The sequence below is a fragment of the Globicephala melas genome, chromosome 4 (genome assembly GCF_963455315.2).
Source record: "Globicephala melas chromosome 4, mGloMel1.2, whole genome shotgun sequence".
In the NCBI taxonomy this organism is placed as follows: Eukaryota; Metazoa; Chordata; class Mammalia; order Artiodactyla; family Delphinidae; genus Globicephala; species Globicephala melas.
In genome coordinates, this window is record NC_083317.1 from 74,365,918 (window position 1) to 74,487,813 (window position 121,896).

At 45.6% G+C, this 121,896-nt stretch overlaps 1 long non-coding RNA gene and 1 pseudogene across 1 annotated transcript; both read left to right on the forward strand.

Moving 5' to 3' along the window:
• The first annotated feature begins 61,968 nt into the window (after positions 1-61,968).
• Positions 61,969-65,296, forward strand: LOC138842657 (uncharacterized). The gene is made up of 3 exons (XR_011377386.1): positions 61,969-62,188; positions 63,207-63,317; positions 64,480-65,296. It is a non-coding gene; the product is annotated as an uncharacterized lncRNA (long non-coding RNA).
• A 21,386-nt stretch (positions 65,297-86,682) lies between these two features.
• Positions 86,683-115,877, forward strand: LOC115857442 (D-aminoacyl-tRNA deacylase 2 pseudogene; annotated as a pseudogene).
• Positions 115,878-121,896: the final 6,019 nt, after the last annotated feature.

Here is a 121,896-nt window from a genome sequence, read left to right on the forward strand (position 1 = left end):
AAAGAGTACATACTCTACAATTCTGTTTCTGCAAATAACAAAAATAGTCAGAGCAAATATACCGTGTTAGAAATCGGGAAAGTCTTACTCACCTGGGGAGGAGGGGATGAAGGAATGTACAGAAAGTTTAAGGCTGCTGGCAGTGCTTTCTCCCTTCAATGTAGGTGGCAGTAACGTGTGGGTATTCACTTTGTGAAAATTTGCCAAGATTTTTATATAATTTTTCTGATGTATATTATCATTAAATTTAAAAGTTTATTTTAAAAATACCAGTGCTGGGCTCCCTACCCCCATTGACTCTGATTTCACTGGGTCTGTGGTGGAGCTCAGGATTCTCAATGGATTAGAAGTTCTCCAAGTGACTCTAATGTGAGGTCAAGCTGTGCCTGGTTATTGGCCTCCGTCTTTAGATGTGGAGAACTTGGGCTTGCTATTTTCACCCACCAGCCAGTCCCATGCAGCATCTGTTTACAGGATAGGAACGGAGGAGACAGAACACTGAGTTCTGGAGGTGCAGAACACTGAGTCATCGATGAGCATACAGATCAGTACTCCTGAGAGTGACGGGTTGGGGTGTTGGCTAGAGATCGTTTAGAGTGATGGATCCAGGCACTAGGGTGGAAAGGAAAAGCAATAAACTGGGAGAGAGCTATAGACTTAGAGAAAATGGGGGAACCAAGGACCTGGACATCTGGATGAGGTTTCATAACAGGTGCAAGAAAGGTCAAAGAGTGAGGCACTGGGAGAATAAGAGGTTGTGATAAGAGCATGGATTTGGAGGTTCAAAAGCTCCAGGGTAGAGCAAAGCAGGAACATCACTCCTGGCCTTGCTCTCAGTGTGACCTGTTCTCAGTGTGGCTCAGGTGGAATGCCTGGCTCTCAGGTAACCACATCCAGTTTGTAGTGTCCTACCAGAACAACCTTTGACCCTTCCCTGACCCTCTCACTGGCTTAACAATACAGTGGCTCAGTCCGGAATGTGAGCTCCAGTGTTGCCACCAGCCAGGAGGTCAAGCTTGGTAAATGGCTCACCTTAGTGGACTTTGGGTGAAAAATTGGGGGATTCTGGTCAGATTAAGTTATTTTTATTTTAATATTTTATAATTATTTATTTTTTATTATTTTATAATTATTTTTCATTCCCAACAGTGCTCTGCAGAGATCCCTGGAGTCCCCCTGTAAGCAGGGCAGGTTGAGGTGATGGGAGAAGAGAGCTGTCAGCCCCACTTCTCTAGATTTAACTGGAAAGATGGTCTTTTAGTTGTTTTACACACTGGATTCAGCAGCTAAAAAAAGCTTGAAGACCAGGTATGTGATTATCATTAACGTTCCTTCTAATCTAAGGATCTGAATTCCCTCCTCTCTTCAGTTGGGCAACAAGTGAATTAGGACTCCTGGGTTTACACCCTTCAGAAGCTGCCCCCCCACCTCCATCTTCTCCCCCGCACCAGTTCGACTGCAGAAGGAAACACGTGTGCAGGTGCCAGAGAGGCTGCCTGAAGACAAGTGTTCACTGAACGCAGGGGCCCCACGTCAGCGCACTGCCCTGTGTCCAGCCCCCCGGGGGGGACCTGCTTATTCTCACTCTTCCGCAGAACAAATGGAAAAGGAGATGGGACCCTTGTAAAGACCTGCCACCGGAGGAAAAAGGCTGGTCCTGGGAGACTGACTCGGCTCGTTTCTACTTTAGCAAAGGAAGCAGGGCCAGGACTTAGCAGGGTGACCCCAAATGTCCCCAGACTGAGTGGGGAGGAAACATTTTGAGCCACCCTCAAAAAGGGCGCTGTTATTTCAACTTCCAAAAGCAAAATTACATTGTGGCCCACTAAGGAATGAGGTCACCTGTTCACAGACCCACTTGTGGAAAACATTCCTACATAACATTGCTTGGCTCCTTGGGTTGGAGAATACAGACACCGAGACCCAGGAAGATGGTCAGAGCTTTGCCTTGTGCTTGTATCCAAGGTCACAGAGCTAGTTAGGAGCTGAATGAGTGGTTGGTGGGAAGAACACTTGTCTCTGGGGTCAGACAAGCCTATGACTGATCCAAATGCTGCTGTGTAACCTTGGATAAATTCACTAAACTCTTGTTTGCTTATCTGTAAAATGGGGATAATAATACCTACCTAGCAGGCTTATTGTGAGATTAAATGAGAAAATATATATAAAATGCCTGACACAAAATAAGTGCTCACTGACTAGTAGGTGTTATTAGAATAAAATGTAACTGCCTATAGATATGCAGTCCCCTTAAATGAGAGGTGGAATCACAATGTTGGTCACTGTCTGGGTGTCACTGGGTACTTGGTGGAAATACGATCCTTGGGAGTGATGTTCCTCTGGAGCTTGTCTTGATGGTTCAGGAGAGAGTCTGTCTTCTTGTCCTTCATGAAGTTTGCCCTGGTGGCTTCTTTCCCAGCTGTGGAGCAGCTTCTGAAGGAACCACTGTGGAGCCTCCAATCACCTGGGGAAAGACTGCGGCCAGTGATCAGACCATAATCTTGCATTCATTCATTCATTCATTCACTCAACAAGTATTTGAGCACCTGCTTCATGCCAGACACTATTCTAGGTGCTGGGAACACAGCAGTGAACAAATAAAATCTCTGCCTTCATGGAGCTTGCCTTCTAGAGGATTCTAACATTTCTCAGGAAAGTGGTAACAGAGCTGATGCCAGGCTCTGAGGCCCTTCTGTTCCCAGGCTCTTCCCTTATTGCCACAGACCCGGCAGCAGCAACTGTCTCTATTTCCTCCTCTGTCGTTACGGTTCTCCTTCCCTAAACCATTCCCCTTTAACTGGGGGGAGTTAAAGCAAAACAACAATCATGTTTAGAAGCAGGAAATAGGATACTTTGTTCAATGTACGATAAATTAACGCTTTATAAATCTCTTCTCTAAAATGCGCCCCACACGAATTAAATTAAGTTGCTTTTGCCTTGTGCTTGTTGCCTCTGCTGAATTTCCTTCTGAGCATGACTGGCCTGCATCAGAAGGGCCCCCTCCCGTCCTGGGGCCCAGGTTTTGGGGGTGTGTCTTTTACAGCAAACATGGCACCCCTTACCCCACCCTCTTTATCACTTGACTCTGGCTGTGAAAAGAAAGAGAAGAAAAGTAGGTTTGTTTGGCTTCTTTTCTGAAGCCAACAGGGAGAACAAGGCTTGAAACAAGAGGAGGCTGCATTTGGGGTCAATGGTTAACCAGTCAGATTAATAAATGCTAGAAGAAGGAAGAAGCCAGTGAGGAAAGAGGCAAGAAAAAATGTCTCCCTGTAGTTCAATGGCCAGCTAAAGTTTACCAAGATCTGTGACCTGTGGTTAAAATGTCCCCAGAGGCCAGCTCTCATCTGATTCCCACCTGAAATGCCTCTGCCTTTTAAGAGGGCCACCTGACTCTGCCCTTGGGCTCAGCAGCCCGGCGCTGACCCACGTCTCACCGGCCAGAACTCACTTTCCTGGAACCGCCTCCTCTGTCCCCCAACGCAGCTTCCACCCGATATTTAGAAGCAGATAGAGAGCTTTGGGCCCGGTGAGAACTTTTGGCCGACGTGAATCAGGACAGCTGGGCTGTCCTGGCCTCTGCCCTGACTCGCTCTATGAGTTTTAGCAAATTGATTGCCCTGTCCATGCCTCCGTTTCCTGGCCGGTATAATGACAGTGTTGGCCTAAAGCAGTGGTTGGAAAACTCTTTCTATAAAGGGTCAAATAGTAAATATTTTAGGCTTGTGGGTCATACACACAGTTGGTGTCTGTCTCAATTACCCAACTCTGCCATGTAGTGTGAAAGCAGCCGCAGGCGATATGCAAATGAGTGGGTGTGGCCGGGTCCCAGTACCGCTTTATTTACAAAAACAGACTGTAAACAAGATGGGCCAGTGGGCTGCAGCTTTTGGAGCCCTGGACTAGATCTCTAAGGAGCTCACTGTGATTTGCAATGAACAAATATCATTTAATCCTGGATTACGTTACAGAGAGAAAATTCAGGTCCAGAGATGCTAAATGACATCGCCCAAGCCACCAAGTATGTTAGTGGCAGAGCCGGAGCTAGAAGCCCCCTGGCTCTAGTCCACTGTGACTCTTGATTCTTCCCAGGGCAAAGCACAGGCTGCTTGGGGCATGTGGGAGTTACCCCAGGAACTGCTCTCCCGACGCTGCTGGGTGCAGGGGAGTGGGAAGCAGTGCCCTCTACCTGTTTCCGTGAGGGCCCCAGACTGAATTCAATGAGTTAAAGGACACCAGAGGAAGAAGGGGGGTGGGGGGGAGGCAGAGGATACTACACTGTTCATTTTGAATCTGGGGGAACTGAGGTTTAGGAGAGCCAGATCTCCAAATCTGCACATGTTAACCTCCTTTTCACCCAGCTGGTGCTGCAGGGAGGAAGGCCCCATCAGTGTGTGCTCTTCTTGTGTGTCTAAATGTTCCACCAAAGGGGGCTCCTCCCAGGAGATTGGCTCCTGGGCCTGTTCTTTCGTGGCAGAAGCGGCGCGGCTGGCCCAGTGCGACTGTTTATTGTTACGCTTCTGTGACATGCTTCCCTTCAAACAGCCTTGTGTAAATTTGTTTGGGACTTGCTGTTCCTTGGCTGAAGACCCAGCAGCTTTTACGATGTGAATCTGTTTTCCTCTTTGCCCCCAGCCTTTGCTCTCTAGAGGGGAGAGGCCGTGGATAAGGTCCAGTGGGGGTGGGGGTGACACCGCTTTCACTCAGAATCTCAGAGGCCCCGCAGTCCAGCCAGTGTGATTCTCTTCCCCACACTCTGCTCTCCACTCCCCATGTGGACCCCTTGACAGGACCCTGGCCACGGGGTTTTGGAGGAATAATACTCCCCCATCACCACCGCCACCACGATGACTTCTGAAAGTGAGAAAACACACCCCATCCGTAGTCACTGAGCTCCAAGGAGCAGTCCCAGGGCTGTTTGTTATGATAGGATTTTGTAGCAAAATTTGCATGAAAGAAGTGAAGCTTGGGAACCGGTTTGCCACAGAGATTTTCTTGCCAGATGAAGAAGTAGGATGTTCAGAATTGGCTTCGGCACGAGTCTGGATTGGGGAGCTAGACTAGTTCTGGATTGGGGAGCTAGACTAGTTCTGAGGAGTCAGCCACAGAGGTCTCCCCCAGGAAGGTATATGAGGTTCATGGTCAGCGCACGTCTTCTGGCCGCAGGATCGGCTCAAGACGATCTCTACCTGAAGTCATAGACCTTCAGGCTAGTTTTGGAGGCTGTTGAAGTCATGAATATGGGGTCCTGCATGTTGAGATTACCCAAACCCACCCTCACGTGCCTTAAGGTGACCAGCGATGGTCAGAGTCTGAGTTCTCTGCGTGGCTGCTTCTCTGGGCCTCTTTCCCAGTGTTCCCACCCACTCCCCCCACAATCCTGCCAAACACAACTGCAGCGATCCCTGACCCACCTCTGCTTTTTAACACCTGCTTTTGCTGACGGTGCTACCCTCTGCTTTGAAAGCCATCACTCTTCTGGGCTGCTTCCACTAGTCCTTCAGCTTCCAAATCTTATGGCTGTTAGCATCCTCGTCTTTATATTTGTGCACCAATGCCCTACAAGACAGTGTTATTCTTCAGGGTAGGGACTCTATACAATTTATTACTATATCCCCATTTCCTCCTGTGATCTTTGGGGTAACTGTTGAAGGAGTGAGCAGATGAGTGAGGAAGTGACCTTGCAAGGATTGGCAGTTCATGGGACTGGTGAGTAATAGCCCCCCAAAAGCAGGTCCAAGTACTAATTCCCAGTACTGTGGTGGATGTGACTTTATTTGGAAATAGGGTCTTTGCAGACACAATTAAGATAAAGATCTTGAGAGGAGATCATCCTCGATTTAGGGTGGTCCCTAAATCCTTATAGGAGATAGAAAAAGGGAATATACAGAGACACACAGAGGGGAAGGCCGTGCAAAGACAGGCGCAGAGATTGGAACCAAGGAACACCAAGAGTTGCCAAAAGCCAGGAGAAAGTCATGGAATTGATTTTCCTTCAGAGCCTCCAGAAAGAACCAACCCTGTTGACACCTTGATTTCAGACTTCTGGCTTCCAGAATTGTGAGGGAATAACTTTATGTCATTTTAAGCCACCAGTTTGTGGTAATTAATTACGGCATCCTTAGGAAACTAACACAAAAAGAAAATACATCCCCACTAATTCTGTTAGGACAGTATTACTCTGATACCAAAACCAGACGAAGACATTGCAAGAAAAGAAACCTACAGACCAATATCTGTTGTGAATGTAGACACAGAAATCTTCAATAAAATACTAGCAGATCAAATCCAGCGACATATATAAAGGATTATATGCCATGACTAAGTGGGACTTATCCCAGGAATGCAAGGTTTGCTTAAAGTCCAGAAAACAATTAATGTAATATATCAAATCAATAGAATAAAGAACAAAAAATACATGATTGTCTCAGTAGATGCAGAAAAATCATTTAACAAAAACAACACCCACCATTCAGGATCAAACACTCCACAAACTAGGAATAGAAGGGAACTTCCTAAACCTCACAAAAGGTACCTATAAAAAACCCACTGCTAATATCACACTTGTTGTGGAAAGAATGATTACTTTCCCCCTAAGATCAGGAAGACAAGGATATCCGCTCTTGCCACTTCTATTCAACATTGTACTAGATGTTCCAGCCAGGGCAATTAGACAAAAAAACAAAGTAAAAGACATTGAGATTGGAGATGAAGAAGTAAAACTATCTCTATTTGCAGGTGACATGATTTTATATAGAGAAAATAATGTTTTGTTTTGTTTCATAATTATTTATTTTTTTGGCTGTGTTGGGTCTTCGTTGTTGCATGGGCTTTCTCTAGTTGTGGTGAGTGGGGGCTACTCTTTGTTGCTGTGCATGGTCTTCTCATTGTGGTGGCTTCTCTTGTTGCAGAGCACGGGCTCTAGGGCACGCGGGCTTCAGTAGTTGTGGCTCGCGGGCTCTAGAGCGCAGGCTCAGTAGTTGTGATGCACGGGCTTAGTTGCTCCGTGGCACGTGGGATCTTCCCGGACCAGGGATTGAACCCATGTTCCCCTGCACTGACAGGCAGATTCTTAACCACTGTGCCACCAGGAAAGTCCTAAGAAAATAATGCTTTTAATCCACTAAAAAAATTTAGAACTAATGCCTGAGTTCAGCAAAAGGAAATTTTAAAAACAGTTTAATTTACAATATCATCAAGAATAATAGGATACTTAGGAGTAATTTAACAAAATAAATGCAAAACTTATACTTTGAAAATTATTTTTAAAAAAACGTTGTTGAAGGAGATTAAGATCTAAATAAGTGGAAATATACCCCATGTTCATGGATCAGAAGACATAATATTTTGGGGATGACAATATTCCCCAAACTGATCTAAACAGTCAATGCACTCCGTCAAAATTCTAGCTGGATTCTTTGCAGAAATTGATAAGCTGATCCTAAAATTCCTATGGAAATTTGAGGGACTCAGAAAACTCAAGACAATCTTGAAAAAGAACAACAGCATTGAAGGACTCACATTTCCAATTTCAGAGTTTTCTGTGAAACTGCAGTAATCAAGACAGGGTGGTACTGGTGTAAGGACGAATAGATCAATGGAATAGAATTCAGAGTCCAGAAATAAACCTTCATATTTATGGCCATGTGACACATGTGCTGAAACAATTCCATGAGAAAAGAACAATATTTTCAACAAATTATGCTAGGACCACTAGATATCCACATGGGAATGGATAAAGTTGAACCCATTCCTCATATCATACACAAAAATAACTCAAAATGGATCAAAGACTTGAATGTAAAGCTAAAACTGTAAAACTCTGAGAAGAGAACATAGCGGTCAATCTTCTTGAACTTGGATTAGGTAATGGTTTCTTAAATATGACACAACACACATACAACAAAAGAAAAAATGGGTAACTTGGACCTCATCAACATTAAGAACATTGTGTACTTCAAAGAACACCATCAAGGAAGTGAAAAGTCAACCAAAAGGATGGGAGAACATTTTCACAAATCATACATCTGATAAGTGACTTGTACCTAGAAAATATAAAGAACATGGGCTTCTACCACTTGTGACTGAGGACTTTCACTGATATTGCCTTGTGTTGAGTTGAAATATTTCTCCCCAGAGCTTCCCTCCTTGGTCAGTTTTGCCTTCCGAAGCCACGTAGGGGCAGTCTGTTTCTCTTCCATGTGACAGCCCTTCAGCTATCTGCAGATAAACAGCAGCTCTCTGAGGCCTCCCTGCTTCAGACCAAATACCGACAACTCCTTCAGTCGTTCCTCACATGATGAATGTATCAAAGTTCTCAGTGACAGATAGCAGAAGTCCATGTTAGCTGACTTCGATAGAAAAGACATTGCTGTTAAGAGGAAATGGAGTTGTTCACAGAGTTGGAAACCAGAAACAGAAACCAGAAACCTTGAAACTTTCCCAGAAGCATCCCAGGAGGGCATAGGACCGGCCAAATGGAACCCACACCACCACAAAGGAGAGAGCAGCCACGGTCTTTGTAAACTGTGGGTGTTAATTACCCATGCAATGGAGGAAGCAGCAGCTAGTTCTCAAGAACTTATTGGGAAAACTAGGTCATGGAATTTATCTAGACATGAATTTGGCCTTGTTAGGTCAGCCTGTCTTTCTCTAGAGCGTCAGGCATAGATGGTATTATGGATAAGCGTTTATGTACCCCCAAATTCATATGTTAAAGCTTTAACCCCCAAGGTGACAATATTTGGAGATAGGCTTGCGAGGAGGTGATAAAGGCTAAATGAGGTTATATGGGTGGGTCCCTACTCTGACAGGGCTGGTGACCTTATAAGAAGAGGAAGAGACACCAGAGCGCTCTCCCCCCACCCCCTCTCCTGTGGGAGAACACAGTAAGAAGGCAGCTATCTGCAAGTCAGGAAGAGAGTCCACATCAGGAATTGAATCTGCTGACACCTTAACTCAGACTTCCCAGTCTCCAGAGCTGTGAGAAATGAATGCGTGTTGTTTAAGCCAGCCAGTCTGTGGTATTTTGTTATGGCAGCCTGAGCTAAGACAGGTGGGTTGGTGGTGGTTATGTGTTTTCAACTACCTGAAATTTCTACAAAAACTAGTAGCCCCTAGAGAGACATGAAAGCAGAGTCATGACCCAGGGTTTTCCCGTTCAAACACCAGACTTGTTCTCACAGGGGTGGTTTTGATGTAGTTTATTCCAGGGAGCATCAAATTAAGAAACAAAAAACAATCATTCAAGCAAGCATTGGGTTGTAGCATGTTAGGGGTCCTCTAGGTCAGTCCGGAGGCAGGTACCAGATGGGCTGCATCCAAGTTGCCTGGGAAGCTTTCTGAAAATATAAACTCTAGTCTGTACCCTCTGAGAGTCTAATTTCATCAGTCTGGGGAGGGAACCCAGCAATTTTTATTTTGGACAAGTGCCCCAGGAGACAGGGTGAGGTAAAGCCAGGACAGGGAACCCTGCTCTGGGCAAGTTCTTCTCACATGAGAAGCTGAAGAGAAAGACTCTAGACTCAAAGTCATCCATCCTTCTCCAGGTTCAGCCTGGACCAGAGCCCGGGTCTCTTGTCCTCTGGGGATTTGTCTATCTCTTCACAGCACTGACACGTCTTCTGTGCGTGAGGAAGGGAGCGCTGGCTGCAGACACCAGGTGATGCTTTCTAAGGGGCACTGAAATTTTCGATGAGAGCTAGGCGGTGAGGGGGCAGGAATTCTGATGCGGGGTAGGGGGACAGTTACAGTCTCCTGCTGACTGCTTACCCAGGGCAAGGCCTTAAAAGCATAAGTAGAAATGAATAAGACAATGTGGGTGGAAGGAGATTCCGGGAGGAGGGGACAGCTTGAGACCAAACCTGGCTGGCGGTGGGAAAGTGTAGGCAGAGCGAGGGAAGCGATGGCCAGCTGGGCTGGCTCTGCCCAGAGCAGGGGACCTTTGAGATGCACTTGGAGTTGAGACTTACACGCCGATGTGCTGGTAAACTCTGAAACACCACTGGGCACATAGAGATGGGCAATAAATGCCTCACAAAGTCATTTGATGACTTGCCCTGGTTTCAAGACGTGAAGGAGTTGAGGGCTTTGTAAATCAGCAGAGAGAGACGGGTCCACGTGACTCATGTCACCCCTTTGGGAGGGAGGAGATTCCGCCTGGAGGGGAAAGGCACATAACCCCAGATCTTGCAGAGAAGCAGCTAACCGCGTTCCCACAGCCCCGCTGAGTTCTCCCTGGCAGCTAGGTAGATATTTTGGTTCCTGCTTCTTTTAATGCACGTGGGGAGAGGTCAGAAAAGCACATGTGGGAGGGTGCCCCCCGCCCCAGTGACTCAGGGCGGAGATTATGGGCGTGATTGTCTGAGGGGACAGGTGAACAGAGTAGCCTCGGCCCCCCTTATCAACACCCTGCCATCAAGTCACAGGCATTTCTGGAGGGCAGCTCGGGAGGCAGCTCCCAAGTCAGCGCAGAGTCAGATAAGTGCAGCTCCGGGTCACTCCAGAGGCTGTCCCATGCCTCACCCACGCCGCCACACCTCCCACAGCACAGGGCTCCTGGGGCCCGGCGAGGGCCCAGCCTTCTGTTTAAAGCTACCATCTCAGCAGCATGCGCTTCCGGAGCAAGTACCCTACGACCATCGTTGCGTTAGGGCCTTGGAGGATGTCAGGAGGGAAGAGGTACTGAGATGCTCGGATCACCTTTCACCCTGAAGGGTGGGAATGGTCAGTACACGGACAAATAATATGTGGGCTGGGAGTGTTTGGGGGTGCGGGAGAGGCAGAGACAGTTCTGATGAAGCTCCCGAATTCCAGAGAGGAAGCAGTGCCTTGTAGCTGGGGATCCTGAGAAGGCGCAGAGGACGGGGTAGCATTTGAGTTGAGACTTGAGGGTGCAGATTTGGAAGTGGTGGATGCCAAGAACCACAGGGGATGGAAATGGCCTGGGAAAGGCAGAGAGGATGGACATCCCAGGGCCCAGCCAGCACTTCCTTCCTCCTTCCCCAGGGCCCATGAGGCAGAGTCCGCGAGCTTCTCTCAGCATCTCTGTTGCATCCGTGCTGTTCAGGTCACAGTTCCAGGCGCTGACACTGTTTCTAAGAAAAGGAGGAGTGGCTAGACCCTGTTTGTAGGAGCTCAGAATCTTCGACGTGAGAGGAAAGTTCTGCATGAAGCAAGAGTGGTACAGCTCCCTCAGGCTTCTGCCCTGCCCCCGCAGGCTGGTCTCTCAGGAGCCCAGGACATGCTCCCCCGAAACACACAGCTCCCTGGGCCTGAGCAATACTTGCCTCCTGGCCTTTGCTCTGCTCTGCCTGCTTCTGGAGCATCCTTCCTCCCACGTGTGAGCGTCCAGGTCTGTCCACGAGGCCTGACTCAAATGCCGCCCCCAGTATGACCCGACTCTGCTGCCCTTCATCCCCCGTCCTGGGGGAAGATGGTACTCCCCTCCTTGATCGCCCCAGCACACGATGTGTCTTCCTCTCTGCGTCGTAACAGTTATCTGCTGACGCGATTCGGCCTTCCCTAACACTAGCTGTGAGTGCCTTGAAAGCCGGGCTCCGTGCCCTTCTCAGGATCTAGTACAGCCCCCAGCACTTTGTAGGTGTTCAGGAAATGTCTTTGTTAGCCCTGGAGGATTGGAGATACACATCCCTGAAAAGGAGGCCAGAGTTTATCAGAAAGGGTTAAAAGTATTTCAAGGGCTTCCCTGGTGGCGCAGTGATTGAGAATCTGCCTGCTAATATAGGGGACACGGGTTCGAGCCCTGGTCTGGGAGGATCCCACATGCCGCGGAGCAGCTAGGCCTGTGAGCCACAACTACTGAGCCCGCACATCTGGAGCCTGTGCTCCGTAACAAGAGAGGCCGCGATAGTGCACACCGCGATGAAGAGTGGCCCCCGCTTGCCACAACTAGAGAAAGCCCTCGCACAGAAATGAAGACCCAACACAGCAAAAAATAAAAATAAAAAAAATTAATAAACTCCTACCCCCAACATCTGTTAAAAAAAAAAAAGTATTTCAAAAGGTGAACGGGAAAGAAATGAAGTTTGGAGATTTGGGGAAGGAGGTACAAGAGTCACCTGGACTCTCCTGGATGGATGGGTCTCACTGGCTCCCTAGACCTCACGCCCACCCAGGAAGCCCTTTGCCTAACCTCCAACCCAGACACACGACCCGACTGGATGTTGGACTGAGACCTTGAACATGAGGCAGAGAAACTTTGGCTCAGAGGCAAAGGAAGGCACTAATGGCTCTTGTAATGGTTTCTGGTAGGGGGAAAATTGCATTTCAAAAAGAGAGCTTGGGTCATGTCACTCCTTGGCTTAAGATCCTTCAGAAGTTTCCATTTCCCTTAACATACAGAAAAAACGCCTTCGTGTGACCCTCAAAGCCCAGAGTGTCTGAGCCCCATCAGCGTGCGGAGCTCAGCCTGCCCTGAGGCAGCCACTGTGCTCTTCCCTCTCTTAGTCGTCCCTCCATGCCCCCTGCCACAGGACATTTGCACAGGTGGTTCCCTCTACCTGGAACACTACTAACCGTGGAAGTAAAGCGGGTGGAGAGAACTGGCAGAAGCTACAGGGGACTGTGTGGGGTGAGAAGGACAGTCGTGGAAACATGAAGAGTAGGTGGATATTACTTTTAAACAACAAATTAAAGCATGTACAGAGCTGAAAGAGGGAAGGAAAAGGAAAAGAAACTGATGTTTACAAGGTTCCTCTTGAAGAGAGAATGATAGTTAAGGTCTGACTGCTGGGTTCAAATCCCAGACATAGTACCTGGTGGCTGCGTGGCCTTGGGACAGATGCTACCCCTCTCAGCCTTGGTGTCGGCAGAGGTCCTCTGACAAATATGCTGAGTTAGTATATTCAAAGCACTCAGAGCAGAGCCTGGCTCCTAGTGAGCAGACAATGAATGTTAGCTGTTATCAGCATCGATATAAACCAGGAATAATAACCCCTAAGGGCCAACTGATACTATTTACCTCCATTTTACAGACGCGGAAACTCAGGGTGGGAGAGGTTTCGGTGCCTGCCTGCGGTCACCCAGCAGAGCCAGGATATGAACACAGACATTTCCGATTTCAGAGCCCACACAATGTTTTCCCATTGCACCGTGCTGGGAGGGGCCTGAAAGACTCACCTAGTCCAATCTTCTCAGGATAAGGATGGGGAAACAGAGACCTCAAAGGATAAAGTGACCTGACCCAGCCTCGTGCTCTTAAACTGTAAGCGTCGAGGGATCATCCCAGTCGAAATGTCCTATAGACAGTTGGGAATACTGGACCAAGCCTGGGCGAGGGACAGAACTGGCTCCCCCGGATTGGGTGGAACCCCACGGCTGGTTTTCAACTCCCAGAACCATCTGTCCTGGCAGAAGTTCTCTGACCTGTGTGCTCCCTGGGTGACCGGGCAGATGGTGAACTCTGGTTGCCAAGGAGTGGGGTTGGCAGTTCTGAAAAGGGCCAAGTCAGCGCCGTCTCTGTGGAGGCTTCCCACATCCTTGAGTAACCACCGCGCAAAGGTGCCAGGCTTGGGGCCAAGGGTGCGGTGGAGGCTGAATTAGTAATACACCCTGGGTGCCCTCCCCAGCTGGGTTTCGCTCATGCTCATGACTAACACGATCACTTCCTTAGCAATCGTGGTGGCCTTAAGGTCCCAGGGGAAAAAGTCCAACTTTGCAGGACTTGCGAGGGGGGCAAATCGGCCCGGAGTGAGGGGGTCCCCCAAAATGGAAACACATGTAATTGTCTACTTATAGGTATGATGTATGAAGTGAATCTGTCAAAACTTGAAAGTGGGTGGCAGTGGGACAGGTAATGAGCAGAGAGAGGAAAAAGGTGTAAATAATCCGAGGTGAATGTGGGTCCTGTTGGCACAGTGGATTTATGCCCTGTCTTCATAATGCACCCTTTCATCTTGGAACCTGGATTCCAAAAATCAAGTCTAGACAGGAATTACTGCTGTTGCCTCTCAGATCGCGCCATTCAAGGTTTCTCAACCCCCGGGACTCCCGAATAGGGATGTGAACGGCCCACTCTGCCAGGGGACGTTGCTCGGAACTCAAGAAACCAAGGACGTCATTCTTAGGGACGTTTCAGGCACAGACGCTCCGCTCACAGGCAGCTCAAGGAGGCACCGCCACTCATTCCGGGGGGGTGACGCCACCTTTGTCTCCATCTGCCCGAGTGGGAGACAAGCCCAATCATGCCTGCGGCCCGACGGTTGGCCTGCGCCTCTTCTTCTCTCCTTCTTTTCACGTGTGCCCGGGTCTGGTTTCGGCAGCTTTCATCAGCGCCTGAAACCCACTCCCCCCGCCCCCCTGTCACTTCCCAGGGGCTGCGGGCAGGCCCGGGAGCCTGGGCAACGGTAAACAAGGCAGCCCGCGGACCTCTCGGAGCCGCTGCTCTGCCCAGGCAGGCCCTGTCTCCTGGGTGGCCAGAGCCAGGGCCCAGGAGCCCCCTGCTGCAGGAGGCGAGAGTCTGACAGTCTTCACTCCTGAGCGAGGCCCCCTCTTCCGTCGCCCCGGCTGTGGATCCTGCAGACGTAGCCTGGGAACCCCGGCGGCTGGGCTGGAAGAGAGCGTAGAGCAGGCCAGAGGTTGGAGCATCTGTACTGGAGCATGTGAGCCCGCGTCGTGACACAGCTATGGGCCTGAGAACTGGAGAATGGACTAGAAAAGGCTAAAGTGATCCAGGAAACACGGATAGACAAAAACTACACACGTTCAAAGCAAACGACAAAGGCACAAGGACTCCGAAACCAGTTCATCCTTCTTTATGAACAGCTGGGGATCCCTGAAGCTTGCACTGTCCCCTGTTCTCTATGCTGCAGGGGCCAGGGAGAGGGCAGTTCTGTGGGAGACAGAGCAGAGCACTAAACCAACTAAAGAGCGCTGGCACTTATGGGCTGTGTGACCTTGGGCAAGTTAGTGGGCGTCTCTGAGCCTCAGATTCCTTGTTTGCAAAAAAGGAGACATGTCTACCTCCCCAGATGGTTGCAAAGGTTAAATGATGACACAGTCGTCATATGCCTGGCACATTGTAGGCCTTAAATACATAATCATAATTACTATTCCTCACCAAACATTGCTCACTCACTCACTCCCTTTTAAAGCTTACCCTCAGAAACCAACTTTCCATACGTGTGCTCTACCCTCTTTCTGAATGACTTCACCTTATCCATAGCCTCAGATGGGGTGTGTGTGTGTGTGTGTGTGTGTGTGTGTGTGTGTGTGTGTGTAGAAAAGACCAGAAGAGACAAAGAAAAAATGTCCTTTCAGCATAGGAAGCACATTTTCCCTACCCTACAATATGTGTATGTACACACACACACACACACACACACACACACACACAGGCCTGTGGCATGGACAAGGCACAGTTAAATCTTCCTCCTTCTAAAGGTGGGAATGCTCACCTCAGAAAGATTAAGTGACCTGAAAAAGCCACACAGCTGATGTGTTTCTCCAAAAGAAATGGCCAGGAGTCAACATTTCATTAAGGTCTCTGATGAAGAGACAATGAAATCATACCTTAAGGGCCATGTAAGTTGTTCTTAAAAGGTATCATCTAGCTATTTTGAAAAGGCAAGATTCAATTCTTTAAGGAAATGTGCTGTCACTCACCCCATGACTTCTCTGTTGACTGCCATCTCCAAATACCCCGAACAGATTCCTGCGAAAGTCAAACCACAGAAAAGAACAGCTGTCACTCCTGAAAAAAAATTATTTTCTCCTGGAGACGCCACTGGGCCTCAGCAGTTCCTCCTGTGCTGTTCTGCTCTATGACACGTGCAGCTTCAAATCACATTCACAGCAATGACGGATCCACCAGCCATGAAGCCCTCACCACGGGGACAGTGTTTTACATTCACAGAGTGTCATTCACTCATCAGCAAATTTGTTCTTTTCAAAGCCCTGTGAGGTGGGCTGCAGGTAGGCTCAGGATCCCCATTTCACAGGAGAGACAGTCAAGGCACAGGGGGGTTCCCCGACCAGGATCTGAACCTGGGCCCACGGCAGTGAAAGCGTGGAGTCCCAACCACTGGAGCACCAGGGAATTCCCTGAACCCCATCTTCTGACGTGACCAGGACTCTTTTCTCTGGACCACTGCGCCTTTCCAGAGCCCTGGGCTGAGAATCGTGGATTTACTTTACCTGTTGTTATTTGGTGTGACTGAGATGATCTTCCCTAAACAGATTTCCTGTCTTGAAGTTTTGCTCTCTGTTCCACTGAGAACAGGGACATGCTTTGAAGAAGGAATTTGAACATGAACAGTCATGTTTTATGCACATTAGTGTTTATTTCTCTGTGACATGGTAGCTTCCTCTGGAAAAATCCAACCAACACATCCGTTTCCAGTCCTGAGAAACTCTCCAATGTTGACCATGTGTCTGATTCCTGTGTGGTCAAAAGAGCGATGTTTCTGAAGGTCCACAACTTATTTCCATGTTAAAATAATTCCACGCTCGGCTAATTTCCACTTAGACACAAGTATGCACCTGTTAAAGTAGGTCATTTTTCACTGTTAATCTTCCAGATTCCATGGGTATGTGTGGGAACCTCGGACAAATGTGACCCGAATGTCACCAAGAGCATTGTTCTCCTCTGAGTGATTCTGGTTGGCCCAGACCCCTCGCGGGTCCCTCACTCCCACGGATCTGAGAGAGGAAGAAAGATCACTTTCTGCTGAGACCGTGGATCAGAATGTAATGTTAACATTGAAGGCCTCGTGTGACATTGCTTGGGCTTTTCATCTTATAAGTGTGTTCTATTTTAATCAGGTCTCTTGCAGATTTTTTTCCATGCTCTGGTGCACTACAGTGTACAAACTCAGTAACTTCCCCCCCGCAGTGTCCCCCATAAAACTAAAAGAAAAAAATAGAAAGAAAAAAAAAAAGACTTTCAGACCAAGGAGCTCTGGCACCTGAGGTTTTGTGCCTCTTGCAGAAGTAGAAGGTCATGTCTGCCACAACCTTTAAGGCTAAAAAGTAAATTCACAAAAGAGCACTTCTGATTCTGAAATTTGCATCTTGGCAACGAGGTTATTTTTTTTCTGCTTCAGATCTGGAATGCTTCCAGAAATCCAAGTGCCCTACATCAGTCTCAGGGGACTGCTTCCAACTCCTAAGAACCTCCAGGGCTCACTGCAAATGTGGAGCCTGGGTTCCAGAGAGACAGGCCTAAGGTCACCAGGGAAATTGATGACAAACCCAGGAAACCCAGGCCCCCTGGCTGACCTCAGACGCAGGACTTGCGCTGGGACAGCCTCTCCCCTCCACGAGCTGTGAGGAACTGCCTTGAATTGTTAATCTTCCTGGCAGTTTATTTTGAAGAGAAAGTCAACGTCTGAGGCCCAGAGCAGGGGACGCCTTGTGGGCTACATCAGACAAGCCAGAGATCTCTGGAAAAACATTCAGCCTCTCTGAGAGGCAGATGCCAACATCTTGCCTTTCCACAGGGCCGCTAATGTACATGTGAATCCCAAGTCCCAGAGTCGGCTTCTCCAAGCTGATTTATTTATCTGAGAAGGCAAGATGTGTATGTGTATGTGTATCCTGCTATGTCCTTGAAGTCAAGGTGAAAAGCCATGTTTTTAGAGTGGAATCTGGCACAGAAACTGGCTCATGGCAGACACTTCGTAGACCTGCCTTAGCTGAAAGGATCTCTTATCTTCCTTTCATCACCAAGGGATGGACCATGTTGGTGATGAGATCTAAGGACTTAAAAAAAAAATGCATGTGGTCAATTACATACGTTATAATCCGTGTAGTTATGATCTTTTCCAAGGTTCCAGCCAGTTCCCTTAATTCAATTCACTTTCACAAACAATTCCTTAACACCCACCCATTCCCCAGGGCTGTAGTGGGTGCCACGGGGAGACAAAGGTGAAGGGGATACAGTCCTTTCTGCTGCTTCTGCAGCTGAGTAAGCCTATAGCTTGTGTTTATTTGCCAAAAGCATGGCCAACTCAATGGAAACAAAGCAAAGCAAAACAAGAAGAAGTTGATTTGGTGCCATGACTGGACTTGGGAGGGTAAGGTAATGACCAAGCTCTGAACCCCTGGGGAGCCAAGCGAAGTTTGCCGATGGCATGGTAACAGCACGGTGGTTGCTGAGGGAACCGGAAACCATGTCACGGGGAGAAGATTTGTAGGATGGAAGGCCTTTGGCCTGGAGAAGAAAAGACTTGGGAACAGGAGAGCTGTTTTCACATACCTGAGAGAGCACCACGGGGAAGACCCCCAAGGGTAGAGCACACGCAGTGGGGCATGCATCTAGGGGGACCAATTGTAGCTCCAAACTGAGAGTCCTCTGTAGTCAGAGCTGTGGAATAGGATGTCCTGCAGAGAAGAACCCAGCTCAGGAGGAGGGGAGACGGCTTGATCCTTTAAGCTTTACCCTCCCTGAGAGCCTTGGATTCTCCCCCTCCTTCAGCTCTAGCTTAATGAGCTGCTAACACCAACACATGGGTTCTTAAATAACAGAGGTGTGAATGGGGAGGCCTGGCACCACAGGTCCGGAGACGAATAGCAAATTCCCACAGGGCTCGCTGGCATAAGGGGAGGAAAGCAGAATCGTTCTGCCGGCCAGAAGGTGGGATTTTGAGCTCCGCCTTGCCCCAGCGCCAATGCCTCCGGAGGGTGACAACCACACTTCAGCAGGAGGGGGAGTCTCTTGGCTGTGTCTTTACAAGGTGACAAGCAAGAGAGCAAGAAAGCAGAGAACGGAGGGCCTGGGCAACAGGTCACCTTCGGCTCCTCTAGTCCCCTTGCATTGACTCCAGGTGATGGTGATGCTGGGACTTAGTCACCCAGCGCTGCGTGAGTGCAGAGGGTACCACTCCGGGGGGAGGGCACGGCAAATCAGCTCCTTCCCACACCCCAGCTTTTCCCCACAGACAGGGTATCTGCTGTTCAGATTGAGGGACCTGTACCCATCCATCCCATCCCATCTTGCCTATCCCTCCACACACATTTTTGTTTTGTTTTGTTAAAAGTGTGAGTAGCTTTTTCCTGACATCACTGTCTAAGAAATAAATGAATTGCCACTGATTCACTCAGTCAGCAGGCATTTGCTGAGCTCCTGTCACAGGCTGGGGTTTTAAAGTTCAAAGATAAAGAATACAGCCTCCCATCCACTGAGGAGCAGAGAAGAGGGTCAGCCGAAGCCAAGGATGTCAACACAACTGGGCCCCTGACGAATGTACAGCCTGTTGCTTTGGGAGCTCAGGGGAGGGGCCCAACTCAGTCTGGGGGTTTACAGCAGACTTCCGGGGAGAGACGTCGTTTCACCTGACTCATAAAGGAAGAAAAGAGAGGGTCAGAGAAAGAGAAGTGAACACAGCAAGAGCCTGGCGGTGGGAAGCTTCATGTCAGCCATTACAAGTGATTAGCACTACTGGTCTGCAAACTAGGAGATGGGGAGTGGAAGGACATGAGGCAGAGGGGTCAGTCTGGACACATGTTAAGGGCCTTATTGTCATTCCAAGATGTCTGATGTTTTCCTGTAAGTTGCAAGGAACAGAGGAGTGACATGGGCTGATTTACAGAGATTTTTTCTGTCTTCATCAAAGATATATAGGGGAGCAGAACTAGTACTGAATACACTGGTCAGAATTCTCCTGTAATCCTTTAGTTGAGACATGGGAAGGGCCTGAACTAGGACAGTGGTTGTAGGATGGAAAGGAAGGGACCAAAAGGAGAAACTTTCGAATTTAAAAATCAGTAGGACTGTCTAACACGTGAAAGCTACAAAGGCAAATGACCCAATAAAACCACGGGCCAAAGACGAACAGACACCTCACAAAAGAAGATATACAAATGCCCTATAAGCAGATGAAAGCATGCCCAACACCGTTAGTGATCAGGAAAATGCAAAATAAAACTACAGCGAGCTAGCACTTCACACCCTCTAGAGGGGCTGTAATCAGGATGACTGACCATACCAAGCACTGGTGGGAATGTGGAGGAACAAACTCTTGTACGCGGCTGGTGGAGAGTTCAACGGTACAGACGTTTAGAGAACCCTTTGACAGTTTATTGCAGAGTTAAACGTACATCTATTTTATGACCAAGTAATTCTACTTCAAGATACTTGCCCAAGAAAAATATGCTCTCAAAAACATGTACAAGGGAGATATGTTCCCAATAAAATTATGAACAAAGTTTATGGCAGTCTTATTCAAACACTGCGGAACTGGAAGCAACCCAAGTGTCCATCAACAAAGGCAGAGATGAGCAAACTATGGTATATCTATACGATGGAATACCAGTAAGCAATAAAAAAAAGAACACGCTAATGATACATGCAATGACACGAATGAATAGCAAAATCATATGTTAAGTGAAAGAAACCAGGCACAAAGTAGAACATACTGCATGATGCCACTTATATGAAATCTAAATACAGATGAAACTAAGGTATCGTGTTAGAAAGCAGACAGTGGGTGTAATTGTATTGGGGTGGGGAAGATTGACTGGTAGGAGGCTGGGGGCAATGTTTACAGAGGATAAAAATGTTCTATAACTTATTTGACTGATGATTACACAGGTGTATATAGCTGTCAAATTTCGTCAAACGGAACATTTAAAATCTGAAGTTTTTTTTGTACGTGAACTTCATCTTAAAAAAAAAAAGTCTGGTGATTGGTTCATATTTGACCCTCACATTTCTGGCTTTGAAGTTCATGTGGATGGTGGTGACCCTAAGGCAGATACGAGAGGAAGCGAGTGAAGAAGGCAAAAGATGAGTTCAATTTTGTATACGTGGAGTATCCAGTCTCACAGGCACTAGCCGGTGATATCCCGCCAAGAAACACCAGCATCAACGAGTCTGCAGCTCAGGGAAGAGGTCAGGATGGAGATATACCTTTGGGGATCACTTGCTCACAGAGGGTAGTTAAAGCAAAAGTATGAGTGGGAAGGTCCAGAGAGGGTCTGCCGTGTTGGAGAACAGGGGGCTGAGGGCCAACCCTGGCGGGGGTAGTTGTTGCTGGGCGAGCAGAGGAAGATGGTCTATGGAGCAGGCTGGAAACCATCAGGGAGATTTGAAGGAAGCCGGAACCACAGGTGTCCCCAGCAGAGAGTTGTGTATGGCGTTTTTTTTTTTGAGGGGGTGGGATTTGTTCGTTTTTTGAGTAGGTAGGTTTTACATATTAAAGATTTTTTTACAATTTTATTGCAGTATAAATTGCATATCATAAAATTCATTCATTTTAAGTGTATGGTTCAGTGAGTTTTAGTGAATGTATACAGTTGTGCCATAGCGACCACACTCAAGTTTTAGAACACTTTCCTCACTGCAAAAATGTCCCTTGTGCCCCTTTACAATCGATCCCTGACCCCACTGCCAGCCCCGACAACCACAGATAAGCTTTTGTCATCATAATTTTGCCATTTCTAGAAATTTCATAGAAATAGAGTCACAGAGTCTTCTGTGTCTGGCTTCTTTTTCTTGGCCTGTCTTTGAGACCTCTCTGTGCTGTTGCGAATATCTGTAATTCAACCCTTTCTCTGTTGAGTAGTATTCTACTACATAAATATACTGTATTTTGTTTACCAATATACCAGTTGATGGACATTTGCATTGTTTCCAGTTTGGGCGTTATTACAAACCAATTGTAGATTTTTTTTTTTTTTTTTTGCGGTACGCGGGCCTCTCACTGTTGTGGCCTCTCCCGTTGCGGAGCACAGGCTCCGGAAGCGCAGGCTCAGTGGCCATGGCTCACGGGCCCAGCCGCTCTGCAGCATGTGGGATCTTCCCGGACCAGGGCACGAACCCGTGTCCCCTGCATCGGCAGGCGGACTCTCAACCACTGAGCCACCAGGGAAGCCCCAACTGTAGATTTAAAAAGTCCTCACCAGGTAAAATGCAACAAACAAACAAACATGGTAACTATGTGAGGTGATGAATGTGTTAACTAACCTTATCATTATACTCACTCATTTCAAAATACCTATTGGGTTGGCCAAAAAGTTCGTTTTTCCGTAACATTGTACAGAAAAACCCAAACGAACTTTTTGGCCAACCCAATACATATGTCAAATCGTCAAATTGTAGACCTTAAATTTATAAATGTTATATGTCAATTATATGTCAGTAAACCTGGAAAAAATTAATGCTTTACATATATTATCAAAAAAAAGTGTGGTCTGGGGCCCAGCAACATTGGCATTACCTCGAAACTGTTAAAAATGGAGAATACTGGACCTCATCCAAGACCTATGGAAGCAGAATCTGCATTTCTAACAAGACGTCCAGGCAATACTTATGTACAAAAAAGTTTGAGAAACACTGGCTTACGCCGTAAAAAGCACTTTCCTAAAGCAGGATTCAGCTCCCTCTGGTAAAGAACTTTAATTTTGTGTGTGTGTCAATGAATAAAAAATTAAATCCCTAGTAAGGGAAAAATGGAAGGGCTTGCCCATACAACTGGTAGTTAACCAAATGGAAATATGATCTAGTTAAAGAGAGAGGAGAAAGGGAGTCCAGCTCATAAAAAACAATTTGGGAGCTAAAGTGAACTTTTGGGGAGGTACCAGTTAAATCAAGCAATGAATAGTCTACCATTTTTCATCTGACTGGTAACTAACTCCTTACTTGAGAACATGGACTGCTGAGGTGAAGATCCTGGCTGTTCTCATTGTCACTCCCCTCTCAGCAAATACCCCATCCCTGCAGCCATGCATATACTAGGTCAGTAAGCTCAGCAAAAAACACACGAAAACCAAAAAGCTTTGTGGGCACCAGGTCACAAGTTGCATTCAGGCCCTGACCTGCCATCTTGAAAATTCAGACCATGAGTCATCACTGAGAAAAAGGGCATGTGGATTTCAACAAAACATCACCCTTCTGTTAGGAAAGTGACCCTGTGCTCACAGGCTTCCAGCGAGCAGACATCTCTGAAAGTGGGAGGGTCCAGACCCAAACATTCTGCACCATCAGAGGTTCTCATTTTCAGTGGTTTTTCAACAATGTTTTGGTCCCTGGAGCCCAGTGTGGGCAGTGCTGCCCTCGACCATCTCCTTCAATGGACCTTTCCTACAGTCCTCCCAGAAGCAGAGCTCTGCAGCGGGGAGGGAAGGAGCTTGTGACTCTGTGCCTTGAGTTCAGCCAATGTTGTCTGAAAAGAACGCTGATCTTAAATAAATCAAAGTATAAAATGTATGTCACTGTGAGCAATACCACCGGTAGATTGTCAGAGCTGAAAGAGACCTCATTCATTCAAACAGAACTTCATCCATAGTCAATTACGGACAGGAAGCAAAGTACCCGTGTGGTTAAGAGCTCAAGTTTTGGCATCAGAATTCCTGACTTTGAATCTTGACAGCTGTGTGACCTCAGAGTAAATATTAACTTCTCTGTTCCTTGGTTTGCTGGCCTGTAAAACAGCAATAGTGTTTGCTTCTCAGGGTTGTTCCGAGGATTAAGTAGAACCATTGACCTAGAACACTTCCGAGAATGCCTGGCACGTAGTAGGCACTCAATAAATGATAGCTGTTGTAGTCACTGAAGCTGCCCCTGTCATGGAATCTCAATGACGGGAAGGACTAGGGGCTTACAGGAGCAGTGAGGAGGGGGCGTCACACAGACTGGAGGTCGGTGGGGGTCAGGCAAGGCTTAAGGGGTGTCTTGAGGTTTAGGAAGAATAGGCAACCTTGTGGGCTCTGCGTTCCACCTCTTCATCATGTTTTTTCTGCCGCAGAGTACACGCTCACACGTGGACACGCGCGCACACACAGATCACACGTCAGGAGGTTTGCAGCTGTCAGGGAGATAACATGGGAACAACTGCCGGCAGCTGGGAGCCCGACCCCAGCACTCGTCTGGCAGCTCCAGTTCCAGCTGTGAGGGACGAGGAAGTCTGGAGCCAAAAGTCAGCCTCCCCCCACCCATGAGAACATTGCGCCAGATTAGGCAGCTGCCTGATCTCTCTCCCCCTCCCCCTCAGTTCTCAGCTGGAGGATGGGAAGATGGATGGGAGGTAAGGAGCGAGAGGCCAGGAAATCGGCTCTGTTTATCCACGTCTCCCTGGCGAGGAACCAGGAGACCCCCACCCCGGGATCCCGGCATCTGGCCTTGCCTACAGATACTCTGCTTGTGCAACAGGCATCAGTCCTGCTGCATTTCCCTCGTCTGTGTGTGGGTGGAAGGTGGGGGAGATGCCTGTGCAAGGCTAATAGTGATTCCCGATCTGAGTCTTCTGGGGAGCTTGGGCCTGGGCCCCGCCCCAGAACGACTGAATCAGAGTCTCTAGGCGGAGGGCCTGGGCTCTGGTTTTTTTTTTTTTTTTTTGGAAAGATTTCTAGATGATTTTAATGAGTACCCAAAGTTGAGAACTATTGACTGGTAAAGAAAAATATAGCTCTCCAGAGTCATAAACCAAGACCTTCAGATCTGAGTGGGACTTCGGAAATCGTTCCGCCCAACACCCTTATTTTACATATGGAGAAACGTAAGGGCCAGGTGGGAACCTGCTACGTCTAGCCTCGGGGTGAGCTGTGGCAGAGCTGGCCGAGAGCCCAGGTGTCCTGATTCCAGGCCCAGCGCTGTTTTCACTGCACGTACCAGAGCAAAGTTTAAAAGTACCCCTTGAACACTTGGGCCTTGAAAGACAGTGCTTGTTGCTACCAAAAACAATCAGGCATTTAAAAAGGATGAGACAAGGCGCCTGTTCTCCAAGAGAGAGAGATGGAGGGGCAGACGTGCACCCCCTGAAGGTCACCATCTGGCCTTGGGCAGATGGACATTAGATGAGGGCCCAAATTTGCTGGCTCGTCGGCCCACCTGCTCAGCCGTGGTGCTCAGCCCCTGAGGCTGCTACTGTCTAGCAATCCCCTCCTTAGGGCTGTGCAAGAGGACTCACGCTTTACAGGACACACTCATCTCCAAGGGGCGAGGAGTCCAAGAGGTCAAGGGCACACAGCCACCAGGAGCCTGTGCTCCATATTCCAGACCTTACCCTGGGTACCCGGGACCCCTCCATCCCCTGCCAAAACACCACTGGCCACTTCGAGGGCCTGCGTGGGCCTTTCTTAGGTCTGTCCTCCCGAGCAGAGGTCTTGCTGCAAGTCTGTGCACCCTTGGCCCAGAGGCCGCTAAGGAATACACTGCCGGTATGTGCATCGTTCAGCCCAGGTATAACCAAGAGATTGTTGCAGCCAAGGGACCTGGAGGAGAACTAGGACATTTGTGGGAGCCAGGGGTCCAGATCTGGGGACAGAGCCCATGTGGACAGGGCTACTGCTGACGGCAGATGGGGGAAAGAAGGGGCAGGGCACAGGTCAGGGGTAAGCTTCCCTTGTGCTACTGAGTTCTGGGGCAAAACTCCCAGAATTTGAGAATTCCAAACTAAGACTAGGCCTTCAGGTCATCATAAAGATATATTTGTCAGAGTGAGAGGGTAGAACATCTTTTCATTAATAATTTTAAGCTTATTTTAAATAATAGGCATAAAGCATATAGCTCACCATTTGTACTCTCACTCCGGACTCTGTGACTGTGAGGGGCATACTTTTTTCCTCTATGCAAATTACAAAAAGGAGTCCCTCTCTCTGGACGCGCGAAACCCCCAGCAGAGCGTACAGCTGAGGCCCCTTGTACAGTGCAAACCCTGCCCAGCCTAGCCTGGTTGTTTTGGAAGAAAATCAAACTCAGCCCCGTGAGTATAAGGACCAACACAGGGGAGGCCATGGGGGAACATTCGCAGTCCCTTAAGGTCTCTCACGCTGTCCTGGCTTGCAGCTTCCGTCCGGAGAGCAGCCTCCTGAATTAGCACCACCTTGACCTCAGTGACTTGCCCAGGAGTCGAAGCACCCAGAGCCTCTCTCCCCACAGCACAGCAGCTGGTCCACATGTACGCCTGGAGCCCACTGGCTCCCTGACTCTCCTGACCCAGCCAGACACTGTCTCAGTGTCAGCTTGGTTGCCCCCTGTCCATGTCAAAGGGTCTCATTCTCAGAGTACAATCAGCAGACTCAGAAAGATTGATCTCAGCTGTGGAGGGACTGGGAAGACCGTCCTTGGTGAGGAATTTTGTAGGTGGCTAAAGGTTGAGCCGGCAGACATAATGGAAGGTCATCCAGGAGCCAAGTCAAGGAGGTGGGCATGGTTGAGAAGAGTGTGCTGAAATCAGGTAGATGGTGAGGAAAGAGCAGATGAGCAGTGGGGGTGGGAGAGGTGAGCTCTGAGGGAGGAGCAGAAAAGGGCCAGGGGAGGAAAGACAGTGGGTGGTCCTGGATGCCATGATAAGCAGCTCAGATGGCTGCTCTGATCTTCAATTCTCAGCTGGACTCTCCATGGAGACCTGAAAGGCAACTGTGTTTGTGCTGTTGGTCACTTTTGCCACCAGATGAGTGTAAGCTCAGGAATCTGAGTTCTGTTCTCACCCAGGTAGGAGGCAGGTGGGACAGGCTCGGAATAGGAGCCAATATGTGATCGGAACGTAAGCGTCCGCCTGACTCTGCACAAGCAGGTGGTTGACTGGTGACTGAGACTCTGGGCTTTGCCCCCTACTGTCGCTCTGCAGCAGACCATGGTAGGCTCGTCTTTGTATCACCCATTCATTCGTTCATTCATTTGTTCATTCTTCATTTGTCAGCCTCCAACTGAGGTTTCCTCCATGCCAGGTCACCATGAAAGCCAAGGACAAATCAAAGAAGCAACAGACAAGGTCCAGGTCTGCAGGAGCTCCATAAATTACCACCGAGAAGATGAATATAAGCATGAATGTATTCTGCTTATCTCTCAGGCAGGTGCTGGTTTTGTTTTCCCTTCCAGACTAAGGTGCATGGCCTATGGACTCTTTCAGGAAAGTAGCCAGGGGATTTCCCTGGTGATCCGGTGGTTAAGACTCCACGCTCCCAATGCAGGGGCAAGGGTTCGACCCCTGGTCAGGGGGAACGAAGATCCCACATTCGGTGTAGCGCGGCCAGAAAAAAAAAAAAATAAAGGAAAGTAGCCCAAATGTCTTTCAAAGCCTGAGGCTAGAAGTATGAGGGCCAGTGACCCCGGAATGCAGTCTGCAATGGCCGGGACAAAAGCCCTTTTCTGAAGCCCTCTTTGGGTGCTTGTGTTTCACTCTGCTGTGTGCCTGTGCAGAGCCGCTGTCTTCCTCTTCAGCCTCTGTGTCTGGAAGCAAAACCGCACAGCTCCCCGTGGCCACTCCAGCGGCTCCACCTGTGTCTAGCCCCCAAACTAGGTGAGAAGTCAATGAATGTCAACCTGAAAATCCCGGATGGAGCTCATCCTTTCCCACTGTACCCTCTTCCCTCACACACTCTGATACCTCCACCCCAGCCTGCAGGTGGCGCTGGAAGAGGTCTGAGATCGTGCCAGGGGCCTTGATTTAAACGCAGACACTTTCCTGCTCTGTTCACCAGAAAACCAAATCCTGGATTTAATTCAAAAGCCAGCTCATCTGAAGGGGCGCCCCACCCCTGGGAGGCTAAGAAGGAACAGACAAACAGAATTAATTCTTGTCCGCAGGTTGACCCGTGCTGGAGAGATGTCCATGTCAAAGCATGCAGTCTCACCAGCTAACGAGGGCCCCATAAACGTTTCATTCAACAGATAGACAGGCTGCTTCGAAAAATGTGACTTGTATTTGCCTCACCCACTAGCCTGGAAGCCCCTAGGCCTGGCCAGCCTACTTCTTTGTGTGTACCTGGGCACCTTCATCCGCTACCACAGCCTGAGGACCCTGAGTCGACCTGGCCACCCATCCACCCACACTGGCAGCTTGGATTTGGTTTGGAAAAGTGGAAGGTGATTGAAAAATAATGTTTCTAAAACTACAGAGGCTGCTAAGCTTCACCGCCATATCTTCTGTGCCAGGTCCTACATTCTCACATCTCATCCTCACCATTTCTCCCCAGGTTGTTACTATTCTCATCCTGCAGATGAGACAGAGGCTAAGAGAGGTTGAGTAACTATCCAAGTTCCTATTGCAAGGAGGTGGCAGAGGCAGGATTCCAGCCCCATCATGCTGGGAATTCGATCCTATGGTCTTTTCAACACAACACGTGCAATCATGGCAGAATCCGCCAATCAACTGGGTGTCCCCACCATGGCTCCACCCCTGTCCAAAGCTTCCATGCTTCCACAGCCCCATCCTCTTCCTCTGGCATCGATAATTACCAAATCTCTGCATTCTTCGCACAAAGTGACTTGTTATTTGACGGGAAATGTGAATATGGTTCATTTGTCATCAGTGCAGGTCTAGACGTCCCCAATGCTAAGAGGTCCCTTAATCTGTTTGTGGAAGAAAGAAAATATGAACTTCTGTTCTCCTAGGGAGCAGCAGACTTCAGCGAGTAGTTCTCTAAGGCTTGGCTGTCTTAAGTAAGGAATATTTGATAGTTATTTTGCTATCTTTTTGCTCATTTCATGAGCCTGGAGGTGTGTCTGGTGTGATTACAATTCTTTTTGGGTGAGGGGGTTGTTCTGTTGGACTTTATTGTTTTTTAATTTTTTAATTGAAATATAGTTGATTTACAACGCTGTGTTAATTTCTGCTGCACAGCAAAGCAAAACAGTACAATTCTTTAAGTCAGTATTTTCTCATGGTGTCTCTGGGTTGTAACATCTTCACTTGGAGATAGCCTTCCAGATCCTGCCATCCAATCTTCCTCGGTTTACAAAAGAGGAAACTAGCATCCAGTAAAGAAAAATGGTTTATCCAAAGGTATGGCCAGAAATACGACTGCAGACTCTCAAGTCTGATGCCCATGCTTCTTCCACAAACTCACGGGACTGGCTGATGAGAACACATGCCATCGTGACATCATGGCCTCATGGTGGTCTTGTGTCCTGGGTATCAGCATCTCGGGTGTAGGAGAAGAAACCTGGGTCACAGAGCTGCAGCGAGTAGCAAATCAGAGTGATTACACCCCCACTAGTTAGTCTGCCCCATAAATGTAGCTGCCTTCTTCCCACTTATATTGTCTATCTTGGCGTTTCAATCCTTGGTTGATTTAAAGAGCAAATGAGAATCTATTATATTCAAGAGAGAAAGAAAATAGACAGGAGTGATGCCCAGTCCCTCTTCCTGACCTCAAGGGTCAATAGGGAAAATATGTCTGTGAGTATGTACAGCCTGCTGGGGACCTCAGCTCCACATCCACAGATCTGTGTCACTGCCTAGATCTCTATCTTCCCACCCCCAGTCTCCTCTACACGGGCTGGAGTGAGCACTTCCCTCAGACCCAATCCTGCTCTCACTGTTCCTGTGCCGGGGCTGACGTCACCCTCCACACAAGAGCCCCACCCTGAAACTGAGGGGTCATGGACATACAGCATCCCTGCCTACAATCACCACTTCCTGTCAGTTCTAGCCCACATATTTCCTCCTCCGTAGTCCTTCTGGTACTCCCTTGGGACATACCTTCACATTTTGCTGGAATTCTTGCAATATCCTCCTAATTAACCTTTCAGCCTTCATGCTGGCACCATCATTTCCCTCATGCCCACATTCCCACCCTCACCAAATCTGTCCTCCGTGTCATTCCCAGAACACCCCTCAAAATGCAGCTCTGTTCCTATCACCGCTTTGCCTCTTTAAAATCCTTCAATGACCTCCCGTTGCCCTCAGAATAAATTTGAAATCCTGTGACAGTGGCTGCTCTGTGATAATTGTCTTCTGTCTTCCGTGTTGGGATGGGAGCTCCTTGGGGCAGACACAGTGGCTGGCACGTGGAAGGCATTTGGTAGATGGTTAGGTAAAGAGTCAAGGGACACAGGAGTGAAGAGAGAATCCATCAAGAGGCAGGAAGCCGCAGGTTCCATAGAAGAGGCAAATCGTGTGACTGGGACATTCCAGGAAGGAAATACTGGATTGGAAAGATGCAAGACTGTTTCATGGCCTGGAGAGTGGATTGAGGGTTTAGACAGCTAGAGATAGAAGCAAGTGGGAGGGGGCAGCTGGGGAGGAAGGCAGGAGAGGGAATCCAAGCAAAGAAAAAAAAGGAAGCAGTGGGCTTCCCTGGTGGCGCAGTGGTTGAGAGTCCGCCTGCCGATGCAGGGGATACGGGTTCGTGCCCTGGTCCGGGAAGTACCCACATGCCGAGGAGCGGCTGGGCCCGTGAGCCATGGCTGCTGAGCCTGCGCGTCCGGAGCCTGTGTTCCGCAATGGGAGAGGCCACAACAGTGAGAGGCCTGCGTACCACCAAAAAATAAAAAATAAAAATAAAAATAAAAAAAGGAGGCAGCACAGGTAGAGTGAAGGAACGCACATCAATAAGGTGAGGTAGGAGAAAGGAAGCAGAAGTGGATGAGGGCAGGTGGAGGCAGACCCACGTGGAGGTCTTGAAGTCAGACTGAGGGATGTGAGCTTCTGTTGATCACAACATTAGGGCTTACACTGGGGAACAGTGGGGAGGGGAAGAGCTGGAGGAAAGTGGTGACAGGCTCAACGCCCACAAATTGAGAGAGTTGCTATTTCATTCGGCTCTTGTTGACTTGAGTTTCAAAGGAATCCAAGTATCCCTTTTTCCCCCTTTATTTTATTTTATTTTTATTATTATTATTTTTTTGGGGGGGTATGCGGACCTCTCACTGTTGTGGCCTCTCCCATTGCGGAACACAGGCTCCGGACGCGCAGGCTCAGTATCCATGGCTCAGGGGCCCAGCCGCTCCGCGGCATGTGGGATCTTCCCAGACGGGGGCACGAACCCGTGTCTCCTGCATCGGCAGGCGGACTCTCAACCACTGCACCACCAGGGAAGCCCTCCCCCTTTATTTTTAAGGCACTTAATTGAAGTGAACACTTGGGCCTTATAAATAAGTGGTAAAAGATGAACCAGTTTTTATTTTAATGAGAGGTTTAAATGGGCTCACTTTGAATTGAGAATCAACATCCAGGTCTGTTTTTATCTTGGTAATACCCCACGAGATGTGGTCTCCACTAACAGTGATGTGCGGATGCCAACGCCCTGGACAGCAAACGCTGTCTCTGCTCTGTCCTGGGCAGAAGTCCCTTCCGATGGGGATAGTACCTCTTTGAATAAGTAGTACCCTTTTAAGCGGACAGAGGCAGAGGAGGGGTTTAAGCAAATTTTTACATACTTTGTTCTGCTATTAAAGGCAATTAAACCTTAACTCTCATAATTCATGGAAGAGACAGGTGGAAACAGTGTGACTGAAGGGAAAGAGGTCTGGGTCACAGAATCAGGCTCCACCCTCTCTCTCTCTCCGCACTTTTCTGTATAATCGTAGGCAAGTCCCTCTCCCATCCCAAGCCTCTGTTTCCCCATCTACAGGAAGAAGGATTGGACAAGACACTCTCTTTCCAGAGCACTTCCAAGCTCTGAGATGCCATGAGTATCTGCACAGTTTCTCTTCTGACCTCTGCTTTGCTGTGCTTGTCAGTAAGAGCATCAGAGAGCAGGAGTCCAGGATGGAGAGAAGGAAGGGCCTATTTTAAGGATACAGGTGACTAAGAAGAAAACCACTAGTGAGGAGAGCAAAAAGCCCAAAAAGCGCTGGCCTTTGCACAGGCCTGACATTTTTATGGGGCTTTGCTGGCCTTGGACCACGAGCTGCCCACACACACACAAGGGGACCCCACAGCAGCCACTGAATGCTGCATTGTGGCACTGAGACCCATGGACCAAAAGCCCCTATTTGCAGTCTCTGTGAAAGCAGACTGAGGGAGGGACCGGCACGGCTTGACAGCTTGCATTGGGCTGGGCCTGACTAGGTCCAGCAGGGAGACCTCCCAGGGAGGCTGGGAGCAGAGGAAATCAGGTTGGAAATTCACTGGCAACCCACACTTGACCCCATGGAAAGCACTGGTTTGGGTTAGAAGGAATGGCACAATGTGGCTTGGCTAGGCTGTCCTGTTCAATCAGACCACGGAAAGCCACAAGCATGAGTTAAGCCTCCTACCACGTGCTGAGTCTTGTGTCATGGGATGTCCACCGTGTAGTGGGCCCAGGGCACACAGTAATAAAGATGTATGGGCTCTGTCCTCACAGAGCTTGCAGTCTAGTGGGAAGGGCATGTGTGCCAACAATCTGCCACCCTCTGTCTCGCTAAATGTCACATTCGAGATGGATCTAGGGGGCACCGAGAATCTAGTCACTCACTCAGAGAGATGGCGGGAGGGAGGCAAAGTGTCACAAAAAAGGGGAAAAGTCCTCATGTTTTACAAGATATTTGGGAGTTACGCAGGTGGAGTAGAAGGGGTGGATGGGAGCATTCCTGGCTGAAGGCCCAGCACGTGTGCAGACACGGAGGTGTGAAAATACGGCCAGTTTGCAGAACTGTAAATAGCTCGCAGAGGCTAGTGAACAGTGGGCAAGGGTGGAAGGGCAGCAGGAGGGCTTGGAAGTTTTGCAGGGTGAATTGTAACCCCTCGAAAAATATGTTGAAATTATGAACATGGCCTTCTTTGGAAATAGGGTCTTTGCAGACATAATCAGGTTAAGAAGAGGTCACTGGGGGGAGGGGGCCCTAATTCAATGACTGGTGCCCTTATAAGAAGAGGAACATTTAGACACAGGGACAATACCATGCAAAGATAAGATCGATTGGTGTCATGCATCTAAAAATCAAGGAACATGAGGCATTGCCAGCAGCCACCAGAAGCTAGGAGAGAGGCATGGAACAGACTCTCCCTCTGAATCTCCAAGAAGGAATCAACCCTGCTGACGCCTTGATATAAGACTTCTGGCCTCCAGAAGTGACCTCCAGAAATGGGACACAATAAATTAGATCACTCACTTTGTGATGATTTGTTATGACGACCCTAGGAAACTACTACAGTGAGCAGATGAGCCACTCTGAGTTTCCACTTGTTAGTAATCTATAATGTCCCTAACTTCAGAGAACTATTCAAATGACTCATGGAACCATTTAAATGACTTGAAAATTCCCATGACCAGATATCCAAGCTACTACTCTTTTGTATTCCTTCTTATACCTGGTACCTGGAAACGGTCTTTAATCAGACTATGTATCCTGATTTTCATGTCTTTTTTTCTTTTGTGTTTCCTTTCTTTTTCATTCAGAAAGATATACTCTCCAGAATTATAGAGCCATATGTGTGAGTTTGGGTGAATCAGCCAACTTGTTAGTGCCAAGTGTTCTTGCTAGTTTTCCTGATCCACCCTTCTTTCCTTGAGATGTCCACAAGTAGATTGCTTGCAAAGTTTGAAAAACGACCCTCAGCTCCTTGCAGACTCACACAGAGTCCCATGTGACTATCTTGTTTGAAGACCTGTGCTTCCAATGCCACCTCAGTAAAGCAAATCTTCCCATGACATCTCTAAGGCAGGGCCCACCTCCTAGGCTTCCTTCTATCCTGCAGAATGAAGGTCCCATCCAGGATATCTGCTCTGGGGTGGCTGATGGGGAAACTAAGTTGAAGAAGATGTCCTTAAGAAACTAGCGGTCTGGTGGAGGCTAGGCTTGGGAGAGAGTCATAACGACCAAGTTGTTTTAGTCCATCATGGTTAGTGACCCAGTAGATGAATGCACAAGGTGCTTTAGAGCCCAGAAGAGGAACACTTGGCCCATAATAATGGCTGCCATTTGTTGAGCATCTACTAAGTGCCAAACACCATGGTGGGGTTTTACATGCATGATCTCTAATCCTCAAGGAACAAGACGCATACTACCGTCCTCATTTTACAGATGAAGAAATTGAACTTCAAGAGGTTAGCTAAGTAACTCACTCAAAGTCCCTCAGTTAGCAAGTGACAGAACCACAACTAGAACTTAGGTCTGCCTGACACCTAAGATCCCACATGGGTTCTCCACAATACCAGGCTGCCTGAGTACAGAGAGATTGGTTCAAGATGGTGGAGTAGAAGTATGTTCACTCACTCTGTTGTGTGAGAGCACCAGAATCACAGCTAACTGCTGAACAATCATTGACACGAAGACACTGGAACTCACCAAAAAAATACCCCACATCCAAAGACAAAGGAGAAGCCACAATGAGATGGTAGGAGGGGTGCAATCACAATAAAGTCAAATCCCATAACCACTGGGTGGGTGACTCACAAACTGGAGAACAATTATGCCACAGAAATCTGCCCACTGCAGTGAAGATTCTGAGTCCCACATCAGGCTTCCCAACATGGGGGTACAGCAATGGGAGGGGAAACCCCAGAGAATCAGACTTTGAAGGCTAGCAGGGTTTGATTGCAGGACTTTGACAGGACTGGGGGAAACAGAGACTCCACTCCTGGAGGGTGCACACAAAGTAGTGTGCACATCAGGACCCAGGGGGAAGGAGCAGTGACCCCATAGGAGGCTGAACCAGACCTACCTGCTACTGTTGGAGGGTCTCCTGAAGAGGCGGGGGGAGGCTGTGGCTCACCACAGGGACAAGGACACTGGCAGCAGAAGTTCTGAGAAGTACGCCTTGACATGAGCCATCCTGGAGTCTGCCATTAACCCCACCAAAGAGCCTGTAGCCACCAGTGCTTGGTCACCTCAGGCCAAACAACCAACAGGGAGGGAACTCAACTCAACTCAACACAACAGCAGAAAAGCAGTTTAAGTTTTACTGAGCTCTGCCCACCAGAGCAACACCCATCTGTACCCACCACCAGTCCCTCCCATCAGGAAGCTTGCACAAGCCTCTTAGATAGCCTCATCCACCAGAAGGCAGACAGCAGAAGCAAGAAGAACTACAATCCTGCAGCCTGTGGAATGAAAAACACATTCATGGAAAGATAGACAAAATGAAAAGACAGAGAACTATGTACCACATGAAGGAACAAAATAAAACCCCAGAAAAACAGTTAAGTGAAGTGGAGATACGCAACCTTCCAAAAAAAAGAATTCAGAACAATGATAGTGAAGATGATCCAAGACCTCGGAAAAAGAATGGAGGCAAAGATTGAGAAGATGAAAGAAATGTTCAACAAAGACCTAGAAGAATTAAAGAACAAACATCTAGAAGAATTAAAGAACAAACAAGAGATGAACAATACAATAACTGAAATGAAAAATACAATAGAAGGAATCAATAGCAGAATAACTGAGGCATAACAACGGATAAGTGACCTGGAAGACAGAATGTTTGAATTCACTGCCACAGAACATGATAAAGAAAAAAGAATGAAAAGAAATGAAGACAGCCTAAGAGACCTCTGGGACAACATTAAACACACCAACATTCACATGATAGGGGTCCCAGAAAGAGAAGAGAGAGAGAAGGACCTGAGAAAATATTTGAAGAGATTATAGTCGAAAAATTCCCTAACATGGGGAAGGAAATAGCCACCCAAGTCCAGGAAGCTTAGAGAGTCCCAGGCAGGATAAACCCAAGGAGAAACGTGTGGAGACACATAGTAATCGAACTGACAAAAATTAAAGGCAAAGAAAAATTATTAAAAGCAACAAAGGAAAAGCAACAGATAACACACAAAGGAACTCCCAAAAGGTTAACAGCTGATTTCTCAGCAGAAATTCTACAATCCAGAAGGGAGTGGCAAGATATATTTAAAGTGATGAAAGGGAAGAACCTACAACCAAGATTGCTCTACCCGGCAAGGATCTCATTCAGATTCAACGGAGAAATCAAAAGCTTTACAGACAAGCAAAAGCTAAGAGAATTCAGCACCACCAAACCAGCTCTACAACAAATGCTAAAGGAATGTCTCTAAGTGGGAAACACAAGAGAAGAAAAGGACTTATGAAAACAAACACAAGGGCTTCCCTGGTGGCGCAGTGGTTGAGTGTCCGCCTGCCAATGCAGGGGACACAGGTTCGTGCCCTGGTCCAGGAAGATCCCACATGCCGCAGAGCGGCTGGACCCGTGAGCCATGGCCGCTGAGCCTGCACGTCCGGAGCCTGTGCTCTGCAACGGGAGAGGCCACAACAGTGAGAGGCCCGCGTACCGCAAAAAAACAAAACAAAACAAAACAAAAAGCAAAACAATTAAGAAAATGGTAATAGGAACATACATATCGATAATTACCTTAAATGTGAATGGATTAAATTCTCTAACCAAAAGACACAGGCTCACTGAGTGGATACAAAAACATCTATATGCTGTCTACAAGAGACCCACTTCAGACCTAAGGACACATACAGACTGAAAGTGAGGGGATGGAGAAAGATATTCCATGCAAATAGAAATCAAAAGAAAGCTGGAGGAACAATACTCATATTAGATAAAATAGATCTTAAAGAAAGAATGTTACAAGGGACAAGGAAGGACACTACATAATGATCAAGGGATCAATCCAAGAAGAAGATATAAAAATTATAAATATATATGCAACCAATATAGGAGCACCTCAATACATAAGGCCAATGCTAACAGCCATAAAAGAGGAAATCAACAGGAACACAATAATAGTGGGAGACTTTAACACCTCACTTACACTTACGGACAGATCATCCAGACAGAAAATTAATAAGGAAACACAAGCTTTAAATGACACAATAGACCAGATAAATTTAATTCATATTTACAGGACATTCCACCCAAAAACAGCAGATTACACTTTCTTCTCAAGTGCACATGGAACTTTCTCCAGGATACATCACATCTTGGGTCACAAATCAAGCCTCGGTAAAATTAAGAAAATTGAAATCATATCAAGCATCTTTTCCAACAACAACACTATGAGATTATAAATAAATTACAGGGAAATAAACATAAGAAAAACAAATACGTGAAGGTTAAACAACACAGTACTAAATAACCAAGAGATCACTGAAGAAATCAAAGAGGAAATCAAAAAATACGTAGAAACAAATGACAATGAAACCACAACCACCCAAAACCTATGGGATGCAGCAAAAGCAGTTCTAAGAGGGAAGTTTATAGCACTACAATCCTACCTCAAGAAACGAGAAAAATCTCAAAAAAATAATCTAAACTTACACCTAAAGGAACTAGAGAAAGAAGAACAAACAAAACCCAAAGTTAGTAGAAGGAAAGAAATCATAAAGATGAGAGGAGAAATAAATGAAATAGAAACAAAGAAAACAACAGCAAAGATCAATAAAATGAAAAGCTGGTTCTCTGAGAAGATAAACAAAATTGATAAACCTTTAGCCAGATTCATCAAGAAAAAGAGGGAGAGGACTCAAATCAATGAAATTAGAAATGAAAGAGGAGAAGTTACAATGGACACTACATAAATACAAAGCATCATAAAAGACTACTACAAGCAACTCTATGCCAATAAAATGGACAACCTGGAAGAAATGGACAAATTCTTAGAAAGGTATAACCTTCCAAGACTGAACCAGGAAGAAATAGAAAATATGAACAGACCAATCACAAGTAATGAAATTGAAACTGTGATTAAAAATCTCCCAACAAAAAAAGTCCAGGACCAGATGGCTTCACAGGTGAATTTTACCAAACAATTAGAGAAGAGCTAACACGCATCCTTCTCAAACTCTTCCAAAAAAACTTCAGAGGAAGGAACACTCCCATATTCATTCTACAAGGCCAACATTACCCTGATACCAAAACCAGACAAAGATACTACAGAAAAAGAACATTACAGACCAATATCACTGATGAATATAGATGCAAAAATCCTCAACAAAATACTAGCAAACAGAATCCAACAATACATTAAAGGATCATACACCATGATCAAGTGTGATTTATCCCAGGGATGCAAGGATTCTTCAAAATACACAAATCAATCAATGTGATACACCATATTAAACAAACTGAAGGAGAAAAACCGTATGATCATCTCAATAAATGCAGAAAAAAACTTTTGACAAAATTTAACACCCATTTATGATAAAAATTCTCCAGAAAGTGGCCATAGAGGAAACCTACCTCAACATAATAAACGCCATATATGAGAAACCCACAGCCAACATCATCCTCAATGGTGAAAAACTGAAACCATTTCCACTAACATCATGAACAAGACAAGGATGCCCACTCTCACCACTATTATCCAACATAGTTTTGGAAGTCTTAGCCACATCAATCAGAGAAAAAAAAGAAATAAAAGGAATACAAATTGGAAAAGAAGGAGTAAAACCGTCACTGTTTGCAGATGACATGATACTATACATAAAGAATCCTAAAGATGTCACCAGAAGACTACTAAATCTGATCAATGAATCTGGTAAAGTTGCAGGCTACAAAATTAATGCACAGAAATCTCTTGCATTCCTATACACTACCAATGAAAGATCAGAAGAAGAAATTAAGGAAACAATCCCATTTACCACTGAAATAAAAAGAATAAAATACCTGGGAATAAACCTACTTAAGGAGGCAAAAAAACCTGTACTCAGAAAACTATAAGATACCAATGAAAGAAATCAAAGATGACCCAAACAGATGGAGAGATATACCATGTTCTTGGATTGGAAGAATCAATATTGTGAAAATGACTATACTACCCAAAGCAATCTACAGATTCAGTGCAATCCCTATCAAATTACCAATGGCAATTTTTACAGAACTGGAACCCAAAAAATATCTTAAAATTTGTATAGAGACACAAAAGACCTTGAATAGCCAAAGCAATCTTGAATGAAAAAACGGAGCTGGAGGAATCAGACGCCCTGACTTCAGATTATAATACAAAGCTACAGTAATGAAGACAATACGGTACTGGCACAAAGACAGAAATATAGATCAATGAAACAGGATAGAAAGCCAGGAGATAAACCCACGCACCTATGGTCAACTAATCTATGGCAAAGGAGACAAGGATATACAATGGAGAAAAGATAGTGTCTTCAATAAGTGGTGCTGGGAAAACTGGATAGCTACATGTAAAAGAATGAAATTAGAACACTCTCTAACACCATACACAAAAATAAACTCAAAATGGATTAAAGACCTAAATGTAAGACCAGACACTCCAAAACTCTTACAGGAAAACCTGGGAGGAACATTCTTTGACATAAATCCAGCAAGATCTTTTTTGACCCACCTCCTAGAGTAATGGAAATAAAGACAAAAATAAACAAATGGGGCCTAATGAAACTTAAAAGCTTTTGCACAGCAAGGAAACTATAAACAAGACGAAAAGACAACCCTCAGAATGGGAGAAAATATTTGTAAATGAATCGACGGATTAATTAAAGGATTAATCTCCAAAATATATAAACAGCTCATGCAGCTCAATATTAAAGAAACAAACAACCCAATCCAAAAATGGGCAGAAGACCTAAATATACATTTCTCTAAAGAAGACATACAGATGGCCAAGAAGCACATGAAAAGCTGCTCAACATCACTAATTATTAGAGAAATGCAAATCAAAACTACAATGAGGTATCACCTCACACCAGTTAGAATGGGCATCATCAGAAAATCTAAAAACAACAAATGCTGGAGAGGGTGTGGAGAAAAGGGAATCCTCTTGCACTGTTGGTGGGAATGTAAATTGATACAGCCACTATGGAGAACAGTATGGAGGTTCCTTAAAAAACTAAAAAAAGAACTATCATATGACCCAGCAATCCCACTACTGAGCATATACCCTGAGAAAACCATAATTCAAAAAGACACATGCACCCCAATGTTCATTGCAGTACTATTTACAATAGCCAGGTCATGGAAGCAACCTAAATGCCCATTGACAGACGAATGCATGAAGATTTTGTACATATATACAATGGAATATTACTCAGCCATATAAAGGAGCGAAATTGGGTCATTTGTAGAGACGTGGATGGATCTAGAGACTATCATACAGAGTGAAATAAGTCAGAAAGAGAAAAACAAATATAGTATATTAACACATGTATGTGGAATCTAGAAAAATGGTACAGATGAACCAGTTTGCAAGGCCGAAATAGAGACACAGATGTAGAGCACAAAGGTATGGACGTCAAGGGGGAAAGCGGGGGTGGGGGCAAGTGGTGGTGGTGTGATGAATTGGGAGATTGCGATTGACATATATACACTAATATGTGTAAAATAGATAACTAATAAAACCTGCTGTATTAAAAATAAAATAAAATTCAAAACCAAAAAAACTAGTACACACACCCCACTTACACACACACACACAGACAACAATAAATATTAGGTCAGAAATGAATAATAAAGATTAAAAAAAGGCCAGGCTGCTTGATGCCCAGGGCTTGTTTCATCAAAGTAAGCACTTAAAAACATTCAGCGATTTTTCCATATTGTTTTTGCAGTAACAAAAACATTTAGTGGGAAGATCAAGATTAAACTCACCAAGGTTGTCAATAACACAGCCAGTGCTGTTCTTATCTTGCTTGACCTTCCTGAGGGCTGATCTTGTCTCCTTGAAAGTCCTTCTTCTGTTTCCTTCCACAACATCATGCTCAGCTGGTGTTCTTTCTTCCTCTTTGGGTGTTCTTTTCAATTTCCTCTTTTTCTAACTCCTTCTTTAAGGTTCTGCCCTCCATCCATTTTTCATTTATCATTCTATGTACCCTCTCCAGGAAAATCTCACCTACTCCAATGATGTCAATTACTTTCTTGGTCATGTTTTTCTCATTTGTTTCTTGTTGATTCCCAAATATTTACATCTAATGCTGACCCCTCTTCTGAGCTCCAGACCTAGATACCTGGTGCTCTCACAATCATTTCCACCTGAAACTCCCACAAACACCTCATTATCTTTCCCCCCAGACCTCACTTCCTCTGTTCTCCATCCCAGGGAACGGCCCTCCATATCCCCTGTTGGCTAAAGCATCCTTCTTCTTCATCCTCCTTCATTTGATCAATTCCTAAATTTTCTTCATTCTACCTTCTAAGTGTCTCTCACATATGCCTGCATCAGCCACCCCCACAGTCACCACCTTAGGTCTGTCCTCTGACTTCTCTATCTGAATGATTGTTTTTTAAAAACTTTTTTATTTTGAAATAATTTAAATTTATAGAAGAGTTTTCAGGTTAGTACAGAGAGTTCCTCTATATTCTTCACCCAGCTTCCTTGTATAACCATGGTACAGTTATCAAAATGAAGAAATTAACATTGCATACTGGATGATTTGGATGGCTTCTGTGACAGATACTCCTGTTTCCCTAGTTCCTCCCCAGAATCTTTTTTTCCCCTTTTATTAGCTGGAAATGGAAATGTGTCCACCTCCAGAGGATGGATCAAGGATGGTCTCCCTCTCACTTTGACTAACTTCCACTCATCCATCAGCACCAGCTGACTCCCCCAAATCTGATGAGGTGGTCCTCCAAGATGCTCCCCTAGCAGGCTACTCTTTCTCCACAGCCGCTGGATCGTCACTCTCTGTGTATTTGTCTGTCATTCCCAGTAGGCACTCAGTAACTATTTGCTATATGAATGGATGAATGAGATCAGGGTGGCTGGAGCTATAGGTTTGCAGTGGTGATCCAGAAGGATGGCATCTATGAATCGAGGAGTTTGAAAAACTTATTGGGGACCCAAAGTCCTTTAAAACACAGAGGCCCAGTCCCAGTGCAGATGGACCCTAATGCCATTTCCATCCTCACTCTGACCATCCTAGTGATGAAGGGCAGGGCTAAGCCTGGTGTCACAGGCTCCTTGAATGTCATGTCTGGGAGAGTGCCTTGAATCCAGTGGTTCCTAGACTTAGTTGGCTGACTCAGAACCTCCAGGGATGGGGCCTGGCAATCTGCCTGTTTAATAAGCTTGCAAGGTGATACAATGCACTGCAGGAACCTGGCTCCAGTCCAAGAAGTGAAGTTCAGAAACCCCTTGGGTAGGCCAAACTTCTTATTTTACAGTGTTGGACAATCTGATTGTGAGGGTCTCTTCCAGCTCTGATTTTTTGATACATTACTTTTTTTCTCTAATTTCAAAATAACCTGATGAATCTAAATGTTTTTAATATGAATCATGGATCTACATATTACACTCCTAAAATGCCTGTCAAAAGTCACATATGAGGAAATAACTTCAGTTTCTTAATCTTAATATTTTTTATTCTAAACCTCATTTTTCTTACAGTGTAATATCAGAGATTTAGATTTTATGAATCCTACAGTAGTATTACAGTAGGATCTGATGGGAAATTACATGCATTTGCATCTTTTTTTGATTAATTAATTAATTAATTTATTTTTGGCTGCATTGGGTCTTTGTTGCTGTGCACGGGCTTTCTCTAGTTGCGGCGAGAGGGGACTATTCTTTATTGCGGTGTGCGGGCTTCTCATTGCGGTGGCTTCTCTTTGTTGCCGAGCACAGGATCTAGGTACGTGGGCTGCAGTAGTTGTGGCTCGCGGGCTCTAGAGCACAGGCTCAGTAGCTGTGGCACACAGACTTAGTTGCTCTGCGGCATGTGATATCTTCCCAGACCAGGGCTCGAACCTGTGTCCCCTGCATTGGCAGGTGAATTCTTAACCACTGTGCCACGAGGGAAGTCCCCATGCATTTGCATCTTGATTTAGCTTTGCAATCATATTCAATTTCCACCCTGGCTTTGGGCAGCCTTTATTTCTACATGTAGCATTTACTGATTTTTATGATTGGAATATAATACAGGTTTTTAATCCAAAAGAGGTTAGTCCTAATGTTCATGCCTCTCCAGAATTATATATCTCTGTCTAAGTAAGCCCAACTGCAGTAGATTTTCCACTCTTTAAAATCCCTAATATTCTGTAATGGTTTGGCTGGTTACTGGATGGAAACAGAAATACCGTATGTCAGAACCTCAACTACCCCCTGCTCTCCCTCCCATTCTAGACAAAGAGAACGAAGTGAAGTTCAGGAGCAACGTGGGCAGCCCTTACCATGGGATCTGCACAGCCATAGCGGAAGCACGTGGCTGGAGGGACAGCTGGGCTACCCAGGCTGACTGATCCTCTTAATATTCGCGCACCTCAGGTGCAAACAATGCAGCTTCCAAGTCTGCATCTTTCCAAAGTAAGGCCCCATTGCTGAGTGCAATCTGGGGTCAAGCAGGTGGCTAGTCTCAGGAAGTGAAGAAGCTGTTACAGACAAGGGACTTGCAGTCTATTGGGGAAGAAGTTCTGGGAGTTCTAATGAACTCAGGAGTCCACAGAACAGTGACAACATTTTAAAGTTCCCAGGTTGATTTGAATCCTTCAAAGGAAAAGCACACTGGATGTTCAATAGTCAGGGGCGGAAATGATTTCATGGTCTGTGACACACATTCTCATCCTTTCTTCTTCACTAGTAAGGATTCATTTCCAAAAAACATTTAAGAAACAATTAAGCCTTCACGGCTAATCAGAAGTGCATGGAAATGCTTTGGTCATCATTTTTCCAGGCTGCTGCCATGACATCTGTTCTATACTGCGGTGCTATAGGGAAAGAACCATGACTTTCTAAGCTTACTTCCATATCCCCCGTTTCCTGTGCCTGTGATTGGAGGTGAAATGGACCATGCACTGAAGAACTGAAATTCTTATGACATCTGAGGATAGCAAAGGTGCAAGGAGACCCTTTCTGACATTTTGGCTTTGGGGACCCAGATTTGAAACTTGCAGCCAATGTGTCCATCAGAGCTGTGACATGTCCCTTTCTACCTTCCTTTTTTCTTCCTTCCTTCCACCCTCCCTCTCTTTCTCTCTTTCTTTTCTTCTTTACATCTTTTTCTTTCTTTCTTTTCTTTCTTTCTTTCCTTCTCTCTCTCTTATTTCCTTCCTCCCTCCCTCCCTCCCCCTTCCCTCCTTTCCTCCCTTCCTCCCTCCCTTCCTTCCTTCCTCCCTCCCTTTCTTTCCTTCTTTCTTCCTTCCTTTCCTTCTATTTCTTTCTTTCTTTCTTTCTTTTTTTTTTTGTGGTACGTGGGCCTCTCACTGTTGTGGCCTCTCCTGTTGAGGAGCACAGGCTCCAGATGCGCAGGCTCAGCAGCCATGGCTCACTGGCCCAGCTGCTCCGCAGTATGTGGGATCTTCCCGGACCGGGGCACGAACCCGTGTCCCCTGCATCAGCAGGCGGACTCTCAACCACTGCACCACCAGGGAAGCCCCTCTTCTTTCTTTCTTTTCTTTCTTTCTTTCTTTCTTTCTTCCTTCCTTCCTTTCTTTCTTTCTTTCTTTCTTTCTTTCTTTCTTTCTTTCTTTCTTTCTTTCTTTCTTTCTTTCTTTCTTTCCTTCTTTCTTCTTTCATACATATTGGGCACACATTATGTACAAGGTCATGTACCAAGCTCTGGTTTAGTTGATTCAAAAGAGAGATGCAGTAAAGTGACTGCTGACAGGTATGTATGGAGCATTTTCAATGCTGGGCCAGCCATGCTTTTGTCTAACAATTATTTACTGAGCAGTTGCCAGGCTGTGCCAGAGACACAGAATTAAAGTAGAATGAGTTTCTAAGACCTCACAGTGCAGTCTTAACACCCAGATAGAAAGAGCTATGAAATAAGATACATAATCTTGACTGACATAAAATGCTGATAGTCCATCTACTCATCCTGCTGTCTACTAACCTTCATCCAACAAGTATTTATTAAATGTCTACCACAAGAAGGCTCTATTTTCAGCTTCAGGGATGCCACACTAAAAAAAACAGCATACAAACCATAAACCAAAAAATTAATAAACAGAGTTAATTCTAATAGTGAACAGTTCTACAAAGAGAATAAATCAGGGTGATGTGATAAAGACTGCTCCAGATAGAGAGGTTATGGAAGGCCTTTCTGAGGCAGTGACATTTGAGCTGAGGCTGAAGGGGTGTGAAGGAGCCAGCATGTGATTATCTGGGTGAAAACATAATTCCAGACACAGGGAAGAGCAAATGCAAACATCCTGAGATAGAAATAAGTTTAGTGGGTTCAGAGAACAGGAAAAATGCCAGAGTGACTAGAGTGTAGTTAGTGGGGGTGGGGTAGAGGAGGGGTGTGTGGAGTACTAGAAGAGAAGATCTCAGAAAAAGGCATAGACTGGATCACGTGGTCTCTTACAGAACCAAAGACATTTGCATCTTATTCTAAGCACACTAAGAAGCCTTTGAGGGGGACTGGTGGTCCAGTGGTTAAGATTCTGCACTCTCAAATACAGGGGGCCCAGATTCGGTCCCTGGCCAGGGAACTAGATCCCGCATGACACGAGTAAAGATCCCACATGCGGCAACTAAAGATCCTGTAACGAAGATCTCGCGTGCCATAACTAAGACCCAGCGCAGCCAAATAAATAAATATTCAAAAAAAAGAAGAAGCCTTTGAGAATTTTACATTGCAAAGAACATATTCTTATTTATGCTTTAAAAGATTGCTCTGAACCTCTCTCTCAGTGATTCGTTTAACAAGAATACAAAAAAGCAAACAGTAAAGATATAGATCCAAACAACACTTAACTTAATTGATATTTATATAACGTTCCACACCCAATAAGTATAAAATACACATCCTTTTCAGGTGCAAATAGAATACTGACCAAGATCAAACATGTTCTGAGCCATAAAATAAATCTCAACACATTCAAACAATTGAAATCTTATAGAATGTCTACCCTAAACCAATGAGACTAAATTAGAAATCAACTGCAATAAAATATCTAGACAATCCCCCACATATTTAGAAATTAAATAGCACACTTCTAAACACATGGGTCAAAAGAGAAATTACAAAGAAAGTTAGAAAATTTTTGAACTGATTGATAGTGAAAATACAATATATCAACTAAAGCAATACTTTAAGGGATATTTATAGTTTAACTACCTATATTAAAAAGGAAGAAGGTTTTGAAATCAATGATCTAGGTTTCTAGCTTAAAAAACTAGAAAAAGAATGCATTAAATCTGATATTAAAGAAAAGAAATAATAAGCATAAGAGTATAAAGCAGTGAAATAAAACACATACCTCAAATAGAGAAAATTGACAAAGCCAGAAGCTGTCTCCTTGAAAAGATTAATAAAATTTATAATTCCTTATTAAGATTCATCAAGAAAAAAAGAGTAAACACAAATGACCAATTTCAAGAATGAAAGAGGAGATATCCTATAGATCCTACAGACATTAAAGGCTAACAAGGGAATACTATAAACTCTATGTGAATAAGGTCAGTAATTCAGATCAAGTGGGCAAATTCTTTGAAAAACATAACTAACCAAAGTTGACTCAAGATGAAACAAAAAATCTAAATAGCCCAACCTCTACTAAAAATATTCAATTCATAATCTTAGTCAAAAGCATTTTCACATCGATCACTCCAGCCCAGATGGTTTCACCAGTGAGTTCTATCAAACATTTATGGAATTAATAGTACTATTTTTACACAAACTCTTTTAGAAAAATAGATGTGAAGACCCATTTCTCTATCGATTTTATGAGGCTAACATAATATTGATAGAAAAACCTGACAAAGACATTTAAGTAAAGGAATATATTATCCTTATTCCATGGATGAGAACACTGGGGCTCAGAGAGGCAACATGACTTATCCCAAATCTCAGGGTTTGGAAGTGGCAGAGCAGCCCAGGTTTTCAACCCCAGACTCTCTTCACCATGCTGTCGCCTAGAAAGCAGCCCCTTTACAGTCTGCAAATCATATCCTGTAGGCAAGAATTTAAGGCTACCTCCACCAGAAGCTGAGCCCAGAGGACCAGCCCCCCTTCACTACTTCCTACTCCCAAAGGACTGCAGATGGGTGATTGTGTATCCCTTACTGCCCATTTTGGAGTCCCTGGTGTGAATCCTCCTACTTACAATGAACAGCTGTGTGAGGCCAAAGACCTATGTGTGGTTACAGGAAAAAATTCTTCCATGTTACATCTGGTTTTGTCATTTGGGCCAATAATCCTGTCTAGTCCATTATGTATTGCTTTGGGTAACAGATACGGCACAGAAGGAATGCCTAAAAGTTTTAACAGGAAAACAAGTCACTGCCAGAAGAAGGTAACAGTAACACAGCAGCCTAGAAATAACAAAACTCTGCTCAGTTTTTCCTTATGCGGAGGGTCGAGTACTATTTAAATGGAAGTCTGAGTGCCATTAATTAGTATTCAAATGAGTAACGCCTCTTGTATTTGACCCATTATCAGAGCTTGAAATAACCACCTCAATTCTTCTGTGACCCTGTAGTTTTGATGTCCTGGGTATGATTTTTTTTTTTTTAATTGGGGTATAGTTGTTTTACAATGCTGGGTATGATTTTAGAAGTGGGCCATTGGCTGCCATGTGGGAATTTCCCAGTGTCTGCTGTACTAGGTTGTGAATCTTCATGACCCAGTCTTGCTGGGAAACATGGTGAGGGCTGGCCTTCATCTCGCAGCCTTGACATCTAATGTTGCCACCTTTTCTAGTTGAGTCTACCTCCTAGATATCTCTCAGCTGTGTCCTCCCCTTACTCCCCTCTGTCCTTGTTCAGGGTCTCGTCATCAACTCCAAGGCCATGGCTTCCTAGCGTGTTCCCTGCCTTTAATCTCTGTGCCTGCAGTCTCTCTTTCACAAGATCACTAGAAACTGTATTTCTATGTTGTCTTTGTGTTACACCGAAAATTCATTAGTAGGTCTTTCATAATTCTAGGCTCAATGTGTGTAATTATTGTCCCAATTTAAACCCTCCAAACTGAATTCTCAAACATCCCGCCCCACCCCCTCTTCCACAGCCTTCCCCATCTCAACTAAAGACCATTCCTTTCATTTAGTTGCAAAAATGGGGGGTTGTAGTTGACTCTACTTTTCTCTCTGATCCAATCTAATCAGCAAACCCTGTTGTCTGTATCTCCCAAAGAGATCCGGAATCCACACTGTTCACTGCCTCTACTCCCACCCTGAACCAAATCTCCCCGATCTCTCGCTGGGATTATTGCAGGAGCCTCCTTACTGATCTCTCTGCTTCCTCCCTTGCCCCACTACTAGTATTTTCAAAAAGCAGTCAGAGGGCTCCTTGTTAAAACCCAGAAGCCAGATCACGGAACTCTTGTGTGCAAAATTCCATAGCTGCCACCTTGCTCAGAGTAAAGGCAAATTTCATTACAGTGGCCTAAAAAGTCCTACTCATCTGGCCCTTCACAAGCTTCCAACAGAACCTTGTTGCCAGCCACTCCCTCTGCCTGGAAAACTCTTCCCCCACGTGCCTACATGGCCCACTTCCTTCCCTGACTACCCAACAGTAGTACCCTCTTCTCTCACCCTTCCAACCTTCCTTTCCTGCTTCCTTTTTCTTTTTTAAAGAGCACACATAACCTTCTGATGTACTAATATACTTTTCTAATAATTTATTATCATTTATAGTCTACATTCCCAAATGGAATATAATCTCCGTTAGGTCTGAACTTCGTTTATTTTATTCACTGCTGTATCTCCAGTGCCTGGTACATAATAGATGCTCAATAAATATTTATCAAATCAGTGAATAAATGAATATGCTTCTCTACCCTCATCTTCCAGAGGTCCCTCCCACTGAACACTAGCTTTTAAATAATAATGATGATGATAAATGTTTCTTGAAAAAACTTTTCTATAGACTAAAGTGTAAAAGAACCAGAGATAACTGTTGTCAACATATATATGTACAACATATTGATTAAAACAAGCAAACACACAAAAAAAATATAGCCAAAGCATGTGCAAAACACATCAGCACAGAGTGAAAAAAGAGGTCATTGGATTCCAAGGTCTGTGCATTCATAACAATGGCTCCCTGGTCTCAGCAGCAACCCCGTGTTCATGTCACAGGCAAGAAAGCAGATGTTGGGTTTATTGTCCAATACTTCGTGGTGATATGGGTGGGGCTGTGCTCAGATCCCCTCAAGGTCTTACCTAGTAAACGTTCTGATTATTTGGCAAGAATAGAAAGCATTCCTGTGAACTGCACAGTGCCTATTTGAACTCCTCATTAGGCAAGCGATTACTCCAGCACAAACAGATCGCTCAGGCCCGGGATGTTTCCGGGGAAAGGAAATAGCTAAGTCCCTTCAATGCTGTTTGACTCTCCCTGTGTCTGAGGTTGCCAGATACTCCAGGACACAGGTGCATGAGATGGTCCCATTTCCCAGGGCCTTGTTCTGTTTCAAGCTGTGTTGGGACATCTCAGGAAATCAAGATGTGGGTTTCTCCCAGATTAGAACTTCCTTAAGGTCCCTCAGAAAAGAAGGGTTTGTATCTGTAGATGACTTACCCTGAATCTCTCCCCTCCACCCATGCTGCACAACAGACAGCTCCTACAAGTCAGGCATCCCTCCTGTTACAGACAGGAAATCCAAGCTCTCAAACCATCCTGGTTGACTTCATTTTCCTTTCAGCACCTCTTCTGCCCTCAACATTTTCCTCTCCCTCACCCTCAGCCTCTAATCTGGTGGTTCTCAAACTTCAACATGCATCACAATCTCCTGGAAGTCTTCTTAAAGCACAGCTTCCTGGGACCACCTTCCCGACCCATAGTTTCTAACTCACTAGATCTGGGATGGGGCTGGAGACTTCCATTTCTATCAAGTTCCCAGGTGATGCAGATACTGCTGGTCCTTGGACCACGCTTTGAGACCCATTGATGTACTTCATCACTGTTTGAACTCTTTCTCCATTCTTACTTCCAGTGGCTTAGTTTGTGTCCTCACAGATTTTTTAACTTTTAGAACTTTGACTTTAAACATAATATTTCAAAAAAGTGAAGCAACGGGCTCAAAGTCATACAGTTGGAAGGTGGTAGATTCAGGATTCAACCTCAAGTCCTCAGACCCCACGCGGCACCTCTCTTTTTTTTTTTTTTTAATTTTAGCAGAGATTTATTCGTGGAAGGAAAGAAAGAAAGGGGGAAGAAGGGAAGAACTAAATCAGGAACCCATCTTGGAATACTTATATTCATCCTAATCTTACCCACCCAGATTTATATGTGTCTACACGCTATTCAGAATGGTGATCCTTAGATAATCAAAGATCATGAATCTTGAAAAACAGCCTATTAATTTCACCCTACTTCACAATTTTTTAAAGTTTCTTAACAACAAGAGCTAAAACCAGAAAAGTTTCTGATTGCCCCTTGGTTAAAGAGAGGCCTTCACCTTGCAGGAGGCCTTGCCTGGAGGACAGGTCTTGCCCGGTGAAGCGGCGTGTGCAAGTTAGGGTAGCATCACCAGCTCCCTTGATTCCTCATGCCTCTCTTCCTTCCACTCTCATCCAGCTACTCTAATGAGCACCTACTGTGGGCCAACGTGAGCTCACCCCTTCATTCTGTCAAGCACCTCTGAGTGTCTACTATACAGCAGGCACTGTCCTCATCGCTGGAGACAGAGTAGTGTGTAACAACAGTCATGTGTCTGTCCTCATGAGCACCCAATGGAGGCCTAATGGAAAGATTAGACACTATCAAGTAACTGCACACAAAATTCAAGTCTTCAGGACTGTGAAAGGAGGGGTTCATGGTGCTCTCAGCACATGGAAATGGGGAATTTAATGGAGACGGGTGTGGAGGAAGTTTCCCTCCGGGGACTGACAAGTAGGCGGTTATCTAAAGGATGGTAGATGTTAATCAGGTAAAAAAGGGAAGCAAAGGTATTTGGCGGAGGGAGCAGCCTGTATAAAGGTCTTGTGGTAGGAAGGACCCTGATGATTACAAGGGAATAAAAGAAAAGCAGTATGGCTACAGCAAGAAGAGTCGAGGGCCAGAGAGGCAGGGAGCCACTGGGCCTTGCCTGGACAAATAGGGCACATTAGGAGGGTTTAACTGTTCAGAACGATAGGAATCCACCGTGGGGGTCTTAAGCAGGGACAGGTGGTTGTCACGTGGAGGAGGCGAAAGGGAGCCCAAGTTCTGAGTGACTACTAAGCATATCCAGCTGGAATCTGAGGATGTCAACTTCACTGGAAGAAAGCATGGCCAGGACGAAGTCTCCAATCTGTGGAAACTAGAGAGACCAACAGCTTGAAGGGATCTAAAGAAAAATATTTGATTAAATTTTGAAAGCCCCCAAACAGAAAAATGAATTGCATATTCCAAACATAATCATTAAATGTCACCAAGGGGGCTTCCCTGGTGGCGCAGTGGTTGAGAGTCCGCCTGCCAATTTAAATGTGTTCGGCTGTTTACTGACAGCTGTGGGGAGCACATTTCAACTAAATCTCTTTCTTGAACAGCTCACCACTTCTAGTCCTTACACATAATTCCCTGTCTGGAAAACCCAGATTTACCCAGATGCTCCTTTTTCAGGTAGGAGCTGTCTCTCACCTCTCCCAATCTTTTATTTACAGACAAGCGATCTCCTCGGCGACCCCTGGCAGCAGTGTCCCTCCATCTCATGAATGAGATGCCAGTCTGATACGTCATCTGTGTTTTGCTTCAGCCTGAATTCTGGGAAGTGTTGCCATTTCCCTTCCTGAATATTTGCTTTGAAAATAAAGAGAGGATGTTCATCTTCCCCAAGAACATCCCAGGGCGTTCCTGCCTTCAGTCTTCCCCCTGCCTTGGGAAATTCCATCAGGCAAACACGAGCTGGACTAACCACTCAGGTGACTGGACTCCAAAGAGGAGGAGCCCAAGGAAAAGCCTTTTGCAGAATCCTTTTCCCTTTTGATACCCAGGCAGTGATTTTAGGAAGGTGACCTGTGTTTACTAATACCCACGCACCAATTTAAGTAGACTTCCAAACCACGCTCAAGGACACAGATGCATTAAAAAGCCCAGTGGCCGGGCACCTGGGTTCTGGGTCTGGCTTTGCCAGTGAGCAGCTCTGTGACCTTGAACGAGTATCTTTGGTTCCTGACCTCTGGGTCCTCAACTGGAAAATGGGAGAGTTGAATTGAATTACCAATGTTTTCAGTTTTATTTTCGATCTTTTTTATTATTATATTCTTACTGCTCTAGGCCCCCATGTTTGAAAGATTTTTTGACTCTATGCACTCTGAACTTATTAAACAGCTTTTATTTTCTTTTTTATTCATCGAAGCACACACCAGAGGCTCTGATCAACGTGGCTAATTGATGTTATTCTGGCCAAATAAAATCTCATTGTAAGGGCATGTAGTTGCTTATAGGATGTTTGAACTTTTGAAAATAGGTTGCAAATCCCTACTGCAATATTCGTAGACCCCTAAAAATCCTAAGGATCCCAAATGGAGGAACAAATAGGCTAAAACATCTTTAGAGAAGCCAGCTGTATCCAGTGTCCTGAAGCTTAGGCCTGAGGAGACAGAACACCAAGTCCCTATACTAGGGGAAAAAGTGTTCCACAACTGAGTGAAATGGCCCAGGCTCGAGCTAGACAGACCTCTGTCTTTCTTCTCTGTTGACGGAGAACCATTATGTGTCTCTGGATGACATCTATCTACGTTTCCCTTCCATTTAATCTTGCCAGTGGCTGTATTCATGAATAGCCCAGATCTCTCCATCAACTGTATCCAAAATGATAAATACCAAGCAGCTCATTTATCTTTTTGATGGTTCCATAGCCCAACTTCCCTAATACTCGTGATTATGCTAGACATCAAAGGCAGACAAATCGAATTCCTTTTCTAACCCCACTGTATTTTTTTAATACACTGATTGAGCGCCTACTATTTTCCAGTCACACAGTAGGTACGTAACACATGCTTGCTGAATGTAGGCCTAAATTAACCAACTCAGGTAGGAGCAAACTTTGTTACACGTTTCCACACATCCCATGTCATTGAACTCTCTCAAAACCCCTGTAAGGTAAAGAGTAGTCCTCCCATGTTACAACTGAGGAAACTAAATCTCAGATGCTGTGACTTGTTCAGGGTCATACAGCTAGGAGGTAGTGAGGTAGAACTTGAATACAGGTGTTTGGTCTACACCCTTGGCTGGCGCCCTCCAGGGCAGCCCCTTGTGGACTCCTACTGTCCCATCCTCTAGCAGTTCTGGATGAGCTGACCCCGTCACTTCTCCCTCTTCATCACAGCTCACCCAGTTCATTCATCCAGTCCTTAGCTACTATCCTGCTCGCCATCACCCAAGGGCACATCAGTGCTTCTCATTGTGAGGGGCTCCATCACCTCCTCTCTGGGACCTTACCCAGCTCCCACCGGTCCTCTCCTCACCTCCCTCCTAAGACCTTCTCTGTCCTGCAAAGGGTCTGACCCACTCCCTAAAACTCAACTGGATCATCAGTTAGCTGGGTGATGTTGGGCCCGTCATATCCCCAGTCGGGGTTCCCATTAGTTAAATGGAATGATTTCACTTGGAGGCCCTAGCAGCTTTGACATGGGTCCCTCCAGCCAACACACTTTCTTCTCTCCCTTCCCTTTCTCCCTTTCTGAGCCCTCATTCCGCCTAGGGGCCAGAGCCCTCCTCTTTCCCAAACAACTTCTGGAATTCCAGCTCCTCAGAGGCTTCCTGAAACAAGTAACCCAAGAGGCCTGTTTTTAGCCTCTTGACTCTGGCCCAGCGCTCAAATATCTCTCAACGCTGGAACCACAAACTCCCAGAGAAACACACAGTGTCGGGGTTAATGAGCACCTACCTGCTGCTGCCCGCCTGCCTGTGGTTCTCCATCCTCGGAATCTGGACACAGATGAATCCATTCCCTCATCACTCCACCTGAGTCACTCCGGTCAATTTTGGAACAAGTGACATTACATTTTCCCTCTATCAGAATTGGAAGGTTCTTTTAAAACGAAGGTTCGTGTTACCTCCAACACCTATGCCCATTCTACATACAAAGAAAACAAGACCCCCAAACCACTGGATAGAAGGTTATAACCAAGAACGTGAAGAACAGTCAATGACGGGCCCTCTTCTTGGGGATCGATGGAGGAGGTATTTGACTGAACGCATTCCTTCCTCCGTAGGATAGGCTGGCAAAGGACCACTGGGAAAATGGCCTCTCGTGATTAATCCTATTATCAATGACAAGGCCTATAGGTTTCCTGCCCTTATTGGCACAAGAGTTCAACTGCTCAAAAACATGGTGCTGATGACAGCACTATGGCCCCACCACTTTCAGACTGACTTGCCTGAGATAAGGGCCATGGCTATACTGCTGGAAGAAAAACAGGAGACCCAAACCTGTCATCCAAATATTTCAGTCTAATATCAAGTACCCCCATGGTCATATGCACGCACATGCATGCAGGCGTGCGTGCGCACGCACACACACACACACACGCACTATCCTGTCCCTTTGATTAAACAAATTTTATACCCATGATGCTCTTTTTTTTTTTTTGCGGTACGTGGGCCTCTCACTGTTGTGGCCTCTCCCGTTGCAGAGCACGGGCTCTGGACGCACAGGCTCAGTGGCCATGGCTCACGGGCCCAGCCGCTCTGTGGCATGTGGGATCTTCCCAGACCGGGGCACGAACCCGTGTCCCCTGCATCGGCAGGCGGACTCTCAACCACTGCGCCACCAGGGAAGCCCCCATGATGCATTTTTAATGACGGGAAACAATATCCCAAGGCTAGTGTTTGGGGACAGACCCTCCCCCTTCTTGCCTGGTTGGCAAGGTGCTGAGTCAAGTCAAGGATTTGGAGTCAGAAGAAACGGGACCAGGATTCTGGCCTTAAACTTGACTCACTCTTCAACCTGTTCAAGTCCTCTGTTTCCTGATCCATAAAATGGAAACGTCATACAGTTGTTCACAGTAGCACTGTGTGCATTAGAAGGTAAAGGATGTGAAAGCTCTTTGCAAACTGTAAAGTACTGCTCAAATAGAAGTTATTAATACCAGGCTTTTACTCCAGGGATCTTCTGGGAAACTCACATGGGTGAGCCTGGTCACATGTATGCACACACTGCTGCCAGCTCACCTTTCTCAGAGGTAACTATGCCTTCATGCCTGTCCACGCAGAAAGCCACAACAGCTGCCCCACACCCGCTGCCCAAGCTCCTTCACCAACATCTGTAACCTTCCAAGGACTGACCCCACTGACCAGCCTAACCAGCCATACCGACACTGTCATGGTTACCCATAGAGCTTTCTTTCTGCCTACCTTCCCCCACCTCGAATGCTCTGCCCCACCTCCCCAGCCTCCACAGCCTCTGCACATCAGAAGCCTACCCATCCTTCAAGGCACAATTTTAATGCCACCACCTCCAGGAAGTCTCCCCTGGTTGTTACCCCACCACCCTCAACAGAAGTGGTTTCCTCTCCTCTGAACTCACTTTATCATCCTTCTCTTATAGGGTCTATTTTCTATTAGAGTGACTTGTGGGCATGTTCTCTCTCCCTTTACCAAAGTTGGAATTCCTCAAGACCAAGTTCTCTGTCCATCCCCCCCACCCCACCCCAGCACCTTGTACAATTCCCAGCAGCAGCAAGGGCATGGTGTTGAAGGAACAAATGAATGAACGCACTTCTCCTTCCAAACACAAATACCAACAGCAAAACGGACCTCTCTCCCTGAGCGTGGGGTTGGTAAAGAATGCTGCATCTGGAACACAGACAGAAGATCTCAGGGACATCAGCAAGTGGGGATCACAGGAAAGTGGGTAACACAGAGATGGAAAGTCAGTTGGTAACATGAAATATCACATAACACATGGGTTGACGGTCAATCACCAAGTAACCACAAAGTCCAGGGTGTATTTTGAAAAGGTAGCCAGAGTTACAGGGCATGTTTAATAAAAATCATAGTAATCATGAACAGATTTAATTTTTTATTGTTTTACAGCTATTCTTCCAGGATATTCAAGCAAATATCCAACCTCAGAGGGAGGACCTGGAAATGGCGGCCTAGAGGTGGTACCACCCAGGCCAACCAGGCAAAAAGGGGGAGCGTCTGTCACCAAACACTAGCTTTGGGGTATTGTTTCTCGTCATTAGTCTGGGAACGGAAGTTCTAGGCCAAGCTTTGCAACTAACTGGGTATGTAGACATGTCAGAAGGATGCCATTTTGGTCCCCTTCTGTCTATCCTCCTGTAAATCATAGTTAGAGCAGGTGCTCTTACATGACCCTCAGGTAAGGAAGGTGCGCGGGTTTCCCAACTTTCCCCAATGCCTTCAAGCCATTTCCCACTGACTTCTGACCAAAGACCCTCCGGGTATACTCGAACACTGGTCAACTTCACAGTAGCACATCGTTGGCCGAAGCAAGGTTTCCTGATGACAAGTGTGGAATGGGAGTCCCGAGAAGCAGAGAGGGCTGCCGTCAACTCACGACCCAGGGTCCGCCTTCAGTTTTGGGTGTCCCTGCCCCTGGATATCGTAGGCGGCTAAGTCCAGGTCAGGGGCCCGGGCTGGGGTTCTTCGCTCTGCTGTCTTGTCTTTCGGAGGCTCAGCTTCCCACAGAGCAACATAACACCTCTGAGCCAGGGTCGGTGGTTGTGTATTCCCTGAGCTGGTCACCAACACCCCTGGGCCATTGCCCAGAGCCCAGCGGTCAGCAGCCAACTGCAGGGGGTGGAAGAAAAACAGGAATGTCCCCTCACCCCTCCGTCACCCACGCCCAGTGCAAACAGTGCTCACCCCTCAGAAGCTAGCAATTAGATGTTCCCAGGGCGGCCTGTAAATTGCTAACTTCTCTCTTTGGGAGGTAGGAAGGAAAGAGATTGCTACTGAATATTTCTCTATTTTTCTGCCTGTGGGTGAGTGTGTGTCGAGAGATAGCGTGTGTGTGTGTGTGTGTGTGTGTGTGTGTGTGTGTGTGTAAATCCCCCTCCACCCCGTGACTTACACAACTGGGTATTTACACACCAGATGATCCCTGCAGGAAAAGGCAAGTCCCCAGCTGCTGTGGAATTTTAAGAGATCTCCCTGGAATGCCCTTCTGGGATGTCTGGTTCTAATTGCCTCTGTAAGCTGGTGCTGGCGAGCTAGCAGAAGCAATGAGAGGTGAAATTAAACAGATTCCAGTTCACATCAGACCCCCAGCCCTGCCAGAGTCCCCCAAGGGCTGGAAAAGAAAACAAACGCAGCCACGGTGGTGGGTGTGGTGGAAAGAACTCTAGACTGGAAATTGGAAGGCCCAGATTCTTGTCCCTGCACCGCCACTAACGCCCTGCCCTGTGTGGCTTTGGACCCATCGCTTCCCTTCTCGGGCCGCCAATTTCCTCATTTGCTAAATTCCTTGTGAGGACTGCTGGCAGGTCTCCAAGAGCCCCGTCCCAGCCCCAGATTCACGGACAGAAATATCAAACTCTCATTGCAGGGTTTGTGGGCAGGGAAGCGGGGGGGATTTTCTTCCGAACTTCAAAACCAGATGCTCTGCATTTTTAGATCTTTAAGAAGAACCGGGGAAAGGGAGAGGATTTCATTCCCATCCACTGTAACCTAGTCCCGGCCCCAGCCCCATTTTTCCTGTCTCCTTGGCGGGGGGGATAGGGATGGTTGGACACCCAGCCAGAGAGGAGACAGGGATCCCACAGTTCCTTAGCGCCCCCTATAGGCCCAAAGTGCGGTCGTGCTGAAACTGGAGTTATCCAGGCAGCCACCTGCACCCCTGCATCCAAGGTTTCTTCTACTGCAAATCCTCGGGTTTTAGAAGCAGACAGTTCAAACTGGCCCCTAAGTTGTGGGGAATTTCTCTCTGTTTGTAGCCTGGTGCTTTAAGGCTCAGAGTAAAGCTGTTGAACTTAGAGCCACAACAGGCCGGGGTGGAGCACCCCGTAGGGCTCCTAGGGTACACGCACAGTGCAGCCGGGGTCACCGGTACCAAATGCCAAAGCCTTCTGGTTCACACTCTGCTCTTACCCACCCCACCCCCGCCGGCCCCCTCACCCCCTAACCCCACAGAGGATGCTTGCACATCTCCGGCGACTGGGCGCTCACTACTTTCTGAGTCAGCCTGTATCTGGTAGGGATTTTGTACGGTTAGTGACAGAGCTCAGATCACAAATTTGACTTTGTCAAATTGGGGGTTTATTTGCTCATCAAAAAGGCATTGGCAGATAGCTACCGTCCACAGAATCATCAGGAACTAGAGCTCCTTCTAGATTTTTCTGTAGCCATTCCTAGAGCATGACTCCCTCATGGGCCTCGTGGACCAAGACGACCACTTAAGTTCTAGCCATCACCTCTGTGCCCAGAGAGAAAGAAGGGGGAGGGCAAGCGTCCCCGGGGTCCCTTCCCTCGAGGTCAGCCCCCTTGAAGACCCACCTAACGGCTTGCACTTGCATCTCATGGGCCACTCCAGCTGCAGGGATGGCTGGGAATGTAGTCTCACGGACACTTTGCATAAAACTGGGGTCTGTTACCAAGGGAGAAGGGAGAGTGGACATCGGGTAGACAAGGGCTAGACGGCTGTACAGCCCGTGCACATTGAGAGAAGCCATGAGTGGCTGCACGGCTCTGCTGTTGTCTTGCGGACACCGGTTTCCCTCTGCCTGCAGAAAGGACAGGAGTCCTGCGAGCGCTCACCTGATGCAAGAAAACGCTCCGCCTCCCCACACAGGACCAGACTCCTGCCAAGCTGGTGAAGAGATGGTATCTGCCCGATCACTCTCTCCCGAATGTGATGCCAGGCAGCTTCCTGTGAGCCAGGCCTCTCTGGTACTTTCCCTAGGGAGACCTATGCCAGCTCACCCAGGAGGACCTGAGCCCAACTTCAGACACACCCCCGAGGTGCCTGCTGCCAGGTCTACTGCTTCCCAGCAGGCGAGAGTGACGATTTGTCCCTGTCCTCTACCCCGACTGGGGGGTGGGGGGAGGAGGGGAGATGCCCAGCCCCCATTTGGATGTGCCCTCTATTCCAGGGAAAGAGTTCACTGAGTTCTCCCCAGATTTTTTCTGCTGGGCGCCAAAGCCATGCATCAACTCAAAAAGCAAACCCTTACATGTTTAAAGTCGGTACTGAGAATGGTAGACACAGAATGTATAGCCAACAGAGACTGACTTGGCCCCGCAGCTAACTTCTTAATTAGCTGCCTTCTGGTTTTCTGGTGGCAGATGCTCCTGGTACTTTAGGCTTGGAGAGGAGGCCCAGCCTGCCGTTGATCTCCAAGCTCTGCATCATGTGGTGGATGTGATTTCCTCCCCCTCAGGAGACCCACAGGCCTTTCCCTCCTCCTTGGACCACTGCAAGGCTGCTTTCCAGGGAAGGAAACTGAGGCACGGAAAGGTGGTCACTTACACTGGACCAAGATGTATGGGTAGGTGAAGGAAGGAGAACACGGAGGAGTAAGCTTCTTTGGGGAACGACTTTCCAAATCTCCTAGGGGTGCTCCAGGTCTTCACTATGGTCTCAATCGGTATTTCTTTCTTATTTCAACAGCCATCTACGTAATTCAGTAAGTGCACCGTTTGTGACAATCAGCTGCATTCTCTTCATAGAGCATCATCTGAAGCGGGTTCCAGTTGTCCCCACTCTTATTAGACACGCCCTAAAAATGCCTCTTCCCTCTTCCCGTCACCTTCATCCATTCGGTTCTCTCATGAAGAGAGAGAGGCCTTTAACCATACAATTAAAGTACGATTTGCCTTTAAGATGGCATTTCCAGGAAGGAACCATGTTTAAAGGCCAGGACCACCTCTCTGGGTAGGCGAGGGAGAGAAATAATCAGCTTCAATTTGTGAAGAACCATTTATCATGAATGCTCTAAAACGATGTCTGTTTTAGATCTTTTCTCAAGTCTAACAAAGTTATTGCACCTATATCACGGAAAGGTTCCTAGACTCCTGGGCTCTGCATACAGCCCCCCAGAGGCCAGCTTTTCCATTTCTTAGAATATACTTAAGGAAAGACAGAGTGTCATTTTTAGCACTTTGCTAGTTGGTACTTTTTTTTTAATATATTTTTTGTGCTGTTTAATGCTAGGTACTTAATACTTTGGAGCACTTAAAATCCTAACAGTACGTTGAATTATCAAGCTTTATAACCAGGGAAGCTAGAAGAAAGGTTCAAAGATATGGTCAGGTGCGTGCTCTGTCTTCAGCTCAAGGTAGAAGCAGGAAGTAGAGTCCCATGACTGCATCATACTGACAGCCTGACTCCATCCTTGCCTGTCTGTATACATTGAAATTATTACTGAGAAAACTCAGCCAGATCTCTCATTTCTCCGGAGCTCAACCGTAATGCCTCCAAAGCCCAAAGTCAGAGTAGCTGAAATGGAGCAGCAACTTGGCTTGAATAAATCATTTCAATCCTTAGATGATTTTTCTTATAAAGTAGGGGTCACATCCCCCAAGGACCAGCGCAAGGTCTCTTGAATTCCTGGAAAACGTCATAGGAAACGCAAACAAGAATGTATTTGTAGTAGCGATCTCTCAACATCTACGTGGTGATTATTTGTTTAATAAGCACTGACTGAAGGTTTCATGCGCATTGCGTTTTGGGCACACGGGACTTGGGTTCCAGGATTGACTGCTGGTGTCATGGAGCAAAAAAGGGTGAATGAAACCCCAGTCCATAAACTGGAAGATATAAACGTTCAGGAAAAAGACAAGGTGTGGAAGAGAGGATATAGTATCTTGACATTTGCATTTTTTAAAAAAGGAAAAATGAATATGATTTCCATAAAAATGCATATGGAAACTTTACATGTTTACTTGTATTATAAGCATAATGGATATACCCGGTAACATCAGTTACTGGAAGAGGGGTAACGGGTGGTGGGAATAAGAGATAAGAGGGAGAGTTTCCACTTTCTACCTTTTGTACCTTTTGAATTTTAAACCGTGAGAATGTATTACCTATTTACCAAAAAAATAAATCACATTTAATTAAAAACCTAATGCTATCTAGATTCCAAGTGGCAGGGTCAGTGGCTCAGAGGCCTGGGAGGAAGGGAACAGCCATCCACCTGGCTGATGGTCGTAACGCCCGTGGACCTCACACTGGGCACCACCTGCTACCCAGCGCCCTCCTGTGGGCCCAGGCCAGTGTGTGTCCAGGAGTCAAGGCTCATGTTATTTCTTCAAGCAAAACAAGAAGGACGTAGTTGCCAACTGGCTTGTAATGCTTTTCAAGCAAAGTGACCAGACTCCTTATGTCCTTGTCTGGGAACCTGGCTGTAGAGGGTTGCAGACCAAGCAGAGGGCATCCCAGAAGCCGGCCAGGAGGGACTGGGACGCATGCACCAGGAGGGAGCGTTGGAGACATCATCATGTAGCCTGGGAACGAGAAGGTTGGTGGAGCCAGCGCCCCATCTCCAGCTGTGTGAAGGGAAGCTGGAAGAACAGGCAAGATGAAAGCCCGGGCAAACTGTGTGTCCTGGGCAGGCTACACACCTCTCGGAGCTACCTTCCTCGTCCATATCCACAAGGGGACAATAACACCTATAGCAGCGATCCCCCCGGGGTTTTCTTTTTCTTTTTTTAAAATGTATTTGTTTATTTTTGGCTGCATTGGGTCTTCATTGCTGTGCGCAGGCTTTTTCTCAAGCTGCGGCGAGCGGGGGCTACTCTTCGTTGCGGTGCGCGGGCTTCTCATTGCAGTGGCTTCTCATTGTGGAGCAGGGGCTCTAGGCACGCGGGCTTCAGAAGTTGTGGCACGCGGGCTCAGTAGTTGTGACTCGCGGGCTCTAGAGCGCAGGCTCAGTAGTTGTGGTGCAGAGGCTTAGTTGCTCTGCGGCATGTGGGATCTTCCTGGACCAGGGCTCCAACCTCCAACCGTGTCTCCCGCATTGGCAGGAGGATTCTTAACCACTGCGCCACCAGGGAAGCCCTCCAACCCCGCCCCACCCCCCACCCCGCCCCAGGGTTTTCTTGATCAGGACATAATGTATGCAGGATGTCTGGCACTTAGTAGGGACTCTGCAGAGGCTCCGGCACCCCGTCTCTACTACATAACTTTCCTATCCAAGCAAGTAGATCTGCCCCAGTGGGTGAAAGTTGCAAGAAAATGGACTCGGGCTTCTATTAGGAAAGACTTTCCTACGAACAGAACTGTTCAAGGAGAGAGCAAATCTCTCTCGAGGGGCAGCATTGCCACATGGTACTTCCTAGGAAGAAACCAGAGGCCCCGCCTTTGTTGTCTCTAAGCTTCCAAAAGGAGGCAGGGTCGGAGCCCCTAGGCCCTTCCTCTCCAGCTCCTCTCCGTTCCTGACCCTCCTCCAGCCAGCCTGCTCCCAGAAAGGCTCAATTAAGAAGGCATTTCCAGACCTCTCTGCGGCTGGTACCACAACATTTTTTGCATTCCCTCCTCTGCTGCTCCAGGAGGTGTGTGTGTGTGTGTGTGTCTCACCTGCCTCAGGAGTCCTGTGACCCTGCTAAGAGGGATTTTCTCCTTTGACCTCACTGGTAGAATTTTCTCCAGGCTCTAGAAAGAATTCTCTTCGCTGTGCCCTGACTCTCCAGGACTTCTGAGCAGGCGCCGTTCTGAGCTCATGGGGATTCTCGGATAAGTGGGGTCTGGCCTCTGGGCTGGGATAACTACAGTCAAATGGGGGTGACACTTATGCAAGTACCTCACCCCCTGGGAGAGCTGTGATCCACGCGCGGGCATGGAGCGCCAGAGACCCAAGGAGGCAGCGGGTGATTAATCCTGACACCAGGCGCACAGGTCAGCGATAGCTTCACGCAGTAGGTGAGGTTGAAACCCGGGGCTCAGGAATGAGTCAGAGATTTGGGAGTGGGAGGAATGCCCATGATTTCGAGGCTCCTGTTGGCTTTATTTTTGGTCTGCGAATCATTTTCTCTTGGGTTTTCACACCAGTGAAAGCATTTCCCTTGCAGGATGTGACCCGCCCTGGCTTCAGATACCCCTTTGGGCGGGGCCTTGCAGGAAGGACCTGTCTGGCTGCCAGAGCTGGACCAGATCTGCCCCCCAAACCTGGGAGACGCTGCCCCCCTCCCCTTTTCCTCTCTCCCCTCCCGTGCCCCTGGGGAAACTTATCCAAGTTCCAAAGAGTAAATTTAAGTCCTTGGCAGCCCTCCCACAGATGACTCCCAAATTATCCCATTCCAAGGCGGGTGGTGTGGGAGGCCAGGAGTTCAGTCCCGAGGATGTGGCCCGGTGGTCTGAGAGCTCCGGGCGCCATCTGCTGGCGGAAACCAGCAGGCAGCCTGGAGTGGGAGGCGGGGGAGGGCAGGACTTTACCAGTGACAGGACAAGCCTGGTCTCGCATCCCTGACAGTGAAGGCAATTCACTGTCTCACCGACACGAGACAGAAAAAGGGGGAGAAAAGGCGCGTGCGTGCGTGCGCGCGTGTGTTCTGAGTTCGTGCGTGTGTGGATTCCTCCACGGTCTCCGCCTGCAGCCGGGCTGGGGGCAACCTGGAAGGTGTGTTGGGATGGTGTGCATGCTTCTGTTATTTTTCCCTGGGGTGAGTCTTCCAGTCTGTCTCCAGAGTAAAAAGACAGTAAATAAGAAGGTAATCAGGCCCAGATGTATCCCTTCAAGGGAAGTTTCCAGATGTCCTCTTATGAATCCTCAGCCCAAACGTGGGTGATGTGTGAGACTCTGTTGATTGCGTTTTCCTTTGGGGAGAGTGAGACAGTGCGATCAAGGCCCAGAGCAAGAATACCGGTCTTTACTACAAACATCAGATGACCCTGTGATACAGACCCTACAGGTCATTTAGCTCACCCTCACCATTTGCAGAGTAAGAACCATGAATCCAACGGCAGAAGCGCGTGAGACATCCCATTAGACTACCTTTAAAGTCCTTCTCAACCATCAGTTCTGGACAAATCCCCACCGCAACCCAGCCCGGTATGTGTACCAGGAGGATCCCGGGCAGCTGCTCCCTGCCTTGCCCACCTCTGCCTCACCTCTTCTCTCTATTCCTGAAGGAATGTCCTGGCCCATAAATCTTGAGAGAATTATTATTTCCTGCGGCATCTCTTCGTTGGAAAATGTGGCTTTCTAGTTTCAGGCTCAGAACCAGATTGGGGTCACAGTTCTCAGGTGGGAGCAGAATTTCTCCTGGATGGTGGTGGGAAGGACACCAACCTTCCATCGCCCCCTGAGGGGCTACCAAGGACACTCCTTACTTTTCCTGGCTCCCAACTAATGCTGCGGAAACAACCAGACCAGAAAGTTCTCTCTGCAGGTTGTAAGAACCGCCAAAAGACCCAGGAGAAGTGAAGGGCTTGGTCCCTATGCTCACATCACCTGGAAGAAGGAGGGGGGTGGGGTGGGCGGGAATGGTATCTTCCTGTATTCTCTCCAAAACCACTGCCTCTGACTTAAGTTTCTTCCCCTCCACCATGAGCAAAATCTTCCTAAAACACAACTCAGCTCAAAATCCTGCAGGCAATGCCTCCTTTCTGCCTATAGGATAAGTCCAAACACCTTTACGGGGTCTTCAAGCCCCTGAAGACATGACCCCCACTTCCCACCCACACGTGGCTCCCTTGCCGTGTTTCCACACATGTGACGAGTTCCAGCCACGTCGGTCCCTTCCCTGTTTCCGGTCCCTCTCCCACAGTACTGTCCTGCAACTACTGTCACCCCCTGCTTCCTTCAACTTCATGCCCTTTCCTCTACCTCCAAATGTTGAAATCTTTTCTGTTTTTCGAAAGCCTATTAAAGGTCACTTTCTCCCGGAAGCCTTCAGGGATCTCCTCCCTCCAAAGTAAACAGAACGTCTATTGGGTCTCCCAGAATATATTGGGTCTGTACACCTTCAGGTTCTTGTAGGCTCCTTTATTCTGCAGCCCCTCACCCACATGATTACTCCCTCTCTTAGATTCTGAACTTCTTGAGGGCAGGGGCAGAGTCTTGTTCTTTTGCATCCCCCTTCTCCCTTTCTCCCTCCACCCAATGACCCAGCACTGTTCCCAGCAGTGAGGATGTTCTCGGGGGAACTTGTAAATGGTACTCAGATGATCCAATATTTTGACTTTTCCAACCTCTCCTTCCCTCCCAAAAGGACACATTAACCCAAAAGAGCAGCTTACTTTGGAGAAAAACTTCTCACCACCATCATCCTTCTCAGAGGAGCACTTGGCCCAAAGCCCCAGTGTGCCGGCAGTCGCTGTGCTGTGAATGCCCCAGCTCCTGGCATGCCTGGTCCAGACTCAGGATCTGCAGGGAACCTCATTCCAGAGCCGAGGATCTCCACTGAGAAGGAAGTAAGCTGAGCTCTCAGAATTCATAGCTGGAGAACTCCAGAAGGAAGTCTCAACCTGCTGCATCCTCCATAGGTCCCTGGAGAGAAAAGGTGTTTTTACAACATTGGTCTAGAGATGGGCGTTGGGAGACAGGTACTAGCCCTGGCTTTGCTGTAACCAGCTCTCAAACCTGAGGCGAGTTCCCTCCCTGTCTGTATAATGTGGCGGCTGGCCTGGATCATCTTGAATGCCTTTGCAAGACTGACACCCGGGAATCGTAAGGACACGAACCAGGCAAGTGGCTCTGCATTCAAAAACCTTCACACATTTTGTCTCTACAGTTTTAAAATGAAGTTGCATAGGGACATCCCTGGCAGTCCAGTGGTTCAGACTCCGCACTTCCACCGCAGGGGACTCGGGTTCGATCCCTGGTCAGGGAGCCAAGATCCAGCATGCCACTCAACGGGGCCAAAAAAAAAAGATGCCAGAGTTGTGTTGATATCAAACAGTTTTGGTCATCCAAAGTTTTCATGAAAAACCTCCAGCCAATAAATCATTTATTTCCTGATCTTTTGAGATGTTTGATAGTTGCCATTGTATATCTGTGAAAGCTGAGATGGGAAAAAAATACATATATTCAGAGCCAAGATTTTATTTCCCTTAAATAATTTCTGTAGTCTCATAAATACACTTTTCTTCATGCATTTGTCTAATTTTCTTCTTGGGTTACGTTCCTTAAAATAGAACTGGTGGGCCAAAGGATATGGACTTTCTGAAGAGTTCTGATATTTCAAAACTCTTCTTCTGAGCGGACCCCCTTACAGAGGCTAAGTCAGCCAGGCTGCCTCCGGCATTCCCAACTTGATGAATGATGGGATGTCAAAACCGGAAGGGACCTTAGGGATGAAGATTTACAGATCGTTTAACAGATGGGAAAGCAGAGGTCCACAAAGGGCAAGTGTCTTTCTGCAGTTTCTTACAACCTGGACCCGGAAATCCATCAGCTTGGCCCAGGCTTCTCAGGGTTTCAGACATATATGCAGCAAGCCCGGACATTTACTGAGCTGGCATGTATGTCAGAGGAACGTCTAGCCTAAATGCCTATATTAAACATAAACGTCATCAACTGTCCATCATCTCAACAAACAGAACTCCTCTCCCAGGGCTAAGATTTGGTTTTCCCTTGGAGGGGTGGTACTGAGATGTGAGAAACAGCTGCACGGGCTGTAAAATTGGTTTCTGGGGGGGACACTGTTGTGAAGCGGCTTGTAGACTTGAGGGTTTAAATGGTCTCATTAAAATGAAGGACCAAGCCCATGTCTGAAGCCCCCGGGTGGGTGGGGCGAGCCCTCAACTTGGCTATGACGTCTCAGGCACCTGAGCCCAGAGAAGCCATGCATGTGCCAGGAAAATTCCCCCACGGCTCTGGAGAAAGCCTTCTGTGGGGAGCAGAGGGGCTGGGGCAGCCCCGCTTATGCTAACAAGGCACTAAATTAGTGCATTACACACCTCATTTAGCACAACTGTGAAAAATCTAAAAGTACTACTAAATTTTCCTTCTGGGGTCAACAATCATAAAAGGATAGATGATCAACCATTAATTAGCAGAGAAATTAAAGCTTGACGGCTTCTGTTCGATCCCTGCTTTCTTTCAAATGGCACAATTTGTTCAAAACGCTTTTGCAAAGCAGTCTTTCTTAGGAAACAAAAAAAGCAGCATCAGTCAGGAGAGTAGCTTTCTATCCTCTGTGACTCTCAGGGTGACGGGCCTTGCTTAGAGCTGACTATTCTAGAAGATGAGCCCTGGGCATTTCATCAAGGGAGAAGGAACTGGCCGTCTTCATTTCCTTATTTTTTCTATTAGCTTTAGTATGACATCTAGGTCTTATACTGGGAGCAACTTTTACAAAAGGGCATTCTTCTTTGTTATTTGCACTAAAAAGTCAATCACTCGGAAGGGTCTCAGTGAATTTTGCCAGATTCTGCAAAACAGACACTTCTGGGATGAGGGGAAGTCAACCTTTGGTTTGCGTTTGCCAGTGACTTTTGAGGAGAGATCTCTTAATAATTCATTGCTCCTTTTTTTTTTTTTTTTTTTTTTTTTTGCGGTACACGGGCCTCTCACTGTTGTGGCCTCTCCCGTTGCGGAGCACAGGCTCCGGATGCACAGGCTCAGCTGCCATGGCTCACGGGCCCAGCCGCTCCGCGACATGTGGGATCTTCCTGGACCGGGGCACGAACCCGTGTCCCCTGCATCGGCAGGCGGACTCTCAACCACTGCGCCACCACGGAAGCCCTCGCTCCTTTTCCCCTTCCTTTTTTAGCATGTGTATTTATATATTACAGAATGTTGGGTGTGGGGCTTTATATAATTCTCAGATGAAAGTCTTAAACCTTCTGGAGATCTCTCTGCCCGTTACTGCTACCCCAGCTTCGGTGCCCTTGTGTGCCCGCTGCGTACAAAGTGGGATATTTGATTATACAACAAAAGGTGCCCTGAGCAACAGTATAAAGGTAACATTTTCAGACCAATAAGTTTCCCCTCTTCTCCTCCCCAGGCCTTGGCTTTGCCAGAGGGCAGGTGAGCATCCCCAGAGAGTGAGGGAGGGCTGACCCTGAGGCTTCCCGTCATCGCTAGATCCTCCCAGGCATCTGCAAATAAGTTTAAACAAAAGCCGAGAGGAAGGTTCAGCTCGCTTAAATCCTCGTGTGTTTTGGTCATGGCTTTGGAGGTATAAATACACCCAGATGTTTTAAACTTTTTCCCTGTTGCATATAATCACCAGAATCACTGGGGCTCTGTTCCTCTCTCCCCGCCTTGCAGGGACATGCAGTCTAATTAAAAGGGTTCTTTTTTGTTTCCTTAATAGCTCTCAGCCCTGAGGAGCCCAGAGCATTTGGTCAACTAGGCAGACCCTAATGTTTAAGACCCCACACATGGGCATGCCTGCACCATACATTCAAATGCAGCCTAGCCTCGTTAGGGAATTGAGGGGCTGGAGGGGCGATGCAGCAGGACCAGGCTCCTGGGGGGCATCTCCTGGGATGACTCTGGAGATGGGCTCAGGATGGAGCCTGCCCGGGAGGGTCTGTTTTCTAATAGCAGTTATAGGAGCTGTTGCTGGCCCTTCACTCACTGCGAAGGATCATTTCCTCCTCCCTGGGGCCTTGGCTAGAGCATCCCTCTCTGGCCCCTTCTCTCCAACCTCCAGCCGCGGCCCATTCTGGCCCTAAGCTCTAATGGGTCTCTCCTCCAGCCTCTTCTGCTCGCTGGAATCACTGCCAGCCCAATGCATCCCCCAGGCAGCTGCACCAGTGATCTTCTCAAGACACAGACTGAGTCACTCCCAGGCTTGAAATCATTTCCTGGTTCTCCGTTGCTTCCAGAATAAGGTGCAAAGCAGCAATCTCTGGCCCTAGCCTCATCTTTCCCCAGTTCCCCCTCTAGCTATCCTACTGGATTTCTCACTCTTCCTGTTCACTGCCTGCCTCTCTTTCTGCCGTGCCTTCTACTCTCAACGTGCTTCCCACAGCTGGGCCTGGAAAAATCCAGCTGTCCCTTCAAAACCAAATCACGTGTCCTCTCCGAGGTGCAGCCTCCCCGAGGCTCTGCAGGCAGGTCGTCTATCACCCCATTTTCTATGTCACATTCTATTGAAATGATCTCTGTGTGTATTTCCTTTCCAGACCATGAGCTCCATGAAAGGAGGGGTATGTCTGTTTCATCTCTGTGCCCCCTCTCCTGGGCACATTGCATGTACAATATTTACACTACCTCTGTAAGTATTGTATATGAAAGTGGGGAAATCATATATTACTATTTCACAGGAATTTCCTGCGTCACTGAAGGCGATTTTTAACCGTGGTCACTCATCCTACTTTCCAGATCACTGCTATTTAGATGTTACCTTCTAGTGTCCAGACAACTGTCCATGAGGGTCCCAACCCTGCAGCAGGGATCCCAGCAGGGCATGAGACACCGCAAGCCAAGGCCACTGGAGCATACATCCCCTCTACCAACACTGCTTGTCAGGGGACACCTGCAGGACAGGCTGAAACTGAAAGGGTCAAGGAACACCTTAGCTTAGAATGGACATGGATAAAAACACAATGCCTGGACCCCATCTCAGACCAATTAATCACCGTCTCTGGGTTGGGGTACAGACCTGAGTGTTTCTAAGCTCCCAATGTGCATACCAAGTTAAAAATCACTGCTTTAGCCCCAAATAGTGGAAACCTTGCAACCCACTTTTGAACTCTCAAGAACATAACCAAAGCAGTCTTTCTGGGAGAGTTCTGTAAAATATTGCTACTCCCCCGCTATTTGAAGGAGTCAAATAGAGCTGGTACAAGTGACTTCTCATTATCCCAAACCAGCTGACTCCTTGGTCATAAAAAGGCAGGCAGAGGGATTAAGAAAAAACGCTTCCAGACTGGAACTATTCAAAACCACACGGGACCTGCGCTCAAAGACTTGGGATAGCTTTTCTGATTGTTGTTTTTCTCATCTGCAAAGTTGCAAAATGGATTTAGCAATAATTCCTACCACATAGAATATGGCGAAGGTTGGATATGAGATGTGAAAGCATTCTGTAAACTATAAAGAGCAGATGTTAATTGCTGTTATTTTGGTGCTATAACTATACATTTCTGAGTTTATGGGAAACAGGACACATGTCTTCTTCATTTCTGCACCCTTTGCACCGGATTCCTGTGCCTGGCTCAAGTCCTCCCCAGGGTGTATACTGAGTATGTGAATGAATGAGTGAATGAGGTTAAGAGCGAGTGAGAAAATGAGTGAGGAAATGAACAAATGGATGTTTGAACACTGGAGTTCTGTGTCCCCAGATCCACACACCAAAGCTGTGCCAGGCCATGCGACAAAGCTTTTCCCTCCCCTGCTTTCCAGCCTTCAGCTGACATGAGCCACACGTGGAGCAACTTAACAGACAAACAAACATCTGGGGGCCAGAAGCACCGTCACACAACCCACCCTGGACCTATTCCCGAAGTTCAAGAAATGTGTGTAGCTTTGCAGTTTCCACTTGTGTCTCATGCCCTTCCCTTCTTTGATGCTGCTAACATCAGGCAGGGGCTGGCCATGGCCAAATGGCCAAGGACAGAGGTCAGGGCAAGGAGCATGAGGAAATGGGCTTCACCCAGGCTATGCTAGCCCCTGAAGGGAGAAAGCTGACCTTGCTAAAGTATCTCTGGCCCACGGGCAGAGGCCACCAAACACAGAAGCTAGAAGCAAGGCTGCGGAGGTCCTGGAAAAAGAGCCCTGGACTTGGAATCAAAAGACCCAGATTCAGTTCCAAGGGCCACCATTCATCTTCCACGTGGCCTTGGGCAAGTCACTTAACCTTTTTGTAAAAAGGGGCTAATCGCTCCTGTGTCACAGGGTTGTGAAGAGTAAACGGAAAAAATATTTCTGGAAACTCCTAACTTGCATCAAGCTAGCTTTAAACATTCATTCATTCATTCTTCAACAAAATTCATCTATGGTGACTTTCCAAGGACACAAGCCTCTCAATAAATCCTTCCTCCATTCTTCCCTCCCTTTCTTTTTCTCAGAGGGGGAAGAAGACTTGGGTGTTATTTGGTTTAAACATAAAGGCATGAACCGATGAAACGATCATTGTTTTTCCTAAGAGAGCTTCTCACCCCCGCGCCCGAGAGGGAAAAGACAGAGCAGAGAGCTGTGCAAATACACACTTATCACCATAAACAGAAAAGCACACACATCTTCAAGATGATTTCTCTCAACAGCCTGGAAAAAGACAAATCAAATTAAACCCTTGATTGGAGAAGCCCGCACTTAGCCAGAGGAGTTTCCATGGTGCCAGATGTGTCCGACAGGGCCAGATGTGTCCGGTGGGACCAGGAGGTCTGGGACAATTCTGAGGGTGCTCCTCCGTGTTCCACGTTATCTCTCATTTCCTTTGGGAGCCCAGGAGACACAGCCTTCCCAAAGCAGCCTCTGAGGTGGCCTGTGACGCTTTTGTCCTTGGCAGCAGGGAAATTTCTGCTTCAGTGGTTCCAAACAAGGCTTGCATTAACTCTGGGCCTGTGAGGAGAGCACGCGCGACAAAACCCAACACCGTGTCCCAGCCCTCAGACAAGCACAGAAACAAACTGTGCAGGAATTTTTCAGAATAGAATCATCCGCTCAATGTCACTGCATACATTTACCTACCTCAGTGCCTATTCACGGCCCCCTGTAAAGGGGGCTAGAAATAGAGATGGATCAGACAACATCTCTATGGCAACACCTCCACTGAAGACTGATGGCCGCCACAGCGAGAAGAGCGACGATCGTTTTTTTAAAATATACACAAATACAACACTACTCACCCCGAAGGACCCCTTGGCTCCTGGGACACAGGATGGTGTTTAAAACAATAGCGTAGGAGCCCGTGACGAGACTAATTAGGAGCACGAGGGGACATGCAAACTCAGGATGGAAAGTTTGCACAAAGAATTAAGACCTGGAACGTCCCAACACTGGAATTTGTCAACAGAGTTAACATTCTCTTTCCTGGAAACTCTCAGTCTGAAGCACTTTATAAGGACCTTATTCTAAGGGTGCCTCTTGGGACAGGGAGTGAGAGGTGGTAAAAATGAATCGTAGCCACCACCAGGCCTTGAACAGGATACTAAACCTAGCAGAAGGCTGGATCCCTCTAACTGGCCCACTTGGTGACCGTCCTCTGAGCCTTCACAAATCAGGATGTGTGGAAGGAGCAGCCTTCATGACCTCAGGATCAGAAGCCTTAAGGGCTTTGTGGTTCAAAAGGGCTGTGATGGTAGAAAGCCTAAAATGCTACTACTGAGGACCACCACCATCACCAAGAAGAAGAACGATGATGATGACGACAATGATGGTGAGGATGATGGACCGACCTGGATGCCATTTATAGGCACTTTCAGGAGGTCTTATTTATTGCACGCTTTAGAAAGAAATTGGGCTCCATCTCAGCAGAGCAGGTTTTCCAACTGTCGAAAAGGATAAGCAAAGGAAAAATGTCATTTCATCTTGCTTCCTGATCAGTTGCTTTGTGTGTCACAGAAAGGAACAGAGGAGAAGTGAAGACCAAGCCAGGTCAGGGCAGACCATTCTGTTTCCATTTTCCCCACTTGCTTTCCCCCTGACTTTAGGCAAGTCATTAACCTTGCTTGCCTCTGGAGCTCTTTCCATAAAACAAGAAGTACTGCGGATTGTTAGATGAAAGAGTCCGCTGCGCCTACAGTTTCTATCCAGCGCCTGTTCTACCCAACACGTGAAAGGAATTAGCTGTAATAGGCCAGGCGTCAGGTGGAGGGTGTGAGGGCACCTCTCCCTGTGACCCCGGTGTTCGGATTCCATAGCTTTGAACAGCCTTATTTTAAGAAAGCTTGTCAGCGGAGAGCAGACTGCGGCTGACTCTTGCTTCTTTTTTCTTTCTTTTCTGTTCATTCTTTCCAAATACTTACTCCTTTAGGCAGTTGCAAGAATTTGTATCCTAATTTTCAGGAACCACAATAAAAACGTCTTTTTTTTTCTTCTTCTATTAAGTGAGAAGCTCTTATAGTTAAACACATACAAAGTAGATCATTGAACTCATTCCTTTTTCTAGGACCTATACTTCAAATATCTCTTATGGAATTTTAAAATTCTATTAACACAGTTAAAATACATCTTTTTATATCTGTTTGATATGTAACAAATATTAATGTCACTAGCTTATATTGATTCTCTACTTATTAGTATATAACCAATATATATTAGTTAGAATTTCTGCAAGGGCTACCAAAAATGCCTGAATAAAGACTCAGAACAGTTAATTTAATTTAAAAGAACAACACTATTAAGTTCAAAAGCAGTTAATACAATTTTGCTTTCTCCATGAATTTTCATCTTATTTTAATTCCCTCTCCAACATTATCACAATATATATGCTTTAAGAAACTATTTGTTTTAAATGACTGCTACTACATTTTATAAAATCATTATAATTTTTTGCTCTGATAATATCACTTTTTAAAACTAAATTCAAACTTTTCTTCATTTTCACTCAGTCAGGAGTCAGTTTCAGCCCAGTAGAAAGGGATATGTGACCATGTGATTCAGGTCCATTGAGGATAAACACATGTTGTAAGCTCTGTTTTTCAACCTTGGGTTTTGTTCATTGAACTGATGACAGTTGTCGTTTCCATGGGGTTTAGCACTTCCCAACCTCAGCTGTACAGGACTGAGTTTGGCAAAATGATTGATTGAGCTCCTGTTTATTTTTTTTGCTTCTAAGGGTATTTGTAGATTAAGATTCAATTCACAGCACAAGTAAGACTTGCTGTGAACTCACCACGCTTTCCCATGTTTGCTGCCCTGAGTAGAGTTTGAACTTGCAAACAGGGCAGCCTCAAAGCTGCTACTCGCCTAAGAAGCAGAGGACCCAGAAAGAAGCAGCCACTATACTGCTTATTCCTGAGGCCTTCTAGTGAAGAGGAGGGTTCTAGGTCCTGCTCCCCCCTCCCTCTGCTGCCAACAACAGAGGGAGCATCACTTTCTGAGGTCACACCAAAGATGTCACAATGTACAGGCTCCACTGGGTTCTCTGGGCACCTCCCTATCTTCTTACAACCCTTTTGAACTTCCAGGAGACACTCATGAGCACAGAAGCCATCAATTTAAAAAGAAAATTACACAGTCAAGTTAGGATCGAATGCTTAAGACAGGCATTGCCTACCGATTAGGTAACAACTGGGGAAAAGTTCAAGAATTTGTTGATTGCAGCAGACATTTACCCCACTTCAGAGTGTGTAGGTGTGTGTCGGGTGGGGGGATTCAATGGTAGGTGTATAATAGCCCTATCATGTTAGCTCATCCAAATAACTAGGCAAGATCTTGCAGATCGTAAATCTCACTTTACGGATAGGAAAACTGAGGCCCAGAGGGGGTTGCGCGTTGCCCAAGTTCTCTTGGCAATGGAGGCTAGAAGCCAGGTGTGCTGGCTCCGTACCAGGTTACATCTGGGTTTGGGGATTAACTTCATCATCTCTTTCACGGGCTGCATTAGATTCCTGTGCCGCAGTCTCACACCAAAGGATTGTGATAAGGGTCACGGCCAATTTAATTGACAAAATCCAATTTACTTTACAAAATCCATTTTTGCCCCTAGTAATATCCTGCTGACCTAGGCAGAGAGCTGTGAGGGTCCTATGAATAATGGATGAGGAAGTGACTTGTAAAGTGATAGGTGATGTACGGTTACGAAGCACTATTTTTCCAGTGTTTCCTAGGGACCCTGGTCACAAGATTCAATAGCGGCCTCTCCCCACACAGCCGAAGTTGCTGACTCAGCGCTACAGCCTCAGGAGCCAGAAGCAGAGACAGGCTGCCTCTGAGGGGAGGGTGGGGTAAACCTATGTGGCCATTTGGAAAGCAGAAGCATTTTGATGCAACCAAACGACAGACAGAAAAAAATAAAAAACACACTTCTTTGTGTTTTCCTTCTTAATTACCAAATAATATCTAGTAGAGGCATCCTCTCCCCCGCCCCAGGGGCCTGGGAATGGGGTGGGGTGGGCTCAAGAAGGGGTAAGGGCCAGGACGTGTGTTGCACAGACTGCCTAGTGCATGAGGATGTTTGGAGACAGCAACACCAGAGCAGCTGGGCCCGGATGGCCGCTTCACTGCTGTGGCTTTGTTCTGAGAGCAGGCTGTGGTCCAGGGCCCAGTGGACAAGCCAGCCCAGCTCCCTGCCTCAAGGGGAGCCCTTGCCTCACGGGGCTCCCAGGCCCCAACAGAGCATCTCTTCCGCGTTATAAGCAGGGCCCGCGGGGATGGCTAGAGTGAGTCAGGAGATGAAGATAACCACTGGGATAGAAATGGCGTAGAGTCTAAGAGGACAGACCGACCCGGCGGGAAGTGTCCTTGATGGAGACCTGCATCCATGGCCTGGCCTGCCGCTCGTGGAAACTTGGACTCCTGCATCCCTCTCGGAGCCTGTGAAAGTAGAGACAGTAGTCCCAGTCCTGCCTTGCAGCTGCTGGGAGATCACTGGGAAAGGCATATCAGGAACCATTAGGTGGGAGGATAGTTTTATTCCAACAAGCATCGACTAAGTTCCTTCTGTATGCCACGTACCGTGAGGGCACAGGGGATACACAGATAAATATGACACCCCTTGCTCCGGAAGAGCCTTAAGCCTAAGAAGTGACCAGCACTGGGGCCATATGCCCTGCAGAGGCCAGTGCCTGAATGCTCTCGGGTACAGGAGCTTCCCTGCAGAGGGGAAACTCTTTGGGGCAGAGGCATGGGTTCTGTGTTTGCAAACCCACAGATGGAGCGCTTACAGGGAGAAGGAGAGCAGCTTAGCGGGGGTCGAGGAGGCCTGGGGGGTGGGGGGATGGCAGGCTGCCTAATCCGCCTGTAGTATTGATTTTATTTCACATCCATCTAACAGATCATTCTACATTTCACTCATCTGAGCCTTGAAAAGTAGGTTCTGTTATTATCTCCATTCTACAGATGAGAAAAAGGAGGCCGGGAGAAGATTCCCTCCATCACACAGGGAGCTAGTAAGTGGCAGAGCGGGGCTTCCTCCCCTGGCAGCCCGGCTCCAGTTAGCTCGACATAAACGCCTGTGTGTATAATCAGAAGAATCGCAGGAAGCTAGAGGTGGTATCACAGAAGGAAAAGAGATGGGGCTAGTTTTGTTCTGTCATTTGAGTGTTTTTCATTAGTTTGTATTGAAAATTCAAATAAATAATTTAAAACTAAGTTAGCAGCACTGAGGGTGTGGACAAGCGTGTGTTTAGCCTTAAAGCGGTGATTCTGACTCTGGGTCTATTGTGGTGGCTTGTCCAGGGCCGAGGTGCCGACGGCGGGTTTCTGTTGTCCTCTTGGCCTCTTATCTTCCTCAGCCCGGCTCTGGGATCTACTTTCCCTCAGTCTCACCGCCTCAGCCTCACCGTCTTTTCAAACACTGAATTCTGCCTCAACCCAGAACATCTGGGTCTAGGGGTTAACTTACAGAGGCCAGCTCCTTGAGGCAGAAGCATGGGTTTTACCACTTTTTGTTCTCCTAAGGTTGGTTATATGTTTAAGCCGTCTCCTGCCACAAGCAAAGGGAGGAACAACCAGTCTCCTGGTCATCAGTTGATCCGAGTGAGCAAAGCAAGCTGAAGGTCCTGTACAGAGCATATTGCAGAGTGATGGTCCCAACCAGGGCAGTGGTCCCTGTGCCTGGAGAGTGACCTAGGTGCTGTTTATTCACCTTCATAGTCGGAAGAGGACTCACCCAAGGGTTGTTGAATAGAGACTGGTCACCATCACCCCAGGGGAAGGGTTACACCTGATGCAGAGATGGGATAGGCCATGACCTTGGATGTCTGGTGCTCTACGTGGAGCAACTTCTGGGAGGCATTCAGCACGCTCACTCCCGCAGAGGGGAGTGCCAATAAGCAGGTAAAGACTTTCCACGTGCCAGCCAAGCTCTGCCACAGGCAGCACTGATACAGGCCACCCTGGCCATGGCCAGGACCCAGCGAGCAGCCCAGAAACCTGGCACCCAGCCACAGGCCACCACCATCTTCAGCTTGGATGGCCACCAGTTTTCCTTCTTCTGCAGTTTCACGGAGCCCAGAGCCAGGCCAGGCAGGCAGAGAGTGCGTGTTAAATGCCACCATCGTTACGGTCAAGGGGCACATCTACACAGAGCTTCTCCCCCACTGCAGACCGGTTTCATAACACACTCAAACCCGTGAGAAAGCCCAATGACCCCGAGAAATCAGCCAAAGGGGGAGGGGCACTTACAAAGCGTGGCAGTTACAAAGGCTAGTCTCTCCTTTACTTGTTCTGCCTTTGCCTCTAAAGACATTGGAGTGAATGAGGAAGAAAATGAGAAACAAGAGACCAAGACGACCCCACTCTGAAGTCTGACACGGGAACAGAAGGTCAGATTCCAGAAAGCCAGGGCAACCCAGCATTGTTATTTCAGAAAACCTCTGTCCTCTTGTGGACAAGTGGGAGTTCAAGGCCACAGGGAGACAGAGATAGGGGAGCCATTCAGGGCTGCACAGCCCGTTACTCTATCCTTGCTCTCGAATGACGCTCCCTTCAGCCCTCACGACAGAGCCTCAGGGCCCCAGGGGCTTGGCTTCTGCCTACCCCGCATCCCTCTCCAGCAAGGCTTCGATCTCCTGCCCAGATTCTCTGCCCAGACCCTGGGGATAACATCATGAAGACACTACTTCCACTTGGACTTCGCTGAAGGCATTGCCTTCTGCTTGGCAGATATGATCTTTTCAATCCTCTCCCCAGAGGCCTCTGAGACGGGCCAGGCTGCGGAGGCGGGTGCTCTCCTAAGTTTAACATTTCCGCCATCAGACTGGTGTGTGTCAGGGTCCCAGTATTGGAACCAGGTCCCGTGCTGGGTTTTGAAGGAACACTGACACTGCCTTGCACCATGAGGCAAAGCTACCATACTGAGGCTTACAGTACAACTAGAAATCCATCAAGGTGCAGCTCCAATGCCACCTTTCCCCATGAAGCTACTTCCAATTACCCAAAGCCACCAGCAGGATCGAATATCTCTCTCGCTCCTCTGTGCCCGCCACTGCACTCTGAACTCTTACTGTAGCACTTTTAAGTCAGCTTTGTGTTAAGGTTAGGTGTTTGCCTGTCCAATTCTGACACCATTTCCAGTATGTGGGGTTTTTCCCCACACCACCAAGCAATTCTCGGACACCAGCTGAGTGTCCCACAATTCAACTCAATTCTGACGCTATCTACTCAGAGGTAGCATCAGAATCCACAGGTTAAGGGCTTAGTCCCGCAAGGTTGCCCCCCCTTCAGATGCCAATCACAAGTCCAGGTTGTTACCTGTGCTTCTGACCAACTGACTATAAATCAGAGGTTCCCATGACCCCCTCCTTGGATTCAATTAATTTGGTAGAGTGGTTCACAAAACTCAGGAAGCCAGTTTACTCATTAGATTACCAGTTTGTTACAAAAGGATATGAAAAGATACAAATCAATTGCTTGATGAAGAGATACATAGGGCAAGGTCCCCAACAAAGAAGTGTCTGTTCCAAGGAGTTGGGGGCCAACACAGTAGCATGTGGAAGCATTCTGGTTCACCAGCCTAGAAGCTCTCTGAACCCTGTCCTTTTGGGTTTTATGGAGACTTCATTACACAGGCACAACTGATTAAATTGTTGGTCTTTGGTGATTGAACTCAATCTCCAGACCCTCTCCCCTCCCCAGAAATCAGGGGGTGAGACTGAAAGTTCCAACCCTCTAATTACTCGGTTGGCTCCACAGACAACCAGCCCCCATCTTTAGGTGCCTTCCAAAACTCACCTTATTAACATAAGACACATTTATCACTTTCCGCACAGGAAATTCCAAGGGTTTTGGGAGCTCCAAATATATATTTATTATCAATCAATATCACAGCACGTATGTGAACCCAAAGACTATGAGCTCCTTGAGGTCTAGGCTCAGGGCAGACCCTTGGCAAACACTGAGTGATTAAATTAATAAAAGAACAGGTGCAGTAAATGCCACATTTCACTAATCTCCTGGATACCTATGTGGCGAAACCCTCTTTTCTTCATTCTACAAATTCGTATTGAGTTCTACTATATGCCAAGTACCATTCTTGGTTATAAAAGGAAACAAGGCAGACACAAATGGATACCTTCATAGAATTTATAGTTTAAAAAGGAGAAGAGGAAAACAACAAACAAAACAAGTAAGTAAAATAGACTGAGAAATAGCAATGACTGGAGGAGAAAAAAGTGATGGAACAAAAGAAAGCAGGAAAGGGAGAGAGAGAGAGCTGGGGTGGGGGAGGATATGGGCTGAACTTTTCCCTATGGAGGTCAGGAATGTCATCACTGAGAACACGTTTGAGAAAATACTTGAAAGATGCGAGAGAGTGAGCTACATGGACATCTGGGAGAAGAGCCTCGGAGACAGAGGAAAGAGTGTGTGCAAAGATCCTGAGGTAGAAAGATGCTTGGCATTTTCAAGGAACATCCAGGAGTTCAGTGTAGCTGGGGCAGAGTAGGTGAAGGAGAGAGTGGTGGGAGATGAAGCCAGAGGGCTAATGAGGGTACAGGTCACACAAGGCCTGGTGGTCATTATTAGTAAAATAGGAAGACACTGAAGAAGAGTTTTGAGAAAGAAAAAAAAAGCAGCATAATCTAACTTTGGTTTTAGCAGGACCACTCAGGATACTGTATGGAGAATCGACTGCAGTGGGTGGGGCAGTGCAAAAAGCTAGGAGGCCAGTTAGGAGGGTGTTGCAATAATCTGGGTGAACATTAACGGTGAGTTGAGACAGTCTGATAACATTGGACATGGTATGAAGTGGGAGGATTCTGGTACAATTTAAAGAGAGAGACAAGAGAATTGGCTGCTGAAATTGGATGTGGTATGTGAGGAAAGAAAAGAGAGAAATTAGGGGGCACTGCCGAGTTTTGGGACTGGGCAATTAGGAGGATGGGATTGGCATTAACTGAGATGAGGAAGTCTGCAAGAGGAACTGCTCATTGACCATTATGCTGGTGTTAAGATGCCTATTACACATCCCAGCAGATTTGCAGATAGGCAGTTGGGTATCCCAATGTGGAGTTAGAGAGAAGTCTAGGCTGGTGTGGAATAATGGCCACATCCTAATCTCCAGAATCCACGAATGTTACTTTATACAAGAAAAGGGACTTTGCACATGTGATTAAGTTAAGGATCTTGAGATGGGGAGATTATCCTGGATCATCTAGGTGTGATCTCAGTGGTTCGTATAAGAGGAACACAGAAGAAGTAAGAGTCAGAGGAGAAAGTGATGTGACGGTGGAAGCAGAGATCAAAGTGATGCGGCCACAAGACAAGGAATGCTGGCAGCATCTACAAGTGGGAAGAAGCAAGGAACAGATTCTCGCAGGAGCATCTGGAGGAACCAGCTCAGCTGACACTTTGTTTTTAGCCCAGTAAGACTCATTTCAGACTCTGACCTCCAGAGTTACAAGATAATAGATTTGTGTTATTTTAATATACCAAGCTTATAGTATCATTATAGCAGCAAAGGAAGACTAATACCATTGGATATATAAAATTGAAAGCTCATTATTTAAAGCTATAAGAACAATGAGTTTTCCAAGGGGCCAATTATAGAGACAAAAAAGGGATCCAAACATGGAGACCTGGAGCAGTTGGGGCTGTGAAGAGGAAGGAGCAGGAGATACTGAGAAGAGGTCGAGGGTCCAAGAGGAGGAAATCAAGAGAGTATGATGTCTAGGAAGCAAAGTAAAAGATGAATTTCAAGCGGAGGGAATGACTCCCTGGGTGAGATGCTGATGGTCAAGAAAATGAGAAGTGAGCCTTGGCCATGGGATTAAGCCACATGGAGACCCTTGGCGGCCTTGATAAGAGCAGTTTGGGTAGAGAAATAGGGTGACGGTGAGTGGGAAGAGAGTCTGGCTGGCGGATCAAGCAAGAATTGGAGGAGTGGAATTTGGTGATAAGGTGAGAAGGTAAATCTCTTAAGGTGTTTGGCAGGACAGGGAAGGAGAGAAAGAGGGCGATAGTCCAAGGGGCTTTGGGACTCCTACTTATGATTTCTGTTTAGGCTGTTGACAATGATCTAACAGAGAAGGGATAGTTGAGGATGCAGGAGAGGAAAATAACTGGAATAATGTCCTTGGGTAGATGAGAGGGGCAGGATCTAGTTATTCCAGCTCAGACTGCCTAGACTCAGAGAGCTTCTCCTCCCTCTGGGTTTGTGATCCACCCCGCCCTCCCCTCCCCAACCAGGCCACGGAGGCATCTCCCTGCCCCTGCCTGAGCAGGGATCTCCTGCTTTCTTGAGATTCTCCAGCAGTTTGTCTCTAGCCTACTGAGCTTGCTGGCCAGCGGTGCTCCCCATGGGAGGGGGCAGAGTCATCAAGAGAAAAGCCACTTGGCAGTCAAGGCCCTGCCTTACCTCTACCCAACTCTGAGAATCTGCTGCTGGAGAAGATCCTGAGAATCTGCTGGAACAACTCCACCCCATTGATATGTTCTGAGAGTTAGTACACTTGGAAAAGCCCAGCTCCACGTAAGACTGACATTTCAACTTTATACAAAAACATGGCTTTTATGGTCAAACATGACAAAAAGGCTGTCTTGTTCCATTTTTTCCCCCACTTTTAATGACCTCAACTTGTTAGTTTCCAGTTTCCTTAATTACACCCAGAATGTTTCCCCTGCCTTTTATAAACTCCTTCATGTCAGTCACATGCAGCATTCTTCATTGCCTCTCCCTCCATATTAGGTGACATCTCATGAGGAGGTTAGACAGCCACCGGGTTCCTCTGTAAGCACGGACCACTGGCGAGGACACACATGGTCTTCTGTTTTTATAATCATATGCATTGTATATTTTAAGTTATGCATATTCAATACCTCTGCATCAGGTCTTGTTATATACAAATGTAAGATGAATTAGGGTAGTAATAGCTGACAACTTTGTGATGGTCACAGTTACTAATCAGTTTCATCATGGTTCTATTGGCCATAGCTGTTTCTCCTTATGGGAAAGATGTTGTAAGACTCATTGTAGAAAAAAAAAAACAATTTGTGCAAATTTAAATGGACTTCATAGAAGACTGTCTTTGATAGAAACTTTGAGCTGGTAACGTTATGCCCCCCTTAACATTTTAAAGAAGTTTTTAGGTTTTTTTCCTCATCCAACACGACTCTCATCCTAGGATAAAAATAATAGTTATGAGTGGTTTTTTTCTGTCTTTATTGAACTTGTAGATGACGTCCTATCATGAAAGGGAGCTGATTAGACTTTCCAGCAGGTCAGAGGAAAAACTAGAAGTAGAATCCTCATGTTCTAAACCCCAGTGGAGTGGGGGTGTGCAGAAAAGTTATTTTTATCCACAGTGGGGCTGGCGGGATGGCTTTTGTGACTGCATCAGCCTTTGCAGACTTATCCAGGACGTCCACCTTCACTGGACTTCCTGTGTCTGCAAGTTTCGGCTTCTGTATGCATAGTTCCACAGAAACAAGGGATCTTTTCTGTTTCTGAGAACATACAGAGAAATAGAGATTCTCTAAATCTATAAAATGGCGTATACTTTTCCTGCAAGTGTGCTGCTAGTTTAGAATAAGATGTAAGTAAGATGGAAAGGTAGAGATGATCTATTCCAGCTCCCTTATTTCACATATGGTGAAACTAAGAGGCAGAGAAGGGAAGGACTACCTGTAGCTCGGCAGCAAGTCAGAAGTAGCATGTGTTCAGGCCTTTAAACTCCTGGGCCGCTTCTCTCTCCATCTTCCCCTGATCCCCATTGCAGGCTTTACTGATCCTAAATAGTCATTGAACTTTTGACCAAGGTCTCATTGACCTGGGAGTGTGTTGCCAAAATAAAAAAGGCTTCTTTTCTGACTTTTTCCAGTCACACCAGATTAGAAAGTATCATCCTCTTACTTGGGAGTGTAAGTGACTGAAGCTGAAATGCAGCCTTGTATACTGGCAGGAGTGGGTGGGGAGGGGGACAGAGGAGGAACAAACAAACAATAACAGCCTGACTAGAGGCAGATGTCATCTAGAGGAGGCTAGTTCTCATGATGCTCTTTACTCACTGGGTGACCTTGGGTTCATTTTGTCCCATCTTGGTCCCTAGATCAAGTTTCACCACCCACAAGATGGGACGTTTTGATAAATAGTCCCTAGTGTTCTGTGTCCTGGGCTCCTTCAATTAAAGAATGTTCTGCCTTTGTTCTTGGTTTCTTCTGCTACTGTAACCAAGAGAAGGCAAGATGTTCTCTGGGCCAGGTGTGGAAACTTCAGTGCCCTGGGAGGTATTAAAACCCATGCATGCTGAGCCCTCCCATAGAGAACAAGGCGTCTTTATCTGGTACATGCTACTGTCGGGGAGGACCATTATGGTTGTGTGGTCTGGGTACAAAATCCAATGTGTCACAAAAGCCCCTGTGGAAAGGGCAGACACTCTCATCCCCAGCTCTCAGTAGCAGCATCTTTTGATGGACTCTCCAGGAACAATTTCTGTTTCGAGCAAAACAATAGCTACTGACAGTTATCTCTGGCTAAGAGGTCTTTGTGTGGCTAAGATAAAAAACTGAAGTTATTTACGAACTAGTCCTTTCTTTGAATCCTTTAAGTCCTTCCATTTGTATCCTTTGTGGTCTTATTCCAAAAGGGTGTGTTCATTTATAGACTCATTCCTCTATTTATTCATTCAACAAACAATCCTTAGGTCCTATATACCAATCATTCTGCTAGACACTGGGGTTGCAGGCAATGTTTTTGCCTCCATGGAGCTTGTAATCTATTAAAAGCAGATGAAAAATTAGGAGAGATTAAAAAGAAACAACACAGATATATGTGTGATTACAAACTGTTTTAAGGGCTCTGAAGTAAAAAAGAGGGAGTGAAGGGCAAGCATAATAGGTACGACTAACCACTGGACAAGGAGGAAGTGACGTCTTATGCTGAGATAGGTTTTTGTGTTTTGTTTTGTTTTTTTAAGATGTTGGGGGTAGGAGTTTATTAATTAATTTATTTATTTTGGCTGTGTTGGGTCTTCGTTTCTGTGCGAGGGCTTTCTCTAGTTGTGGCAAGCGGGGGCCACTCTTCATCACGGTGCTCGGGCCTCTCACTATCGCGGCCTCTCTTGTTGTGGCGCACAGGCTCCAGATGCCCAGGCTCAGTAGTTGTGGCTCACGGGCCTAGTTGCTCCGTGGCATGTGGGATCCTCCCAGACCAGGGCTCGAACCCGTATCCCCTGCATTAGCAGGCAGATTCTCAACCACTGCGCCACCAGGGAAGCCCCTGAGATAGATTTTCACAAGGATATTCAGTGCCCATTGCTTTCAGATAGAGCTCAATTTTCTGTTAACCTGGAAGCAGGGATTCTGGCAGAGGGTAATGAGTATAGAGGGGAACAATGATTTCATATGCTCTGACACCACATTTATTTCCTAGATGTAGGAGAGAAAATTAGAGGAGTAAGTCTGCTTGATATTGAACCTCTTCCTTTTTGGGAGTTTGCAGCTAGACATTTTTTTTTTAAGCAATAAAGCAGCCATTTATCTCTTTATAAGTACATTTTGGCCAGTTTCTAGTTAATCCTCATAACCATCTCAGTTAAATAGCTCAGTCAACCAAGGCTGAGTGACACATGACTTCTTGCTTTGAGCTAAGGGGACTTATTAAAGAATATGCAATAGTTTAAGAGGACTTGGACCCTTTCCCTCTGCAACATCAGGAGGCTGCCTTCTCAAAGAATTAAGATCACATGGGGATTTCGGTTTCTGGCTGTGACAGAGTAACTGGTACATTATTTGTCTCCCTGCTTTAAACAACTACAAGCAGGGCCAAAACATATGAGGCAGATGTTTTCAGATGCTGAACAACAGGCAATTGGAGACTTTGATTTTGGAGAGAAGTGAACTGTATGAGGAGACTCCCGTGTTCACCCCAGCTCTCTGCCCAGGGGGATTCCCCTGCAACAGTGGCGAGTGAGCCTAAGTTGAGTAGTGCTCTCTCAGAGCTGAGAAGGCAGAGATCAGAGCTCCAGCCTACAGAAGAGGCTGGACTATGTGGGACAGGATATCAGAGAAGAAAGAGTTCCACAAAAAGGCAGACCCCTGAAGTCCGCATGGGGATTGACTGGGGGGTCTGTGGCTGAGAACTGAGCTACACATACACAACTAAGAATCCACGAGGCCTAGCAAAGGTCACACGCTGCAGGGCTGTGACCTGAACAGACACACCAGAAGTCCTGCAGCCCTGAGAGACAGTGGACTTCTGGCCCGAGCAGAGTGGACGCACCTTCTAAAAAGTACCTTGAGGACTGATTGGAGCCCTCAGAAAGTCTATGCCTTAAGAGTAAAAGCCATGACCTAGAACTAGGGCCTAAAACTAGCCTCAAAACAAAAAACAGACTCCCTCCTTTCACAAAGCAAAAGAAACAGGCCTGACAGGACCTGACATATACAATCAACTGATGTTTGACAAAGGCACCAAGGCAAATTCATGGTGAAAGAAAAGTCTTTTCAACAAATAATGTTGGAATAACTGGACATCCTTTAGAAAAAATGAACCCTGAACCCCATCTCACACAGCTCACAAAAATTATGGTTGTCTCTTGGTATCTGCAGGGGATTGGTTCCAGGATGCCCTCACCCCTACAGGTACCCAAATCTCAAGTACCTTATGTAAAAGGGTGCACAGAACCTACACACATCCTCCTGTATACTTTAAATCATCATTAGGTTACTTATATACCTAATACAATGTAAATACCATGCACATAGTTGTAAATACAATGTATAAATAGTTACCAGCACTTGGCAAATTCAAGTTTTGCTCTTTGGAACTTTCTAGAACTTTTTTTCTAATATTTTTGATTATGGTTGACTGAATTCATGGATTTGGAATGCACAGATATGGAGGGCCAAACTGTTATTCAAGATAAATCCTATATCTAAATCTAAAAGCTAAAACTATAAAACTTCTAGAAAAAGGAGACTATTTTTGAGGTTCAGGGTGTGCAAAGATTTCTTCAAGATGACATTAAAGTACTAACTATGAAATGTCAAAATCAATAAACTGGACTTTATCAAAATTAAATATTTCTACTCATTAAAAGAATTTTTTAAGGAAAGGGAAAACAAGCCACAGCCCGAGGCAAAATATGTATAATAAAATGTCTCACTAGGGGAGAAAAGGGAACACTGTGGGAGCGTCAATAGGTACAGCCTCTATGGAAAACAGTATGGAGGTTCTTCAAAAGATTAGAAATAAAACTACCATGTGATCCAGCAATTCCACTTCTACATATTAATCCAAAGGAAACATAAGCACTAACTGGAAAAGATATGTGCACCCTTATGTTTAATGCGTCATTATTTGCAATAGCCAAGACATGAAAATAACCTAAGTGTCTATTGACAAATGAATGGATAAAGAAAAAAATACACACATATATATTAATATATAAAATGGAATATTGTTCAACCATTAAAAAAAAGGACATCCTGCCATTTGCAACAACATGGATGGACCTTGAGGGCATTGCACTAAATGAAATAAGTCAGGAAGAGAAAGACAAATACCAGATGATCTCATTTATACGTGGAATCTAGAAACAAACAAGCAAACAATAAAAACAAACTCATATATGCAGAGAACTGTTTGGTGGTTGCAATGGGTGAAGGGGGTCAAAAGATACAAACTTTCAGGTATAAGTCCTGGGGATACAATGCACAGCATGGTGACAATAGTTAATAACAATGTACTGTATATTTCAAAGTTGCTGAAGGAGTAGATCTTTTTTTGTGTGTGTGGTACGCAGGCCTCTCACTATTGTGGCCTCTCCCGTTGCGGAGCACAGGCTCCGGACGTACAGGCTCAGCGGCCATGGCTCACGCGCCCAGCCGCTCTGCGGCATGTGGGATCTTCCCAGACCGGGGCACGAACCCGTGTCTCCTGCATCAGCAGGCGGACTCTCAACCACTGCGCCACCAGGGAAGGCCAAGAGTAGATCTTAAAAGTTCTCATTACAAGAAAAAAAAATTAAAACTGTATGGTGATGGATGTTAACTAGACTTATTGTGCTGATTATTTCACAATATATGCATATATCAAATCATTATATTGTATACCTGAAACTAATAGAATGTTGTATGTCAATTATATCTCAATTTTTAAAAATGTCCCACAAAGAACTTGTATCCAGAACACATAAAGAACTTCCACAAATCTGTATTAAGAATAAAAAAAATTTTTTTAAAAACCAAGAATCCAGTTGTTTTTTTCAATGGGCAAAAGCATTTCACAAAAGAAGATATATCAATGGCGAATAAGTGCATGAAAGGAGGTTCAACATCTTCAGTCACTGGAGAGATGCCCTCATAGTGCTTGAAGTTCTGTAAGGAAGATAGACTTTGAGCAAGCAATTCAATGGCATTTGATGGACAAAATTACATACCAAAATAGCAGTGACATACCAAGGGGGTGGTCATGGTGGCAACAGTCAGCCCGGAGTACCATAAGGAGGTAAGTTGTCTGTAAAAAAATTTAAAACAATAAAAAATTAAAAGCTGCCTGCCTTTCATTATGTGACAGCGATTCTAAACAATATCAGTGAAAAAATATTCTTACCCCCACCCATTTACCACTGATGATAGCTAAGCACTTGTGATATATATAATTTAGATCCCATGTCCCCCCTTAACATTAATTAATATATTTCCTCTTCAAAATCTTCCTGAGGGCTTCCCTGGTGGCGCAGTGGTTTGGAGTCCGCCTGCCGATGCAGGGGACACGGGTTCGTGCCCCGGTTCGGGGGGATACCGCATGCCGCAGAGCGGCTGGGCCCGTGAGCCATGGCCGCTGAGCCTGTGCATCCGGAGCCCGTGCTCCGCAACGGGAGAGGCCGCAGCGGTGAGAGGCCCGCGTACAAAAAATCTTCCTGAAATAGGACATGTTAATGGTTGCATGATACTCCTTCATATTTTGTTAACCAATCCCCTCTTACTGAAGAGTAAGGGTGTTCCCAATTTTTCAGTCTTACAAATGACATTGAGATAATATCTCTATGCATAAATCTTTGACATTTTTTCAGGTTATTTCCTTAGGAGAGAAATGCCTCTTCTTGATGTTTGAGGAAATTCTTGGACAGTGAATTAGCTGGAAGTGTATGGAAGTGTATGTGCAAGGACCATGTAGATGTGTCCTCCAGGGCTGAGAGATGTGGAAAGGGCAGAATAGAAAGTGGGGAGCAGCATGGGAAGGACCCCTAGAAAAGGAGGAATGCGTGTAGGACTCTACCTAAATGGTGAGCAGAGGGACACCAGGCCATGCCTGTGCCCAGAGCAGGGATTAGAAGTTACATGGAGGCCACCACGTTCCTTGTGGTTGGCAGACTTTACCCTCTGTGTCTCATATTCCTCATCTTTAAGAAGAGCTTAGGAACAACACCTAACTTTGTAACCCTCTTCTATAGATTAAATAAGTTAATGCTTATAAAGCACCTAGAATATGATCTGGAACACTGTGAGTGATATGTAAGTGTTTGGTAAATAAAATAAAGGGAAGCATGACTCCTGTGGGGAGCCCAAGACAGTGCCCAAGGAGGAAATCTGCACAAAAGAGGACATAGAATGGATGCCTTGTGTCCCTTCATGAGGGAAAGTGACTGGCAGTCTTACCCTGGAGTCAGCTTCTATCAGAGCAAATGCCTATGGGGGCCAGCTGCCTCTTTTCTCTGACTCTGGCCAGTATCTCAAAGATAAGCTGTGAGAAAGGAAACACACTGAACTGAGAGATAGAAGACACAGCCTTCCCCTTCCATCAGCTCTTCGGGGGCACCAGCCACCACTTATTAAGCAGTTTATGTCAATTAAGCTTCTCCCAGGGGAGCTGGAGAAGCACAGGACAGTGTAGATAATGAAGATCTATTGCATAAGCAGAAAAAGTTCAATGGATAAATACCTCCTCCCATGCTTCCTGGCCGCCTCTACCCCAGCGGTCCTGTCTCCTTTTCATTAGCAGAGGATTCAACATGGATTTTATTTTCTCACTCCTTGTGGGAAAAGACATTGATTCCGGCTTAAGGAGCTTCTCTGTATCTGTTCCCTGAGGCTGAGAATTGGCTTCCTCCAGGCACAAGCTGAATGCTCCCCATGCCTGGCGAGCCCTGGGCACGCTTCTGACTCACTTCCCTTTTTGGGCCTCTGAGATCAAGGATAGTGCCTGCTCTCAGGCCTCTTCAACCAAGGAAGACTGCCCTCAAAAATAAAAGCCTGACTTGGAAAGGGAACCGGACGCCACCATTCCCTTGGTTTCTTCCAAAGGAATGAAACACAGGGCAAAAATGGAAAACACGAGGTTTAAGGGCCTTCCGATCTGGACATTCTGTGAAGTGGAAAGTCACCAATGGGCCAGACAGCATCTGGAGGCAGGGTGGGCTCAGGGCCGGGTGAGGTCACGAGGGGAGAAAGGGGAGGAACACGCCGCCTGGTACACAGGTCAGTGGAATCCAGGACATGCCTCACCGCAATGGCTTATTTTACTCCATCCATGGACCTCTCACTCTTTGATTGAGCCGGGTGTGTATCATGTTTGAACAGAAACAGGTGAAGAATTCCCCACTAATGTCTAGCACACGTTTCTCCAAGCCTTCTTTAACAAGTGGTTTGGAGTCTGTATTCCATTTCTCCCGCTCTTTGGCCTCCTGCCTTACCTGTCTGCCCTGGACCCTGCTTACCAGCTTATCCAAGCTAACCTGAGGTTCACATATGCCATCTGAACCTCATATGCCCTCCAGCCCAAATATGGAACTTTTAAAATCTGCCCCTAATACACACACTCTATCATGTTTATTCTCTTCTTGTACCCCTCACCCCATCTCACTCCATCCCACCTCTGATCCCACAGGAACCAGAACCCCGTGGCCATACAAGATATCGCTATTGCATTGTAGTCACCCCGAGTTCACTTTCACAGGAAAAGTAAATACCTACAAGTCTCTATGGTTTAGAATAACAGTGTTACCTGAATAATTGCCTGAAGTAAAGCATTAGGAAAAGTGCCTTTCTCTTAAACCTGGTAAACCATGTACCTCTGAGGTAGAGACTAAATTAGAAATATTACAGCTGGAAAACAATTCACACACCAAACCCCATGAACTGTGTTAAAAACTGGAAGTTCAGAAATGAACAACATATGGATTATTTGGTTGAGAGAAGCATATATCACCCAGTGTATCAGAATCAGAGGACTGTGAAGGCTAACAGTGTGGAATTAAATTAAAACACTGGAATTGCCACTCTGAGGAATTGGTCTTTAATTCAGTGTTTCTCAACCTGAGCACTTTTCATATTTTTGACAAATAATTCTTTGTTGTCAGAGGCTATCCCATGCATTGCAGGGTGTTTAGCAGAATTCCTGGCCTCCACCCACTAGATGCCAGAAGTACCTTACCCCAACTGTGACAACCAAAAATATTTTCCGTGTGGGGGCTGGTACCTGTACCTCAGAGAGAAGGTGAGATTAGCGACTGGGAGGAGGGAAATAAAATATTAGTACTTCTATATATTTTTATTTGATTATAACCTATAGAATTTAAATTTTGTTAACATTAATGATGTCCTCATCCAAGATATGTCACTGAGATACACATAACTTGAACAGGTAGACAGAAAAACCCTCATTTGTTCTCTCCCTCTAGGCTTATTACAAGAGGTTGCAGTTCACATGTGCACAATTAGATGAATTTAGTAATTATTTTAAATAGCAGATGGTAACAATAAAGACCCCGCGGGTTATCTCATGGCAAGGCACTTAAAAATGAGGCACATTTTTTTCTCTTACAAAAAGACAAATTATTCCAAATTTGCTGCCCTTTTCGGTGATAGGTAGTATGCCAGTAGTATGTTGCCTAGTAGATATTTTCCATACACACAAAACACATTTTTTCAAAGAAAAGGTGATATTTTACAATGAGTGAAAATGTGGCTACTTTTAGAAAGATGCCCATGCTATGGCACTTAGGGCAAATAGCTAGAGAGCTTGAAAATTCCTCCTGAAATAGAACACATAGATATTCTGTATAAAATATAACAGGCACACTTTTAGATTCAGAACTAAGCTGACCTGGAAGTAAGGAAAATCACCAGATTTTCACTGTGCGATGCAGAATACACAAATACTGAGGGCTGATCAGGGGACTTGAACATCTACAGATTTTAGCATCTGCAGCCGGAGCTGAAACAAATCCCCTGCAGATACTGAGGGTCGACTGTACTCTAAAAAAGGCCCAAGCATTTGTGGAAGAAGACCAAATAGAATTCTGAACACAAGAAAATATAATTTTTATAATTAAAAACTAAATGGATGAGAAAAAAAGTAAGAGGACATTAAACATGAAATTAGGCACACTGAAGAAAGAATTAGTGAACTGGAAAATAGATCTAATGGAATATGCAGAACACATATTTTTTTGGAATCAACAGAAAAACAGTGCTAAAAGAAAATAATTGTCAAGCAAGAACTGTAAACCCAACTAAAATATTATGTAAGAAAAAGAACAAAACAAAGACATTTTCAGACAAAAAAAAACTGAGAACTTTTATTATAAACAGAATAGTTATTAAAGGAATTTCTAAAAAAGGAGTACTTCAGAGGAAGAAGAGAGCCTTGTCAGGAAGTTCTGAGCTTCAAGAAGAAATGATTTTCCATTTAGAACAAGGATTCCTTTATTAGTTCCTAATTATTAAAGGTTTATACACAAATTTGTGCTACTTTGACCATTTAAATGCAGTTTAAGGATTTGAAAATAAATGTTAGAAGTTAAAGACTTTTTTGTTGCCACTTATTCATAGTAAAATTTTAGATCTTTTTAAAAAAGGAGGAAAAGAAAGAAGAAAGACAATAACAAAGCAAGTGAATATCATTTATAAGAAAATGTTTGTTTGGAAATACAAACATAGAGATTGGGAAGGAAGAAAAAAACTGTCTTTGTTAGCAGACAATATAATTGTATATGTAGAAATCCAAAAAACTAGACCAAAAAACAAAGCAAAACAAAACAAAACTCTAAAGCAAAAACAACTCCTGAAACCAATAAGCAGTAACAGCAAAATTACAGGATATAAGTTAATATATGAAAGTCAATAGCTTTCCTATATACACTAGCAGTGAACATTTGGAATTCGAAATTTAAAACATAATAACATTCATATTAGCACCCTCACAAAATGAAATATAAATATGGTATGAATCTAACAAAATATGTACAAGATATATATGAAGAAAACTACAAAACTCTGATGAAAGAAATCAAAGAAAAACTAAATAAATGGAGAGATATTTCATGTCCCTGGATAGGAAGACTCAATATTGTCAAGATGTCAGTTCTTCCCAACTTGATTCAGTGCAATCCCAATCAAAGTCCCAGGAAGTTATTTTGTGGATATAAACAAATTGATTCTGAAGTGTATATGGAGAGGCAGAAGACCCAGAAAAGCCTGCATAATATTGAAGGAGAAGAACAAAATCAGGATTGACACTACCCTAAGACTTATTACAAAGTTACAGTAATTAAGACAGTATGGAATTGATGAAAGAATAGACAAATAGATCAATGGAACAAAATAGAGACTCAGAAATAGACCCCCATAAATAGAGTCAACTTATCTTTGACAAAGAAGCAAAGGCAACACAATGGAGAAAAGATAAACCCCAACAAATAGTACTGGAACCACTGGACAGCCACACACACAAAAAAAAAAAAAACCAGAATCTAGACACAGACTTTACATTCTTCACAAAAATTAACTCAAAATGGATCAGAGACTTAAATGTAAAAGACAAAACTATAAAACTCCTAGAAGATAACATAGCAGAATTCTAGATGATCTTGAGTTCGGCAAAGACTTTCTAGACAAAACAAAGACACAGTCCATGAAACAAACAATTGATATGCTGAACTTCACTAAAATTAAAAATTTCTGCTTTGCAAAGAGTCTGTCAAGACTCCCAGCCACAGACTGGAAGAAAATAATTGCAAAAGACATATCTGATAAAGGACTGTTATCCAAAATATAAAAAGAATTCTGAAAACTCAACAATAAGAAAAGAAACAACCCAATTTAAAAAATGGGCAAAAGGCACCAGAGGGAAGACAGCAGAAGCAAGAAGAACTACAATCCTGCAGCCTGTGGAACAAAAACCACATTCACAGAAAGAGACAAGATAAAAAGGCAGAGGGCTATGTACCAGATGAAGGAACAAGATAAAACCCCAGAAAAACAACTAAATGAAGTGGAGATAGGCAACCTTCCAGAAAAAGAATTCAAAATAGTGATAGTGAAGATGATCCAGGACCTCGGAAACAGAATGGAGGCAAAGATCGAGAAGATGGAAGAAATGTTTAACAAAGATCTACAAGAATTAAAGAACAAACAAACAGAGATGAACAATACAATAACTGAAATGAAAAATACAATAGAAGGAATCAATAGCAGAATAACTGAGGCAGAAGAACAGATAAGTGACCTGGAAGACAGAATGGTGGTTCACTGCTGCAGAACAGAATAAAGAAAAAAGAATGAAAAGAAATGAAGACAGCCTAAGAGACCTCTGGTACAACAGTAAACATACCAACATTCACATGATAGGGGTCCCAGAGACAGAAGAGAGAGAGAAAGGACCAGAGAAAATATTTGAAGAGATTATAGTTGAAAACTTCCCTAACATGGGAAAGGAAAGAGCCACCCAAGTCCAGGAAGCTTAGAGAGTACCAGGCAGGATAAACCCAAAGAGAAACATGCGGAGACACATAGTAATCAAATTGGCAAAAAAAAAAGAAAAAGAAAAAGAAAAATTATTGAAAGCAACAAGGGAAAAATGACAAATAACATACAAGGGAATTCCCATAAGGTTAACAGTTGATTTCTCAGCAGAAACTCTACAAGCCAGAAGGAAGTGGCATGATATACTTAAGGTGATGAAAGGGAAGAACCTATAACCAAGATTACTCTACCCAGCAAGGATCTGATTCAGATTCAATGGAGAAATCAAAAGCTTTACAGACAAGCAAAAGTTAAGAGAATTCAGCACTACAAAACCAGCTCTACGACAAATGCTAAAGGATCTTCTCTAAGTGGGAAACACAAGAGAAGAAAAGGACCTACAAAAACAAACCCAAAACAATTAAGAAAATGGTCATAGGAACATACATATCGATAATTACCTTAAAAGTGAATGGATTAAATGCTCCAACCAAAAGACACAGGCTTGATGAATGGATACAAAAACAAGACCCATATATATGTTGTCTACAAGAGACCCACTTCAGACCTAGGGACACATTCAGACTGAAAGTGAGGGCATGGAAAAAGATATTCCATGCAAATGGAAATAAAAAGAAAGCTGGTGTAGCAATTCTCATATCAGATAAAATAGACTTTAAATAAAGAATGTTACAAGAGGGCTTCCCTGGTGGTGCAGTGGTTGAGAGTCTGCCTGCTAATGCGGGGGACACGGGTTCGAGCCCTGGTCTGGGAAGATCCCACATGCCGCGGAGCGACTAGGCCCATGAGCCACAACTACTGAGCCTGTGTGTCTGGAGCCTGTGCTCCGCAACAAAAGAGGCCACAACAGTGAGAGACCCATGCACCACGATGAAGAGTGGCCCCTGCTTGCCACAAATAGAGAAAGCCCTTGTACAGAAACGAAGACCCAACACAGCCAAAAATAAAAATAAATAAATTAAAAGAAGGCTCAACATTAAAAAAGAATGTTACAAGAGACAAAGAAGGACACTACATATGATCAAGGAATCAATCCAAGAAGAAGATATAACAATTATAAATATATATGCACCCAACATAGGAACACCTCAATACATAAGGCAAATGCTAACAGCTATAAAAGAGGAAATCAACAGTAACACAATAGTGGGGGACTTTAACACCTCACTTACACCAACAGACACATCATCCAAACAGGAAATTAATAAGGAAAAACAAGCTTTAAATGACACAATAGACCAGATAGATTTAATGGATATTTATAGGACATTCCATCCAAAAACAGCAGATTACACTTTCTTCTCAAGTGTGCACAGAACATTCTCCAGGATAGATCACTTCTTGGGTCACAAATAAAGTCTCAGTAAATTTAAGAAAATTGAAATCATACCAAGCATCTTATCTGACCGCAACGCTATGAGATTAGAAATCAATTACAGGGAAAAAAAAACATTAAAAACACAAACACATGGAGGCTAAACAAAACATTACTAAATAACCTAGAGATCATTTAAGAAGTCAAAGAGGAAATCAAGAAATACCTAGAGACAAATGACAATGAAAACACGACGATCCAAATCAAATAGGATGCAGGAAAAGCAGTTCTAAGAGGGAAGTTTAATAGCTATACAAGCCTACCTCAAGAAACAAGAAAAATCTCAAATAAACAATCTAACCTTACACCTAAAGGTACTAGAGAAAGAAGAACAAACAAAACCCAAAGTCAGCAGAAGGAAAGAAATCATAAAGACCAGAGGAGAAATAAATTAAATAGAAACAAAAAAAACCAATAGCAAAGATCAATAAAACTAAATGCTGGTTCTTTGAGAAGATAAACAAAATTGATCAATCATTAGCCAGGCTCATCAAGAAAAAGAGGGAGAGAACTCAAATCAATAAAATTAGAAATGAAAAAGGAGAAGTTACAACAGACACCACAGAAATACAAAGCATCCTAGAGACTACTACAAGTCAACTCTATGCCAATAAAATGGACAACCTGGAAGAAATGGACAAATTCTTAGAAAGGTATAACCTTCCAAGACTGAACCAGGAAGAAATAGAAAATATGAACAGACCAATCACAAGTAATGAAATTGAAACTGTGATTAAAAATCTTCCAGCAAACAAAAGTCCAGGACCAGAGGGCTTCACAGGTAAATTTTATCAAATATTTAGAGAAGAGATAACACCCGTCCTTCTCAGACTCTTCCAAAAAACTGCAGAGGAAGGAAAACTCCCAAACTCATTCTATGAGGCCACCATCACCCTGATAGCAAAACCAGAGAAAGATAATACAATAAAAGAAAATTAAAGACCAATATCACTGAAAATAGATGCAAAAATCCTCAACAAAATACTAGCAAACAGAATCCAACAACACATTAAAAGGATCATACACCGTGATCAAGTAGGATTTATCCCAGGGATGCAAGGATTCTTCAATATCCACAAATCGATCAATGTGACACACCATATTAACAAACTGAAGAATAAAAACAATATGATCATCTCAATAGATGCAGAAAAAGCTTTTGACAAAATTCAACACCCATTTATGATAAAAACTCTCCAGAAAGTGGGCAGAGGGAATCTACCTCAACATAATAAAGGCCATATATGACAAACCCACAGCAAACATCATTCTCAATGGTGAAAAACTGAAACCATTTCTTCTAAGATCAGGAACAAGACAAGGATGTCCACTCTCACCACTATTATTCAACATAGAAGTGCTAGCCACAGTAATCAGAGTAGAAAAAGAAATAAAAGGAATACAAATTGGAAAAGAAGAAGTAAAACTGTCACTGTTTGCAGATGACATGATACTATACATAGAAAATCCTAAAGATGCCACGAGAAAACTACTGGAGCTAATCAATGAATTTGGTAAAGTTGCAGGATATAAGATTAATGCACAGAAATCTTTTCCATTCCTATACACTAATGATGAACAATCTGAAAGAGAAATTAAGGAAACACCCCCATTTACCATTACAACAAAAAGAATAAAATACCTAGAAATAAACTTACCTAGGGAAACAAAAGAACTGTATGCAGAAAACTATAAGACACTGATGAAAGAAATTAAAGATGACACAAACAGATGGAGAGATATACCATGTTCTTGTATTGGAAAAATCAATATTGTGAAAATGACTATACTACCCAAAGCAATCTACAGATTCAATGCAATCCCTATCAAATTACCAATGGCATTTTTTACAGAACTAGAAAAAAAAATCTTAAAATTTGTAAAGAGACACAAAAGACCCCGAATAGCCAAAGCAGCCTTGAGGGAAAAAAACGGAGCTGGAGGAATCAGACTCCCTGACTTCAGGCTATAGTACAAAGCTACAGTAATCAAGACAATATTGTACTAGCACAAAAACAGAAATATAAATCAATGGAACAGGATAGAAAGCCCAGAGATAAACCCATGCACCTATGGTCAACTAATCTATGACGAAGGTAGCAAGGATACACAAGGGAGAAAAGACAGTCTCTTCAATAAGCGGTGTTGGGAAAACTGGACAGCTACACATAAAAGAATGAAATTACAACACTCCCTAACACCATACACAAAAATAAAATCACAGTTGATTAGAGACCTTAATGTAAGACTGGGCACTATAAAACTCTTAGAGAAAAACATAGGAAGAACACTCTGACATAAATCACAGCAAGATATTTCTTGATCCACCTCCTAGACTAATGGAAATAAAAACAAAAATAAACAAATGGGACCTAATGAAACTTAAAAGCTTTTGCACAGCAAAGGAAACCATAAACAAGACGAAAAGACAACCCTCAGAATGGGAGAAAGTATTTGCTAATGAATCAATGGACAAAGGAATAATCTCCAAAATATATAAAGAGCTCATGCAGCTCAATATTAAAAAAACAAACAACCCAATCCAAAAAGACCTAAGTAGACATTTAGGCCTATTTAGGTCTTCTGCCATTTCTTGGGCAGAAGACCTAAATAGACATTTCTCCAAAGAAGACATACAGATGGCCAGGAAGCACATGAAAAGCTGCTCAACATCACTAATTATTAGAGAAATGCAAATCGAAGCTGCAATGAGGAATCACCTCACACCAGTTAGAATGGGCATCATCAGAAAATCTACAAACAACAAATGCTGGAGAGAGTGTGGAGAAAAGGGAACCCTCTTGTTGGTGGGAATGTAAATTGATACAGCCACTATGGAGAACAGTATGGAAGTTCCTTAAAGAACTAAAAATAGAATTACCATATGTCCCAGCAATCCAACTAGTGGGCATATATCCAGAGAAAACCATAATTCAAAAAGACACATGCACCCCAATGTTCATTGCAGCACTATTTACAATAGCCAGGTCATGGAAGCAACCTAAATGCCCGTCGATAGACAAATGGATAAAGAAGATGTGGTACATATATACAATGGAATATTACTCACCCATAAAAAGGAACGAAATTGGGTCATTTGTAGAGACGTGGATGGATCTAGAGACCGTCATACAGAGTGAAGTAAGTCAGAAAGAGAAAAGCAAATATTGTATATTAATACATATATGTGGAACCTAGAAAATGGTACAGATGAACTGGTTTGCAGAGCAGAAATTGAGACACAGAAGTAGAGAAAAAATGTATGGACACCAAGCGGGGAAAGCGGCAAGGGTGAGGGTGGTGGTGTGATGAATTGGGAGACTGGGATTTACATGTATACACTGATGTGTATAAAATGGTTGACTAATATGAAAAAAAAATTTTAATATAAATAAATTAAAAGTAAAAAAAACGGAAAATGGGCAAAGGTCTTAAAAGACACCTTACCACATAAGATATACAGACAGCAAATAAGCATATGGTAAGATACACAACACCATATGTCATTAGGGAATTACAAATTGAAACAACAGTGAGATACCATCTTACATCTACTCAGATGGTGAAAACTGAAAATACTGACAACAGCAAACGTTGGTGAGGATGTGGAGCAACAGGAACTCTTATTTATTACTGGTGGGAATGCAAAATGGTGCAGGTACTTTGGAAGATAGTTTGGCAGTTTCTTACAAAGCTAAACATTATTTTACTATACAATCCAGCAATCACACTCCTCGGTATTTAGCCAAATAAGTTAAATTTTATTTACAAACAAATTTATAGTTACCAAAGCAGAAATGTGTGGGGAGGGATAAATTAAAAGCTTGGGATTAACATACACACACTACTCTATATAAAATAAGTAACCAACAAGGACCTACTGGATAGCACAGGGAACTCTACTCAATATTCTATAATAACCTATGGGAAAATAATCTCAAAAAGAATGAATATATGTATATGTGTAACTGAATCACTTTGCTGTACACCTGAAACTAGTACAACATTATAAATCAACTATACTCCAATAAATTTTTTTTTTTTTTTTTTTTTGCGGTACGCCAGCCTCTCACTGTTGTGGCCTCTCCCGTTGTGTAGCACAGGCTCCGGACGTGCAGGCTCAGCGGCCATGGCTCACGGGCCCAGCCGCTCCACAGCATGTGGGATCCTCCCGGACCAGGGCACGAACCCGCGTCCCCTGCATCGGCAGGCGGACTCTCAATCACTGCGCCACCAGGGAAGCCCCATAGTATTTCTATTTAACAGCAATGAACAATCTGAAAATTCAATCACTGTTGCCCTAATTCAATCACTCAACAGTCACATGTGACTAGTGGCCATTCTATGGGATGGCACAGAGATAGAACATTCCCATCACTGTAGAAAGTTCTACTGGACAGCACCAACCTAGCACAAAATGAGGGCTCTGTCTCCTTACCTCAAAAACTGGGATAGTTTCCATCTCACAGGTTGTTGTGACTATTAAATAAAATGATGTCTGGAACAGAATAGGTGTTCAGTAAGTGGTGGTATCTTTATGACTCATAAACAAGGAGTCGGCCGTGTTGGTTGTTGGGATGCCCTGGCGATCCTCAATGCTACCACTAACTCTCCGTGTTACCTTGGATAGCTCACTTCCCTGACCTTGTGACCCAGCGCCCTTGTCTGGAAAACACAAGAATTAGGTCAGATGCTGGTGATCACTTCTGATATTTGAATAGCCTATTAATCAAAGGATCTTTCAATGATAAATGATTAAAGAAATTTTTTCACTCTATCTCCTCCACAATAGGGCTAAATCATGCAAAATGTAGAGAAAAGGAAATAGGGGATATAAAATTTTTTCTCGTTTCTGTGAAAAGTCCTAGAATTCTTGGTGAAATTTAACAATTAAAAAGCATTCATTCTTTCAACATAATGAGGAAGAAAGAAAGAAAAGGCAGAAGTTGGGGAATGGGAAAAAAAGCATATATATTTACAGGTTGACTCAACTTGTTCCAGCTGCGGGACACTTGACCTCGATATATCTTCTGAACAAAGTAGGAGGGAAGGGCTTCCTGCCATCCTTTGTCATCAAGCAGGCCAAGCCTGGCTAATGGGAACTGTCACCTGGGCCTTTCCAGGTCAGAAACGAAGAACAGCAATTAACTCCTCTCGGGGGCGGGGGGCCCTGAGCCGGCCCTACTAGGCCAGGTAGCTAAATCATTAAAAACACAGTTCTTTTCAGTGATAAATTTTGCAGACCCGTGAAACCCGCTGCTGGCCATTAATCTGGGCTAATCAGGTTGAAAGCTGGGCTGTTTTATTTAGTAATTAATGGGTTATGTGAAAAACATGATCCGTGGCCTGGGGCGTGTCTATAGAGCACTGTCCAGGCAGAGAGAATGGAGGACGGCGGGGATTCCCTGGAGAGCCACTCAGCCTTATGCAATTATAGTCACGGGCAAATGCTGAAAAATGACCCTGGGTTCGTATCGACACCCAGGAAAGAAACATTGCTGCCAACAGCACAGGCGGAGTCTTGAAGGCCGATAATTGCTCTCTCCCCGCTGCCCCTCACTGCCACCTGCTAAGCCAGGCCCAAGGTTTCAGAGATGCACGGTGGTTCTGCAGGCACACACTGCTCCCCGTGGCTGTGGACAACCTGTGTTTGAAAGTGGGCCGGATGGAGGATGGGGCCCTCTGCAGAAATGTGGGTCCCAAAAGGAAGAGAGGAAGCTGAGGGTGGGAGAGATGAATGGCTCTGGCTTGACACCTTGGTGTCAGGTGCTCAGCGACGGCCAAGAAGGAACGACCACTTGGCGACTGGATGGAGGGATCTGGAGCTCAGGACCTGCCCAAGAGGTCTGGGCTGGAGCTGTGAGCCTAGAGGGGCGCGTGATCATCCCGAGAGGCTGTGTTGAGAGCAAAGGCTGAGAGCAAAGAGCAGAAGGCCCGGCTCAGGGCCCCGGGTGTGGCCCAGCTGGAGGTCAGCACCCAACTACGACCCAATCCCCTTCACATAGTTCTGCTGTCGCTATGCTGCTTGATTCCCTCCTCCACTCTTGCTACACACTGAGTCACCAGAAACCAATTTCTGCCTGTTCCGCCTTCTAAACTCCCTCCCGTCTTGTTCTTCCCCATGGCCTGCCCTCTGCGGCAGGGCTAGCATCTCTGCTGTAGAGTCTGATGCAGTAGCTACTTTCAGGTCTGTCCATTTCCGTTCTTACCTCCTCTGAGTCTCCATCATGGAGTCGGGGTGATCTTTCTGAATTACAAGTTGGCCCAAAACTTTTGGGATGTTCCTGAATGATTTAAAGATAAAATCAAAATGCTTTACCAGGTGACCAAAGTCTGGCACGATATCAGGGCCTTGTTTCCTGTCCAGTCGCCTCCTCTCCCCTCACCCTCTGTGACCCAGCCACCCTACACTTCACTCACTTCTACAAACGTGTCTTTCAGAAACCTCTCCCCGTCCCTGCACCATGTAACTCCTATTGGATCTTTGGGGTGTCAACTGGAACACTCCTCTTCTAGGATAACTCACCTGGCCCCCCAAGCTGGATTCAGAGCCCTCCTGTGGGTGCCACAGCCTTGTGCTTTCAGGACATCCACCACTTTGCGGCCATTGTCTGCTTCCCTCTGTCTCCTTCCAAGCCCTGGGAAGGCAAGGCCCACACTCATAGTGCTGTTTGCTATTGCACTTCCAGCTCCTAAAATGGTTCCTGACATAGTAGGTGCTCAATAAAATTTGTTGCATGAATGAGTATAAAAATTCTTTGAATCAGAAGGCCCCTTGAAGGGCACTGAGACTCAACCCTCACTGTACAAATAAGGAAAATGACCCCAGAGAAGGCCAATACAGTACATGTGGCAAATTAGTGGCAGATCAAAAAGGGACCACGTATCTCTTGACCCAGCCTAGGGGTCTCTCCAACAAACTATATTACCTTTCAATTCACATCTGCCACTGCTTTTTCTTTGGAAGATTTACTACTTAAATTCCTTGTGGAAGGCCCTCGACCTTTTGACCAGTTTAAGCAATTTCTCCAGATGAACAGCCTATAAGTGGGAATTGCCGATATTTCCATATAACGTCAATGACTAGAAGGAATTTAAGGAACATTCCTGAAAGTTCATGTTAACCTTTCAGTTGACAGGTAAGAGGGAGTGTTTTGGAGCCAGAAATTTAAACCTGAGTTTAAATTCCGGCTCTGCCATGCATGAGCTATATAATTTGGGGCAGTTTACTGGACCTCTCTGTGCCTCGCTTTTTTCATGTATAAAATGGAGATAATAACAACACTGACCTAATAAATTATTGCTAACAAATAAATTATTGCTAAGTGAGATGCTGGAACTTCCCTGGCGGTCCAGTGGTTAAGACTAGGTGCTTCCACTGCAGGGGACATGGGTTCGATCCCTGGTCCAGGAACTAAGATCCTGCATGCCACGTGGCACAGCCAAAAAAAAAAAAAAAGTGAGATAATAATAGTAATAAAGATGATGTTTATTAAGGGCTAGATACTATATTAAGTGTTTTATATGTCTTATCTCAATCTATAGTGTATCAATCTCTCATATATCTTTTTTTTTAACATCTTTATTGGGGTATAATTGCTTTACAATGGTGTGTTAGTTTCTGCTTTATAACAAAGTGAATCAGTCTCTCATATTATCTTTTATCTTATCTCAACACCTATGTGGAACAACATACTATTCTTATCCCCATTTCATAGATGAAAAAAAGCACAGCACAGAAAGGTTCAATAAGTTGCCCAAGGTCACACAGTCGGTAAGTGGAAAAGCCAGGACCAGCTCACTTCTAACCACTGCCCTCAATTTCCTGTGCAGCCCAGTGCCTGACACACGTGCTCCATCCATGTTTCCTACTATGAGTAGAGGCAACACCAGAAGCAACAGTTGAGATTGCATTTTGTCAAAGGCTTGGGTTATAGTAGGTGCTCAGTAAATGGTAGCTTGGGTTATAGTAGGTGCTCAGTAAATGGTAGCTTGAAGAGTCTGTGTCTGGGAATGTGTTTTCTACTGTTCCTACTCTTTCTTTAAAAGGCCCCTAGGAGCCTTTGTGAGGACATCCAATCAGCAGGCATGGGTCCCCACGGAGCTAGGTGTTCTGGCCACAGAAGAGCCAGTCCTCAGAGGGCCAGGAGTTCTGGGACCGGCTGACTTCCACTCAGCTGCCAAGTCAAGATGTGCCAGGACCTGGTTTCACCTCCTTGCAGGCCTGAAGCTAAGCCTTGTGCACACAAACCAGAGGAGTGCCAGGTTAAAATGCCCAAGGGCCGGCCGATGTAGGACCCACAGGACTGCAAAGGCCCTGGGGGGGAACTTCTGTTGCCCCAGGACTGGGCCCTGGATGCCAACTGGAGGACACACCCTGATGGCCCCTGCCCCTCCCTAGGCTGATCATGCAACAGGGTAGATATTCCTACTGTCTCCTTTCTCGAGGGGCAGCCTCTCATTCCTCAAAGACATGCATCTCTTGTTGGCCTTACCGCCTAGCTGAACAAGGGAAGGTACCAGCTAGTTAGGTCCAACTTCACAAGAACCCCAGTGGCGCCATTCCTTGGCAAACTGGGAATTCATTGAACCCCAGAGATAGAAGGGTGCTTGCGTGGAGATCTCCTATAAAGGTAGGTGTTATGGAAATAAGATTGAGACCCTGGCCTCTGGAGGCATCCTGCCCAGGTTTGAGTCTGGGCTCTGCCCTCTATCAGCTCTGTGACCTTGGGCATGTTTCTTAATTTCCCCGGGCCTCCATATTCTCATCTGTACTAATGGGAATAATAATGTTACCTACTTCATAGAGCTCTGTGAATGTTCCATGAGAGAACTCACGGAAAGCACGGTTGACCCTTGAACAGCTGCAGGTTTAAGCTGCAGGGGTCCACTTATAGGTGGATACTTTTCAATAGTAAATACTACAGTACTACACAGTCCACGGTTGGTTGAATCCGCAGATGTAGAGGAACTGTGTATGCAGAGGGCAGACTATACACTATACACAGATTAACACCCATGATTGTTCAAGGGTCAACTGTATTTAGAATGGTGTTTAGGACACAGCAATCGTTCAGGAAGTGTCAAATGCTTATTCTTATCCCTGCACCTACTGCAGGGATCCTCACTATGACTAATGTGCGGCTCGTATCCACTTAACCACTTCTAATGATGGGAAGCTCATTACTTTCCAAGCACTTCTGCTGTTACTGGACAGCTCTGATTATTGGATGGTCCTTCCTTCTCTATGAAGCAATTAAAATGTGCATGTAGGAAGCCTACTATACTAGAATGAAAGATACCCAAGATATATGCAATGAAAAAGATCAAGCTGCAGAGCAATATGTGTTTAAATAAATAGGATTTGCCCCGCTCAGCCCTGAGACAGCTCAGCGACTGATGACAGATATTGGCCCCTCCCTCTGTGTGATTGCCCCGCCCCTCCATGGTTTTAGGCAGCAGGGCAGGCTGGTAGGTAATGGAAGAGAGTTTAGGTGCAGAGGCTCTGCTGATTAAATCTCCTAGCTACCTGCTAATCCAGTCTCAGAGAGGGTCAGTCCCAGAGCTTGACCAAAGGAAACTCACTGGCCACAAGAGGTGGTTTAGGTCATTTATTAAATGAAGCTTGGGATCCAGAATTGATGGGAATTCTTGGATCTGTCATTTAAAAAATTCCCCAAACTCCCAAGACTTGGCCAAACATCTCTCATGCAAAACTTAATGCGTGCACATCAGGGCAATCGTAAGTCATCTTCCCTTTCAGGACGCTCTAAGGGTCCCACTGAGGGCCTCCTCCTATCCTGGGGCGATGGCCCCGCCCTGCCCCGCCCACTGCACCTGTTCCCTACCCAATCACGAGGGGGAATCAGATTTCCTCTCTGCACCCACAACACCTGGAGGCTTGGCATAGTATTATGTAACCACTTCATTAGCAAAGAGAGGATGCTCACCTTGTCTGCTAGCTTCCCTCTGCCAGAGAAGTTTCTGTGGGTCAATGGAAGTTTGCAGACCTGGGCCATGTGAGTATGCAAACCTCCATCATATTCATTATTTTATTCAGTTTTACAATAAACCCATAGAGGAGGTCTATTTGATCCCCATTTTACTTATGAGAACAGTGAGGCAAAGACAGGGAAGACTCACCTAAGTGCAGACGTAGGCTGACACCCAGCTCTCCCAGCTCCTCATTGCATGTTCTTTCTGGTCCCACTGGCCCCTTTGCAGCTTCATCCTTTCCTCCTGTCTTTGTTCCTAAACCAGTTCCTCTGCCCTCTTCAATCTACCATCTTTCGCTACCATGGGGAAGAGAAGTCTTCTTTTAGGAGAAGAAAAGTAAAAGGAAAGTGTGACAGAACGGAAAACTATTGGAAGCCCAGGGAGCTGCAGCAGCAAAAACGAACATGGGGCTTGTTCATCCTGTGAAAGCCCCAGATTACCCAGGCTGATTCTCAGGGTTTGATTGAGAGTAAAGCCAAGGTCCTCCTGATGGCTGTGAACGGTCGGTCACTCTGCTCAAGGCTTAACAGAGGCCAGCTAATGAGGCTCCATGATGCAACTGAAGAAGAGGACACAGATGGTCAGGTCTGCCCTGGGCCCACAGTGCCCACCCCGAGGCCACGCAAGAGCTTTAGAGCCCTTAAGCTGTACTTTGAAGAAGGGCAGGGTAGCTGCCAGATGAAGGAGGCAAAGTCATGGACCGCTATCGCCATGGCAGCCTCACTCAGCAACATCATTTATAATAGAGAGAGAGAGAGAAAAAGGGAACACCAGCCCCCAGGCAGTCCCCATGCTTACACCTGGCCCCCCGGGCTCAGGCCCTCAGCATCTAGGAAAGCGAGGTGAGGCTGGTGTGGGCATCCCCTCCCTGCTAGCTGGGACTCTACTCTGCAGTCTCCACCCTGGCATTGCTCTGGAGGGTGCCCACTGCCCAAGGTGGACCAGAGGCCATGTGGGGATGTGGCCTCAACCAGCACCAAGGGACCCTGGGTAAGGAGGAACCCCTGAGGGTGCTATCTTACACTGCGGCTGATGCGGACCCCAAATGCGACTTGTGTCTCCTCTGGAGCATTTCTCAAGTGGCTGAAAGCCCTGGGCCAGCCTGAGAACGGGCAAGGTAGCTGCCCAGCAGGCTAAACTTCCCCACTTAAAATATCAGCACGTTGGACAACCTACGAGTCTGAGGTGGGAGCTCGAAGCTCCCCCAGGTAAACTCCTCCTGGGCTGAGAAGGTGCAGGAGAGGATCCAATCCATCTTCCTTCTAAGTAGGGTTTCTCTTGGGGCCTTCATTTCTGCATCTGCAGAATGAGGGACAGAAGGAACTTTCCAGTCTCTCCAGTTCTGCTCTCCTATGATTCTGGAAATCCCACACCTTCACTTCTGCAAGGCTATGTCCATTCCCAGACGCAGTAGCTCCTGGTGGACACACACGAGATTTTATCACAGAGAGAGGCCACTGCTTACCAAGGGTTCTCAGCATCAAAAATAAGAAAATATTGTTTAACTGTGACAGCCCCAAATTCAGCTACATTCAGTTACATGGTTATTTAATATAATAATATAGGTAAGAGTTCTTACCTCTTTCCTTTAATTCAGCCAGAGCTTTGCCTGGAGCACCCCCATAGATTCCTCCAAAGTCTGAAAGCTCCCATTTTAGGTTCTGGTGCCAGGTTTCACGGTTTCCCAGAGTCCAGCATCTGAGGAATATCTTTTTTGTTTTTTGCTTTTTTGTAAAGGACCTTCATAAACTTCCCCCCACCTTTTATTTAAATTGAAGTATAATTTACAATGTTGTGTTAGTTTCAAGTGTATGACAAAGTGATTCAGATATATGATTTTTCAGATTCTTTTCCATTATAGGCAATTAAAAGATACTGAGTATAATTCCCTGTGCTGTACAGTAGGTCCTTGTTTTTTATCTATTTTATATACAATAGTGTGTATCTGTTAATTCCAAACTCCTAATTTATGAAGGTAAATTAGGATCTTCATAAACTTTAAAAAATACATGAGAAGAAGCATAGGTAAACATACACATCTGTTCAGCAAAATGCATCCAGTACCCTCAGCACAGGCCCTGCGCTGGGTGACAGGCTACAGTCTCATGGGGGATGCAGACAAGACACGCAAACAGAAAGCGACGTCAGGACGCGCCCCGTACCTTGATCTTTGGGCATTTGAGATCACATTTGAACACAGGAGACATAGGCTGAAAGTAGGAAACTCATATGCCCTGTTCACAGGGGTGGGGGCAGGTCACAGAGACCCTGCTGGCAGGCAGGAGAGTCTCCCCTCCCACTGACCCGCCTGTCCCCTCGCTCACTGCTCTGATCACGTGCAGCTCCCTGGGGACCCCATTGTCTGCACGGATGAGCTGGGGTTCATTTGGGAAACCCGTCCCTGGGAATGGAAAGGGAGATTTCAACCATGGCATTGGACTTTTGTGCTAATACAACTGTGTTTTGTTTGGGAGTTTTTTTTTTTTTCAAATAACCCCTAAGAAGGTCCCCAGGCCACGACAGACAGACGCATCGTTTCTTTTTATTCCATCAGTCAGGGGAAAAAAGTGAGAAAGAGGAAAGAAAGGGAAGAAAGGAGAAAGAAGCCCCCAAGAGCGCCTCCCGTGTCCTTCCCATCAGCCACGTATCTCCTTCCAGGGCTTTGTCCCCTGACTGCCTGTAAGGACGGTCACTCTGGCACTCAGAGCGACTTCCCTCTCCACACTGCAGGTCTCTCTCCAGCAGCTCCTTCCGGCCGCACCCAGCCAGATGGGCTCCTCTGGAGGAGTGGGTGGCACTCCCGGCAACAGGGGCGTCCAAGCCAGACACAAGCAGCCCGGGCTCCTGCTGGAAAAAACCGCCAGTCGCCAGTCCCTGGAGAAGGCCGAAAGCAGGCCGCTGGCGTCACTGGCCTTTTATATGGCTGCAAAGAGGGTTCATTCGGAGTGTAGGCCGGTTTATAGCAGGAGCAAGGAAATGGTTTGTTTGGGGATTTTTCCTATTAGGGATCCATCAGGGATCCTGTGCATTCAAAATCATCTCGTATTTTCTGTTTTAAAAAATCCTAAACTTTCCATTTATCCGATAATAAAATTAAAGGCATGAAACTTAATACAAGATGTCTATTTTGAATCTGAAGCTATGGTATCAAATGGGACTTAGGCCTAGTTTGGAAAGAAAGAAAATTCAGTTAGAAAGAGTGCAGAGAGTTAGAAGGAAGAGAGCAACAGGCTTCTCTGGAACGGGTCCCCCACTTCCCCCCTCCACTTCCATCCATCCTATCCTCGTCCTTTCCTTTGCTCCTCTGCCCCTTCCTTGAATCTGTGGTCCCCTCCCTCAGCTCTCATGAGTCCCACTGCCTCCACAGAGCATTCTGGGGTTCTGTCCCTGCCCCTCTGGTGGCTGCCTCAGCATCACTGCAGCCCTGGTCCACATCTGCCGATGCCATGTTATCCCTTCTCTTCTCACAGAGCAGACTTGCCTGCGTGGCTTACCCAACAAAGACCAGGACCGCTTGCTCCTTGAAGGCAGGGGTGGGATTTGAGATGCCCATAAAATCCCCCTGCCACCACTGGCCTGCCGCATAATAGGTATCCAACATGTCTGAGCAGAACTGCAGGTGACAGAAGGTGACGCTGAGACTCCAGCAGGCTTAGCCCAGCTGCTTGGCACCCCTGCCTTCACCAGGATACCAGCCGTGCTGACTGGAAGTTTCTTCTGCCAATCTGTTCAGTCAACATGTATTCATGACGCCAATCTCCCAATGAAAAAGAGCTCATTTGGGCTTAAATTTAACATGGGGGCGTGGGGAGTGGGGAACATGGGATGTGAGTTCACAGACTTTGAATTTGCATTTTAACTGGGCCATGTCACATTAGCTCTTGATATTATTTGCTCATCTGTAAAATGGGCATAATCATGGTAATACCATCCACCCTGCCTTCTTCTCCGAGTGTTTGTAAGAGAATATCTGTGAAGAGCGCTTTGTAAAGAGCATTTATCATATAAACGACTGCAAAGCAAGCTTTCCTGTGCTGGGAAATGTTATTCCTTAAGCCATTGCTCTCACTACTTAGAAATGGGTTTGAGAATTAACAGAATTAAAGACTGTTTTTTTTAAGAAAAATAATCTATGTATAAATTATGGTCGCCCTGCTGCCAGAAGTGGGGTGGGAGGACATTAGGGAAGGGACCTGGGTAGGTCTGAATGTGAAATGGTGACCGGTTTTCCTGGAGCCAAGAGGACGTGCGAGGTACGTTTGGACATGAAGTCTGGGGATGTAGAGGCCCACATGCATGTTAGTGGCTCCTTAACCCTTGAGGATCTTTGAGCCATGAAGCAGGGTGCTGTGAGCTCCAAGTGTGGTCAGCGCGGCAGGGCGCATTGGACGGGGAAGGGAGATGCTGGAGAGAGGCAGACTCAGATCCACACTGCAGGAAGGGGACTCTGCAGGTCACTGCCTGGGCGGAGGGAGGGGGAGAGGGCAGCCCGCAGGACACCAAGGCTGGGTCGTCTGTCATCCAGGGCACCCCCATCCGTGCAAGGCATTGTAGCTGTCTGTGGTTTGTCCGTCTCTCACACTGGCCCATACATTCCTTGAAACAGGTGTCATAGCAATATTAGGTGCCCAGCATCTGGCCCATGGAAGGTGCTAATACGTATGTGTGTGGAATGAACGAGAGTGACTCACTTTTATGCTCTTAGTGAAGCTAGGACTCGTGCTTTGTGAGGGAGCTACATTTTCAGTAACATGGCCCCCTGGACCTTCCACCTCCCCAGGGTGGATAAGGCTCTGGGAAACTTCCAGGTGCCTCTCTTCAGACTTTGCCTTGGCCCTTCCCATCTGATGTAGGTCCCCTGGGACCACGACACCAGCCTGGACCGAAAGCCTGCCAATCACTGAGAGCCATCATGGCCAGATTTGTAGAGTATCTGCTCTGTGCTAGGCCTTGGGGGAATGACATACATCATCTCATTTAATTCCACTTCATCTTTATCACAATCCTTTAAAAGGGTTATAATCCCACTTATTAAATGTAGGAGCTGGGGCTCAAAAAGTTCAGTGACTTGCCCAAAACCATACAACGAGATCCAATGGACCCAAAGTACTATGCTGTGAACTCCTTAAGGTGGGATCGCATTCTGTTCGCTATTGTATCCTCCACAACCTGCCCACACTGCAATTTTGAGTATTTGTTGAATGAACGACTGGGACAAGATTCTTCTGATTCCAAAGCTCAAATGCACTCTGAACCTCCATTGCCTCCAGAAATAACATGAAACAGATGGGCTTGGTGTGAAGTTAAAATGTTTGGTAAACATAGGGGTATGGAAGCCACCTGCCTTCCAGAATTCCCCAAATCCCAGACTGCAGACAATGCTTGCAGATCTCCTTTTGAAGAGGTTTGGGCTTCAGAGCTCAGCTCACTTCCCATTGGGGCTTATTTGTGGGTCCGATCTGATTCTCAAAACTGGCACTGTCAGCTGCCACCAGGCAAACAGGCAAATCTTCCAGGAGAAGCTAAACAAACTCCCTTTATTTCCACCGCATCTGAAACCTGCTAGCTAGTCCTGGCCACTACCCCATCCTGACCACACCTCCCAGCTCCCCCAGGGCCCTTTGTCAGGGAACTCGGAGGAACTGAAAGGTTAACCAAAAGGGGGCCGTCTTTGTTGCCCGAACAAACTAGTGGTGGGGTTGTCTTCTCAGCCTTCCTGGCTGAAGTTTCAGCTGCTGCGGCCACACAGAGCAAGCCTTGTTCTTTCGTGAAAGTTCTAGTCCCAGTTTTGTTCCAGGGTTGTGGAGACTTCGGCAGGGTCTTTGTGGCCAAAGAATCTTCCTGGACAATAAGGCCACCTCCTTCAAAGAGCCTGCTCCACCCTGGAGGGAGAGCCGAGGCTTACAAACTGCCTGGCGGCCCAGCACTTGTAGATGTGGAAAGTTCCATGCGGCCTGGGAGAAAAGGAGAGCTTGGGCCTCCACAGTGCCAGTCCCCTCGTAGGCCAAGTCACAACCCAGAGAGAAGGGTACCTCCAGGCCTCATCAGGTGGGGTCAACATCAGCCACATCCACTTGGGGACAAGACGGGAGACCTAGACTCAGCTGAATTGTCTCTCTCAGAAGCTGGCTTTTCCTGCCTGGTATAGCTGGTGTCCCCTCTTGATCTAGAGTGCCAAGACTCTTCATAACCAAACACAGAAAATTCAGTCGGGGAAGGTAAGCGTGGAAAAAGGGTGAAATTTTATTGAGTATTTACCAAATGCCAGGTGCTGTGGGAAGCACTTTTTTGTTTTTAAATAGACATACCATAGCCGTTTATTGAAAGGCATAATATAGAAACGATGTCAAATGATCACAAACTGATAGACAGGTTTAATGCACTGTCTATCAAGATACAATAACAATGAATATTTATTAAGCATCTACTATGTCCCAGGTATTCTGTTAAGCCATTTATCTATATTGTTTCATTCCATGTTCATAATCATCTTTTAAGGAATGTAGGAATATTATCATTCTCATTTTGCAGATGAGAATTTGAGGTTCAGAGAGGTTAAGCAACCTGCCAAAGTTCCCACAGCCTTTAAGTGGTGAGCTAGGATTTAAATGCAGGATTTGAATCCATGTCTGTGCAATGGAGAAGCCTATATTCTTTGTTTCCTTATTGAGGTATAATCGACATACAATATTCTGCACATATTTGAACTGTACAAGCGGTAAGTCTCTGCGTATGTGAAACCGTCACCAAAATCAAGCTAGTGAACATACTCATGGGCCCAAAAGTTCCCTTGCGCCTTTTATAATACCTTCATCCTGTCCCCAGCCACCCACAGATCTTCTATCACATTAGTCTGCAATTCCTAGAATGTATGATTCCTAGCATCATACAATATGTCCTCTTTTAACTTTTTTTTAATCTGGCTTTTTCACTTAGCATCATCATTCTGAGATTCACCCATGTTGTATGCATGTCCATTCTTTTAAATTGCAGAGTTGTAGTCTGTTGTGTGGATATACCAGAGTGTGCTTATCCATTTCTCTGTTGGTAGACATTTGAGTGATATCCAGTTTCTGGCTGTTAGAAATAAAGCCGCTAAGAACATCTGTGTACAAATCTTTGTTTAGACACAGGCTTTCATTTCTCTTGGGTAGACACCTAGGAATGGGATGGCTAAATCATATGGTGGGCTATATATTTAACTTTTTAAGAAACTGCCAACTGTTTTCCAAAGTGGTTTTATCTTTTTACATTTCCACCAACAGTGTAAGAAGGTTCCAATTGCTCTAGATACTTGTCAACACTTGGCATGGTCAGTTTTCAACTTTAGCCATTCTAATAGGTGTATATTTGTACCTCATCTTTTCACGTACTTATTTGCCATTCTACGTCTTCTTTGGTGAAATATCTATTTAAATATGTTGCCCTTTTTTTTTTTTGGCGATACGCGGGCCTATCACTGTTGTGGCCTCTCCCATTGCGGAGCACAGGCTCCGGACACGCAGGCTCAGCGGCCATGGCTCACGGGCCCAGCTGCTCCACGGCATATGGGATCCTCCCGGACCGGGGCATGAACCCGTGTCCCCTGCATCGGCAGGCGGACTCTCAACCACTGCGCCACCAGGGAAACTCCTGTTGCCCATATTTTTAATTGGGTTATTTGAGTCTTATGATTGACCTTTGAGAGTTCTTCATATTTTCTGAGTACAAGTCTTTTTTCAGATCCATAAATATTTTCTCCAGTCTGTGGCTTGTTTTTCATTCCCTTAACAGTGTCTTTTATAGAACAGAAGTTTTTAATTTTGATGATGTCCTATTTATCAATTTCTTTTTTTAATGGATGGTGCTTTAGTTGTGTTTGCCTAACTTGAGCTTGCAACGCTTCTCTCCTATGTTTTCTTCTAGAAGTTTTATAGTTACAGTTTCTACATTTAGGTCTATAATCCATTTCATGATAATTTGTGTTTATCACGAGTTGAAGATTTTTTTGCATATCCAATTGTTTCAGCACCATTTGTTGAAAAAAATCCTTTCTTTATTGAATAATATTTGAAATTTTGTCAAAAATCAGGTGTTCATATGTGCATGGGTTTATTTTTGTACTCTCTATTCTGTTCCACTGATCTATTTGTCTGTCTTTATGCCACTATCACAGTGTCCTAATTAATCTACCTTTACAGTAAGTTTTGAAATCAAGTATTGTTAATCTTGTTCTGGTTTATTTTATTTTGCAAAGCTGTTTTGGTTTTCTAAGTCCTTTGAATTACTGCCATGTGGATTTTAGAATCAGTTTGTCAATTTCTACTAAAAAAAATGTGCTGGGATATTGATGAAACTACCCTTAATTACACACTGATCACAGTTTTTAAACTTTTTATTTATTTATTTATTTTTGGCCGCTTTGGATCTTTGTTGCTGTGCACGAGCTTTCTCGCCTTTCTCTCTAGGCAAGTGGGGGCTACTCTTCGTTGTGGTGCATGGGCTTCTCATTGCAGTGGCTTCTCTTGTGGAGCACGGGCTCTAGGCATGTGGGCTTCAGTAGTTGTGGTGTGCAGGCTCAGTAGTTGTGGCTTGCGGGCTCTAGAGTGCAGGCTCGGTAGTTGTGGTGCATGGGGTCAGTTGCTCTGCGGCATGTGGGATGTTCCCGGACCAGGGATTGAACCCATCTCCCCTGCATTGGCTGGCGGATTATTAACCACTGCACCACCAGGGACGTCCCACTAGTCACATTTAAATTTTACCAAAAATCATTGAGTTGTGGCATTATTCTTAGTATTTTATAGATGAAGAAACCAAGACTCATATAGGTTATAGAATCTCATTAGTGACACAGTAAAAATTTGAACCCAAGTCTGCTGTAATTCTTGCTACCACTCTACCACAGTGCTTGAAGGAGCTAGCTGGGTCATATGGTGTCCCAGCTCTCAGCTGGCACTCCCCATTGGAACAGTTTTGGATTGTATTTAACACGTGAAGCCATCATTTGCTGTTTACTTGATTGCAAAATAGGCCTTCAAAAACATATTCTTCATGCTCTCTCTGGTCCTCTCTTCATCCTCATTTCTTCCGTGAATGGGGAAAAATGCACACTCTCATCTATGGGTATAATATGTTCCCTCTAAGTCTCACTAACTGTTATTATAATGTGAACTTACCAGACTTGTTTATAAATGTTCAAATATTCATCTCCTTGAAAAGCATGTCACTCTCCTGTTGAAAAACAATTGATGACTCCCCAGTCTTACTGAAATTAAGTTGACTCCTAGAGCATATTGCGAGTAGAAAGAGACCTCAGAGATCATGTATACCAAACAGCGGTGGAGCAATATTCAACTCTGTTATTTCATATGTGAGAGCTGATTACCAAGGAGAGGAAGGGACATCTTGTAACACCACCTCTAACAGATTTTCTGGGTTTGATTTTGTTTGGTTTTGAGCTCTATCTCAGGATTTTTATTTCAGTCTGGTCTAATGTTTTTGCCTCTAAAAATGTAAACGACTCACTGTGACATTCAAGGCTCTCCTCAATTGCATTCCAGCTCATCCCCTGTCCTTTTACCATACTCCACTCAAATGGTGCCCACACCAGCAGAGCCCTTCCTGATCTCTGTGCTTTGTTTCTGCTGTCTTCAGCTAGTGATGAACTCTTTTTTTCTATCTGCATCTATTTTTTTCTATCTGCATCTATTTCTTCTGAAATACCTTCACTCCCCGTCATTTGAGGCTGATCTCAAATGCCACCTCTTCCATGAAACCTTCTCTGATTCCCCCAGCTGCATGCATAGGTTCTCCACCCCCCCCCCAAGTTTTCATTCACCTGGGTCTGAGATGAAAAATACCCTGTGTGGGATTTACAGCAGATAGGTAACTACAGAAGAGAAGATCAGTGAATTTGATGACATAGCAACAGAAACACAAAACGAAAGCCAAAGAGATAAAAAGAGAACAGGAAAAAAAATGAACAGACCATCAGTAAGCTGTGGGACAGCTGCAAGTGACCTAATGCATGTGTAATGGGGATCACAGAAGAGGAGCACAATATTGAAGAAATAATCGCTGAAGTTTTTCTAAACTTAATTAAAACAAACAAACAAACGGTATACTCACAGATACAAGAAGGTGGACAACCCCTCAAACGCAAGAAACAGGAAGGAAAGTACAAGGCATATCCCAATCAAACTGTTTAAAACCAGTGGTAAAAAGAAAATTTAAAAAGCAATTAGAGAAAAAAGACACAGCATGTACAAAGGAACAAAAAGTAGAATCATAACAGATTTCACACTGAAAACACCACCGCTCAGAAGACAGTGGAGAAGCATCTTTAAAGTTCTGAAAAGGAAAACCAACTTAGGAATTCACTGCCCAGCAGAAAAACAACTTTGAATATGAAGGTGAAATAAAGACTTCTTCAGACATATAAAAGCTGGAAGACTTACTGCACTTAGTATGTGAATCTCTAGGTCCATTCATGTTGCTGCAAATGGCATTATTTCATTCTTTTTTTGGCTGTGCCAGGAGGCTTGCGAGATCTTAGTTCCCCAACCAGGGATCAAATCTGGGCCCTCAGCAGTGAAAGCACTGAGTCCCAACCACTGGACGACCAGGGAATTCCCATATTTTATCCATTTTTTATGGCTGAGTAATATTCCATTATATATATATATATATATATGTCTCACATCTTCTTTATCCATTCATCTGTCAAAGGACACTCAGGTTGCTTCCATGTCTTGGCTATTATAAACAGCACTACTATGAACATCGGGTGCATGTATCTTTTCAAATTAGAGTTTTTGTCTTCTTTGGATATATGCCCAGGAGTGGGATTCCTGGATCACATGGTGACTCTATTTTTAGTTTTTTAAATGAACCTCCATATCATACGATATCAATTATATGCGGAATCTAAAAAAAATGTTACAAATGAACTTATTTACAAAATGGAAACAGCCCTGAGCCCCGGGGGGTGAGCTTGTGCAGCGGGAGGCCGGAACCTGTGGGATATCTGCGTGGGCTTGAGCCGTGGCTGAAAGTGGCCAGCCCCCTCAGGCCCGGGCCCTCCTGCAACAGTGCCTGCACGCCCAGCTGCAAGTATGCCCTGCCGAGGGGGACACTGCGGCCCAGTGGGTGGAGGTCCAGAGAGGATTAGTGATCTACGTGTGATTTTTCAAGGGAGCTGATAAAGAGCTTCTTCCCAAAATGGTTAATATACTGTTAAATGTGAAATTAAGTGAAACAGAAAATGGCAAGCACGTCTTTATATTGGATCTATCAGGCAACATTCTTACCATCCCTCAAGCCACCCTTGCGGGGAGAGTAAAAGGAAGAAGCGTGCAGTATCACTCTAACTCTGGAAAAGAAGAGGGGTTAGAACTTTATTCCCAATTTGTGACTCTGTAGAAAAGAATTAGCTGCTAACAGCAAGTGTGCTGAAGCTGGGGGTTGTAGTGGAACATGGCACTTATGGCAACAGGCAGGTGTTAAAGCTTGACAGCAATGGTCCATACACACACCTAATTGAGTTTTGAAAAATTAAAAGTTTCTATAGTTGTAATTAGATTCTCTTCCCCTTCTTCTTGAGTACACTAATCTGCAGCATTTTTAGACAAGAAAATCCTGGGTCCCATCCATAACTCTGCAGCCTGCTAATTGGATGACCTTGCCACGTCACCTAAACACTGGATCTCAGTCACCTTCCATCCTGCTTTCCCCTAAACTCACACTCAAAAATTTGAAAAATGCCTTCTATTCACTTTATGGTCATTGATAAGAACATGGAAATGTTCCTAGAGAGCTGTATTTAAGCATTTTACAATTAAGCATTCTATGTAACCAAGAAAAATATATTTCTTATACCCTCAAATGTATGTAGTATGTAATAAAAATCACTATTTGGGTTAAAACTAGGTAAAACCCAGCACAAACCGATAATAACTTTGTCAATTTTGTTTTAGCATTTCAGATTTCCATATTTTGAATGAAAGAATATGCAATTTACTATTCCTTCTAATCATATCTATGAAAATGTAATACAGAAATGTTATTGTGCATTTTAATATTACTTTCCAAGGACATCCAAGTGCTTTAAATTATTTTAAGAATCTTTAGTTGATATAGGAACAAGGTATGGGGGACTAAAAGTTGGTTTTTTTTTTTTTTTTTTTTTTTGCTGTACGTGGGCCTCTCACTGCTGTGGCCTCTCCCACTGCGGAGCACAGGCTCCGGACGCGCAGGCTCAGCGGCCATGGCTCACGGGTCCAGCCGCTGTGCGGCATGTGGGATCTTCCCGGACCAGGGCACGAACCCGCGTCCCCTGAATCGGCAGGCGGACTCTCAACCACCGCGCCACCAGGGAAGCCCTAAAAGTTGTTTTTATTTAATATACTAATGGCTTAATATTCTGTTTCTCAGTTTTTTACCAAAATAATGTGTGTTGCATTTTGTCTTTGGTTTTTAAAAGTTACTGTTTCATTGAATTAGTGTTCATAAATCTTTTAGGAAGTTCCTTTCTTGTCGGTTTAGATTGCTATAAAAGGAATAAAAAAGGATGCTTTCTACAGGAAAAACAAACAAACAAACAAACAAAACAAAATGGAAACAGACTCACAGACATAGAAAACAAATTTATGGTTACCAAAGGGGCGGGGCATGGGGAGGGATAAATTAGGAGTTTGGGATTAACAGATACACATGACTGTATATAAAATAGATTGAAAAACAAGGACCTACTGGATAGCACAGGGAACTATATATTCAATATCTTGTAACAACCTATAATGGAAAAGAATCTAAAAAGGAATATATATATATATATATATATATGAATCACTTTGCTGTACACCTGAAACTAACACAACACTGTAAATCAACTATACTTCAATAAACTAAATAAATAAAAAGCTGAAAGAGTTCAGCAGCAGCAGGCTTATACTATAAGAAATAGCAACAGAAATTCATTAAAAATGATACCAGATGGAAATCTGGATCTATGGAAAGGACTGGAGAGTCCCAGGAATGGTAACTACATGAGTAAGTGTATATGAGCTTTCTTATTACAAGTCCCTTTCAAAGATCATTTTTAAAAACATAATTGCCTGTTTAAAGCAAAAATAATAGCAATGTATTGGGGACTTTATAACATAGGTCGAAGTAAAATGTATGACATCAATACACTGTATAAAGTTTCTTAGCCATTATCACAATTAAGAGCTTATTACGCCAAAGGTGAAATATGACAGTTCACTTTTTGAAGTACATCCTTCCGTGCAGCTGAAATGCCACCTCCTCCAAAAAAGGCCACCTAGGTTGATGGGCTTTCTTTGGTCTGTCTTCCCACAGCACTCCATGCCCCTTTTAGGAGTGCTCGTTCTCTAAAGTTATTGTCTGTGATCCAGCATTATTACTCTCCTCCTCATGTTCAATCCCTACCAAACTGTTTGTAGAAAAGCTTGAGCCTCCTAGATCTCTCGAGTTCGAAAGAACAAATTTAATCAGAGAAGTGAGGAAACGCAAAAGCAAAGGAAAACAGTCAAGCAAGACAAATAATAATAATTTAGCCATAAAACAAAGTCAAGGACCTTTAGTTCCTCCTCAAGGGCTATAGGTAATATCCTGAGCCATATCCTTGAGTTGTTTTGCAGATACTAAAACCCCCAGAAGGGCTTTCCTGGTGGCACAGTTGTTGAGAGTCCACCTGCTGAGTCAGGGGACGCGGTTTCGTGCCCTGGTCCAGGAGGATCCCACGTGCGGCGGAGCGGCTGGGCCCATGAGCCATGGCCGCTGAGCCTGCGCATCCGGAGCCTGTGCTCCGCAATGGGAGAGGCCACAGCAGTGAGAGTCCCGCGTATCGCAAAAACAAAAACAAAAGCAAAACAAAACAAAACAAAAAAACCCCAGCAGAGCAAGAGGGAGGGGATACGGGGATATATGTATACGTATAGCTGATTCACTTTGTTAAACAGCAGAAACTAACACAACATTGTAAAGCAATTATACTCCAAAAAAGATGTTAATAAAAACAAAATAAAATAAAACCCCCAGCAGGTGGAAGAAGTTAACTATGCTGACCACAGGCATGTGGACCTCAGAACCAGGTTGACGATGTTAACTCCAGAAATACCATGCTGTTACCTCACCACCAACCAATGAGAAGAATGTCCACGAGCTGATCATGCACCTGCAACCCTCACCCTTAATGTTGCCTTTAAAAACCCTCTCTGAAAGCTATCGGGGAGTTCAGGTCTTCTGAGCATGAGCTGCCCGTTCTTGCTTGGGACCCTGCAATAAATGCTGTACTTTCCTTCACCACCACCCGGTGTAAGTAGACTGGCTTTGCTGCACATCGGGCGGGCAGACTCAAGTTTGGTTCTTCACCTGTGAGCGAAGAAGTTGAACTCCCAGCTCTGGCACGCTTTCTGTAAGCCATTTCCTCTCCCTGCCACCCTATCCCACCACTACCACTCCACACGCACATACAGAAAAAGGCTTTAGGAATGCAAAAAAGAGTGGGATATCTAGCACTCAGCAGAGTGTAGTAAGAGGGAATTTTCCAGCCTCCATCGCCTGGGACAGTTTTCAGATAGGAGAACGGACCAGATTCAGGACAGGAACGAATCAGGTGTATTCCAGTGGTGTGGAAAGAATCCTGAACTGACCTGTCTTCTGATATTTCTGGATGGCGGCATGGAAGGTACAGTGAGGGATGATGGGCAGGGCAGCGCCTCCTTCTTAGAACATACTCCCAAGTCTGTGCATGGACATGGGCTTATAGTCCTCCTATGCACAGCCCATATGGCCCCATAATGGAGCCCGGGACCACACACTGGTACTGGAAGGGCCCCACGAGACTCAGACCAACTCTGTCCTTTGGCAAGGCCAACCTGATACCAGAGCACTGAGGGGCTTGCCCAAGCAAGGGTGGAGGTGAGATCAGCGTGAGCGCTGCACTGTAACCAAGCCTTGCTGGACAAACACACAGTACCTTGGCTTCAAATGCCAAGGGAAAGTTTCAAATGCAAAAGGTTTAAAACAGGGGAAAGTAATTTACGTTAGAAGTCCGAATAGGAGAGTGGTCACTGTTGCAGGAGGTGATCCTGGGAGGGAGCACAGGTGGGCTGTGGGATGCCGGAAACGTTCAGGTTCTTGACCTGAGGGATACAAGGGTGTGGCAGTTTCCATCAAGCAGGACAGGTGACACATGTACGTTATATTTCAATAAGAAAGTATTTTTAACAAATGAATGAAAAGAGAGAGGAAAGGAAGCATGTGGCCCCGGACACTGTGCTGGGCAGCCCCCAGTAGGTGAAGAGGGCAGTGTGTCCGGCACCCCAGCTGTGCCCCTGGGAGGGGCTGAGGGCCGGTCGCCTGCGCGTGTTGTCAGAGCTAACAGCCGGGCCTCCGAGTGCACTGTCTCCTCTGTGTACACAGGGTGTTAGGCCAGGCTCCACCGAGCTGCACTTCATGGTGACAAAGACAACAATGCCACCATCTCGTAACTGTCAACAGCATCGCTGTGCTCAGGGCTTTGTTCCAATATTTGCGGAGCCAGAAGGGCCGGGTCGCCTTTACGATATTGACTTAGATTCATCACTTACCAGAGAAAGCAGAGCGCCCAGGCCTGCTGGCTCGCTGCTGAGGCCTTTGGGACGTGCGTGACCTTGGGCAGAATGTGCGGGGTCTTAGAAAACCGACCCGCTTGGCTGTTGTCACTCTTATCTTCCCTGTGGACCTGGGGGTCAGGAGTCACAAATTTCCAGACTGCCGATCAAGATTCTCTCAAGTCCTCTATAATCCACCCGGCCAGATTTGCAGAGGGAGCTGGGGAAGCTGAAGCAGAAAGTTTACATCTTGAACAGAAGATTTCGGGAAATGGCATTAGAAAGCTTTTCATGAGGAAGTTTTCTTATTTTATAGGAAAAGGAACTTTTTTTTTTTTTCTTAACTGGATTAAACTCTATAAATGCCAAATATCTTAGCCTCCAGCTCGGGGTTTTATTGCTCCCAATCATTTCTGAGTGAGACGCTTCACCACTGACAAATACAAGAGACCACTTTCCAGAAACTCGTGTTGCCAGGGGAAGCTCCCCGCTCCCCTTTGTGAGTCCGGGCCTCAGCGTCCCGCCCTGACCTGTGACCTCCGGGCTCCCGGCCTCGCTGTCAGCGGGAGAAAGCGAGGGGCCAGCCTGCGTCAGCTGGACAAACGAGGGCCTGGCAACACGGCCTTGGGCTCTGCTCTCCACGAGGAGCTGACCCCTCGCAGCAGGTGCCCTGTCCCCAGGGCAGCCTTGCTGTCCGGTCAGGTGGCAAGAAGCTCAGGCATCTCTGCTGTCTGAGAGGGTTTCTCTTCTTCCCGTTTTATGAGAAGAGCTCTGCCGAGACTCCGTGCCCTGCCCTCTGTCTGTCTCCAGGGCCCACACATTCAGCGAGCCCCCCGGTAGCCATTCATTTAGCCAGTTTCCTGGGCCACAGCGTCCCCTGGGGACCCCACTTTGGTGGGCAGCAGCGGAACAAGACGCCCTGCTGTTTCCCTTCCCTTTTAATTACACGGGGACAAGCTTCCTTGGGCTGACTTTGGGAGGCAAGCCCCGGGCCAGCCTGGCTGCCCTCCACGAAACAATGCACACATGTTCCAGAGAATTCCCTTCTCGCCTAATCCGGGCTAGGAAGAAAAGGGCTTTTCTTCTTGTTGTCAAAGGGGGTCTTCGATGCTAAGATTCCATTTTGTGTCTCAAGTCATGTCACGGGACTTCTGCCTCGGCCTTACTGCCTGCTCTTTAGAAATGAAAGACACAGTCCGTGCTTCACCTCAGGACAAGTCCCCCTCCCCTTCCCTGAAAATACAGGGGCTGGGGGCCAAGAGAAGCGGGAAAATCTTCCAGCTCCCACTGTTCCTTTCTTACCCAGGCAACCTCAGCTTTTTGGACTATTTGCCCAAAGGATGAGTGGGGAGGGCTGGGCCTCACCTGCTGATCTCAAGGGTCATGAATATTCTTATAATCCCCTGGAAAGAAGGGCCCTTTCATTAGAGAAGCAGATTCCTCTGCCTCTCCGCTCCACAGCCTCTGGGGCCCAGCTGGCTTCTCCAGATTTTCCTAAGGCCTGGCTATGCTGCTTTCCATCGCGAATCCACGCCCCTATTTTATAGATGAAATAAAGGAAATAACAGCAAAGAAGTTACAGACACGCAACCTGTGCTTAGAAGGGAGCTGGGTTCAGTACCCAGAGGAGAACAAACTTCCTGCATCACTGGTAGTTGCAGGCACTTATATGTTTACACTTTACCTTGTTTGGCAAAAGGATTGGAGGTAGCTTTTGGAAATACCCATGAAAATTCAGAGGAAGAAATCAAAGATAAGTGCAGGGGGAGTGGCAGAATGAAATCAAGGCAGAGTAAAATAGGTTTAGACGTGTAAATGTAAGTTTCCATTTGTGAGCCAGGCTCAGGCTAAGCTGAGAATGTAGCTTCCGGCTTCCTAGAAGCCAAAGAAAAGGGAGAAAAGTGGTGGATAGAAGGTCAGAGCATACCAGTCTCTCAAGGGAAGCACAGTT